The sequence below is a fragment of the Orcinus orca genome, chromosome X, assembly GCF_937001465.1.
Source record: "Orcinus orca chromosome X, mOrcOrc1.1, whole genome shotgun sequence".
Lineage (NCBI taxonomy): Eukaryota > Metazoa > Chordata > Mammalia > Artiodactyla > Delphinidae > Orcinus > Orcinus orca.
In genome coordinates this window covers 27576409-27720587 of record NC_064580.1, presented here as the reverse complement: position 1 = coordinate 27720587, position 144179 = coordinate 27576409, and the positions used below count along the sequence as shown (strand labels likewise).

The window sequence follows — 144179 nt, the reverse complement described above, 5'->3', positions numbered from 1 at the left end:
AAGTATCCACTCCAAGAAAAGGTTTAGAAGGTACATGTAAATCAGAAAATAACACTACTAGCTTACATAATTATCTAAGGCAAAGGTTAGCAAACTGTACCCTGTGGACCAAATCTACCCAGTGTTTGGATATAGTTTTATTGGAATCAAATCTAGCCCACTGTTTGGATACAAATAAAGTTTTATTGGAACACAGCCATACCCATTTGTATACATATATTCTATGACTGCTTTCCTACTACAATGGCAGAGCTGAGTAGTTGCAACAGAATTCAATAGTTGTGATGGAATCTGTAGCTTGCAAGGTCTAAAATATTTACTATCCGGCCCTTTACAGAAAAAGTTTGCCAACCTCGTATTTAAGGGGTAAAGGAAGAATGTTTATATAAAATATAGATGGTTGTTATTTATCTCATCATGTCCTCCAAATGCTTTATTGACTATCTGGTTTTTGGCTTCCTGCAAATTCAGACAGTACATCAACATCAGCAATATAAGACCTAGATTACTTGTGCCACTGTTGACTTGAAAACATTAAAAGAATGCTTCAATTACCAGATGAGTTATTTTTGTTTCAGAGAGCATTTATTCACTCTGTTCAAGATGACAAAGATTTGACTTGGTTGGCTTAGATGACATTTTTGGATAACTTGAATTTATCAGCGTATATGTAAGTATATTGTGTGAGGGAAGTCAAATTCAGCTGACCCCATTTGCTTCCTGGCGTCTCCCAAGACCCTTGGACGTTTCCCTTCCTCTGGTGGCTGAATATCCACACCTAAATGCTCGTCAGTGTCTCAGATGCAGGTTTCAAGTTCAACTCAACTCTTCCCTCCTCCTTGTCCCATGTTTGTTTATGATATGTTACACAGGCTTGGTTTCAAATTCTGACTTCACCACCCTTGAACTTGGGCACATTTTTACAACTGTCTAAAGCTTCAGTTTTCTCTTTCGTACAACGGGAAGAATAATATTCACCTTATTTAGGATTGGTATAAAAATTAAAGGAGACATTGAGTGTAAAGTGTTTGGCACAGAGCAGATATAAAAAATACTTCTCCTTCCACACACTTCTCAAAATGTTAGGCATTGAGTCGCGAGAACTCAGCTTCTGTAGCAGGCTTTGAATCTGGTGCATCGTTTCCAAAAATGTGGCCATCACCTTGCTTCTTCCCTAAATGGCTGCGATTATCGCCCATCTCTTCTTCCTTGCTCTGACTGCATGTTTTTTTGAGCTATCTTACTACAATTTTGCTTAGCAATCTACACTTAAAATAAAATTCCATTCTTAGTTTGTTACACTTGTTGATCAAGGCTATTATTCAGTCATGATCTGCAAGGCTTTGCATTCCTCTCCAAGCCCATCTCTGCTCCACATGGTGTCTCATCTTCCAATAGGCTAGCCCAAGCTTCTTCGTATGGCAGACTCAGGGTCCCAAAGAGCAGTAGGAGACGACAAGCCCCAGTGAGCAAGTACTTTTCAAGGCTCTGTTTGTGTCTTTTTCTTACTGAGGTATAATTAACACATAACATTGTATCCACTTGTGTCTTCTTTGTTAGTGTCTGCTAGGACATAACAAGTCACATGGCCTAGAGTCAGTGTGGATAAAAGGGTATGTATATAAGGAGATGTCCTTCTTTGGGGGTCATTATTGCCACAGTCTAGCGCAGCCACTTCCTGCTTATGTGACAATGGGCAAGTCACTTACCTCACTGACACTGTTTCTTTAATCTGTAAAATGCAGATACCATTTAAATTGTATGGTCCCTATAAAGATGAATAATTTTTAATTCTTTACATGTCAATTCTGTATATCTCTTGCAATGCTCAGTATTGCGCCTTACACATAAACCTATTGTTATATTACTTGGCTAGGAACTAAGAAGGACCATAAAGATAAACAACAAACAACGGTGTCAGTAAATATCTGTTTATAGAAATAAAATGACTGCCCTGAGAAATGGACCGGTTGTAATATGGCCTTTGTCAGAGATGTTTTCCATTTTAATGACTTTTTTCTCTTGATTTAGAAATATATCTTCAGGGTAGAAAGAGATAGGAAAGTACAAAGGAAAGTAAAATTAACTAAAATCCCATTCTTAAGAGAGAACCACTCTTAACATCCCAGCAGATTCCTCTTCAACCTTGTTCTCTATGGATTTTTTTTCCTAGAGATTTCACTCTTGTTAATAGCTTACAAGTAAAATTAAAACAGCTTCTGAAAAGAGAAAATGGATGATTCCCACTTTGAAAACTTACTGAAAACATTTGCGTGTTGAAATAAAACCAAATGTACTGACATACCATATAATTTTTGTTAATAGGGCATCAGGAATGGTGACTGAGAGATTGCCAGGAGACAGAAAAACATTCAATTTGCTTGTTTGGCAGCTAACAAGAAGTCACAGCCATAAAACTCAAAATAACTGACAAGTCATAAATATACCCTATTTTCTTTCTTAAAAAAATTCCTCATATAATCAAAAACATTTCCTTTACTTGACTCATTACAGGTGCCTTGTGCTAGGAGTATCTCCTCCATGCAAGAGTGGAAAAAGCAGCTCCACCTTTTTAAAGGTTTTTTTTCTGTGTTTTTGTTTGCCTTTTACGTAGACTGTATTCTAATCTTTCAGCAGTTTCTGCTTTTTCATGTGCTCCTTATTCAGCTCTTGGTTGCCCTGATCAATTTCCAGTTGACTTTCTCATTGAACTTTTAGCAAGTGTATTGGTGTATCCTTGGGGTCTTTACCATTCAAAATTGTTGCAAATACACATGAGCCACATGAATGTAGTTTAAATTGTCTCAATTTACCAGATTTCTCCTTCATTAGTGAGACTTTACACATGGTTAAAAAAGTAATATGGGCAAAGAGAAAGAACTTTAATTACAAACCCTTTTTTTTTTTTTTTTTGCGGTACGCAGGCCTCTCACTGCTGTGGCCTCTCCCGTTGTGGAGCACAGGCTCCGGACGCGCAGGCTCAGCGGCCATGGCTCACGGGACCAGCCGCTCAGCGGCATGCAGGACCTTCCTGGACCGGGGCACGAACCCGTGTCCCCTGCATCGGCAGGCTGACTCTCAACCACCCATCTTTTTTTTTTTTAATTAATCTATTTATTTTTGGCTACATTGGGTCTTCGTTGCCGCACAGGGGCTTTCTCTAGTTGCGGTGAGCGAGGGCTGCTCTTCGTTGTGGTGCATGGGCTTCTCATTGCAGTGGCTTCTCTTGCTGTGGGGCACGGGCTCTAGGGGCACGGGCTCTAGGGGCACGGGCTTCAGTAGTTGTGGCACACCGGCTCAGTAGCTGTGGAGCACGGGCTTAGTTGCTCCGTGGCATGTGGGATCTTCCCGGACCAGGGATCGAACCTGTGTCCCCTGCATTGGCAGGCGGATTCTTAACCCCTGCGCCACCAGGGAAGTCCCACAAACCCATCATTGACTTAGTGACATGCTTCTAATCTAACAAAGATGATTTCAGAGGTATTACATTTATTTCTAACTTACTAGAAGGAAAGAAGGGAGGAAGGGAGGAGAAGAGGAAGAAGGACTAGTGAGTGACTTCTAATTTCCCTATCATGAAGGATTAAGTCATCTTTCTATGTCTGTGTAAATATGCATCCTTTGGGAATGAATTTTCAAAGGTAACCAAGCGAGCTAGGACTACTCAGTTTCAGAATCACAGTCATGATGGAATGGGCTGAGGGAGTCCAGATAGCCTAAGGGGTAAAGTCAAAGAATTGATTTTAGGGGGAAATGGAAAAAAATTTTTTTGGCCAACCATTAGATTATTTGGCTGGGATGAGGTTAGGGATATACTTTCACAATCAAAAGACATCTGCTTAGTAGTTACCAAATCTCTACGTCAAGTTCATCAGTCTCCCCCGTCAAGGAGTCTGTGAATAAGTGGGAGGCACGGCCGAAAGTCGTTGTGCATCGTGTACTTTTTAAAAAGTAGTTTCATAAAAATGGTGAAATCACTCTAGGCTAATCCTTTTCTCCAAATTTTACTCCCATCCAAAATGTGCCTGCTTTGGTTCACTCTCTGGAGCCTTTAGACAGTTTTTTCTATTTTGTTCAGAGCTTTTAGTTCTCTGTTGCAGAGTCACTTTATTAGGAGCCTACTTGGCCACACAGGAAGTGGCATTCCTGCTGAATCACATTTAGCTCAGAGAACATGACCTTTATGGTACTGATTCTTTGAGCTATGTTGATACTTGTTTTATGGACCAATTTTTTTTTATGGACCAATTTTTATAAACTGTGTGTTTGAAAAGAGTATGTAATTTTGCCTCTGTTGGGTGCAGTATTTCTTTCCGGTCAAATGTGATTGTGTAGTTCAAATTGTCCATAGCCTTAATGATTTTTATCTTTTTGATATATTAAACCAGAAGAGTGTTAATATTTCCCACTATGATTGTGGATTTGTCTATTTATCCTTGCATTTCTATCAATTTTGACTCTATATATTTGCAGTCTTGTACTAAACATAAAATTTTTAGTTGTTCTGACTTCTTGGCATACTGAAACTTTTATCATAATAATCATTAAGAAAAATCTTTGGAAAGGCTTTTTACATGGTATTCTGTTTTCTCTTTAGATCTCTTGGCTCACAACTGGATTATAGACTTGTCTTGGAGAACTTCTATCATCTATCTCGTCAGAACAATAATCTTTAAGGAGATGCTCCTCTCTCACTTCATCCAGGCGTTTCTGGAATTGCCAACCATAGTCTCTATCCCCTTGTCCACAGCAAGTAGTCTGAGAAGAAGTCCAATGGCCCCAGCTGGGCCAAAGTTCTTCCCCAGACTTTTCTGGATTGTAGCTAGAGAAGAAGTTTTCCTTCCTCATTGGTCAGAAAACTGTCGAGATGGGTGCCCAGGGTTCCCATGTGAGGTACTCTCTCTGTGGAGAATTTCCTCTGCTGTGGAAGAGAATGAGACCAGTAGGGAGACAGCAGCAGATATAATGTAGTGTGTGTGCGTGCGTGTGTGCGTGTGTGTGTGCCTGTGTGTGTTGGCAAGGGTGGGAGTGGGAGCAGATATCACTGATGCCTATCTAGCTCCACTGCTGGTGGGTTACATGAGATGATAAATTTCTGCTCCACCCTTTTCCCATAAGGTCGTGTGATCTGTCTGTTGCAATAAGTTAACACATCATGAAGTACTTTAAAGGGTGTTACGGAATTCTGGCCAAAGAAGACAGTGTACCAACCAACAGCCATCCTCACCATTATAATTTTGTTCTAAAACTTTACTGGAAAGAAAGGAGTGCTTTTCTGTTTAATAATGAAAGTGTTCATGCTTACAGGAATGCAGTGATAAAAATCTTTAAAATATTTAATATACCTGAATGTGTGAGTACACATGATTTGTACTTTTGGGATATACCAGGCAATGACTTGAAGAAAAACACTGATTTAATCGAGAAGACATAAGCTAATTTTAAAAATAATAATTACGACTTTATGTAGGTGGTAAAGCAATGATGTCATTTGTAAACACAAAAGCCACACAAATAATAGAAAACCGCAGTCTGGAAGCAATAAAGTCTAGATGATATGAAACAGGTTTTTGCATAAGTAAACACTAATCAAAAAAAAAGGCCAAAGTTTAATTTACTGGTAGCATGAATTATTTTTAGCATATGCAAACAATAATCATGAAAATGCTCTTTGAAGCCAAGTTGCCTGTTTCAAAAAGGCCAAATCTACTGAGTGAAATCAGAATCATTAATTTTAAACTATATTCAATAGTAGCAGATAGATACTTTTCACGTGATCAATGATGAATAATCAAATACTACTTTATGCAACACCTATTCAGCACATTAAACTCTGTAGTATGTTATGCTTTTTAGTAATTATATTTATCTCTTTAGTATACAAAATTTAATTCAAGAATAATTTACTAAAGGAAATAAACAAAGAAGAATTCTAGGTAAATATGTGATAAAAAAGACATCATTCTATTCTCTCGTTCTTGTCTGTGGTCATGATGCATGACCAAATATTTATGAACTCAGTTTTGATAACTTAATGATTCTTGCTTATAATCACATTTTCCGTGCCCTTTATTTTTGGCCTTTTATTTTATCTCAAAGAAAGAGAAATGAGATAAAGAGAAGCAAGTTGCTAGACTACAGCTATACTGCAGTATTGCTCTGAACTTAGTCAAATGCATGACCTGGAGTGCTTCAAAATGTGGTCACTTCCATCCATTCAGTTTTTTCTGTACGAGTAATGTTAGGTAAACAGAAACAGCTGATACATATCTATAATTTGCTATTTATGATCTATTTAAAGCAATACCCGAAATATATCATTCAAATCTTGGTTGTGTGAAATGAATCAAACTTTTTGTGTGTGTGTGTGTGTGTGTGTGTTACGCGGGCCTCTCACTGTTGTGGCCTCTCCCGCTGCGGAGCACAGGCTCCGGACGCGCAGGCTCAGCGGCCATGGCTCATGGGCCCAGCCGCTCCACGGCATGTGGGATCCTCCCAGACCGGGGCACGAACCCGTGTCCCCTGCATCGGCAGGCAGACTCCCAACCACTGTGCCACCAGGGAAGCCCTGAATCAAACTTTTGACAGTGATTTGTGTGTGTGTGTACAGCTTTCAAAATACTGTGTTTTATACTAGTGGGTAAGAATATGCCCTAAAAGGAATATTCTGTAACTAACAAGCAAGCTAATTTCCTAGGAGAGATCAGTTAGCAGTTTCTAGCTAACGCTACTTGTGGTTTGCTATTCATAACATTGAGATCACTAAGAAAGCAAGCTTTCGTATAGAGGACACCAATCATTTTTCAGCCTAAGCTGCAGGGGGCTGAACTATCAGGGGTTGTCAACCTCTCCCAACCTCTCTAGTAGTGAAGAAGAGCAGGAAATGAATGCTGACCACTCTAGTTGCATAGCATGCAGGTAAAGAAACCCATTTTTCTCTACCAGCACCCAGGGTACAGGGACAGGACCTCCATGACTGGGAGGAGGGAAGAGAACAAGAAAAAGGCAGAAAAGAATATCATATCAAAGGGCATTAAAGGGACATGGTTCCTGCTGAATACACTCAGCAGGAAGTCAAGCCTCTGGGAGTAGGACACCTGGGGACCTACCTACCAGGTCCGTGGGCACCTTCAATTCCCTGAATGCTAAATACACACCTCCCGCCATGCTGCAGCTGGTTGCTTGTGCACACTCCCAAGTACAGCAGCGAGAGCTAGCTCTGTATGTAGATAGTGAGTGAGCTCAGAAAACAGGCCAGGGTTTACGGGCAAGGGAAAAACCATAACGTGAGCTATAGTGCCACCTTCTGGAAAGCAAGAAACGTTTCCAATAGCTACCCTGACGACTTGTAAGAAGAGAAGACATAAAAGCTCAAGAATTGTGCCACAAGAGGAAGCAGGAAGAGCGGAGCAGGTGCACCCATACGGAAGTGGAGAAAACCCTACATAGTAACAGCACTAACAAACGGAATACTCTACCTGACGGCAACTAGCAAAGATTTAAAGAAGTATCTGCTTGCTTTCACATTTGAAATAGTAACGCAAAACTACAAGCAATATGAAAAAAAGAAAAATCAAGGAATCATGTCATCAACAAAAGATACTTCTTCAGGGCTTCCCTGGTGGCGCAGTGGTCGAGAGTCCGCCTGCCAATGCAGGGGACGCGGGTTCGTGCTCTGGTCCGGGAAGATCCCACATGCCGCGGAGCGGCTGGGCCCGTGAGCCATGGCCGCTGGGCCTGCGCGTCCGGAGCCTGTGCTCCGCAACGGGAGAGGCCACAACAGTGAGAGGCCCGCGTACCGCAAAAAAAAAAGATACTTCTTCAATAACCAAGATGTAAGGCACAAAGTTTTGTGATCTAGTGGTAAAGAATTCAAAAGAGCTGTTTTGAAGAAACTCAACAAGGTACCAAAAAACCAGAAAGACAATTCAATGAAATCACACAAACACAAAAAAAATCGTGATTATCATAGCAAAGGAAACCATCAACAAAACGAAAAGGCAATCTATTGAATGGGAGAAAACATTTACAAATTATATATCCAAAAAGGGGTCAATAACCAAAATATATAAAGAACTCAAGAGCAAAAATGCAAACAATCGGATTTAAAACATGGGCAGAGGACCTAACTGCAGTTGACCCTTGAATAACACAAGTTTGAACTGTGCAGGTCCACCAGTATGTGAGTTGCTTTCAGTAAATATGTACTATAGTATCATTACACAATCCACGATTGGTTGAATCCACAGATGCAGAACCAGGGATACAGAGAGCCGACTATACGGCTATTTGCAAATTTGACTGTGTTAGAGGGTTGGCGCCCCAAACCCCTGCTTTGTTCAAGAGTCAACTGTAGGTATTTTTCCAAAGACGACATACATATATCTACAGAAAGATGTTCAACATCACTATCAGGTAAATGCAAATCAAAACCACAATGAGATATCACCTCACAACTTGTTTGAATAGCTATTATCTAAAAGACAAGAAATAAGTGTTGGCAAGGATGTGGAGAAAAGGGAATGGTGGGAATGTAAATTGGTACAGCCACTATAGAGAACAGTATGGAGGTTCCTCAACAAATTAAAAATAGAACTACCATAAAACCCAGCTATTCCATTTCTGGCTATTTATCTGAAGAATATGAAAACACTTACTCAAAAAGATATATGTACCCCTATATTCATTGCAGTATTATTTACAATAGCCAGGATATGGAAAAACCTAAGTGTTCATCATTGGATGAACAGATAAAGAAGATGTGGTGTGCGTGTGTGTGTGTATAGTGGAATACTACTCATTCATAAAAAGATGAAATTGTGCCTGTTGTGACAGTACAGATGGACCTTGATGGTATTATACTAAGTGAAATAAGTCAGACAGAGAAAAACAAATACTGTATGATTTCATTTTATGTGGAATCTGAAAATCAGAAGAAAAAACTCACAGGTACTGAGAACAGATTGGTGGTTACCAGAGGAGAAGAGGGTTGGGGGCGGGCAAAATGGGTGAAGGGGGTCAACTGTATGGTGATGGATGGTAACCAGACTTTTGGTGGTGACCCCTTTGCAGTGTATACAAATATTGAATTATGTTATAGACCTGAAATTAATGTTATGTACTAACTTTAGGTCAATTAAAAAATAAACGTTCAGGACTTCCCTGGTGGCACAGTGGGTGAGAATCTGCCTCCCAATGCGGGGGACACGGGTTCGATCTCTGGTCTGGGAAGATTCCACATGCTGCAGAGCAACTAAGCCCGTGAGCCACAACTACTGAGCCTGCGCTCTAGAGCCCGCGAGCTACAACTACTGAAGCCTGCACGCCTAGAGCCCGTGCTCTGCAACAAGAGAAGCCACCACAATGAGAAGCCCCTGCACCACAATGAAGAGTAGCCACCACTCACTGCAACTAGAGAAAGCCTGCGCACAGCAACGAAGACCCAACGCAGCCAAAAAATAAATTAAAAAAATAAATGTTCAAAATGAGGTATTTCCCAAAGAGAAAAATCATTTAAAAGAACCAAGCAAAAATTCTGCAGGTAAAGAACTCAATGAATGAAGTGAAAATGCAATAGAGAGCATCTGCAATAAAGTAGAACAAATGCAAGACAGAATAAATGAGTGAGAGGATAGGAATTTTGAAATAATCCAGTTAAAAAAGAACAAAGAATGAAAAAGAGATAAGAAAGCCTATGTGACTTGTAGGATTCCATTAAAGGAGTAAATATTAGAATATTCAGGGTTCTAGAAAGAGAAGAGAGGGAGAAGGGGTCAGATAGCTTATTTAAAAAAATAATAGCTGAGAACTTCTCAAACCTGGGAAGAGAACTAGACATCCAAATTCATGAAGCTAATAGATCAACTTATCTCAATGCAAAAAGATCTTCTCCAAGACATTATAATAGAACTGTCAAAACTCAAAAATGAAGAGAATCCTAAAAGCAGCCATAGAAAAGAAATGATAGCCTAATAGGGATTCCTTTTGTAGGTTATCAACGGGTTTCTCAGCAGATACTCCACAGGCCAGGACTGAGTGAAATGACACATCCAAAGAGTTGAAAGAAAAAAATCACCAGCCAAGAATACTCCATCCTGCACATAAGAAGGAGAAATAAAAGACTTTCCAAGACAGACAAATGCGGAGGGAGTTCATCACCACTAGCTCTATCTTGTAAGAAAAACTGAAAGTAGTTCTTTAAGTGGAAACAAAAAGACACTAATCAGTGACATGAAAACATATGAAAGTATACAGCACACTGGTGAAGAAAAATAAGCAGTCAGATTTAAAAACTCTAATTATGTAATGCAGTGGTGTGTTAACCACTTAACTACAGTATAAAGATCAAAGGAAAACTTAAAAATAATTATAGCTACCATTTGTTAATGAATATACAATATAAAAAGCAGTAAAGGCATCAAAAATAGAAAAGGGGGGAGTAAAAGGATGAAGTTTTTGTAGACAATTGAAGTTGCTATCAGCTTAAAATGGACTGTTTTATTTTAGAGATGTCTTACATAAGCCTCATGGTAACCACAAAGCAAAAAACGTAGAACAGATGCACAAAAGATAATCAGAAATAGAGCTTACCGGGCTTCCCTGGTGGCGCAGTGGTTGAGAGTCCGCCTGCCGATGCGGGGGACGCGGGTTCGTGCCCCGGTCCAGAAAGATCCCACATGCCGCGGAGCGGCTGGGCCCGTGAGCCATGGCCGCTGAGCCTGCGCGTCAGGAGCCTGTGCTCCGCAACGGGAGACGGCACAACAGTGAGAGGCCCGCGTACCGCAAAAAAAAGAAAAAAAGAAATGGAGCTTACCACTACAGAAAAATAACCTATTTACAAAGATAGGAAAAAGAATCAATGGAAATACAAAACAACCAGAAAACAGTAATATGGCATTAATAAATTCTTACCTACAAACGACTCTAAATATATGGATTGAATTCACCAATCAAAAGGCACAGAGTGACTGGATGGAATTTTTTTTTTTTATATCAAGACCCAACCAAATGCTGCCTACAAGAAACTCACTTCAACTTTAAGGACACACATAGACTCAAAGTGAAGGGATAGAAAAATATATTTCACAAGTGGAAAACAAAAGAAAGCAGAGGTAGTTACACTCCTATCAAACAATGTACACTTGAAGCCCAAAGTGGTAACAAGAGACAAAGAAAGTCATTATATAATGATAAAGGGGTCAATCATCAAGAAAATGTAAGTCATAAATATCTATGTACACAACATCACAGCACATAAATGTATTAAGCAAATACTAACAGATCTGAATGGAGAAACAAACAACAATACAATAATAGTAAGGGACTTCAATATCCCACTTTCAGCAATGGATAGGTCATCCAGAAAGGAAACCAAGAAGGACACATTGGACTTGAAACACACATTAGACCAAATGGACTTAACAGGCATTTGTAAAATATTCCATCCAACAGCAGCAAAATACACATTTTTTTTTCAAGTGCACATGAAACATTTTCCAGAAGAGATCAACTGATAGTACTCAAAACAAGTCTAGCAAATTTAAGAAGATTGAAATCATACCAGGTATGTTTTCCAACCACACTGGTATGAAACTAGACGTCACAAGAAGAAAGCTGGAAAATCTACGAATATGTGGAAATTAAACAACGACTCCTGAACAACCTTGGGTAAAAAAGCAATTTAAAAAAATCTCTCAAAATAAATGAAAATACAAATACAACATACCAAAACCTATGGGATGCTAAAAAAAGCAGTCCTGAGAGCAAAGTTTAAAGTGATACATGAATATATTAAGAAAACAGATCTCAAATAAACAACTTTACACTTCAAGGAACTAGAAAAAGAACAAACTAAGCCCAAAATTAGCAGAAGGAAGGAAATTACAAACATCAGAGTGGAAATAGAGACCAGAAAAACAAAATAAAAAAAATGAAACTAAGAACTGATTGTTTGAAAAGATAAACACAACTGACAAACCTTTAAGTAGACCAAGAAAAGAAGACTCAACATCAGAAATCCAAGAGAAGACATCCCAACCGATACTATAGAAATACAAAGAATTATAAGAGACTACTATGAATAATTATATGCTGGATAATTAGCTAACCTAGAAGAAGAAATGGATGAATTCCTGCAAATATACAACCTTGCACCAAGATTGAATCATGAAGAAATAGGTAATTTGAACAGACCAAGTAAGGAGATTGAATGACTAATGAAAAATTTCCTAACACAGGGACTTCCCTGGTGGCGCAGTGGTTAAGAACCTGCCTGCCAATGCAGGGGACACGGGTTCGAGCTCTGATCCGGGAAGATCCCACATGCTGCAGAGCAACTAAGCCCGTGCACCACAACTACTGAGTCTGCACTCTAAAGCCCGTGAGCCACAACTACTGAGCCCGTGTGCTGCAACTACTGAAGCCCACGCACCTAGAGCCCGTCCTCCACAACAGGAGAAGCCACTGCAATGAGAAGCCCGTGCACCACAACAAAGAGTAGCCCCTGCTCGCTGCAACTAGAGAAAGCCCACAAACAACAAAGACCCAATGCAGCCAAAAATAATAAATAAAATAAATTTATATAAAAAAATATTTTCCCAATACAGAAAACCTCAGGATCAAATGGCTTTACTGGTGAATTCTATCAAAATTTTAAAGAAGAATTAATACCAATCTTTCTCAAACTCTTCCAAAAACAAAAACAAAAATCCCCCCAAAATAAAAAAATAAAGAGGGAATACTTCCAAAATTATTTTATCAGACCAGCATTATCCTGATATCAAAGTCAAGTAAAGACACTACAATAAAACTATAGATCCATATCCCAATAAATATAGATGCAAAAATTCGTGACAAAATAATAGCAAACCAACTTTATAACACTTAAATAGGATTATATACCACAACCAAGTGGAATTTACCCCTGGGATGCAAGGCTAGTTCAACATATGTAAATCAATAAATGTCATATACCACTTTAATAGAATGAAAGGTAAAAATCGTATGATCATTTTGTTAGATGCAGAAAAAGTATTTGACAAAATGTAACATCCTTTCATGATTAAAAAAAAAAAACTCAAGAAATTGGGTATATAAAGAACATATCTCAGAGGGCTGCTCCGCAGGTCAGGGAGGCCACCAGCTGGAGCCATGACCCCGAACCTGCGCACCGCGCTCATTTTCAGCGGCTTCATCTCCCTGATCGGCGCCGCCTTCTACCCCATCTACTTCCAGCCCCTAATGCGGCTGGAGGAATACCATGGGGAAACTGAGGCTCAGCAAGGTTGTTCAACATGCCCAAGGACACACAGCTAAGAAGGAACAAGCCATAAATCGAGCTGGTATTGTCCAAGACATGCAGCCACCAGGGTTAAAAGTGTGGTCGGATCCATTTGGCAGGAAATGAAAAGGCTATCACTTATTGCAGCAAGTACAATAAATCACCTGGCTGAAGAACGATGGCTGGGGAAGAAAACTCTAGAAGGCTATAAAGAAGAGTACTGTGCACCAGGATTAATTCCCTTCTTAAGTATCAAAAAGAACCCTGAAACAAATCACACCATTACAAAGGTTTTCATGACTTGGTTTCCTTTCTAAAAATGAAGTTTTCTCACCCAGCTGGGTTTGGAGGTGATCTACTTATTATTCAGTCTCTACCTCTTACCCAACTGAGCTGTGATATGAATACAAGCAACCAGTAGACTTGGGAAGATCCTAGTCTGTTTTGCCATCTTCCAAATAAGAAGTTTCAGTGAAAAACCACTATACTGAGCAGCCTCATAGGGCTCTTTGAAAATGTTAAAGTTCATAAAACTCTTTGAGGACAAGAATAAACAGTTCAACTCAACTATCTCATAGGGTTGCTGCATGTTGAAAAATAAATAAATATGAAGCAAATCAAACTAAATGGGTATGCATGCCTAGTAGAAATCATGTTGAATTAACTGAAGTGAAAATGTGAATATTAAAATGATTTCTTTTTACTTCAAAAAAAAGAACATATCTCAACATAATAAAAATCATATGAGACAAGACTGCAGCTGACATCATAACTCAAAGGTGCAAAGCTAAAAACTTTTCCTTTAAGATCAGGAAAAAAACAAGGGAGCCCATTCTCACCACTCTTATTGAACATAGTACTGGAAGTCCTAGCTAGAGCAACTAGGCAAGACAAAGAAATAAGAGGCATCTAAATCAGAAAGGAAGAAGTCAATTGTTGTTATTTACAGATGATATGACAGAAAGGCCTACACACTCAACCAAAATAATGGTTGGAATTAACCAATAAATTCAATAAAGTTGCAGGATATAAAATCAACACATAGAAATCAGTTTTTATACACTAACAGTGTAACATCTGAAAGAGAAACAAAAGTATCCCACTCATAATAGCATCAAAAACAGTACTTAGGGGCTTCCCTGGTGGCGCAGTGGTTGAGAGTCTGCCTGCTGATGCAGGGGGCGCGGGTTCGTGCCCCGGTCCGGGAGGATCCCGCGTGCGGCGGAGCGGCTGGGCCCGTGAGCCATGGCCGCTGAGCCTGCGCGTCCGGAGCCTGTGCTCCGCAGCGGGAGAGGCCACAGCAGTGAGAGGCCCGCGTACCGCAAAAAAAAAAAACAAAAAAAAAAACAAAAAAAAACAGTACTTAGGAAAAGATTTAATCAAGGAAATAAAAGATCTGTACATTGAAAACTATGAGACTTTGAAGATATTGAAAAAGACAAAAGGAAAACATCCTGTGTTCATAGATCAGAAGAATTAATATTGTTAAAATGTCTATACTACTCAAAGTCATCTATAGATTCAATACATTCCCCATCAAAATTCCAATGGCATTTTTCAAAGAAATAAAAAAAAATTCTAAAATTTGCATGAACTACCAAAGACCCCAAATAGCCAGGAGGTCAATAGTGGAAGCCCCACACATCCTGGTTTCAAACTATACTATAAAGCTACAGTAATTTAAACAAATGGTCCTGGCATAAAAATACACACTTTGAGCAATGTAACAAAATAAAGCCCAGAAATAAAGTCCCGCATTTACAGTCAACTAATATTTGACAAAGGAGCCAAAAACACTCAATGGGGAAAGGATAGTTTATTTAACAATGGGTTTGGGAAAACTGGATAACCATGTGCAGAAAAATCAAATAAAAATACTGTATATCATTTATGTTGAAAATCTAAAAAAGCCAAACTTGTAAAATCAGAGAGTAAAACGGTGGTTACCAAGGGCTGGGGAGCAGGAGAATTAGGGAGATGTTAACGGTACAAACTTCAAAAGAGTAGATAAATAAGTCTTGGAGATCTAATGCACAGCATAGTGATTACAGTCAACAGTATTGTATTATAAACTTCAAAGTGGCTAAGAGGTAAGTTCTTAACTGTTCCCACCACAAAAAAGAATTATCATGTGATGTAATAGAGGTGTTCGCTAACACTATGGTGTTAATCATAATACTATATGTAAATGTATTAAATCAACACATACATCTTAAATTTATATAATGTTATATCAATTATATCTCAATAATAAATTTTTTAAAATTAAGAAATTATAGAAGCCTACTCTTTGAAATATTCATGTTTATTCATTAGTATACATTACTAACGCAAATTTTATTTTTGCATCCTGAGGCAGTCCTTGAAAGCATAATACATTTTTTAAAAAGTCTATGTGGCCCAGGGACTTCCCTGGTGGTCCAGTGGTTAAGACTCCGAGCTCCCAATGCAGGAGGCCCAGGTTCAATCCCTGGTCAGGGAACTAGAATCCCACATGCATGCCGCAAGCTAGATTATACATGCAGCAACGAAAATCCCACGTGCTGCAACTAAGACCCAGTGCAGCCAAATAAATAAATATTAAAAAAAAAAAAGTCTATGTGGCCCATGCAGTGACTTGTGTTACTAATGGAGAAGATCCAAAGGAACCATTCTGATGGGCGATAGCTTCTGCAGCTAGTATGTATTTGCCTTTCATGAAAAACCAAACCAGCGTCAGGACCCCAGACAAAGGTTGGAATTGCTTGCTTAGTATTCTCAGGCAGTACTTGCATCAGTGAATACGGGCAGGGAAAATTTGAAGGGCCCATCATCAAAGCAGATTGTTTCTTTTGCTCTAGACATGCAGGGAATATTTTCAAAGTGGATATGGAGTTCTACTGGGGTCAATGTTGGAGTTTTTATTGTTCACCAGCTATATGTGCCTTTAAAAATATCGTCACCCCAGAAAATGGTGAGTCTTACTTTGCGCTGATGTTCAAGTACCTGGTACTGGTTGTTCTGAGGCTCAAGTTTATCCCATCTTTTACTTCACTTGGTTCAGCCTCAGAACACACAGGGGTCTTCCAATGACTCTTTTGGCTGAAGCTATATAGTAGTTAGCTTTTACTATGTAACATACTATTGCAAAGCTCTGGCTTAGAGCCAACATTTATTTAGCTCAGGATAGGGTGAGTCGGCTGAATGATTCTGGGCTGGGCTGCCTTGGTCCACCTTGCCTGAGTTCACCCATGCACCACTCATGCTGGCAGACGGATGATCTAGAAGATGACCTCACTTTTACATCTGGCAGGTGGATGGGGGTTGGCTGGGGTGCTATGGAAGTGACTAGGCTCTAATGTGACTTATTGATTTAACAATCAATTTATTTAACAGTAAATTACAATGTGATTTATTGTCCTCAGCAGGCCAGCTCGGGCTTCTCCACAGGGCAATCATAGGGTTCTATGAGGTACCAGAGGGGGCAAGTCCCAATGTGCAAGCACTCTTCAAACCTTTGATTGCCTCAGATGTTTTCAGGTCCCCTTGGCCAAAGCAAGTCACATGGTCAACCCAGATTCAAGGGGCAGATAAGACTACCCCTTGTGAAGGGAGGAAAATAATTATGGCCATGTTTGCAATCCACCACAGCTAGTTTAAACTGGTTCCCTATAGTTTGTGATCAACTACTGATAAAAACTTTTTAATTTTAATTAATTAATTTTTTTGGCCACGCCACACGGCTCATGGGATCTTAGTTCCCTGACCCGGGCCCTCGGCAGTGAGAGCACAGAGTCCTAACCACTAGACCGCCAGGGAAGTCCCTATTTTTAATTTTTAAAGTGTTAATGTGGAATGTTTTTATAATCATGTCTCGGCACAATGATCACATAACTAATCAGGCAAACTTTACAAGAAACACATTTGAAATTGATAAACCAACAGTGGCTTCAAACCAATCTCCTACCAGCATTTTAACAGGGTAATCCCATTTTCCAGGACTTTACCTAGGATATTTAATGATCTTGGAAACTCACATTGTATATATAGATACACATTTTGTGTGCTGAAACTACTTCCTTTGTAAATTTAGTCAGTAATACTCCCAAGTGCTTCTCTGCTAGTAGGCAAAGAGGGACAGTTCTAGAAACTGCTGTTTGTGAAGACAACAGCTCACACATCCTGCTGCAAAAGAGAGCAGTTTTGATTACTTTGTCACACTTGGTGTATGTTTTACCAGAAATGCTGGAGGCTTAAATTTGAAACCCCTCCCAAAGTGGTAGAAGTGGCTCAGCACGTATTAATCTTCCAGCTCAATAAAACATTCCTATTTCCTCAAGCAGTGAGGAGGCCATCTGGAGCCCAGACTGACCAGACAAATGGGCAGTTATCGGTTACTACTGCTTCTCAAGGAACATTAACCAAAATGTCCTTTTAAAGTAAAGCATCTGGACCTATTTATCACTGTTTAACAACTTGAAGGGGGCTGCGTCTTAACCAGAGGACTGCATTAGATGCTGAGGATGCATGGAAAAGAAATTCAACAAGGAGAGAAATGACTGTCAGCATCTCTCCTTCTCCAAGACTTAGAACTCTCTGTCAGTGTCATGGGTGGCAAAAAATCCCCAATCCATGTTTCCGTGTTTTAGAGTCTTTTCGAATTTTCAAAATAAGGTGAAAAGTTGCCCCTAGATTAGATTCTTCAGAAACATATGCAATTTCATGGACGCTGAGCCTTTTCCTGACCCACTCAAACACACACATACACACACACTCACACAGATCTGACCCAACTCCTGAATGAACCCTGACTTCTAAGAGGCCTCCTCATCCAGCCCCTGACCCCCCAGAATTGACGGTTCCTTCCTAAGGACCACTACTGAATCCCGAAGGCTCTTAAGCAGTGGCATAACATCTCAGGTTCATGTTTAGAAAACCGTTAGAGCAGCAGGATTGGGACAATTAGTTTTTGCTGTGTAAAACCATGAACCGCACAGAGGCTTAAAGAAACAATCATTTCATTGCTCATGATTCTGTGGGCAAAGCAAAGCACATGGCCAAACCCTGAGCCCGTGCACGTAGGGACCAGTTAAAGGTGTGGATACAAACTGGGGACCGTCGCTGCAGCCATCTACTGCAGAGGGGTTCATTATTTCATCTGTGAGTTCCTTCAAAACTTGTGGATGGATTTTCTATGGCCCTGGTGATTTTTTTTTTTAATGTGAGAGATGATGAGGCTTTAAACAAGGCTCATGAGAAGGGTAATCAGGGGACAGGAAAGTATGTGTGTTCTGTTTTGATTTCTATTTATGTTTAAATTGACTTCAATGTATGCTCATTTTTCCACTGGGAAGAGTTCAGTGTTTTACAAACCAAGAGAATTCATCCTGTAGACTTAATATTTCTATAAAGTAATCATGATCACAATGTATGATCCCCTAGAACCTCACGCTGTTTATAGATCTACAACCAGAGAAGTACCCATTTAAATTTATTTTTTGGTTTACAAGTTAGTTCTCTCCATTAAGGAGACCACTTAATCAATTATTTCAAGTATAAAAGAAACAAATTCTTGTTCTTTTGGTCAATACTTTTATCTCTTCAAAGTGCTCTAATTATTCATTCATTCCAAAAATAGTTACTTAGCTTATTATGTGCAAGGAACACAGTGCCATGTAAGACATGGTTTTCCCATTTGCTATCCCCTCCCTATCCCAGGCTTATTCACTCAGCAAATATCTACTGAGTATATTTTATATGCCAAACGCAATTATAACTGCATATCAAACTCACACATTCAATCAACAAATATGTACTGTCAGTTATGTGCCAGGCACTATGCTAGACAGAGCTCCAAGGGTGAGCAAAGCTCAGCACTCTTTACTTTCTGTAGTTTACAGTGGACTTGGGAATACAGACATTGATCTGAAAAATCACACAAACGTCAGTGTATTCAATCACAAAATGACATGAGAAAAGCACAATAAAGGAAAAGAAAAGCCTGCACTAGGGAGCCACAGAAGGCTTTCCTAAGTGATGCCTGAGCTGAGATTACAGGTCTGGGAAGAGCCAGTGGGGGAACAAGAGAAGAAGAATCCAGGGCAAAAGCCACAGCACACGAAAAGCCTCAGCGGCTGGAGTGACCAGAACTGAAGGAAGGGAGGGGTAGAGAGACTGAGGTGAGAAGTTGTGGAGATGAGACTCGAGGTGGCTGATGGGAGATGTTTCCTGCTGTTGAAACTGAGAAGGATCCTGTGGGACCCTCCTGGGTACAAAAAGCTTTTCTGTGTCCCCCATTTCTTATTTGCAGGAAAAGGGTTTCAGCCCCCTAGACCTTCCCTGCGCTTCAAAGGGCAGGTGCAAACAGTTGCTAATCAGGGAAGGGAGGGAAGGCAGAAACAAAGGAGGAGCAGTCACCAAACAATAATGACAAATAAAAGACATGCGGCCACCATTATGGTATCATACAGAGTAGCTTCATCACCCCCACGATTTCCTGTGCTTCATCTTTTCATCCTCCTCTACCCTCCCCCCAAACCTCACTCACCCCATATAAGGAACCAACTTACCACCCCCCAACCCGGGAGCAAGCAAGGGCACCTGTTACTTGTTTTCCCTCCCTCCATGAGTCCCAATTAAGCCTTGCCTGAAAAAAAGAAACAATAGTGCAGAGATGGGGCAGTGTCCTTGGTTCCTCCTCAAGGAATACACTTAACAGTATATCTTTCAGTTCTTCTACTGTGACTAAGGCCCCCCTTCCACGTGGAGGATGGTAACTTCAGGCTGAGCACAAGAGTCCTGAAACACCACACTGTTACCTCACCACCAACCAATCAGAAGAAAGTCACACGCTCTGCAGCTCTCACCCCAAATACTGCCTATAAAAACTTCTCCCCCCAAACCATGGGAGAGTTCGTGCATTTTTGAGCATAAGCCTCGCGTTCTCCTTGCATAGCCCTGCAGTAAACCTTTCTCTGCTCCCAACTTCGACAGTGTGGTTTGTTTGGCCTCACTGTGCGTTGGGCACACAAACTTGCGTTCGGGTCACACCGTGAAGGGCTGTGGGTCATGGTAACTACATGGGCTTTTATCTTAAGATAAATGAGAGAAGCTGAAGGATTTTAAGTGGGAGGGGGACACTGTCAGATTTGTTTTTGAAGTGACTGCTCTGACTGTCATGTTGGAGCAGAGATTGGTGTGGGGCTGGGTGGATGCAGGAAAATGAGAAATCCCTGTTTAGTAGTCCAGGTGGGAGCCTTGATGAGGGTGGTACCAGTGTAAATGGAGAAAAGGAGATGGATTTCTGAATTATAGCTGGTAAAAACAACAGACTGGTGATGGGGGTGGTCGGGCTGAAGGAGAGGGAGGTATCAAAGCTGACTCCAAGGTACCCAAACGGTTCAATAATACCTTAAGCAAGGTTTCTGCCTATAACTATACCCAATTCCAATCTGTGTCTTTTGCCCGCACCAGCATTCTCTGACACCAGCTAGGTACCGTAGAAGTCAACTCAATTCTGACACTATCTACCCAGAGACAGCGTTAAGATGCCACAGGTTAAGGGCTCAGTCCCACAAAACTGACCCCCTTCAGACACCAATCACAAGTCCAGGTTGTTACCTGTGCTTCTGACCCCACTGGCTATACATCAGATCATGACCCCCTTCTCGGGTTTGATTAACTTGCTAGAGCAGCTCACAGCACTCAGAGAAACATTTTACTTACTTGGTCATGGGTATACGATAGAAGAACATAACTCAGGAAGAGCCGGAGAGAAGAGGTTGTAGGGCGTGTGGAAAGGGGTGCAGAGCGTCCATGCCTTCTCCAGGTGCGCCACTCTAATCAATCTTCACCAACCTGAAGCCTGTCCGAACCCAGTCCCTTTGAATTTTTCTGGAGGCTTCATTACATTGGCCACTAGTGATAGATCTCAACCTCCAGCGCCCCTCTCCCAGAGCGATCTGGGGATGGGACTGAAACTTCCAACCCTCTAATCACGTGGTTGGTTCCCCTGGCAACCAGCCCCCCCTGCTTAGGTGCTTTCCAAATGACCTCATTAACATAACAAAAGACACCTTGATTACTCTCCTCACAGGAAATTCCAAGGGCTTTAGGAGCTCTGTGCCAGAAACAAGGACAAAGACCAAATATATATATACTGTATTTCTTATTATAAATCACACTATCACATTACCAACTTGTTAGAGATGGAAACAACACACTTTCTTTTGCGTAAGAATTGCAGAGGCAATCCATGAGGTCGTCCACAAGATATATCAGTTTCTACTGTGTCATAAACCACTCCCAAAATGTAATGGCTTAAAACAACAATCATTTACTTACAATTTTGAGGTTTGGCAATTCGAGCTGCGCTCATGAGTGGTTCCTTTACTGCTGGCCTCTGGGCTCAGGCTGGTGAATGCAGTCAGCTGGAAGTTTAGCTGACTAAGAGCTCTCAGCTGAGATGACCTATTAGCTGTTCCACCTGATCTCATCTTCCAGAAGGCAAGCCTGGCTTCTTTACATGGTGGTCTCGGGGCTCCAAAGAATAACGAGAAGCTATTCCCAAAGGGCTATCACTTGTCAAGCTTTTTGCTTGCACTTCATTTACTTTTGACCCATTGGATAATACAAGTCACATAGTGAAGCCCAGAGTCATTGTACAAGAGGATCACTAAGGGGCATGGATATAGGGAGATGTGACCAAATGGGGGCAAATTACTGAAACATCTGCCACACATGGTTTCATTGTTTTAACTATGAATGACTTGAAAACTGGGAGGATTTTCTATGATCTCAGGGATTTATTTACGCTTATGTAGAACCAAAACAATGTTACCGCCAACTAAGGAATGTCACTCGTGTGGTGCTCCAAGGACAATGGTGCTACAAGGACAAAGGGCGACCCTGCCTCAAAAAGTATCAGCGTTACACCCCCTACAGGACTCTTAATCGCCCTCCCTGCCATGTTGCGATGGTTACGAAATTCCTAAGCCCACCTGGGCTATGGGACCTGTCCCAAATGAGAAAAGGCATCTGGCCTGTCCCACTCCCACCCTGTAGAAGGAAGGTGTATGTGCCTCGACCAATCAGTAAACGAAATTTTCACCTCAGAGCATTCCTTTTTTTCTGGCTATAAAAATTGATCAATAGCACATGTTCGGGGTCGACTCTCCCAGACTACTAGGAAGTCGGCCCGCTGTTCTGGCAGCAACCCCCTTCCCTCTAATAAACCCTATCTTCTTTACATTCTGTCTTGTGTCTGGAAATTCTTTTCCAACCCGCGCTCGGACCACGACAACTCGCTATCTGGCTCTGCAAGGATTCAGTCATTAGCCACTACAGTCGCTGACCTTCAACACACCCTGAAAGGAGTTCAGGGCGGAGATCAGGAATGAGGTACTCTGTGCTCTGGGAAAACTGGCAGAACAGGACTTCAAATAGATATTTTCAGGAGAAATTTTTATGAAGCCAATTTCTTGCATCTTCCCATACTTAGAAAAGCACTAAAATCATTAACTAAGGTGCCTGTTTTTCAGGACTAGCAGTTACCTTCTACCAAGATGTGTGCATGACTGCACGGAGCCCTTCTCCAAAATCAACATAATCACAAAACCCTGCTCTTTGGCGCAATTCCCCAGAGCTATCTGAACGGCTGTCTCCTGGGCTACAGTCCTCAGTAAGTCCCCAAATAAAACTGGAACTCACAGCTCCCATGTTGTATGCTTTTATTTCATTCAACATTATCTAGGTACAACTACTACTTGACCTGGTGTTCTTGATCTAGCATCACACACACAGGTGTATCAAGTAAATAGTTTGCTTAGTCAAACACCCCTTATCCCCTGCTAAATCTCATACTTTGTATGTCTATTATTGCCCTGCTATACCCTCAAAACGAGGCAAAATATATAAAATATACAAGACTGAACTCAATCACCTAACAAACATTACCCTTATTTCACCAGACCAAAGTTGGTATTATCAAAAACTAGCCTCCTAACTATATCAATGCATTACTTAGATATGTAAAGCTCATATAGACAGACATCCCCCTAGATCTGCCATTTACCTCCAACAAAATCAAAATTAAAGTACATTTTAATAATCTCCAAAAGAAGAAACTTTCGATACTAATTTTAACACACAATCCAAACTACCATACCGACTACCAATATATCACTTAAATACATAATTCTTATATATATAAAATGCAACTCAACCTGTTAATGTAGCTTAATAATTAAAGCACGGCACTGAAAAATGCCTAGATGAGTTTACTAACTCCGAAAACACATAGGTATGGTCCCAGCGTTTCTGTTAATTTCTAATAAAATTACTCATCCAAGTAGCTGCATCCCAGTGAGAACGCCCTCTAAATCCTAAAAGATTAAAAGGCGCAGGCATCAAGCACACTAAAAAGTAGCTCACAACATCTTGCTTAATCATACCCCCATGGGAAACAGCAGTGATAAAAAGTAAGCTGTAAGGGAAAGTTTGACTGAGTTACATTAACTAAACAGGGTTGGTAAATTCACACCAGCCACGGCAGCCATACAAGTAACCCAAATTAATAGAAATTCAGTGTAAAGCGTGTCAAAGAGTACCCCCAAATAAAGTCCTAGCTAAGCTGCCATAAGCCATAGCTAAAATAAAAATAAGCTACAAAAGTGACTTTAACATTTCTGATTACACAACAGCTAAGATCCAAACTGGGGTTAGATATCCCACTATGTTTAGCCCTAAACCCAAATAATTCTAAAAACAAAATTATTCACCAGAGTACTACTGGCAATAGGCTAAAACTCAAAGGACTTGGCAGTGCTTAATACCCCTCTAGAGGAGCCTGTTCTATAATCAACAAACCCTGATAAACCTCACCAACCTTTGTTAATACAGTCTATATGCTGCCGTCTTCAACAAACCCTGAAAAGGAATAATAGTAAGCATAATGATCAGTCATAAAAATATTAGGTCAAGCTGTAACCTATGGGGTGGGAAGAAATGGTCTACACCTTCTACCTCAAGAAGATAAAATATTTTATAAGACAGTTTTTATGAAATTAAAAGCCAAAGGATGACTTAGTATTAAATTAAGAATCAAATGCTTACTTGAATCAGGCCTGGAGGCACACAGGCACCGCCCTTCACCCTCCCCAAATATCGAAAACTTCTTATAACCTATTAACAAGTACCAAACGTGTTTGGATGAATCAAAAAGTGTGGCTTAAACAAAAGCACCTAGTTTACACCCAGGAGATCTCATACTGTACGAACATTTGGAACTGAAACTAGCCCAAACTTCCCACCAAGCTCAACTATTAAAAGTAAATTAAATGAAGCATTGAAAGCAGCAAAAAGCAAAGCTTACCCCTTTTACCTTTTGTATAATGATTTAACTAGAAAACTTTAACAAAGAGAACTTAAGTTAAACACCCCGAAACCACACGAGCTCCTTATGAACAGTTTATAAGAACAAACTCACCTAATGGGCAAAATAGTGAGAAGATACATAAGTACAGGTGGCAAGCCTAAAAACCTGGTGCTAGCTGTGCTGACATAATGTGTGTCCTCAGTAGTCAAGATCAGAGCATAGAATTAATTGACGCTTATCCCATGGATACTCTCCTCCTGGATCACCTCAGCTCTAATGCACTGATTCCCAGCAAGCTCTCCGGCCCCTGCAGTATCAGCCCGTTGGTTTTGTGCTTCTAATGAGGAAACTTGGAATTATTTTTTGGTCTCCATATTCTCTTGTACTTGACTTAAAGTGTTTCTGGGATTGCTATACATTTGCTTATGTTAGCTTTCCATTTCCTAACAGACATAATGATTGTATCAGTCAGCTATTAGTATATAATTGACAAAACAAAATCTGTTGCATACAATAAACACTGATTTTGCTCACATGTCTGTGGGCCAGCTGGGGAGTCTGCTGATCTCAGCTCATCTGAGTCAGCTCCAGGTATATCTTATTGTCCTCAATCCGCAGGGTTAGGTAATGAGGATTTTTCAGTAATGACTTATCTTTTAAATCTACTGGCCACACTGAGTTCCCCGGTTGGTTGGTTTGCTTGTTAGTTTTCTAATTTGCCTCTCTCTCCCCTTTCCTCTCCCTCTCCCTCCCCCCTCCCCCCACTCATCCGTGTTTAAAATGCGGTTTTTAAAAGGTTTTAAGACACAGTCGCTTGTTTCTTTGACTTTTTATTTCTAATTTTTAAAATGATTTTTAAAAGATGCCTTTTCTTTGATCCACCTTATTCATGAAATTTATAGAGACATTTTAGTTTGTCTATTGTTTCTACACCTGTTAATTGCCAGAATAGGTGGGTAAGAAATTTGTTCACTAAACTAAGATATCAAGTGTATCACTCACTGTGCCCTTTTTATTCCAACTATATCAAGACATTCTTTCCTTTTCTGGTATTATTCACAGAGGAAGGATCATTTTCTGTCCTTAACTTTATTTTTTTGTTTTTTTGCGGTACGCGGGCCTCTCACTGTTGTGGCCTCTCCCGTTGCGGAGCACAGGCTCCGGACGCGCAGGCCCAGCGGCCATGGCTCACGGGCCCAGCCGCTCCCCGGCATGTGGGATCTTCCCGGACCGGGGCACGAACCCGTGTCTCCTGCATCGGCAGGTGGACTCTCAACCACTGCGCCACCAGGGAAGCCCCTGTCCTTAACTTTCAATGAAAGTTCTAGCTAGACATTTATCAAACACCTAGCACTTTCAGAGGCTTCTCAGGCTATTTTGCCAGTTATCGGAGAAGCAATGGCCATGAAAAGCAGCTCTGAAATCTCCCCCAGAGAATCAGTGATGAAAAAATAAATTACTCCTAGAATGAATAAATCTTCTGTGGTTGATGGGATAGGAATTTGCTAATTTAAGGTCACCTACTTAGGTACGATTACGTATGCTTTATGGATTAATCATAAACATTAATGGCAGAAGTTACGGAAGTAGAAAATAAAGGCTTGCAAGTAAATACACCTGCAAATATTCATCATGGTAACTTTACTGAATGACAGTGACCCACATTTCTAGGAAGCAAGCCCGTGTCATAGACTAGAATATGGAATCAAAGCTCACCCAGTAGGATTTCAGGGCATGTGGCTGAATTGCACATGACCATCTACTCTCCCACCATCATTTCTTGGTAACACTTCTGAATGTGTACATCACCCAGATTTGGGCCCCAGAAATGCATATGGCAGGACAACAGTCAGTCATGATTAGAAGAGAGTCAGTAGTGCTAAGAAATCTGGTAGTGTGGTTAAGAGCATTGGCTCTGGAGTCTGACATACTTGGGCCTGAATCTCAGTTCTGTTATTCACTTGCTCTTTGACCTTGGGCAAATCACTCAACATCCCTGAGCCACCGCTAGGGATTCAGGGAGCTTGTCTGTCCTGGGGAAGATTCTAGTCCTAAAATCAGCCTCCTTGAGCACCACTCCACCATCTGCCCCTCCCCACCCCTGCCCACCCACGAGGCCTCTAAATTTCCCTCCTGGGGTTTCTGTAGGGAGAAGAACCTGAGTCTCCCCTCTGGTGGACACATGGGGCTCTGTGTCCTTTCTTTCCTCACTCACTGCCCTTACAAGCATTTATCTTTGTACCCGCCTACGCCCAGCCAAGCATAAAACCCAATCGCTAAAAGGAAAAAAAAAAAACATACAGCAGAAACAAAACACATTCTAATAGCTCAATAAATTATCTAGTCAGAGTGAAATAGTACTAACTAATTTTAAGGGTATTGATGAGAATTCAATGTGATAATATATGGTAAAGTACATAAAAGCACTTAATGTGGATATATAATAACATCTCAATAAATATTATTACTATTGTCTACCTCACAGGAGCAACATTTCATAAACCAGAGGGTCAGTCTTGATATTGAACCTCTTGGGCATTTCGCCTTGAAGACAGACAGGTCTAAATTCAAATTCTGGCTCCCCCTTTTTAAGGATATGCAATATTTTTCAGGCTTTGGTAACCTCTTCTATCTTCCAAGAGCTTCCGAATTTGAGGTTGTCTACTCTTACTTCCCAAATGTCTACTTTCTATGAGTAGCATTATGCTAATTAAGATAGGCAACAGGGGCCTGAATTCCCCCATAGCAACAACACAGGGTGTGTGGCCTCTGTTTCTAGAGCTCTGTCTCTCCCTGTTTTACTTTCTCTCTTCCCTTTTTAAGTTTCCTGTCTGGCCTCTGGGGGCACTTGACATTTTAACATGGGCACAAGGCATAAAGGCGCCAGAAGGAAGCAAAAAAAAGGAGAAAAAACTCAGTATAGACCCTCTTCCTTTTGTAACACCTTATCATTACCATTTTTCCTATTAAAAGATAATAATAGTTAACATTTATTGAGCAGTTGCTCTGTGACACCCCTGTTCTAAGCAATTTGTATGTATTATTTCTTTTAATCCTGACAACGCTAAGAGTTGGGGATTGTTACTGTCCTTATTTTCTAGACGAGGGAATGATGCAAACAAACTGAACGAGACAAAGGCCACACAACTAATTATTGTGTGTCAAATCCAGGCAGAGAGCCCAAGATCTTAACCACTACATTCTTTTTCCCCTTAGTTTTCCTCTTTTTTTTTGCGGGGGGGGGTGGGTACGCGGGCCTCTCACTGCCGCGGCCTCTCCCGCTGCGGAGCACAGGCTCCGGACGCACAGGCCCAGCGGCCACGGCCCACGGGCCCAGCCGCTCTGCGGCATGCGGGACCCTCCAAGACCGGGGCATGAACCCGTGTCCCCCGCATCGGCAGGCGGACTCTCAACCTCTGCGCCACCAGGGAAGCCCAGTTTTCCTCTGTTTTAAAAACATATTTTCTTTTCCTTCAGGATTCTTACAAGTTGTGATTTGCTTTCAGTTTGTTATCTATACAGTTGCAATTCTTACTAAACCTTTTAAAAAAAGTCAAACAATACAGATGTCTATACAGTAAAAGTGAACTCCCCTTCCCCATACCTCACTAGGAAAGCACCATTAATTGTTCAGTGTAGACCTTTCTTATGAATCTCAATAGCATTCTCTACTGACATCACAATGGCCATAGTAGGAGAAAACCAGTATCATGGAGTTTCTAATAGCATGACTATAATATGCAGGAACTATGTCCAGAATTGCTTTCTGAGTTCTGATTATTTTTGTTAAACTTTCTTCACTTTACCTCAACCTTTAAGGAGAATTTAGAAGTAGAAAAGTGACTCCAGAGGCAGCTCCTAGGAGATAAAATGGCCCATGAGCCCTCCTTCAGACCAAACTCTGTGGGAAGCTGAACACTCCAGTGACCAATCACCATATACATGATGAAAAATTATTATCCGAGCCACCAGGAGTTCCATCATTCATAAAGTGGCATCCTAAAACGGCCATTCCCAAACCACCAGAACAATCTCTTTAGCAGCTAAAGGTAAATTCTTAGAATGCAATTCATTCATTCATTCATTCTACACATACATATTCAGCACCTACCACGTGCTACACACTCCTAGGTACTTAGGATTAAGAAATAGACAAATCAGAAAAAAACTCCCTGCCTTCATGGAGCATACATTCCAGAGGAGGGTAAGAGAAAAAGACAACAAAGCAAAGTAATTTAATAAAATACATAATGTGTCAGAAGGCGCTAAGTAATATGGAGGAAAAATATCAGAGTAAAGAGGGTTGGATAGGCTTCAGGTTTTACTCATGTTGCTTCTCATTTAAGATATTTTCTTCTATGGTCTCAGCTGTTTTAAATATTTTGGCTTTTTATTGTGAGATGGAATTTACATACAGAAAAGTACATAAAATGTAAATATGCAATTAAATAAATGATGTATTATTATAAGGTGAACACCCATGTACCCACCACTCCACTCATGAGATACAATGGCTGTCATCCTACATGCTTCCCACGTTACTGTCTGCTATACACTGAATGTTTGTGTCCCCCCCAAAATTCATATTGTTGAAGCCTAATCCCCAAGGTGATGGTGGTTGGGGTTGAGTCTTTGGAGATGATTAGGTCATGAGGGTGAAGCCCTCATGAATGCCATTACTGGCCTTGTAAGAGAGACCCCAAAGAGCTCCCTTGTCCCTTCTACTTTGTGAGGACAGAGTGAAAAGATGGCTATGTACTGGGAAGCAGGCCCTCTCCTGACATTGAATCTGCTGGTGCCTTGCTCTTGGACTTCCCAGTCTCCAGAACTGTGAAAAATAAATATCTGTTGTTTAAGCCACTAGTCTACGGTATTTTTGTTATTGCAACCTGAATGGACTAAGACATGGCCTAACCACAATACCCTCCACAGACTTCCAGAGGTAACCACTATTCTGACTTGCACATTAATCACTCCCTTGCATTTTTAATAGTTTTACTACCTACATATGCCTCCCTAAAAAAGATAGTATAGCCTTTGGGATTTCCTCTTGAGTGAGATGCTTGCTCCATTCCTCTAGCCATTTTTCTAAATTGGGCTGTCTCCCATTTTCTTATTGATTTAGAGAAGTTCTTTTCGATTCTGGATACAAGTTCTTGGTCATGTATGATGCAAATATCTGTCCTCTCCCTGACCAGCGTTTTCACTTCTTACGATGTCTGTGACAGGCGTGGAAGGGGCTCTGCTCACCTGAGAGGAGTGCGGTTAGTAGCTGTTGGCTCCTTTGGGTTCCTTCTCAGTTTCTGAACTGGGCTCATGCTTTTTGGGGTGGCTGCTGGCCAACGACTGAGCAGGTGGTGGTCTCAGGTCTGGCCATTTCTGCCCAATGCGGGGCTCCTTTAACAGTCAATCTGCCCTCCAGAACTCCCTGTTGGGCTGGCAGAGGTTTTCCACTTTTTCTTTCTGTGCTCGATGCTGGATAATTTGTCCTGATCTGTCTTCCAGTTTACTCATTCTCTCTTCTGAGGTGTCCAATCCTCAATACATTCATGGCATTCTTAATTTTGGTTATGAATTTTTCTTTCCTAGAATTTCAGATGGATTCTTTTTCAAACCTGCTTTGCAGATGTTTTCAAGTTTGTCATTGATTTCTTTAAACCTGTTTGATAATATCTGAAACTATAAAAATCTCTTTCTGCTGTTATTCTAGCAGGTTCTTTTTCATGGTGTCTTGTCTTCTAGTGGCACCGTGGACTCCATGCTGCTTGATGTCTTAGGAAAATTATTTCTGGTGGCCTCCAAAGGCCTAGGATGGAGAGGCTCTGCGGTTCGATTAGGTCAGACACCTTGCAACACTTCCTGTTCAGACTGCATCAACTAAGTTCAGGCCTTGAGGGACCCAGCTCATTGAAGCTATGAGTTCTGGGGGTACAAATCTGCATGAGACAGGCATGTGCCAACTTCTCAGGGACTCTTTTCCTTCTCTTTCTTCTTCTCTAGTTGTGCTCAGAGCCAAGGCAGCCTTCTCTGTAGGCTCCTGCGATAGGGAATAAGGGTTAGTCCTTATCCTGGAGGTGCAATCTTCCCGGGTCCTTCCATAATGCTGCGGAATCACCTGTAAGACTCCCTTTATTTTGAAGTGTCCTGGTCCTGGACATCTGGATCCGAAGTGTAAAGCCAATTCATCTTTGGTGCTCTGATAGCTTATACCTCGGATTACAGGCTAACATCCCAAAATTAAACATTAACCTGAGAGTTCACTATTGTTTTCTTAGCTCTTCAATACTTTTAAGGTATTATTTCAACATTTTCAATGAGAAGGTTGATCCAAATAACCTAGTGTGATAGATAAATATGGCCACAAACTATCTGCAGCTCTTTCTATCAAGAGATGGAAACTATTTTCCCTTCCCTTGAATTCAGGCTGGACTTATGATTTTCTTTGACCAACAGAAAGCAGTGGAAGTGACATTGTAGGACTTCCAAGCCAAGGCCTCAAGAGGCCCTACAACTTCCACTCCTGTCCTCGTGGAACCCAGCCACCAAGAGAAGAATTAAGAGCAACTTAGGTGCTCTGGCTGACAGTCTTAGCTAACTGTCAGATGTGTGACTAGGGTCAACTGGGGCCAGCCAGCTCCCAGCCAACTTGTCATCTGATTGCAGGCCCATGAATGATCCAAGCAAGATCAACAGAACTGCCCCGAATGAGCCCAGGCCAAACTGATGGTCCACAGAATTGTGATCAATAAAATTGTCGTTGTTTTAAACCACAAAGTTTTGGGGCAGTCTCCTATGCAGCAATAGATAACTGACACACCCAGCTCACAAGTTATTAAAAATTACAACTACTCTAAACTGAAATTTTGATGCTAACAACGTCACTAACTTAATTTTATTTATTATTTTGAGATGATATTTATGCAAAATTTGTTAATAATCTAAGTATATTCTACTTTAGTAACCAAATACTTGATGGCAGAATTGGATTTTAATCTTTCTCCTTTTGATTCCAGAAAATCTTTAAGCATACATGATTAGAATAGCCAAGTCCATTTGGATATACTAAAGCCAACTGATCAATAAAACATGAAAAGAAGAACTCTCCTTTCTCCAGTCCCTTCCCCAAGTGCACTAAAATGAGCTCCACTGAAAGCAATTTTAAAAACAAAACTCACTGGACCTAGAGATTATCATACTAAGCAAAGTCAGTCAGAAAGAGAGAGATAAATACCATATGATATCACTTATATGTGGAATCTAAAATACGACACAAACGAACCTATCTATGAAACAGAAACAGACTCACAGACATAGAGAACAGACTTGTGGTTGCCAAGGGAGAGGTGGGGGAGGGAAGGATTGGGAGTTTGGGATTAGCAGACGCAAACTAATATATATAGGATGGATAAACAACAAGGTCCTACTGTATAGCACAGGGAACTATATTCAGTATCCTGTAACAGACCATAATGGAAAAGAATATGAAAAAGAATATATATATATACACATATATATATAACTGAATCACTTTGCTGTACAGCAGAAATTAACACATTGTAAATCAACTATACTTCAATAAAATAAAATAAAGCAAAATAAAATAAAATAAAGAAACAAAACTCATTCTTTAACCTAGAAACCTAAGTGTAGAGAAGGGAATAATATAACTCTAAGGCCATTCACTTCAAGTTAACATCCTACTCACGTGTTTTGGATAAAAGCCTTTTTTAATGTCTTTCTACAGCAAAGCTCCGAAAAGAATTTCGGGAGCAAAAGAATCTTTCACTACATCTTCCTGCTTATGTATTTTTAGCATCTATACATCTACAACTAAATTTCTTACTCATAGTACAATGCAAAGCAGAATAGCATTACTTCTCTTAGATAAAAATTAATTTGGATTACTCAATTCCAAAGTTGTTTATGATTCTTTTCAGAGTGGTGTATTCAACAAAATCTCTTTGAAAATATATTTTATTTTATAGAAAAAGAATTCCATTTAAAATACAGTTTACCCAAAAGATACCTAAGGAATAAATTGTTCAAATTGTTGATTCAACAACTGTTTTATGATGAAAGGAACTTAATCCTATTTGCAGCTTACTAACATTGATATGAGTGATCGTTTTTTTCAAAGTATATACCCTTTATCTCATACAATTGTATGTGGAAAATGTTTACAAATTATTATGTAAATTAGATTATTCACCATTTTCCAGATTAGTTATGTTTTGTTATATATATATATATATTTTAAATTAATTTATTTTTGTCTGTGTTGGGTCTTTGTTGCTGCGCGTGGGCTTTCTCTAGCTGCGGTGAGCCGGGGCTACTCTTCATTGCGATGCCAGGCTTCTCATTGCGGTGGCTTCTCTTGTTGCAGAACACGGGCTGTAGAGCGCAGGCTCAGTAGTTGTAGCTCACGGGCTTAGTTGCTCTGCGGCATGTGGGATCTTCCCAGACCAGGGCTCGAACCCATGTCTCCTGCATTGGCAGGCGGATTCTTACCCACTGGGCCACCAGGGAAGTCCCGTGTTTTGTTATATTTGGATGCTCAAGTGCTTATAGTGGATATATGATCAACGTGCTGAAGGACTGTAGCAATAAAGAATATTTTCTTAATAACTGTAAAACCCAATATGTAAGAAGCTAATGACAATGATAATAGAGTTTTAAGAAACCTGCTTGGTATTGAGACAATAATGATGGTACAACATAAGGTACAATTAACACAATTTTGCCCTGATTTGGTCATACTTGTGGATTGTTATAAAGAGATTATTTCTTTATAATTTTCTAGAACTGCATAGGTGAAGCAGAAACAATAAAATAAGGAAGAATGAAAAATAATCTGGTCGGTATCAGGGAAAATAATGGATGCACAATATTGCCTTGGAATTGGCTGATTCTACTATGTCATCCCAAGAGTCAACTATGAAGAGAGGTATTCTAAAAAGGCTTTTTTAAGAAAATAGGCTAACTATGAAGATCTTTATGACTGAATAAATTTAGGACACTATATAATGTGTAATTAGCAGTGATATTTCAGTTTTTAAATTGTTAAATGTTAAACTATAGATGATAAAAAAATTATCTACAAATCTGAGTTTTTTCATGAGCTGAAAATTCTAAGAAAAATCAGAGCCGCAGGAAAGTATAAATGGATTGATGGCTTCACTTAAGCCTTTGGTTTTTATGATCCTAGCATGAAGGCATCCTGGACATCTCCTACGATCACTACGATGCTTTCATGTAATTATGATTACCCAAAACAAGTACCCCAGCCACTTCTGCAGTATACGCTGATGGAAAGGAAGGCTACTTGAGAAGACAAAAAGCCTGCGTGTTGAAAACAGCGCCACCTAGGAGGTGAATTTGTTTATAACAAGCCAGCTTTTCAAAAGGTAATCAATCAGTCACTAGATTCTATTCCACATGACCTCTAGGAAGCCGATAAAAAAATTTAGACTACAAGTGATGGACTTTGGAAACATAGGGGAATCTTGTATGGTACACATTGTGATTGAATATCTGAGGCTTTTCAGCAGAAATGGCTCAGCATCCATCCATGTTATAATCACTTAATATTGGCATTACAGTGTCCAAAGTGTAACTCAATGGAAAAAAAAACACAACATTACGTTTGAAATCCTGTCTACTATCACCAGATTAAAGAAACCCACGTTAACACTTGTACCTTCACCAGTTCTTCTACTAGTTGTGGGACACAAATCCTTGGCTTCAACTACACAGTTGTTTGGCTCAAGCCAAGAATCTGGGAATGGGGATTTTCTTGCCTTAGTCCTGAAAGGCAACATTCTTTCTGGGAGGCCCATGCAATTACCAGTGAGTGCAGTTCAATTAGCCAAACACACTGATCAAAGTTAATTAGGAAAACAGTAATAAGCAGCAACAGGCTTCAGAGCATACTAAGCCCTGTGTGTTAGAGGCATGGTCCCGGGCAGGCCTGGCACACATGGGTGCCTCTTTCTGAGAAGGAGGAAAGGGGCACCTGGTGGCTCTTGTGAACACATATACACACTAGAGACATGGCAAAAATTCCCCTCCAATAATTCGTATTATCTATAACCCATAGAAGTCTATAACCCATTGTGTGTGTGTGTGTGTGTGTGTGTGTGTGTTGGGAGAGGTGAATGTGCAGGATACACATATACACACATATTTAACAAAGAGAACGAGAGAATTACCCCAATCCGCAGGATGGATATGTAAACATAACACTGAAAAGTCAAGGAAAAATCTAAACAATTTACTTTTATTCATTAGTCATGGCTCTTCCTTTACAAGTCTATTAGACAAAGCAACTAACTAGCAGTCACATCTCCCCGACTGTGAGTAAAGAGAAGTGAAATATCCAGCCGTAATGGGGAAAAAGAAATGTAGCACAGGTGAACAGATCCCATCAACCCATCCTCTCTGCTTTTCTGAGCACCCCGTCCCTCAGGGCGCCACCTCCCTGGTTCTTACTGTGTATGGTTTACTTCTCCAGACAGACACCAGGGTCCTTGAAGGCAGGTTAAGCCTTCTTCTCTTGGGCACCCTTGAGCTACTGGCATGGGGCTGGGCACCTGGTAGTGGCTTACTGGTTGATTGATGTCATGGGGCAGGAGGGATGGGCCTGACGGGAGGGCGACTGATTCCAGCTGAGGAACGAGGGAGGCAGGCGCAGGCCGAGGGCAGTGAATGCCGGGAAGGTGGGGGCAGGAGGGTCAGTAGCTCCAAAGGAGTCTGCCCCCCCCACCCCCGCCCTAGTGGCTCTGACCTAGGAGCTTGGGCTAAAAAGAATAGTTTACAGAAGTAATCCCTTAGAGGGATAAACTCTTAGAGGAAAACATAGGAAGAACACTCTTTGACATAAATCACAGCAAGATCTTTTTTGGCCCACCTCCTAGAGTAATGGAAATAAAAACAAAAATAAAAAAATGGGACCTAACGAAACTTAAAAGCTTTTGCAAAGCAAAGGAAACCATAAACAAGACGAAAAGACAATGCTCAGAATGGGAGAAAATATTTGCAAATGAAGCAACTGACAAAGGATTAACCTCCAAAATATATAAACAGCTCATGCAGCTCAATATTAAAAAAACAAACAACCCAATCCAAAAATGGGCAGAAGACCTGAATAGGCATTTCTCCAAAGAAGACATACAGATGGCCAAGAAGCACATGAAAAGCAGCTCAACATCACTAATTATTAGAGAAATGCAAATCAAAACTACAATGAGGTATCACCTCACACCAGTTAGAATGGGCATCATCAGAAAATATACAAACAACAAATGCTGGAGAAGGTGTGGAGAAAAGGGAACCCCCTTGCACTGTTGGTGGGAATGTAAACTGATACAGCCACTATGGAGAACAGTATGGAGGTTCCTTAAAAAACGAAATATAGAACTACCATATGACCCAGCGATCCCACTACTGGGCATATACCCAGAGAAAACCATAATTCAAAAAGACACATGCACCCCAATGTTCACTGCAGCACTATTTACAATAGCCAGGTCATGGAAGCAACCTAAATGCCCAACGACAGACGAATGGATAAAGAAGATGTGGTACATATATACAATGGAATATTACTCAGCCATAAAAAGGAACGAAATTGGGTCATTTGTTGAGACGTGGATGGATCTAGAGACTGTCATACAGAGTAAGTCAGAAAGAGAAAAACAAATATCGTATATTAACGCATATATGTGGAACCTAGAAAAATGGTACAGATGAACCGGTTTGCAGGGTAGAAATAGAGACACAGATGTAGAGAACAAACGTATGGACACCAAGGGGGGAAAGTGGCAGGGGGTGGTGGTGGTGGTGTGATGAATTGGGCGATTGGGATTGACATGTATACACCGATGTGTATAAAATGGATGACTAACAAGAACCTGCTGTATAAAAAAATAAAATTCAAAAATCCAAAAAAAAAAAGTTTACAGAAGTAATTGCTCTGAGAGTGATTAAATAAATTACCATAACTCCTGAGACGAAATATGACATCCATTAAGATGAAAAATTAGAAGATAAAGAAGATTAGAAGATTAGAAGATAAAGATGAAAATTATGGGGATAGGGCTTCCCTGGTGGCGCACTGGTCGAGAGTCCGCCTGCCGATGCAGGGGACACGGGTTCGTGCCCTGGTCCGGGAAGATCCCACATGCTGCGGAGCGGCTGGGCCCGTGAGCCATGGCCGCTGAGCCTGCGCGTCCGGAGCCTGTGCTCCGCAGCAGGAGAGGCCACAACAGTGAGAGGCCTGCGTACCGCAAAAAACAAACAAACAAAAAACGAAAATTATGGGGATAATTGTTCAGTTTCAGAGCCCAATTTTCCCTTCCACAGAAGGTGCTAATCATTTTGATTGCCACCCTACCATTTTATTTTACCTATGTCTTTGTGGTCTTGTAAACACATGCTTGGAAGGAAACAAATTTCAACCAATTTTATTATTTAGTGCTTTCTTTCAACTGTAATGAACTAGAACCTGGAATAGAATAAAACAGGTCTTGTGCCTGATTTGAAATCCAATATAATGGCAATGATCTTTTCCCCTTGATATTAAACTTAAATCTAGAATTGAGACTTTTCGGCCCAGAAATTTTCTAGCCTTAATATGTAATTATAAATGCGGTGGGCTGTCAGCAGCGCAATTATCTATTAAAATTTGTGGAAGTTTCTATATTGGAAAGAAGACAAGTATTGAGTCACGGAATTCATAACAAATGAATGGCTAAGCAAGGATATAATTTCTAATACACCTTATTTATTCTGAATATTGATACTTTACATGAGGTGCTTGAAATAATTGTGCCAGAAGATCAATAAGATTTCAGCCCTTTTAATTGGGAAGGGTGCCAGGATAAACAAAATTACACTAATGGACAGTGAGTGGTGGACTTAGATACATATAATTAGGAGGACGATACACCTTATATTTTTACTATGAAATATTTCAAGCATACAGAAAAGTAGAGAATATAGTAAATACATCCGTACCCCACCACTCAGTCAAATCTTAAGATTTCGCTATATTTGCTTTAGCTTTTAACTTTTTAAGAAACACAACTTTTCAGGTTCCAGTGAAGTCTCTTGCCCTGATTCCATGCTCTGCCTTCCAGAAGTAATCACCATCCTAAACTTGGTATCTATCATCCCTATGCAAGTTTCATACTTCTAGTTCAACTGTATGTGTCCATACACGACACGTTGTATTGTTGTGCAGGTTAAAATTTTTATGTAAAGTTTATGAACATTCAAGATCTATGAAAATACCACCTTAAAGTTTGGGGAAAAAATAAATGATTTTCTACTATTCTTTGTAACCTCTTATCTTCTAATTTTTCTAAGAGCAGTATTACTCTGATTTCCAAACAAACAATTTGATCAAAAGAATTAAATGGACAGGAATGCTCATTTTACAAAGCGCTCCCTCGGCTGTTGAGAAACCAGTGATGTAGAGTGTGAACTTGTAAACATTCACTGCCATTTGAATTAGATTTACAATTATTTGAAGAGGTAGATGACAAACAGACCTATTGTTTCCTCCTATAAACAGTAGTAAAGAAAAAGATGTGGTGGTAAATTAATGAAAGGCTGAAGGTTTAAAATGAGTTTGAGGAGAAAGAAGATGATAAACAGATGAGGCTAAACTTTCAAGAAAATTAGGAAACAGCATAGTTTCGTAACTAGAAGTCAAGTTACTGGTAATTATAGTGATATGATTTGCTTAATACGTTCAGAAGACTGCCTCTTCATTTACCAAGTCTTTGGGGAAAACGAGTTAGCTGCGTCCTTTTTATCACTATATTCTATTGGACAGACCATGAAAACGCCTGGGAAACTGAATGGGAGCCCAGATCTTCTACTTCATCATAATCTTTTATGTATCAGTGACTAAAGCATTTTTCTTATTTCCAGTATTAGATACTTAAAAAATAGTTAATGAAAGTGAAATAAAAAGGAGATAAATTTATTAACCTCCATTTTTCAAGGAGCAAATAAAATTTATTTCCTTCAGAGGGCTCATTTCAGGGCCTACAAGTTCACACGCCATCGGGGACTGGTCATGTATATTTATTTTACGTAAATGCAAATTAAAGTTACATTTTTATTGAAATATAATTCATATACCATAAATGCACTCCTTTAAAGTGTATAATTCAGTTTTTAGTATAGTCACAAAGTTGTGCAATCATCACCCCAAAAGAAACCCTGTCCATTAGCAATCACGTCCCCTTTCCCCTCCCCCCAGACTCTGGCAGCCACTAATCCACTTTCCGTCTCTATGGATTTGTCTATTCTGGACATTTCATACAACTGGAATCATACAATATGTGGCTTTTTGTACATGACTTTTTTCACTTTGTGCAGTTTTCAAGGTTCATTTATGTTGTAGCATGTATCTGGTACTTTATTCATTTTTATACCTGAATAATATTCCATTGTATGGATATACCAACTTTCACTTATCCATTCATCAGCTGATAGACATGTGGGTTATTTCCTTGTTGGCTGTTATGAATAATGCTGTCATGAACATTCATGTACAATGGCCTCTGAATTTAAGTTCAAAAATTTAAAATTAGTTTTGCAAACAGTTAATATATTAACATGGTTCAATATTACACATACTAGCAATTAACACGGTTCAAATACATAACTTTTATGTTTTTCCCTACTCCTGTGTCCCACATGCCTGATCACTGCATTCTGTTCCAGTACTATTTAACAGCTTCTTTTTTTTTCCCCCCACATCTTTATTGGAGTATAAATGCTTTACAATGGTGTGTTAGTTTCTGCTTTATGACAAAGTGAATCAGCCGTACGTATACATATATCCCCATATCCCCTCCCTCTTGCGTCTCCCTCCCACCCTCCCTATCCCACCCCTCTAGGTGGTCACAAAGCACCGAGCTGATCTACCTGTGCTATGCAGCAGCTTCCCAATTTCCTTATGTGTCCTTCTGGCACAGGCAAACATCCTAGATTTCTTTTTCTTGCTTTTTTAAATGGAAAGGTAGCACACTTACGCACTCCTCTGCACCTTGCGTTTTCACTTACCTTGGATGTTTCCATGTTTCTAGACAGCATCCTCATGCTTTTCTAAAGCTACATGTTCTATATTGTGTGGCTGTAGCACAGTTAATTTAACCAGTCTCCTTTTGATGAATGTTTTGGAGATGATTTAAGTGATCTGATATTTATGAAATCTACTTGTAAACTAGTCATATCATAATAAGCAATCAATGAGATAAATAATATCAGGTTTAATAATGGGGAATAAAAGAAGCTACTTAATTTTAATACTATACAGGAAAACTGAAAAATATTGTTATCCTCAACTATTATGCTGTCAGGTAGAACTAGTTACCTGAAATAGGATGAAAACTGGTAAATAGAGATATTGGTCTAGTTGAGCAACTTGTTTTTAAACTATCTTCTGCTTCTCAGAATATTTATCTTTATAGTCCCCAAATTTAATTTAATAGGTCATTTTCACTAAATCTGATGACAGGGAAATGTTTGGAAACACTTGCGAGAGTTTTTTGTCTCTGATACTTAACACAATTTATACTTTATCATAAGACCAGAACTAAGATATATACCTATAAAGTATAGACCAAGTAGCAACCAAGTTGGTTTTTAAAAAGCCACTCAGTTTTCCAATAATTGCCTGTTATGTGACCTTACAAATTGTTAGGTTGCTAGAACGGATCAAGTAAACTTCATTACTTAAATATTATTAGTTAAAACAAGTTATTACAAAGTTCTAGTTAAAAAATAATTTTTGGAACACTTGTAACATTGTTGGTGGGAATGTAAAATGGTACAGCCACTGTGGAAAACAGTATGAGGATTCCTCAAAAAAATTAAAAATAGAACTACCATATGATCCCGCAATCCCACTTTTGAGTATATATCCAAAAGCATCGAAATCAGGATCTTGAAGAGGTATCTACACTCCCATGTTCACTGCAGCATTATTCACAACAGCCAAGATATAGAAACGACCCAAATGTCCATTGACAGATGAATGGTTAAAGAAAATGTGGTATATGCATGCAGTGGAATCTTGATCAGCCTTAAAACAAGAAGGAAATTCTACTATTTGTGACAACATCGATGGACCTGGAAGATATTATGCTAAGTGAAATAAACCAGACACAGAAAGAAATACTGCATGATCTTACTTCATGTGTGGAATCTTAAAAAGTCAAACTCATAGAAACAGAAAAGAGATTGGTGCCTAGCAGGGTCTGGGGTGAGGGGGAAATGGGGAGTTGTTCAGTGGATATGAAGTTAATTACACAAGATGAATAAGTTCTAGATATCTGTTGTACAACATAGTGCCTACAGTTAACAATATGGTATTGTGCACTTAAAAATTTAAGAGGGTAGGGCTTCCCTGGTGGCACAGTGGTTAAGAATCCGCCTGCCAATGCAGGAGACATGGCTTCGAGCCCTGGCCCAGGAAGATCCCACATGCTGCGGAGCAACTAAGCCCGTGCGCCACAACTACTGAGTCTGAGCTCTAGAGCCCAAGAGACACAACTACTGAGCCTGTGTGCCGCAACTACTGAAGCCTGCGCGCCTAGAGCCCGTGCTCCACAACAAGAGAAGCCACCGCAATAAGAAGCCCGCGCACTGCAACGAAGAGTAGCCCCCACGCACCACAACTAGAGAAAGCCCACACGCAGCAACAAAGACCCAATGCAGCCAAAAATAAATAAATAAATATTTTAAAATGTAAGAGGGTAGATCTCATGTTAAGCATTCTTAACACACAAACACAACAAGCAAAGGGACATAAGAAAAATTTTGGAGGTGACAGATATGTTTATAACCTTGATTGTGGTAATGGGATAATGGGTGTATGCATATGTCTGAACTCATCAAAGTATATACATTAAATATGTACAGTTTTCTGTATATCAATTATAACTCATTAAAGCTATAAAAATAATAATTTTTGAACTTCTATTTACGATTAGGTAGACACTGTGAGGTAAATACTACCGACTAGACTGCCAATACTGTTACAGTTTCTGTGCTATGACATATTTTGATTGGTGGTCCCTCCTAAATAGCTATCATTCTTCATTCCCACATGATACAAAATACCCATAAGCCAAAGAACTGACCTTTAGGCATTTCAAAAGAAACACACTAAAAAATTCTAAGATATTATTACAGAAGCAAAAATGCATTACTTATGTTACTGATTACCTGGAGAAAAAAAAGGTTGAGGTGTTGGCTATTGTGTTCAGAGAACAGTGGTGTACTTCACTCCACCAATCACCCAGGTAGAGAGAAACTGAAGCAGAGAGTGGAACCAGTAGGTCATGGTTAGCCATGACCACAAGACCCTATTGATAAAGGCTGCTGACCTCAGCAGGGTATTTTCTGGATGCTGAGATGGGACACTGTAGTCTTTTCTAACAGAACGAGTAAGGTGCTCATCATTCCAGAAACTACTTCTTCGGCTGTCGGTTAATTCTTCAGAGTGTGCCTGATCAAGTGCTAACAGCTGAGCTTCACATGTCCTGCAATTTCTTTCTCAATTTAACTTTGATCTAAGTTCTAGTCTGTAAATGAGAAATGCAAGTAAGAATGAAGGTTGATTTATTTTAAGTAAATTTATCATTAAATATCAATGTGTATAATTTCAAACATTTATAAATATTGCAATTTATAAAAAATTAATGTAATCTTAAAATTATTTGAACAATGATTTTCACAACTATTTACATTAACTCAACCTACCTTTGTAGAAACATAATTATGTTTAAAAGTATCCTTGCCACAAAGTAATAATTTCATAGTACCTTTCTATAATATTTACATCACTAAAGTGGCAGCTGTGTCAATAAAACCCAGCAGATTCAATAATTTAGAAACAGCATAATCAGAACTGCAAATGAAAGCTACATTAATTCCAAACAAAACAAAACCTTTTATATTAATATATAAATATTTTCCCATTTTCATCACTGATTGAAGAAAATAATTAGAAGGCAGTATCTTCTTGTTTGTAGTAAACACAAATTAATTTTAAGATATTTTTAAATTGACATTAAGAAGCTAGATTAGGTTACGTTTTTACAACACATAACATTAAATTTTTTGAGAAATTCTTGGTTGTCAGTGGGGGGCAGAAAGAAATTCTTGGTTTTGCTAGAAGCCATTTCTATCAATAAAACCTTTTTTTTTTTCAGTTGTAATATGACAATAAGCAGAGATAGCTATCTGTTATCTCAAATAGAAATTTTAATTGCTTATCAGCAATTGATAACATACTTGGAGAGAAAGAGATTCTTGGCTTTTTTTTCTACTTAAGTATTTTAACATTTTTTGACATCCCCTCAAAATATACTAAATATGTGTAAAATTACGTCAAAGGAAAAATAACTTTATATGAACTAGTGCTTGTATTTGAAAACAATGTTTGCTGTAGTATTCCACAGTTTTTTCTCTTTTCTTTTTTAGCATATAAAAGTATGGTATAAGAAATTATAGTCACAATAAAGTATATTTTCTTTTATTGACATAGAACATATACTTAAATTTTAAATGTTGGCTTTTTAAGAAAAAGTTTCTCCTGGTAAATAATATGCATAACCATTGCCCAAAAATGTATACAGCTGTTTTCTCCAAAATATTTATACACATAGAGGTCCACTTAAGACCAGCCCCGTTATAACCTACCGAATACAGTGTGCTCTTAATTTATAAATGGGCTACCCTCAGTATATAAAATATAAAGGCATGTATGTTACACATACAAAGTAAGAAATATAAAAAGGAGAGACAAAAAGAAAAAAAAGAAAGTGTTCTTCCCTATAAGATCCAGACAGAAATTCAGTGTAATTAGTGAGAACACGTACTCTTTTTATAAATGGGCTACCCTCGGTATATAAAATATATAGGCATGTACGTTAGACATACAAAGTAAAAAAATATATAAAAAGGAGAGATGAAAGAAAAAAAAAGGAAAGTGTCCTTCCCTATAAGATCCAGAGAGCAATTCAGTGTAATTAGTGAGACCACGTTAAATACAATATATGAAGAATTTTCAGTTTTGGCAAATACTTTTCAGCGAAATACCAAAGCAATGAGGGTACTAAATTTCCATTTTAAGAATTTAGTAGAGGCTTCCATTTAAACATTCAGTGAAGATGCTGTGGTCTCCCTAATATGCAGAAAAGAGGACTTTGGGTAGGGGGGTCTGTTAAAAAGAAGCAAACAAAAGGTCACAAATTTTTAGCCCATTAGTAACAGCCCCTTAATCAAGCATGTGTAGTTCAGGAATCAAATCCTGGCCCATCAGAGTTTGAATATATGTGATAAAAGATTCCAATGGACAGGATCTGAATTATTCCTAGATCTTAGAGGGAATGAGGCAGGAAATGATGGCAAAGGAGCGGGTCAGCCCCAAAGGTAGCTGGTCCAATCTTAACTACCGATGTTAAAAAACACACCAAATGTTTCTATAGCATTCTTTCTGCTGCATTTACTTTATTTCAAGCCACAGGTCTACTTGGAGGGTCATGCAGCTAGTGGCTTATAAATAAAATCAGAGTCTATGAGTAGTGTCATCACATTAAGAGACAGAATCACTGGATTCTCTCGGTAGGTAAAGAGCTCGCATCTTTGGAATCCATGAGTTGGTAGTATTTATGGCATACCTAAAATGGGGGACAAAAATCATATATGTCAGTAATAAAATACATGCAATTCAGGAGTTAAAACAATGAAGACAATTCAATAATTTATTGAGCTAGAAATTCCATATGATTCTTAAATATTGCTTCACAGGTAAAAATGCAACAAATATAACTGATCCAATTCCAAAATTAGCAAATAAACACTATTGCTAACTGTTTACCAAGGCAAGCCATCCCAATTCTTCTCAAATCTCAGCATATGTTACCAAGAGAGATCCTAAAGATGGCAATCATATCTATTTTGGAAGCCTAGGAATTTGGACACTTACTGTATCCTTTAGCTTAGAGATATGCTACATATCCTAATTTTCATAGACCAAGCCTTTTCATTCTGGTACTGGTATCAAAGGGGAAACAGAAGGTGAAAAAAAAAATCAATGAAAACATTCAGCTGCAATGTTATTTTCTTTCCTTTTCCAGACCATCATTATGCAGCCAAAAAAACTCACGGTAAAGAAAAAAAATAGAACTTTTCCTCAAACAGCATTTTTTTAAAAAATTAATTTAAACTACAGTTCTTCTGGGGAATATTTGGACTGTTCCACCAAACATTCCCAAGAAGCAGAAAGAAAATAAGCATCTGCTAATTCTGTATAGATTTATGTATACAGAAGCCCTTTGTAAGGTATAAAGCACTAATACCAACATAAGGTATGATTATTATGGAAGTAGAAGATTTGAACAAATTTATCGGGAACATGAAGAATACAGAAAAAGGCAATCTAATTTTAAATTCTCATGCAAGTAACCCAAGTTTTATCATTAATTAAAAGATAATTTAATGTTCTGCTAATGTAAATAATTTTCATCCCATTTCTGCTGATGTAAATAACTTTTCATTCCATATTTATATATAGCACTTTGGTGATGATGTCAAGCTGATTAACGCTTGTCAGATTTCTATAAACAGATATTCTCCCATATTAATAAAAAATTTTATATTTTACACCCAGGTAATCTTCTAATTAATTAAGAAAAATAATTTAACTCTTTCCTTAATTAGGAAGATTGTTAAAATGTTTCACTTTCTTGGCAACATATGAAATACGTCATTTCCATTTAGGCCATTAATTTGAAGAAACACTGAGAGCTATCATCAGCAACATCTTCCAAAAATGATTATTATATTTAAATTAATACAGGTTATGCAATGTGTTTTATAAAATACTGAGCAATTTTACTCTTATAAGAATATTCAGAAGTTAATATGCAAAATAATAATTCAGTTTGAATTTCTTTTTTTTTTTCAGTTTGAATTTCGACCCCAATTTATTTCAATAATAACTTTTTAAAAAACTTCATTTCACCAAATGTATTCTTTTAACTAAAATAAAAGTGATGATAAATTTTCCCTAGCTGTAGAGTTTCACAGAAACTCTGCTAACATACTCTGGCTGAAATTCTTACCAGAATTGAAATATTAAGACTTGTGTAGCAGATTTTCATTAAGTATGAAAAACAACTTATGTACATTTGAAAGCCAATTTAATTGATTTCAAATACTATAAATTTCATCTATCACTCTGAATGTCCTTTCATTTAAACATTGACAGTAGTACTTTCACTTGTGCTTATTGTTGCAGCTGACAGCAGAATGTAGCCCCTCAGAGAAAATCATCATCTACTAAAAAGAGAATAAAAGCAGAGTCACAGTCCTTAATTCTGACTGCCCCCAAAGATCAATTGGTCTAACTAATTAGACCTTTAATAGATTTTCCAGGTTCCTAAGAATAGGAAGAAGGAAAAACACCAAAAACTTTCTGCTGAGTCATACACAAATACATTAATGCTAACTAATACAATTGTCTAATGTAAAGAGGAACTGACCTGAGAGGTACCTTGCTCCGATTAACATTACCATGCTACTCACTATAAAAAAGCCCAAGGGTAGACTACAGAAGATACTAGGGTCACCTGTGGTCATCCAAGTAGGAGGGAATTCCAGTCAAGCAAACCAAAAGAGAGACACATAATTACAATATTTGTGTTAAGAATCACATGATAGCAAAAAAAGTTATAAAAATAGCATATTCATAAAAGCTAGCAAAGAGTTCTTACTTCAAATCAAAACCAGAATCAATATTCAAGGCTTATGACAGTCAACAAACAATACAGATAGCATGCCACAAGTAGCCAAGAACATAGAACATACAGACCAACATAAACCTTCCACTGGCAAAGCCAAAGCTGATGGAGAACTTTTTGGGAGGCTGTTGATTTTAGCTTTCTTGACTCTTCCCCAAAAGATACTAAATGAGCAATCCAATTCCCCTCAAATTCAAATTATAGATCCTTTGGCTATCAGAGAAGAGTTATATTCGTCTACCAAAAATGAATTTCAAACCCTACTGGTTTCATTTTCTTTTTTAAATAGACTTGGTGTATAAGGAAATGTACCTGAATATTCATGTTAGTATAATTAAAAAACCAAACTGTATTAATCTACATTTTAAAATATTGCCTGAGAACACGATTGTTTTGATATTTTCCAACCTGAATTCTCTTGGAAACCCTTCCTTTTAAGAATAGATAGATAGATAGATACTTTTCTTGAATATAAAAATTATATATCTAGAATATTTAACACTCTTTGAAAAAATATTTTGGTGGGTTTGGAGTACAGAGCCAAGAAGTCATCATTTATGATAAGCTCTCTCCAAAAACTATCAAACCCCCAATCACTTCTACAACATTTTAAACATATTGAATGTATGTTAAAAATTCTTTACACTCCATTCAAATATAGTTACAAACAAGAAAATAAATATTAATGCTTCAAAACTGGCAAAACGCTTTGGAAATTAAGCTAACATAATATTCTTCCCATAAATTAAACCTATTTAAAGAGGATCAGAGACCAGGTAGCAATTCCAATATCCTTTCAAGATCATCAAAATAAGAGTCTGTCTGTACTGCTATTATCAGATAGCTTATTGATAAATCATACCGTTATACAGCTTATACTGCTTAAGGAATACAATCAGCATTTCACTAATTGAATATTATTAGCCTGTTTATTATACAGTTTAGAGACTCTCAAATATTATACATGAGTGCTTTTCATAAATCTACTCAAAAAGTTTTTCAAACTTTGCCTTAAATCCACTGCAGCCTAACTGAAACAAAAACAAAGTTTGAAAAATCAAAAGCTCTCAAAAAAATCAAATTACTTTATCATCAATGCTGATGGCAGAAACAATAGAATCATGTAATTTTCTTTTATCAACTTTTTCTTGGCATTTTAAATTCACTGACAGGTAAGGTAAGCAAACAGAGAAAAACGATCAATTGGTTTTGTAAGAACTTTGCAATTAAAATTATGTCTTCATCTGCAAGTAAGGAGAAGAATGTGTGGCATTGACGTGGAGGCAGCTGGGGCAGTGGAGTGCGGGAACACAGGTAGGATTGTGCCATCTTATTTTATTTGGCCATGCCGCGTGGCATACGAGATCTTAGTTCCCCGACCAGGGATTGAAACCAGGCCCCTTGCATTGGAAGTACGTAGTCTTAACCACTGGACCATCAGGGAATTCCCTGTGCCGTTAAAAAAAAATCTAACTTGTCAAAGAAAACATATAACTCATTTTCATTAGCCATTAATTAAGGGCAACCAGAAAATAAATTGAGTGCATGTCTGTTATATCTTTCAAAGCAACTAGCACTGTGCTACAAAAATACCTATGATTGAGAAGTTCAGCTATAAAGGGTCTCAAAACTGCAAACAGTCTTAGCAAGAAAGGCTCTGCCACTATCTTAGAAAGAAAGGTGAGTCTCAGAACAAAAGATTTAAAGAAAATGGATATTAAGCTTAAAGCTTATTTAGGAGAATAAACAAAAGCTTCAAGTAGGAACATCCAGGACTGAAAATACAGATCACAGTAATCTGTGGTACTAGATGATCCCAGAAGCTTCTCCTAAAAGCCAGATACATTAAAAGTGGTTCTATACTCGCTTTGGGGTTGGAAGGCAGGCCATATTTCATTTATATTCTCTTCTCCATTAAACTATACGTTTCAATATATTATTGGCCATTGTTTCATTCACTATGTTTGAAATCTTGCATTTAGCAAAGAATTAAAATATTATGCCATATTAAAGGCATGTTTAAGGCTGTTTCTACATTAAAGGCAGCTCAGGGCTGTTTATAATTAAATAGTTTACTTAAGGCAATACCTTCCCACCTAAGAGGTTGAAAAAAAATAGTCCGCTATTTTCTGCCAAGAGCATTTGCCAATTATGACATTTCTAATTTACTATGTTTGGTACTTTTCTTCCTCTGATTCAAATGAGTTCTCATAACATACACTCACTAAGGGCTTGGAAGCAGTCTAGGAAGTAGTGAAATATATTCTGAAATTAATACAGCTTTCGGTTGGTTCAGGTCATGAAGACAGCCCCCCAGAAAGGCAAAGTCAGACACTAAGAAGAAGAAGAAAAAAAAAAGTCTAGTTGATTTTTTTTTTTTCATTAAGAAGAAACTAGAAATAATTTTACTTTTAGAAAACTAAGTTATCAATTGAAGTACCAGGAATAAACTAATAAGGAAAGATATGGCAGGACAGAGTTAAGTATGTATATCAACATGATAATTTACATGTTATGTTTAGAACTTTAAAGTGTTTTCAAAACATTAGAAACTATAACTTACAATAACGCTCTTCTTCAGAGCAGCCTTGCTACGTATAAATGGCCAGATACTTAAAGAAGCGATTTAACATACTAGGGCAAAGTGGCAATAATAATAAAAACATTTTTACCACTTTCTGAAGACTGAGTTGTAACCCAACCCATTGACTTCATCACAGCTTTCTTCCACGTAGAATAACGAATTTCACTTTCTAGACATAGAAGGTAGGAAAACCACACATAAGAAAGGCAGTTTACTGAGATGTTCTAAGTACCACACTTATGTTCACTCAGCGTTCTTTTTTTTTTTTGCTGCGCTGTGCAGCATGTGGGATCCGACCAGGGATCGAACCTGTGCCCCCTGCATTTGAAGCATGGAGTCTGAACCACTGGACTGCCAGGGAAGTCCCTCACTCAGCATTCTTGACAAATTGTTACACATATTAAACTGATGTTTGTTACACTGTATTAAGCTGACATGGAGTTTTACCAGGACTCAGACTCCGGAGAGTACCATTGCTAGTGACTACCAGTGACTGGGAGAGAAGCTTGCTTGGAAGTTGGAGGGAAATTCAGCCTGGTCTGCACGATGAAGGGAGATGGGGAAACAGGCTACCTGCTAAGACCAGGCCATTCACAAGCAAGTGGTGATGAATTAGAAAGGGGAATCCTACTTGACCTATTTTCTCTTTTTGGGAGGGTGGAGGAGCTTGGGATATCATACAAAATCCACTTTGACGTTATTTTATATATAGGTTTTTAAAAAGGTTTAAAACCAAATTCAGTATTTAAAACCTTATTTACATACACAGGTTTTTAAAAAGGTTTAAAACCAAATTCAGTACTTAAAACCTTATTTTCATACACAGGTTTTTAAAAAGGTTTAAAACCAAATTCAGTATTTAAAACCTTATTTTCATACACAAATTTAATACAGGTATTGGTCAGAGCTTGTGGCTTAGCTTTGTTTATTACGACATTAAGTCAAATATTTAATGCTCATTTATTTAAATTGTTGCTGCTTTTGTCAGGCTAGCCCTGCTGTGTTTAAAAGTTATCAGAATATCGCTTACCCCACATAATCCTGTCCTAAAACTGGCCACTGGCACCAAAGATGATCCGATGCAGACATGAGGAGTCGGTGGCCGATATATCTCCCTTGTCACTGTCAGGAAAGGCTACACTAACAAGCTAGAACTGATAGTGTGGCAGTGTTATCCTCCTACATGAAAGGACTGTAAACACTAGAAGTGAATGGTAAAAAAGTGATTATAGAAGTTTGTTTTTTTTTTAAATAGGGAACCATTCCTCTCATTCACATTCATTCAGTGTATCCAAATATGCTTAGTAGCCAAACCTGAAACAGTAGCATTTGCTATCTTATTTACTTTCTCAACTTATGAATAAACAGAAAAGCAAACTCTCTCTCACTTTTCACAGTATACCAATCTTCAATCTTTACAAGTACCCTCACCAAAAAGGAACTACTGTATAGCACAGGGAACTAGGCTCAATATTTTATAATAACCTGTAAGGGAAAAGAATCTGAAAAAAAATAGATATACATGTATGTATAACTGAATCACTTTGCTGTACATCTGAAACTAACACAACATTGTAAATCAACTATACTTCAATTAAAAAAAATTTTAAAAAACAAGTACCCTCAGCGTTGATCTGAGGTTCAAACCGCTCCATTGTGACAGCTGACAAGTCCTCAGGTTCCAGACTCCAAACGCCAACCCCTTCTGCAGCCCCTGCTGCCATGGCAGCTCCCAGAGCAGTGGTTTCGGGCATCGAGGGCTTCACTGAGGGGAGAGAGCTACATCAGTATCTTTGCAGTTACATATGCCTAAAAAAGCCAGTTCTTCCGAAGAAACATTAGTCTTGGAGTTTAAAGGAATGAAGGCTTACTAACCTACTGGGATATACAGAATGTCTGCTTGTAGCTGCATCAGAATTTTGTTGTTGGTCATTCCTCCGTCTACCTGCAAATGGCTGAGAGGAATTCCACAGTCGCGGTTCATGGCATCCAAAATCTTAAATAAACCAATGCAATGAACATAATTAAAGTACTCCATAGTAACATCTCTGAAAATAGCCATCTTCTACTCAAAAACACTCAAAAGCTCCCCAAAGCCTGTAGAATAAAAATTTAGATTTCTTAGGCTGGTCTTCTAGGCCCTCCTTCATCTGGTTACAACCAACCTTTTCTCTCACCTCACCTCTGCACTCACCCCTATATCCAGTCAAGCCAAACAATTCTATTTTGCACCCTGATTTCCTGCCATGGTGCCTGTGTTTGTGTAACTATCCCCTTTGCCTAATATGCACCACTCAGCATCCCCTCAACTGTAAAATGCCCAGCGCCTGGCAGCTAACAGGAACTTAGAAAGTAATGACAGCTGGGAAAAGAACCAAAACTTGCAGTTATTACATTAATGTTTAGGCAGGCTTAATTTTTGATTAAATATTTAGTAAGCTTATAAATTGTAATAAATTTCTGGCATTAATATATAATTTGTTTAGGAATAATAAAGGTGGATTAAGTACAAGAAAAGGGCTCATATTTATTACCTCTCGAGTTTGGAAACAAACAGCTTCTAATGCAGCAAAAGCAATATGGCATTTATTGGTGAACTGAGTGAGCCCACAGATGATCCTAAAAATACAAAGATTTTTAAGATTAGAGTGGAATAAATGAGTCATCAACTGGAAATGTCCTAAATATGGAAAGACTGAATTTGGTAGGTAGAAATGTACGGGGGGGGGGGGCGGAAATGGACATTAAAAAAAACAAAACTGGACATAAACATTAAGTAGCTTGGAAAGTCCTTATAGTCTACAATGCTGCATCCACATGCGAAAAAGTTCAAGATCTATCCGGATAGATGACAATAATATAAAACCAAATCAATATTCATCTAGATGGTGTCCCTTTGAGACATAACTTGCAGGTGCCTTGAAGATAAAAGCTAATAACACTAACATGAATACGAATATGGCAGGGGCTTATTTGTCAGATGATTTATAACTTCTTGGAGGTGTTTTTTGGCCATGCCGCATGGCATGCAGGATCTTAGCTCCGCAACCAGGGATCGAACCCGTGCTCCCTGCAGTGGAAGCTTGGAGCCATAACCACCAGACCACCAGGGAAATTCCCAACTTCTTGGAGTTTAAAGGTTCTGAAATTATACTTGCCAAGTGTAAAAGGTTTCCTCAATACTTTAAAATTGTTTGAGAATAGGAAACTTTTAACTAATAAGTTATTAGCTAATATAGTAAATAAATCAAGACCGACAAAAGCATACCTTATTTTCAATTCTTACCCTCTTGCACTGGGCTCCCAATAAGGTGCATATAGTCCTGAAAATGCTGGGACGAAATAGCAGCCATAAGAAGTACCTACTTCTTTAGCAAGTTTTTCTAACGTTAAAAACAAACAAACAAACAAAAATCACTCTACTATATGCTACTTATTTTAGTCAATAAACACACGTGTTTAAAAAATTAGGACAGAGCTTTTGGTTTCCTATTAGTTAGTACAGCAAAATGTTCCTAATTACAGCAGAATGTCAGGAGCAACAAAAGCAAATTTCTCCACATTGAATACCCCCCCAGTAAAATGTAACCCAGCCCAAGAAATAAAGGAACTGGATTAGTTTTGTTAAGGTATTTTAGCTTATTTCCACTATTTTTAAGGTTGCTGCCTAGCTGATGAAGAAGTGGCCTTCAGTGGGTCCCTAATCAGAAATGTGTTCCTGATTGTCTCACCTTCAGGCGAAATTAAAGTAGATGGTTCAAAATAATTATCCATTGTCTGAAAATAGCCATATTAATACTTAAATTACAGGTACTGGAGTTTTAATTCTCACTCTAATAAGACTTAAAGCTTTTTCTCATCAGATAAATTTAACTGCAGATTCTGGCCATCTTTGGTGTTCACTTTTACACTTGGGTGATTTTTATGCCCTACCGTGCCAGTTTATTAATAACCCCCACTAATTATGTTAATTTGTTGTTTTATAAATCTTCACAAAATAATCTTTTATGTGTAAAAGCAAGCTCATAATAGGGATTCATATAGTTTAATGTCACATACGGGGCAAAGCACATGTATTAACAGATTGCAAGGGTAAAATATTTAAAATTCTTATTATTTAGACTCTAGCCCTTTGTTAGAACATACTCACCAATTTCCTCAGAGGTCTTTATAATTCCAAGATTGTCCCTTAGCCAGCGAATAACAGCACCGGCTATAGCTACGGAACCCTATGGGAATAAAGGAATCCGAGAGAGAATATATGTTATCACAATAAAAAGTTTTTATTGAGCATATTCTCTGTGTATGACACTACCAGATGGATAAAATTCAAAAATTTCAACATTGGGACTTCTACAAATATCATAAACTAGGTCTTTTACTACAAACATTATTTATCTAGGGCATTACAGAAGTTTTTAATGAGACAGAGAAGAGAGTCCGCCAGTACACCCTTGGACCTGTGCCCGTAGGTGGACATCAATGTGTTGAGCAATTTGCTTCTTATACAATTGTTCTATCTGTTGCTAAACTACTGAGGTATATTATCACCCAGAGTACATTCCCATCTTATCCACAAAGTTATTGGGAAAGGCCACCCTGAGAGTTTTTTCAAGCCCATTTCCCATAGCTAACATTATATTAAATCTAGCAACCACAAAAAAAAGTTAGCAAAGAAGCTAACTACAAAGTAATGATTCTTTCCAACAAAATCACCAAGAGATGGGGCTTGGAGTCAGATGAACTGGTTTGAGTCTGAGCTCTAGTTCTTAACTGCTATGTGATCTTAGGCAAATTAGTTAGGCTTTCTGAGACTCCATTTATTCACCTATATAATGGTGGTGACTATAACAACAGTTACCTAAAGAAATTACGATGAGGCTCAATACAGGAAGTATACAGGAGTACACAGGAAGGTTCTTACTGAATGCAAATAGTAGCTTCTTTAATTCTTTAAGTGTTAAAAAAGTATCAGCCAAATTCCATTGACTGATGTATGGGTAAATAAAATGCAGTATATCCCCACAGTGGAAAATTATTTGGCCATGAAAAGACATGAAATTCTGCTACAACATGGATGAATCTTTTTTTTTTTTTTTTTTTTTTTTTTTTTTGCTGTACGCAGGCCTCTCACTGTTGTGGCCTCTCGTGTTGCGGAGCACAGGCTCCGGACGTGCAGGCTCAGTGGCCATGGCTCACGGGCCCAGCCGCTCCATGGCATGTGGGATCTTCCCAGACCGGGGCACGAACCCGCGTCCCCTGCATTGGCAGGAGGACTCTCAACCACTGCGCCACCAGGGAAGCCCTGGATGAATCTTGACAACATTATGCTAAGTGAAAGACCATATATTGTATGACTCCATTTATATGAAATGTCCAGAATAAGCAAATCCAGAGAGACAAAGAGTTGTTTAGTGCTTGCTTAGGGTTGAGGTGATGCAGTTATTCTTTGGGGTGATAAAAATGTGCTAAAGTTAGACTGTGGTGATGGCTGCACAACTTTGTGAATATACTAAAGAACACTGAATTACATACCTTAAAAGAGTGAATCATGTGCTATGGGAATTACATCTCAATAAAGATGTTTATAAAAAGATTCTGGGGGCAAAAGAAGTATCAGCACAAACCATTAGGAATTCCAAAAAAAAAAGTTTTTTGGTTCTGATGTTTCATTCATATAATTTTTTTCTTTCTTTTTTTCTTCATATACATTATTAATGTAAATTACTTCCACAGAGTCACCCCAAACCAAAACATCAGGTATAAGTGTAGGAAGCAGAATGTTTTTTATATGTCATCTGCCTCCCTGTCCCCAATTAAATTAATTGAATTACAAATGGTTACCCTTTCTTGCCATCAGTTTTCAGGATGCAAACAAACTAGATGCTGAATATGCTGATACATCCTATCGTTCACAGCTGCTATGAGAACAGGTCACTATACGCTACTGCATAGCTGGCAAAACATCGCAGTTGCTCTTTTTATACAGTGAATTTTCAGCTATAAAAAATTATTTGAGGAACAGATTTGACATCCCTGTGCAAATATAACCAGACTTTAAAAATGGGACAAAGACAATTCAGCAAACACCTGACAAGGGACTCTAACCCAATGTTTCTCCCGCCCCAAAAAAGAAAGTTCTTAATACACTTCCTAGTTTTGATATATTATATATTTAGGTACAGAGTGGGACCATCAAGGAGAACTAAGTAAATTGTTTGCTTTTGGAGACAATAGTTCAACTCTCACACATCCTTTGGAAGCGAACAATTCAGAGATAGTAGCTGCCAGAGGCTAGAAAATATATAAGATATTCTAGAACAGTGCTGTTTAATAGAAATATAATGTGAGCCACACATGTAATTTAAATTTTCTAGTTACCATATTTAAAAAGGTTAGATTAATCGTAATATATTTTGCTTAACCCAATATATTAAAAACATTATCATTGCAACATGTAATCAATATAAAACTCGAGATCTTTTATTTGTGTATATTTCACTAAGTCTTTGGTATCAGGTATATCGTTATGCTTACGGCACATCTCAATTTGGACTAGCCACATTTCAAGTGCTCAGTAGTCACGTGTGGCTAGTGGCTACCATATCGGACAGCACAGTTCTAGATCTAAATGGAAAAACAGATGTTCTATACTCTCAAAAAGACACTGGTCCTACATGGCATCTAACCACGAAATGTGTATATTTCCAATAGTGTTAGGTGAGTAAGTAATGAATTTTAAAAAGCCACTGAGCTAGAAGTCTAGTGGAGTGGTCTTGCAGCTACCAGCTAGTGGAACTTTATATTTTGGGAAATCAAATGCCGATGCACCTCATTTCCACTGAAAAGTGCAGGATGTTTACATGCTCAATTTTTTTTGAGAGGAAGCAATGTGGTTGCAGTAAAAGGAAAAATCAACGTTTTCATTAAAGGTAACTGGTTGAGGACCAGAGGGCATTATTTTAGATTAAAACAATAGAAAAAAAATACAAAGCCACTGTCAAGGCTCCAGAAGAAAATTATTCTAAATTTGGTCATCAGGAGTACACAGGAGTGTTTTGTTACTGAATGAAGAAGTAGGTTCAATATAAAAAACACTTATCTGAAAGAAGTATATAATTTTGGTACAGGATATAATACTTGGTATAGCTTTTTAAAAATTAATAAAAATAAGAGAAATCTCCAAATTCACAAAAGATGTAGTCTTCTGAATCCAGAGGCAGGAGATAAAGTGGAAGATGGTATAATGCTTTGAAGATGAGCAGAAAAGAGTACAGGAATGGAAACCTAAAATGATAGATAGAAGGTGACTGTCTACTTGCTATCAAATAAGTTTCTGTCAATTATATCATAAATATAAACATTCAATACTTCAGCTCATCAACTATAAATATGAATCAACCCTTATTCTAAGTCACGATGCACTGGGAAAGCTGCACACAAACCTAATAGTGGTTCTCTAAGAAAAACACAATAGAAATGAGAGGGTAAAAAGAAGAAGTTCTATGATAACCGGACAAGAGAAATAAATTACTCAAAAACTAGACACATAGCCTGGAAAGTGAAAGGCTAAGGAACAGGCTCTGCAAAGATTAGATTAAAAATAATCAAGTAGATCTGATATAATGTCATAGCAGGCAAACATACTTTCCCTCAAAAGCTCCTTGACATGAATGCCACTGCCATGAACAGTATCTGTATAAAGTAGATATTTCAGGATGCAGGATGTATCTTACAATGCAGTTATGGTTAAAATCAGTAAGTGTGGGGCTTCCCTGGTGGCGCAGTGGTTGAGAGTCTGCCTGCCGATGCAGGGGACACAGGTTCGTGCCCCGGTCCGGGAAGATCCCACGTGCCGTAGGGCGGCTGGGCCGGTGAGCCGTGGCCGCTGAGCCTGCGCGTCCGGAGCCTGTGCTCCGCAACAGGAGAGGCCACAACAGTGAGACTCCCGCGTACCGCAAAAAAAAAAAAAAAAAAAAAAAAATCAGTAAGTGTGAAGAAAAATTATGTAAAATTAAGATTATCCTTAAATTCCTTAAAATCAACCACTAGGCACAGTAAACTTAGTTTTGTGTATGCTACAGTAATATGTAACACTACATATATAACTTATATTGTACTTAACTTCTGTATAATTACAAATGCAAAATCTAACTCTATAGCATTCTTATTTGCAAAGAAAAGAGAACAGGAGCACAGAGTTGAATTGGGGAAGCATTTATGAAATGTAATCTGTATCATTAATACTTTGATAACCAGTTAGGGAATTAAAATTAAAAGCACTTATTGCTCAGAAAGTACACTTTCCAAGAAACTACCTTAGAAAAGTCCATAAACAATGTTTATAGGCCCCCATGATCCTCGCCTCCTGCTGTTCATGGCCTTCCATGATCCTTTCCCTTTGAGTGAGGTGGGACTATGACTTGCTTCTAACAAACAGGACATGTCAAAGGTGATGGGACGTATGTGATGATGTGCATATGATTACGTTGCATAAGATTACCACACCTGTTTTCTGGACTCTCTCCCTCCCTTGCTGGTGTTAAGTCCTCACATGGGAAGGAACTTCAGGCGGCCTCTAGGAGCTAAGGGCAGCCTCTGGCTGACTGCTAGCAAGAAACTGAAACCCCCAGTCCTACAACCACAAGGAACCAAATCTGGCCAATAATCTGAGTGAACCTGGAAGCAGATGGAGCCTCAGATGACACTGTAGCCTCAGCCTACACCTTGACTGCCAGCCTGGTGAGACCTTGAGCAGAGGATCCAGCTAAGCTTTGCCTGGACTCCTGACCCGTGGAAACTATAAGATAATAAATGGGTAAGGTTTTAAGCCGCTTACATCAGTGGTAATATTGTTATGCAGCAACAGTTAACTAATATATGAGACTTATACCTGAAATGGAATATCTGGCTGAAGAGGGATGAAAAACTCCAAAAACAAAAATTTAACACTATAATCACAAGTCATACAAACGATAGGAGAAAAAGGACATTCAAAGAAAACAATGGGGGGATATAAGGAATCCTCTTTGAAGCTCATGTTTAAATAGACAAAAATGGCATAACATAGGATTTGGTATATAAACAATATTTATTAAGTGTCTGCTATGTGCCAGCCTCTGGGATAGAGTGGTGAACAAGACAGATAAATATTCTGACCTCAGGGAACTTATATCCTAGTGACAGAATACAGAACGTGGAAGTCTCAAATCCAAAGTAAGCTCACGTTCATAATCAGATTAAAGGCCCCCAAAAGAATTTTGTTTCGTGAAATAACATTTAGAAAAAGAAGATGAACAAGGAAGGGAAAAGCACCGCTTGGGGAAGACAGTGCACAGATGGCAGAGGGAAGGCAGAACTACTCGTTCTATTTTGGTAATCCTTGGTCTATTTTGCTTCAGTATCTTCCACCACTAAGAAAATTTTCCAACTATTAAGAGTGGTACAGGGCTTCCCTGGTGGCACAGTGGTTAAGAATCCGCCTGCCAATGCAGGGGACACGGGTTTGAGCCCTGGTCTGGGAAGATTCCACATGCCACGGAGCAACTAAGCCTGTGTGCCACAACTACTGAGCCTGCACTCTAGAGCCCACGAGCCACAACTACTGAGCCCGCATGCCACAACTACTGAGCCCGTGTGCCACAACTACTGAAGCCCTCCCACAGGTCTAGTGCCCATGCTCCGCAACAAGAGAAGCCACCGCAATGAGAAGCCCGTGTACCGCAACGAAGAGTAGCCCCCGCTTGCCGCAACTAGAGAAAGCCCGCACGCAGCAACGAAGACCCAACGTAGCCATAAATAAATAAATGTTTATTTAAAAAAAAAAAAGAGTGGGACAAATTTTAGCAGTTTAATATGAGTTTAAAGTCTCAAAACAACTGAAGCATCAGGTGTCCCAATTCCTTTTTACTAACAATGAAATAAGGACCCAGAGATGTTAATATTCTTGGTGATAAAAAAGAAGTAAACATCCCTATCAACAGAGATGGATGAGTTTGCACTTTAAAAATCACCTGTCCTGGGGCTTCCCTGGTGGCGCAGTGGTTAAAAATCCACCTGCCAATGCAGGGGACACGGGTTTGAGGCCTGGTCCGGGAAGATCCCACATGCCTGCTGTGGAGCAACTAAGCCCGTGAGCCACAACTACTGAGCCCACGAGCCACAACTACTGAAGCCTGCACGCAGCAACAAAGACCCAACGCAGCCATAAATAAATAAATAAATAAATAAACTACATTGTTAAAAAAAAATCACCTCTGTCCCTAACAGAGGATAACAGGCAAAACATAAAAAGAGAAAACCAAAACAACACATGCTAACTCAGACAGAGAATAGCATCAATGTGGACAGAAACAGAAATGCATGGCTAAGCAGGATTTGAGGCCACAGGCATGATGGATTGTGAGTCTTTTTCTGTGTGTGTCAGGGAGCAGGAGTGGTGGCCGGAGCTGACTCCTGCAGAGGAAAGGGATTCGAAGTGCTTGGTGTAAGATCAGGAAGACTGTCAGTGTCTGAAGCCAGGGGCTAGGTAGTGCTTTCCTGCTTGTGTAGGGGTACCGGAAAACAAGCAATTGTCTACGCGCTGACTAGGGCTATTGGCTTAATGGAAAATGAGTCTGGAAGGGAAAATTCCAAAATACATGAAGAAATCTATTATTAAAACATCAGCCATGGTGTTGGGAAAATAAAAAAGCTCCATGCAAGAGAATCAAACTGGACTACTTTCTCACACCATATATAAAAATAAACTCCAAATAGATTAAAAACTTAAATGCAAGACCTGGAACCATAAAACTCTTAGAGAAAACACAGGCAGTATGCTCTCTGACCTTGGGTCTTAGCAATATTTTTTTGGATCTGTCTCCTCAGGCAAGGGAAACAAAAGTGAAAATAAACTAAAAAGCTTTTGCACAGTGAAGGAAGGTATCAACAAAACGAAAAGGTAGCCCACTGAATGGGAGAAGATATTTGCAAATGATATATCTCATAAGGGGTTAATATACAAAATATACAAAGAACTCAAATAACTCAACATCAAATACAAACAAACAATTTGATTAAAAAATTGACAGAGGACCTGAGTAGACATTTTTCCAAAGAAGACATATGGATAGTCAATAAACACATGAAAAGGTGCTCAATATCACTAATCAACAGGGAAATGCAAATCATAACCACAATGAGCTAGATACCTGTCATAATGGCTATTATCAAAAATACTACAAACAACAAGTGTTGGCGAGGGTGTGGAGAAAAGGGAACTCTTGGACACCGTTGGTGGGAATGTTAAGTTGGTACAGCCACTGTGGAAAACAGTGTGGAGGTTCCTCAAAAAATCAAAAGTAGAGCTACCATACGATACAGCAAATCCACTTCTGGGTATTTTTCCAAAGAAAACAAAAACGCTAGTTAGAAAAGATATATGCACCCCTACGTTCATTGCATCACTATTTACAATAGCCAAGATATGAAAGCAACCTAAGCATCTATTAATAGATGGATAAAATGGATAACTTTATAATATATATAAAATGGAATATTATGACATCTTGCCATTTGCGAAAATATGGATGGACTTGAAGGGTATTGTGCTAAGTGAAATAAATCAGACAGAGAAAGAAAATATAGCATGATTTCACTTACATGTGGAATCTAAAAAATAAAACAAATGAATAAACATAATAAAACAGAAATAGACTCATAGAAACAGAGAACAAAATGCTGCTTGCCAGGGGGTAAGGGGGTAGCAGAATGAGTGAAATAGATGAGGGAGATTAAGAGGTACAAACTTCCAGTTATAAAATAAACAAGTCATGGGGATGTAATACACAGCATTGGGAATATAGTCAATAATATTGTAATAATTTTGTATGGTGACAGATGCTAACTAGACTTACTGTGGTGATCATTTTGTAATGTACAAAAATACTGAGTCACTATGTTACACACCTAAAACTAATGTAATATTGTAAGTCAATTATACTTCTATTAAAAATTGATTAAATTAAAAATATATATATACTTTGTATATATACTATATAAATTAGACATTACAGCATATCATATGCTAGCTTGCAAGCATCACTTCTAATGAAAATGTATGGAAGGGGAAAAAATGACATCAGTCAACAAAACATAACATCTGGAATAGAATTCATTCCAATCCAGTGGTTAGGACTCTGCGCTTCTACCGCAGGGAGCACGGGTTCAATCCCTGGTCGGGGAACTAAGACACTGTGTGTCCGCAGCACCGCCAAAAAGAGAAAAAAACAACAACAAAACAAAACAGTAACAACAAAAGAACACAAAGAGGTAGATTAAGGTATGATTTCCATGAAAAAAAACCCCATGAATTACAAATCAAAAGAAAAGAGAAATAAAATCAGGTGGACATGAAAAATAACCAGTTAAAGACTGTAGAAATGAAATTACTGAGTGAGATTAAAAAATGTAATAGATGAGATAAACTGTAGAATAGACAGAGAAAATAGGCAAAGTAGTGTTCCCATATACTGCTGGTGGTATTTACACATGGTAATGAAAAAGAATGGGACAATAGTTATATTTAACAACACAGATGAATTTCCCAAATAAAATGTTGAGTGAAAGAGGCCAGATCAAAGATTGCATACTGTATTACTCAGTCTCTCGCTTATATTTTTAATATATAAAGTATTAGCAACATGCAAAACTAACTTCCGTGTTTAGGGTTACACATTTAAGCGTTAGAATTGTAAAGAAAAGTAAGAGAGTGATCATAATAAAAGTCAGGGCAGGGTTAACTTAGGGGAAAGGGAAGAGGATGTGATTGGGAGGGGCACATAGAAGGTTCCTGGTAGTTTTCTGTTTCCTGACCTGGGTGAGGTTACATGGGTCTTCTTTTTATAATAATTTGTTAAGCTGTACATTGATGTTTTATGCATTTTTTCTATACATGTGTTACATTTCACAATTAAAACATTTTTGTTTTGTTTGTCTTAAAGAGAGAATTTGGAAATGTAAGGTAGATACTGAGAAACTCACCAGGGATGCAGCACAGAGAAACAAAGAGATTAAAAATATATAAAAGGGCAGTTAAGAGACATGGAGGGTGGGTTGGAAGGTTCCAATATCCGTACAATAGCAATTCCAGAAGAGGATGGAGGTAATGGTAGAGAAGCAATATTTGAAGAGATAATTGTTGAGAATGTTCCAGAACTGAAGACAGACTTGTATCCAAGTACCTAACAGAATAAGTAAAAATAAATCCAAACTCAGGCACATCATAGTAAAACTGTGGGACATCAATGATAAGGATATAACGTTTAAAACTTCCAGATTACCTATCTACAAAGGAACCACTTTTAAATCAGAACAGCGAAGGTCTCATCAGCATCAAAAAATGGCCAGAAGGGATGCAGATAAAGCAACTGAGTTTTATATCCACCCCAGAGAGAGAGCAAAATAAAGACAAACCTAAAAAAGAATAGGCTCACCGCACCAGACTCTATGAACTGTGAAAGGCTATCCCTCAGCAAGAAAAAACTGGGGGTGGGGGACGATGTAAAAGGTATGGGACCAAGGAAACGATACTGGACACAGAAATTGACAAAATATGTCAATTGATATGATTTATGATTGACTGAAAAGAAAACAGTATGAATTATTGAATGTTTAAGAAAAAGGGGAAATGAAAAATTTAAACTCAATAACATGATTATGGATGGAGGTGGCAAGGGTAAAGCATTCAAGGTCCTCATCATGGTTGGGTGGTTATTAGAAATACCAAACAATTATAAGCACTCTTAGAAAAATATATAGTTATTATTTTGAAGGTACTAGCAAAAAACTCCAAAACAACAACAAAAAATGAGAAATGCGTTATGTTGCTTCCAAATCAGCAGAGGGAGAATGAAAGAAGACTAAAAACTAAGAGGGGTAGTTATAGTTTCAGTTTTCAAAAAGGGTAGAAAGTTACTTTTTGAATACCTCAGATTGCCAAGCCTAACAACAATCTGTCAAATGAAAGAAATGGGTATTAAATATCTGCTTTGTAAGCACTTTAACCCAAAAAGGAAGCAGTGTGACCAGGTGGAATTTGCATGAATTCACTGAGAAAAAGTTTTACCCACCTAACTTTATTCTCTGCACTCTTTTTTGATTTTCTTAATTTTACAAGATGTTTGTTAACTGAAGAGAATTCGGAAAAGAAAAAAGATTCTATCTATTGTTGTTAATATACTAGTGTGTGTGTGTTGTGATCAAGTTGCTAGGTTAGTAGAAGGGTGTGACATATGGGAGATGCAGTGAAAAGAACACTGGACTTGGTAGACTGGAGCCCTGAATACTCAGATTTACAAGGAAGGAGATGGCACAGTGGAGCGGCCTAGGCATCTAGACTTTGATGCCCAGTAACCGGGATTTGCATCGACGATTGGCTACTTACTAGCTGTCAAGCTACCTTGGCCAAATGACTCCAATTTCACTTGTCTTCTTCATGTATAAAACAAGGGAATAGCAGGGTGTAGCAAAGCCTGTTGTCATCTAATCTATTGCCCCTCTCTACTTTAAAATTCTATGAAACTAAAAAAAAAAATTACATGAATCAAAACGAAATCATATGGGGCTTCCCTGGTGGCGCAGTGGTTGAGAGTCCGCCTGCCGATGCAGGGGACACGGGTTCGTGCCCCAGTCCGGGAAGATCCCACATGCCGCAGAGAGGCTGGGCCCGTGAGCCATGGCCGCTGAGCCTGCGCGTCCGGAGCCTGTGCTCCGCAATGGGAGAGGCCACAAAAGGGAGAGGCCCGCATACCACACACACCAAAAAACCCCAAAAAATCCAAAAAAACAATATCATAAAGCTTATGTGTTAAGTCTCCAGATGAGACAAAACTGGAAGAGGAACAGTGGGAAGAGTGAAAAAGCATTCAGACAGTGTCAGAACAGGCTGAAATTACTATCCTGAAATTTAACAGGAAGAAACAAAGACCTCAATTTAGATTAACAAAAGATCGTCTGTGCAAATACAAAATGGCATCGACTTGGCTTGATAATAATTCATTTGAAAAAGAGCGAGATATTTTAATATATGCTCCTGGAGCCAGTGATATGATGGGGTTATTAGACTAAATTAATGAACACTCAGGCTAGAGTAGCAGAAACAGTGTTTATGGTCACGGAGGCACAAATCCCACAGTGGGGATACCTCATTTTATTGTGCTTCACAGGTACTGTGTTTTTTACAAATTGAAGGTTTGTGGTAACCCTGCACAGAGCAAGTCTATTGGTGCCATTTTTCTAACAGCATTTGCTCACTTTGTGTTCCTGTGGCACATTTTGGTAATTCTCCCATTTTTTCAAACTTTTATTATTATAGTTGTTTAAGGTGATCTGAGACCAGTGATTTTTGGTGTTGCTATTGTAATTGTTTTGGGTTGCCATAAACTGTGCCTATATAAGACGGCGAACTTAATGATAAATGTGTGTGTTCTGGGCTTCCCTGGTGGCGCAGTGGTTGAGAGTCCGCCTGCTGATGCAGGGGACACGGGTTTGTGCCCCGGTCCGGGAAGATCCCACATGTCGCGGAGCGGCTGGGCCCGTGAGCCATGGCCGCTGAGCCTGTGCGTCCGGAGCCCGTGCTTCACAACGGGAGAGGCCATAGCAGTGAGAGGCCTGCGTACCGCAAAAAAAAAAAAAAAAAAAAAGTGTGTGTTCTGACTGCTCCACCAAGTGGCCGTTCCCCATCTCTCTCCCTCTCCTCAGGTCTCCCTATTCCCTGAGACAGAACAATAAGGAAATTAGGCCAATTAATAACCCTGCAATGGCCTCTAAGTGTTCAAGTGAAAGGAAAAGTCACATGTCTCTCACTTTAACTCAAAAGCTAGATAGAAATAATTAAACTTAGTGAGGAAGGAACATCTAAAGCTGAGATAGGCTGAAAGCTAGGCTTCTTGCCCCAAATGCTTAGCGAAGTTGTGAATGCAAAGGAAAAGTTCCTGAAGTAAATTAAAAGTACTCCAGTGGACACACAAATGATAAAGAAGTGAAATAGCCTTGTTGCTGATATGGAGAAAGTTTGAGGGGTCTGGATAGAAGATCAAACCAGCTACAACATTCCCTTAAGCCAAAGCCTAATCCAGAGCAAGGCCCTAACTCTCTTTAATTCTATGAAGGCTGAGAGACGTTAGGAAGCTTCAGAAAAAAATATTTGGAACTAACAGAGGTTGGTTCATGAAGTTTAAGGAAAGCAACTGTCTCTGTAACATAAAAGTACAAGGTAAAGCAGCAAGTGCTGATGTAGAGGCCACAGGAAGTAATTCAGAAGATCTAGCTAAGACACCTTCATTAATGAAGGGGGCCACACTAAACAACAGATTTTCAGTGTAGATGAAACAGCCTTATACTGGAAGAAGATATATCTGAAACTTTCATAGCTAGAGAAGATAAGTCAATGCCTGGCTTCAGAGCTTCAGAGGACAGGCTGACTCTCTTGTTAGGGGCTAACGCAACTGGTGACTTTAAGTTGAAGCCAATGCTCATTTACCATTCTGAAAATCCTAGGGTCCTAAGAATTATGCTAAATCTACTCTGCCTGTGCTCTATAAATGGAACAAGAAAGCCTGGATGACAGCACATCTGTTCACAACATGATTTACTGAATACTTAAAACCCTCTGTGGAGACCTAATGCTCAGAAGAGGATTCCCTCCAAAATATGACCACTCATTGACAATGCACCTGGTCACACAAGAGCTCTGATGGAGACATACAATGAGACTCGTGTTGTTTTCCTGCCTGCTAATGCAACATACATTCTGTAGCCCATAGATCAAGGAGTAATTTTGAATTTCAAGTCTTATTGTTTAAGAAATACATCTTGTATGGCTACAGCTGCCATAGATAGTGATTCCTTTGATGGGTCTATTCTGGGCAAAGTACACTGAAAACCTAGTAGAAAGGATTCACCACTCTAGATGCCATTAAGAACATTTGTGATTCATGGGAAGAGGTCAAAATTACAACATTAACAGGAGTTTAGAAGGAGTTCATTCCAACCCTCATGGATGACTTTGAGAGGTTCAACACTATTTCTAGGAAGTAACTAGAAATAGCAAGAGAACTAGAATTGGAAGTGGAGCCTAAAGATGTGACTGGGGACTTCCCTGGTGGCACAGTGGCTGAGAATTCGCCTGCCAGTGAAGGGGACACGGGTTTGATCTCTGGTCCGGGAAGATCCCACATGCCACGGAGCAACTAAGCCCATGCACCACAACTACTGAGCCCATGCGCCACAACTACTAAGCCCGTGCACCACAACTACTGAGCCCGTGTGCCACAACTATTGAGCCCGTGTGCCACGACTACTGAAGCCCGCGTGCCTAGAGTCCGTGCTCCGCAACAAGAGAAGCCACCGCAATGAGAAGCCCGCGCACCACAACAAAGAGTAGCCCCCTACTCGCTGCAACCAGAGAAAGCCTGCGTGCAGCAACGAAGACCCGAGGCAGCCAAAAATAAATAAATAAACAATAAAAATAAAGATGTGACTGAATTGTTGCAATGTCATTATAAAATTGTAACAGATGAGGAGTTGCTTCTCATTCTTACAGACAACACTGTGGTTTTCATTAGCTTTGAATGTTTGTCACATTATCTATACTGAATGAAATGTACTTACTTCTAACGCGTAATACACTGGTTTGTCTCTGCCCAGTTTGTAAGCCACTGTGGTCAGAAGGCCATGTTCAGAAAATACACACTGTAGGAAAGAGAAAAAGATTTCATTAGTCAGGAAAACAAAAAGATAGCATTAGAATATTTTTAAAGCAAAAATGATCTAGTTACAACATAATTCAATAAATATAACAATTCAGAAAATAGATCTTAAAAGTCAAAATTACCAGTATTAAGAACAGTACACTTAAACAGTATAAAAAGTTTATCCCTCGTTCCAAATTAGATTTGCATTAAGAATCTGACAAAGTCCTAGTATAGATATCCCACTAACACAATTAAACACACACATGTAAAATTCAAAGAACCTAAAATGGTTCTTACAAGAACCATTCACATGTAGTGATTTTCATCATTTTTACTGAGCTCTAAATTAAACCCTGATAGAAATTAAATAAAAGCTCCTGACTCAAAAGTAACTTAATAGCAAATTATGCTCAAGTATTATTTATATGAAGTTAAAGAAGACTTTCACTAATCTTTTAATTTGAAAAAAACCAACCTTACGGCCTGTATTACATAGTAAGAAACAGCCTGTTCCATACCTATAGTTGGGGGAAGAATGAACAGTAGGACAATTTTATTAAAAGTAAATGATGAAACATTAATACTACAAAACTAACATTTAACTTAGAACAATAAAAGTAATTTATATTAAAGTTTTAGAAAAGTTCTAAAAGCTAACAAACATCACAAACTCTTTGGAATAATGTTTTAAAGAACAGTCTAGAAGAAAATGTACTTAGTGCAATCCTAATGGAAAAATGCAAGTATAGTATTTGGCACTTAGTCATAGCCCAGGGCCATGCTTATAAAATAGCACTGAGGTACAATAAATCCTAAATTCTGTCACACTTACATTGCTATTAATCCCCATGGAGTGAAGCATCATGACTAACAGGCATCCAGCAATGGGGCGGGCCAGCCTAGCTCCATCATTAGCACAGTCATAAACTTCTGGCATGGAGAGGGGGTAGGTCCAGGGTACAGGAAAGTGTAGGTAGACTTTGGGAAAATGAGGGGCCCAGAGGGAAAAGCTATTGCTGGTCTACTTTCCCTGTTCTCTGCGCAGGACAGGGCATTCTACTAACACTGGTGGGAGAGTCATAGCCAGCACGTAACACAGCTGCCGTGGAAGAACTGAATTTATTTTGTGACAGCCTTATCAGCAAAACCTTCGGACTCTGCAACAAATCTGGTGCTTGGACATGAGTGAGTGGTTTTGACTTGTGCCAGGCAGATAAGCAGCCCAAACTGATATCAGTAAGGGTCACATGGCGACAGTTTTCAAATCAGTTGGCTGTGACTATCACCCTTGGCTCTCCACAGCTGTCCTGCCCTGTTTGGGATTCCCTCCCCACGGGACTTGTGGGGCAAATAGAAAGCCAGGGCAATTTTTTCTGATAAACATTTTTCCAGGCACCACTGTTGTGAATGAGAATTAGCCCAAGACCGCCTATCTCTTCTCCTTGATTGTCGGCCTGCATGGGATTCATGAATATCTAAGTTTTCAAAGACACCAGTCAAATGACACTAGGTACAGGTAATAATATATATACGAATTCAAACACATAAATCGCTACGCCTTTTTACTTCTGTGACGCTGAAAAAGTTATATATTTTAAGTCAATCTCCTTTAATAAATATTTGTAAAAATGGAAGTGAATTTTCTGTTCCACACTATTTAAAGGAGAAATCTGTACTGATTTAGTCCCCATATAAACACTCTGTATACTGAATGGTAGTGTACAAGTCTTAAAGTATGAAATTGACGCAGAGGCTCAAGGTACTTAATAAAAGTGAATTCTTAAGTTTGTATATACTTGATAAGTAATTACTGAGTATTGTCAATATATGAAGAGACCTCCTTGCTACATTTAGGCCACAGCTTTCAAAACAGTGTACAGGCAATTACTTTCCTCTTAAATTTTATTATTTTTTTCTTCCCAGTCATCAAACCTATATGGGGTTTTCAGCATTTATATGGTCTACCAATCCTTCCTCAAACATCCCAGAAAGACGTCTGACGTTTCTAAGCTCTGGAAAGTTAAAGGTTGTTTGCTATTCTCCACGGAGAAGTGGGCCAAACAAAGATGGTATACAGCGGGAGCGTGAGTGGCCCTGGCCGAAGCTGTGAAACAGGCAGAAGGACTCCTCTTCTATTACACTTAGGGCCTCTGGGGAGAGGAGGCACTTAAAACACAAACTTAACTTAAAAACACAAACAAAATTCCCCAAACTTGGCCAAGATCCTGTTAACCTAACGAACTACGTACTTCACTTCCCGTTCCTGAATAGTTGCCTTTTTGCAAAGCACATTCTGTCTTGCTGTCTCTATTCTCTACCTACTCGCATCTCTTTTGACCACTTGCAACCTGGCTTCCATCTTGAGCATTGTACTAAAACTTCATTCTTTGAGGTCACCACTGAAGACCTGATTTCTATGTACAACGGTCTGTTCTCATTCTCAGCCTCCATGACCTATTTGTACTATTTTGCACTGCTGACCAAGCCCCTCTCTTCAACAGCTCTACACTGGATCTCCACTTTAATGACTAACTACATTCTATTTGTCTGACTTCTACATCCCTTCACCTCTTCCTTCTTCTAAATATCTCCTCTACCTGTATACTTTTTCTTGGTAATTTTATCTATTCTTATCGCTTCAAAAATCACCTCTAAATATGGGCAATTCAAAATCCCTTACTTTTATACTGAGTTCATTCCCCATTACCGTATGTGTGTAATGTACAGTCTACCAGTACTGCCAACGTGTCCCAAACAGAAATTCTTCTACTTGGACCCATTCCCTACTTTGGCTAAATCTAACCACTGGGCCCAGGGGACTAGTCTCCATACCTGCTTCCTGTCTCTTGTCCCTCTGTAGCGCCATGGACATCCACCCATGCCTCCCTCAGCCCTCATCCTTCTTAGTTCTTGTCTTTGATACTGAGATGCCATGGTGGCCTCCGCCATGTCCTCTTTGCTTCTAATCTCTCCCCACTTTAACCCAGGACTGCCACATCATTAATGAACAGCTCCAGTCATCTCTGAACAGCAGCCCACAAACCTTCAGAAGTGTCCCACCGCCTTCAAGAAAAAAATCCTCAGTCTGAAGTTTAGGGTTTCATACCACCACCCTAGCCTTATTTTCCCACAACCACTTTCCCACCCAAATGTCCTCCACATTCTCTAAATAAAGTCTTCCATTTCCCTGTTTGCATCTTGGTTCAGTGTTCCATGCGTTCACCAATATTGCTAAGTCTTCAAAACATCTCATTACTAACAATCTTTTGTGATTGTTCTCCCCTCCCTTTGAAACCCAACAGCAGTACTTCCAAGTTTTTTATGGCACATAAGTTCTGATTTATAATATGATGAACTGTATATTTGTGTTCTTTCCCCTCAGGAAGCGAAACATGAGCCCAAAGATCTTACAATTTGCTATTATTCCCCTCTGCCAACCTGCAATGGCTGCAGAGGTACTCAGCAAGCCCTCCCTAACTTAAATTCATCATTTCGGGACTTGGCTGATAATGCTTAAGGGGGAGGGGAGGATAAAGAGAGGGAAAATCTGGCAACTCTATTGGGCGCCTCCCATGTGCTCTGTAGTGTTAGGCACTTGACACAGAGAGAGAATCTGATTTACTAGCTAGCATTAGGGTGTCTGGCAGAGGACGAAAGAAGGGGGCGGAGGGGACAGCTTACTTTTCTACCATTTCTATCGTTTCTCTGACTCCTGACTCAGCTACCTGGGACCCAGAATTCAAAGAATATGTTTCCAGACGCACGCTGACTCAAACACTCCTTGATGGTAACCTCAGGATATCATGACCTGCAAAGAATTTTTCCACCTTCCCTCCAAAAAAACCTCTCACACAAATAATGTCACACTTTTGCATGAGGACTTCTGGCCCTACTAGAGTACAAGAACACTTAATCTAAAACGTAAAGACATTCCATTACTGACAAAAGAAGAACGTAACCACTGAAGTTAACATTAATGAGAGAATTAGAAATTCCTCAAGAAAAAAACACTTAAACGTAGATAGTCTCCTGCCAGGTCTATGGAACTCTTTTCCACACGGAGGACAGTAAAGTACAGAGGTAAAGTACCCCGGCTAAATTGAATCAGCTGCATCTGGGTGCAAAGACTGCTGCTCTCACTTACTAGCTTAACCTCTCTGAGAATCTTTCCCAGCCTAAAGTGGGAGTAATCTTATCATTATTAAATATGGGGCTTGTTACAGACTGCATGTGTGAGCAGTAAGAAGATGAGATTAGGAGAAAAATGCACCAAATCTCTGCTTCCGTCATTCCTTCTGCTTCTTGTCGAAGGAGAAACTCCACATGACGGGGAGAAAGCACAGTGCCAGGGAAATAACACTGAAAATCCCACAGAAATATGACTTTATAATTAGTGAGAAAGTCTAGGGCAGGAACACCATGTTGAAAATTGGAAGTGGAAGCTCAGAGTCTTAACCGCTGGACCACCAGGGAAGTCCCGAGGCAAGAATACTTTAAACCAACATTTAGTTTCTGGATGGAAAAGGTACTGAATTTTACAAATTAAGGTTTTCACAAGCCTCATCAGTTTGTTTACATATGATATAGTGAATTCTATGTGAAGGAGATGAAGAAAAACAAATGGCGAAAAGTATATATATCTGTACTGGAACTCTTAAGCTATTAATTTTCAGCCTGGATGAACTTCAAAAGCATTTCCTCACTCAAAACACCAAAGGGAAAAACAAACAAAACACCATTGGTTTTCAGGTCTGTTTCTTAAAACTCACGTGTTTTTGGCTTGTCCATCCTGGAAGCACATTTGTCCCACCAATGCAGCAGATTGGTCCCCCAAACACTGAAAGTATACATGACAATAAAGAACACTGACTAAGACAATATTGTTCATTTCCTTTCTAGGACAGCCATAAGATTTATTTTCCCCTCTTTATTTATGAAGGAACGAATTGTCTTATGTTCTTTGCATCGCCTCCATTTGGCCATTTTCCCATGTGTTAACACTGCAAACAGGTACAGGAAGGGAGAGGTAGAATTAATTTATTCAGAAAAAATTCTCAATAGCCTACACTGTGTCACAGTGAAACAAGAATTAGCCAATTCTGCTGCTCTTACTTATTTTCCATAGTTAAGGAAGGAGGAAGATTGATTAAGGGAAGCCATAACATGGAAGGGGGCGGGTAGCAGGGAGATGTTTGGTGATGAAACTTACCCCAGATATTGGTACACCTTCCAAGGCCCCAGCTTTCTAATAAAATTTTAAAAAAGGATTATGAATAATCACAAATTTGGCTCTACTAACATAACTGCAACAGGAATGAACACAAATAGCAACATGCCAGAGCATGTGGGCAGACAAGACAAAGCAAGTGTTTCAACTACATGAGTGGTTCAGAGAGAGAGATACTAGAAATATTCCTAGAATGACAAGAAGAGACATGGACGTGAAACACTGGACTGAGAGTCAGGAGACGCGGGTTCTACTCCTGGTTAGTTAGTTAGTCACTGAGCGGGCCGCTGAAACTTTTCTATGCCTCAAGTTATTTATCTACAAAATGGGCCTGGGCTTATATGCATGCCAAAGGCCATTAGCTCTTTGCTATTATTGTTGTTACTAAGAAAAGACTAACACATCCTTTAAAATGAACATATAAATAGCTATTAAACCAGCATGGAACATGTTTGTTTTGGAAGGCTGTATTTTACCAACTGTTCTTCCTACCCAAACTGCTCTGAAGATAAGTAAGAAACAAGAGAGGGTTCAGGTATTGGGTATTATTTGTTCATAGCCAACATCATTCTTCAAGTTTTGATAAGCAAGAGTTAATTTATGCCATGAATAGTGCTTTTGACTTTGATCAAGTATTGCCAGCATTCTAGGGAAAAAAAATGAGATTTAAGTGACTGTCTGTGGACTTTACCAAACTTAATTGTGAAAAAAAAACAAACAACTTACACTAATACAAAGCAATTTGTACTGATATTAAGGAATTAGGGTAAAGGAATATGATCCCTGATGTACCTGTGATGTATTAGAAGAGCACCAAACTAAAGCTTTTGCCTGACCCCTCAGTCTGCCATTTGTAAGCCCGTCTCCTGGCCTCTGGGAGCTCTGGGTTCCCTATCTGTGACAGTGAGGGTAAGAACAGAAGCCACCTCACAAGGCTATGATAAGGAAATAATAGCATATGTGTGGAAACCCTTTACAAAATAAAAAATACCCTCTATCTAGTGGATGACATTTTATTTCTTTCATGCTTTTGGGTTAATCCAAGACCTATCTTTTATTTACTGTATAAATTCTTAGAAAATCTGAACCTGGATAATAAGTGAAGGGCTGAAAGTGAATCAGGAAACCTATAGACTAGATATCTTAATGTATTTAAATACTGAAAGAAGTCTTTGCTTATACTACTGAAGTTATTATCAAACTACCAGCAGAATCTACTATGTGCAGTCAGGCACGGAAAGCGCTCTTTTTTCTTCACAGGGAGGGGGGGTCTCTGGAGGATTCCTGGGAATATCCTCTGGTGAAGCATGCAGAAAAAGTGACAGTGCATTTCCAACTAACTGGTCTGAAAGGTTGGGCAAGATATCATTTAAGATAGATGTTTAGGACATCTAAAAACTACACCTAATTTCCCTATTGTGCTAAAGCCCAAAGCACATCACAACTGTACTTTGTAATAGGGACCATCAGAATTTCTCATTCCAGAAAACTACCTTAGTCTTCCTCAGCCTTATGGAAGACTTAAAAATAAATAAGGTTACATTTTAAAAACACCTAAAGCTTGACTAGAGCTTATAATAATTTGGAGGGTCATGGAAGGCTCTAGATGAATCTACTTAGTAAATGGACTTCTGCTTATCTAAAACTAAACGGAAATGCACTGTAACTTTTCCAAATGAATGGGTAGCATAATTGGTGGGCAACCTACTCACCAGACTATGAGAGATTTTCTATAGTCAGCAAGGGGAGAGAGGGGGACAGAAGCATAATATTTTAAATGCAAGAGAAAACTAGGCCAGTTAAATGTTTTTTTAACCATCCTCTGAAACTGTTTCTCAAGAATAGTTTTTTTTTCTCTGACCCAAGTCAGTTTATAGGTAGCTATGAAATTATCAAAGCACTTTTAAATTGTAGATAAGCAATGACTATGCTTCCCTTACAAAATTCCATTTTGCCTTAAAGGGCTTTATTATAAATAAAACATTTAAGAATTCTTGCTTAAGCTTTATCCAGAACACTTAGTGTTCTACTCTATTATTATTATTAAAGTCTATAAGTAGAGTTTCTAATGTTTTTCATGAAATGTCAAAACATTATTTTTTGGCAATTAATCTAAGACTTTTCTTAATCTTTACCATAAATTCTAGTTTTTTGAGCTTAAACACCAGTTCAAATGGTCCTAAAGGTTTTCATCCCTGATGTGTAATCAGAGATACTCAGTAATGCTAAGTGTACTTTTTGCTTAGACTACTCTTTCTGTGGGTTTCAATGAAAGCAACAGTAAAAATGTCCATGATGAAAACCAGTTTAATCAGCAATCACAAATCAGAACAGACTCTTTGCTTTCAGTGTCTTTGCTAAAGTTTTGCTCAGGCTGACAAAGAATCTACTATGAGACATGGTTTGGCCATTAAAGGAGATTCAACAGGAAAAAGAACACCACTAAAATGTGAAGAGACCTTCCCATAAATTAAGAGCAGGCGCCACAACTACCGAACAGTTATTTGGATTAAAAGCATAACCTGGCCCAAACATTCCCTTACCACCCTCTGTAGTTAGATTATCTCAATAATACTTTAAAATACTCAAAGAAAAGCCAATAAAGTTTATAATAGATAAAGTTTTTATATACAGTTTTATATAAAGTTTATATAAAATATAAACTGGTAAGTAGGACTCAAGAATTTTAAGTTATAAAACTATTTAAACAATACTAAATTCTTAGTTTACATACTGTCAACATTCACAAAATGTACAGGTCTCAAAATATAAAACTAACACAATTGACTTTTGAATTCTGAATAGTAAAGCCTTTTTTAAGAGAAAAATTATTATTATTATTTTTTACCATTAGGCCATAGATCTCAGAAGAACTCCGGACATTTGGAAGAATTTTCATTGGAATTTCAAAAAATCTAAAAAACAATAAGATTCGGTATATAAAACTATTTTAAATAAACATCTAGAAACATTTATATGAATTTAAAGTCATGTAAACAACAATTAAAAATGAACTTATTTTAGCGTACAATTAAATAGTAACAAATAAATAAGCCAGCAGTATGCTTGGGTATTTAACACTTCAACTTTATACAAACAAATCAATACAAAATAAAAAGCACACAAAAACCAAAGTACTTTTATAGAGGAACCTAATTTTCCTTGAAAAATAATCAAGATAATTACTTAATTTGGCCTATTCATTATATATGCAATAAAGTGGATTAAAGACCTAAATGTAAGTCCAGAAACTATCAAACTCTTAGAGGAAAACACAGGCAGAACACTCTATGACATAAATCACAGCAAAATCCTTTTTGACTCACCTCCTAGAGAAATGGAAATAAAAACAAAAATAAACAAATGGGACCTAATGAAACTTAAAAGCTTTTGTACAGCAAAGGCAACCATAAACAAGACCAAAAGACAACCCTCAGAATGGGAGAAAATATTTGCAAATGAAACAACTGACAAAGGATTAATCTCCAAAATTTACAAGCAGCTCATGCAGCTCAATAACAAAAAAAACAAACAACCCAATCCAAAAATGGGCAGAAGATCTAAATAGACATTTCTCCAAAGAAGATATACAGATTGCCAACAAACACATGAAAGAATGCTCAACATCATTAATCATTAGAAAAATGCAAATCAAAACTACAATGAGATATCATCTCACACAGGTCAGAATGGCCATCATCAAAAAATCTAGAAACAATAAATGCTGGAGAGGGTGTGGAGAAAAGGGAACACTCTTGCACTGCTGGTGGGAATGTGAATTGATACAGCCACTATGGAGAACAGTATGGAGGTTCCTTAAAAAAATACAAATAGAACTACCATATGACCCAGCAATCCCACTACTGGGCATATACCCTGAGAAAACCATAATTCAAAAAGAGTCATGTACCACAATGTTCATTGCAGCTCTATTTACAATAGCCAGGAGATGGAAGCAACCTAAGTGTCCATCATCGGATGAATGGATAAAGAAGATGTGGCACATATACAGAATTGAATATTACTCAGCCATAAAAAGAAACAAAATTGAATTATTTGTAGTGAGGTGGATAGACCTAGAGCCTGTCATACAGAGTGAAGTAAGTCAGAAAGAGAAAGACAAATACCATATGCTAACACATATATATGGAATCTAAGAAAACAAACAAACTAAAAAAAACGGTCATGGGAACATATGTATATGTATAATTGATTCACTTTGTTATAAAGCAGAAACTAACACACCATTGTAAAGCAATTATACTCCAATAAAGACGTTACAAAAAAAATAATAGTCTGGTGCTTCCCTGGTGGCGCAGTGGTTGAGAGTCCGCCTGCCGATGCAGGGGACACGGGTTCGTGCCCCGGTCCGGGAAGATCCCACATGCCACGGAGCGGCTGGGCCCGTGAGCCATGGCCGCTGAGCCTGTGCTTCCGGAGCCTTGCTCCGCAACAGGAGAGGCCACAACAGTGAGAGGCCCGCGTACCCCCTCCCCCCCCAAAAAAATGTCTGTTTTAAAAGAATATACAACACAGACTTGTATATTGTAGTTGAAATATCAACAGTTAAAGTTTGGTGCCCCACTAACATCTGAAAATAGTAAGATTTAGGTTATAAATAGGCAACACACTTGGAAAACTATTCTTAGGGCAAAATACAACTCACTCGCAGAGCTCTTTATCCCATTCCAAAGAATGGATGTTGAAAAGCATCGTCCTGCTTGCATTTGTTACATCTGTACAATGGACACCTCCACGGGCTCCTCCTGTCAAGCTCTGGACAGAGTGAAAAGGACATGTTAAATCTGTACTTATTTGCAATTTAATTTACACTTTGTCAAGACCCATAATCAGTTGCAGAGCACATAAGGCAGGAGAATGGAACATTTCAATTACTTAATTTTTGAGTTTTCAGCAGTGTCCAATAGAAATATAATGTAATTGAACCACACTGAGCCACATATGTACTTGAATATTTTCTAGTAGCTACATTTAAAAATATAAAGAAGCAGGTGAAATTAATAATACTACATATTTTATTTAATCCAATGTATCCAAAATATCCTTTCAATATAAAAAATTATTACGGAGACATTTTACCTTCTATTCTGTGTACTAACTCTTTGAAATACAGTGTATATTTTACACTCATGCACATCTCAATTCACACCCGCCACATTTCAAGTGCTCAATAGTCATACGTGGCGAAGTGGCTACCATACTGGACAGCAGTTCTAGCTAACTGATGGTTAAAGAAAAAATTCAGCTTTTGTTTTCCTCCTCTTATCTTTGGAAGATGCAGAGTCTCATTAAATTTGGCAAAGTAAAATACATTGAAATGCCTGCCTCTTAGGATCTTACTGAACCCTGTGCTGCTGTTGTTGCTCTTGTTGCATTTGTCTGTGTGTGTATGTGTGTGCGCGCGTCCATGTTCTGGAATAACAATTCCCATTGGGCTGTGCCTGCAGTGACCCAAGCACATATCCTGAAAGCAGTTTTAAACTCTCTAATGTTAATACCCTTGTACCTGAACTGCAAGGACTGCTGCTTCCTTTCATGTAGAATCAGTGAGAAGTAAGAAAGGAACAAAAGTGGAGAAATGGCAGCTCACAGTTCCACATCTTGTCTTAGTCTGGCTCCAGGCAATTGTGAGAATTACCGTCAGAATTATTTCAACTGTGACCGACACGTATGAAAACTGCTGTCCATGAGCACAATGCACAGCATGCCCTGGCCAAGCACAGGGAGGGCTGGAGAAGGCGCTACTTCCTGATAGGGGGTTCGAAAGATCTGCTCTGTGCATCTGGCAAGTGAGAATAGGGGCAGTGTTCCCTTGAAGCTCCCCTGAATGTTGGAAAAGATAATCACATACTTAGAGAAGTGTTTACAAATGAAATTATATGTCTGGCATTTGCTTTAAATTATCCATGGGGAGAAAGAGTGAGTACAGTTGAAACAAGTTTGGCCACAGCTGATTACTGTAGCTGACTCATTGTTCTAGAGGTTCATGACACTATTCCCTCCGCTTTTTGGGTGTATTTGAAAATGCCTTTAATAAAAATAACAGAGAAAGAGAGAGAGAGAGAGACAGAGAGAGAGAGAGAGGAGAGAGAACGAAGAGAATGAACATGTACTTTTAAGATATACAGATATCTGGGAAACGTTTGTTTCTACTCATCCATGTTCAGCTTAGGCAAAAAGATTATACATCAGAAATTTCCACTATGATTTTTCATATTGTGACTTAAGTAAAAGTCAGCTGTGTGATGTTGAAAGCAAATGTTCAAACGTAGTCTAGGTGTTTTATCATGTTAAATAGTAGAAAATAGAAGAAATAAATACATTTCTTCTAGGAAATGACTAGTGGAAAAGAAGTACAGTTGATCCTTGAGCAACACAGATTTGAATTGTGCAGTGCACTTATACGTGGATTTTAAAAATAAATAATACGGTACTACATGATCCGCAGATACAGACAGCTAACTATCCACGGCGGGTCCTAGAACCAAGCCCCTGCACATAGCAAGGGATTGTATGATAGGCAGCAAATAAAGGCTACTTAAATTTACTAATTGCTAATTACCTAAATTAGTTAGTCTAAAGGTAATAGACATGAGATGTGGTTTTGGTAATCATCCTCCATTTTTGCTGAAATAAGACAAGAAAAAAATCAAGAAGAAGCAGGCAAAAATGCCTCTCAAATGGAGGCTGGACTGTTCTGCTGTTTCTTGAATGGCTTTTCTTAATGATGCTGCCAACTAAAAAGTTTGAAACTCTTTGTAGAAGAAAGATAGGCAGTTTAAAAGTTTTCTCCACACACACATGATATTTAAACGTACCCAAATAAGCCATGAATCAACGGTCCCAAAAAGAGCTCTATCTTCTTCAACTGCCTTTTGAACTTTTCTCACATTGTCAAGGAGCCAACGAAGTTTCACTGCACTGAAATAAGTGCTAAGTGGAAGGCCTGTCTTGGACTAAAAACAGTTATGAAATTCAGCCAGGAAATTAAATTCATAACAGCTTAAAATAAAACACCAAATCAAAAAACTCAATAAATCACAAAATATTCAATGGCCCTAAAGGCAATCCTACAGTATTATGGATAAAAATACTTTTCCTATCTCATGGCACAGGAAAGCATGTTCATGAAAAAAGATCAGAGTGGTATGTTCGCAGTTCAAAGAGCATCCACATAGCAAGGTAAAGAGAAAATTAAATGACACATGCCCTGCAATCTAGATAGTTAAGACATAGATGTTAACTTTTGTGATGAGTTAGGATTACATACAGAAGCTAGCCCAAAACTCTGCTTTTTATTTTATATTCCATGAAAGTGATATTTAAACTATTGAAAATCAGAGAGAATATCAATTCATAAACTAATGACCACAACCAGAAGATTGTTTTGAAACATATAAGCCTTAACAATATATTTATGTGTGTAAAAAATCAAATACATATTCAATACACATATTCAAACAACATAAAATTGGTGGAGAATGAAGTAGAGCTCAAAGACACGCCAGATTAAAGCAACACAAAGTTGTTCTATTTAAGAAAGTAGTTGCCAGTCGAAATATAATGTTGTATACATGAAACTTATATGATGTTACAAACCAATGTTACCTCAATAAACTAAAAAAAATAGTATATATATATAAAAGAAAGTAGTTGCCTAAATTCAGCAAATAGATTGAACAAAGGGAAGGTGAACTGAATAAAGCTTAAAGGGTAAAAATGAAACATGGGCTTATCAACCTTCCTTGAGAATGGATCAGGTCCAATTCATTTTTGTTAGTATATTAAACACTACATTTATAAGGGCTGGTGAAAGTGGTTAAGAAAATACATACATCAAAATAAGGCAACTATCTTCCCCTTCTTGATCCCTATTCTCATTTATCACCCAACTACAGAAAGTGATCCCTTTTCCTTCTCATCTCCCATGGATATGTTTAGTAAAAAAAGCTCAAACCAAAGGATATAACACTTGAATGCAAGCTTGTAAGTTAAGAATCTTAACTCATAGTTTTCTAGCTTTCCTAGAAAAAGAAGATCAATGCTCAAAAATAATAAAAGGAAATAACATATGGGAATATGCTTCTTTGATTTGAAGGACCGAGGGTCATCCCACAAACCAAATAGTGAGGTAGCATATAAATATCTCATTTTCATGATTTAAGTAGAAGGTGTAAAAGTTGCTGAAAATGGCTTTGGAGAGAAAAACATGCACCCCTTGAAGCAAAGTGCAGCTGGAGGTTAGGCGTGAAGGCTGGGCAGGCTGACCAAGAGAACAGAATAGGAAATGGGTGAGGGCATACTCAGGACAAGACCAAGGTTATTTGGGTGGGTAATGGTAGGGGATGGTTTGTTAGACTGCTGCAATTAATGGGATTTGAGCACTAGCTTCAGAACCAAGAACCACAAGAAACTGCTATTTAAGAGTCCCACTGACAAATATAAAGGGAATAAACCAAAAACAAAAAAGAAAGAAAAAAAAATGGAATTTCTTTTTGGACAGTAGGAGAAATTGGCCTTGACCTTGCTAAGAAAAGTACCTCGCCTGTTTCAAAAATTTTCTCTCCCTTCATTTATCTGAAGAGAGACCTATATAAGGACTGAAAATTAGGCATTTTTTATTGGCTTCTTCATACAAAGAAAGTGGAAGAGGAGTTCAAGTAAAGGCTGGAGCGTCTTCTAGTTTCTCTCCCTGAATCCAGATGCCTAAAAACTCAAAAGCACGCAGAACTTTCTTTGATGGACAGTAAAAAAAAGAGAGAAGGATTTGGAAAGCACGGTTGAATTATAGGAAGCACTCCGTGAGGAGTATGGTTTAAGCCACTGGGACACCTTATTATCCCCTCCAGCCTATTTACCTTGGAATATTATTCCTCCAATCTACCACAGGGCAAGGAAGATAGAAAGGTAATTATCTGTGGAGAAATATTCTATCAATTGTATCAAATAACTACTGTGCAATAAGATGTAAGGCCTGGTGAAATCTCCAAACTTTTTTTGTTAAACAGGCATTTTTATAGTATACTTTTGAAGAGATCTCTTACCTTGACAAAGTTATTATTTCCTGGAATTCGTTTACTAAGACTCTCAACGGTAGACTGGGTTCTTAGGTCAAGCCACACTATAGACCAAAATACAACAATATATATGAAAAACTTCATTTAAAAAAATCAGATCTTTATGAAATCACTGTCAAGGATAGGAGACAGATTAGTTTCCATAAGCAATTAAAATGCTACGGCTTTCGAAAGACAGAAATTAGAAAATTAGAAATGAATGGGCATATTGTTAGAAGAGAGGATAAATTTATGAGGGAGAATTTGAAGCTTTTATGCAAAATTATAGGCCAAGTTAGGAGAACAATACATACCTGAGGGTGCTGATTTTGTATCCTTTTTTATAGAAAAAAATGAAAAAAATTTTTGGATATGGATTTTCTATGCATACATGAGTGCAGAGAAAATCTAAACGCTAGGCAGGCTAGTTTCCAGGGCAAAATGCACAGCCCAGGATCACTGTACCATGTCTAAAGCATGTACCTTAGAAAAACTTGGTAGCAGTTTGTGACAAAGTAGAGAACCTGATACTATTATAGAGGGGGAAAAAAATAAGATTCAGTCGCTTATGTACAAAATGCTTATTTACATTAAACTCTTTCAAAGTAGGCTAGAATCCAGAATCGCTACAAGAATTATTTAAAGCTCACCATTCTTTCTCCATGCTAGATTGTAAAAAAACTCCCCATTTTAACAGATCAATGTTGTTTTCACTAAATAACTATCATCCACTTTCTCATCCCCCTAGTAGAAAGTTCTGTTCTGCTTTACGGCAGAAGGCTTGCGAAAGAGAATGCATTAAATAGTATACAGAGCAATTGCAAAAGGTAAACAATAGGATCAGCTGAGCTTTATTTGTCAGATTTCAGGTTTGTACTTAACTTTTAATCTGTGAGTGGTCACTCGATATTTTTAGGCACTGACTGTGCTCAGATGCCTCCTAAAAACACAGTTTATTTAAAGGGCACCAGGAAGATTATGCATACTTGCCCACTACACGTGTGAGTGCCGGCAGTTACTGTCTGGTCTGGCCCATCCTTAACTGTACTATTCCTTTCTCTTCATTCAAAAATCAGTTGTTTCCTGTCCTGAATTTTAACCAATTCTTTTAAATTACTTAAAGCATCATTTCCCTTGAGGGCTTGCCTGTGCTTGATTTTGACAGTGGCTACTTTGCATAAGAATTAAATCAGGGGCTTCAGGACACTATGCTGCTTCCCAAAGGTGGGGAAAACTTTAAGAAAACAGGCTCATCATAACCAAGGAAACAGGACACAAGGAGGAAGACCATGGAAATACATAGCCTAGCAATGACACCTGCATTTGCTGCCCGGCATCCATTCCTCTTGCTGCTGGGAGCTGTATCTTTAATTCTCTTTAGGAAGTCAACTCTCCCTCATCCTCAGCCTGAGAGTCAACCCTACCCCCAGGTCCAGTATCGTGTCCCCAGTGAGCGGTTCAGGAGAGGAGCAAATCAGCCTCTGATGTGCTCTGATGTGGTCAAATCAGCCCAACTGAGATTTGTGCTCAGTCTGAAAGAGTCCCTGTTCTCAGCTCAGCTTGGGAGTGTGTAGCTGGGCCTGCTGCCCTCTTGAATAGAGAGCTGAATCGGCCACATCTGGAGCCAACCCAGAAGAGACAGACTTGCGGGGGATCCAGGCGATACTGTCTGACTTGAGAATCAAAGAGCACCTGAACTAAGCTACTTGTAGAATTCCTTTTTTTCCCCTTATAACTTCACTTACTTGGGGTTCAGTTTTCTATTACTTGCCCTGTGATTGATACAGCCATTAGCAGCAGCACTGTGGAGTTGGCAAGGTCTCCCATGTCCAGGGAACAAGGGAAATCTGCTTTGTACACAGTGGCAGTGTTGTGCGACTGTGACAAAGGTGGGCCTTCCTCATAGGCAAGCAACCCTAGCAGGTGTTAAAGGCTTAACCAGAGGAGTTGGGAAAAGTAGAGGAGGTCGAGAGAAAAGTTTTAAACCTATGACAGGTAGAATTAACAGCACATCTCAATCCTCAAGTGTTTGAAACTACAGTGGGCTAGGGGTTTAAAAATCAGTGTATTAATAGTTTCCATTACCTACTTTACAAAAATGAAATAAGATGCATTAGGATGGAAAATGCCAGCATTCACTGGACTCTGTAGGATAAATATTGACCTGTGAAACGCTGTTTTAGTTATGCTGGCTTGTTGAATCATGAGGTAAAATCTATTTCTTACCAAGGGACATGAAAACCACTGCTCTAGGCTTTTTGTTTACTGACTCAAAACCTTCCAGATCAGCATTTTTCGATATTTAAATGGACATAAAAATCACTAGGGAGATTAAAGATAAACCCCACTCCCAAAAGTTCTTGGCTAGTAGGTCTGGGGAGGGGGGCCCAGAAATACACCTTTTAAATAGATGCCCCTCCCCTTTAAGAAACACTGCAGTGGTTTAAGACTCAACATCAGTGGTTCTGATCCAGAAAGCACACCAGAACCAACTGGAAAACTTTGAAATCACACATCCCGGTCCCTACATTGTAGGATTCTGGTTGCAAGTCCAGGCAAGGAAGGCCTGAGTCTTTCTACCTATGTTATTCAGTGTTATACTACAGCTTGAGAACCTCTTTTTTAGGGAATGTTCTTTAGGATACTGAATTTGTTCCAATCATTAATTTAAAAACAAAACTAAAGGCAAACTGATGATCAAGTGGCTCTCTGAGTTCCAGGGGCTCTGTGATTCTACTGCTCCTTGACAAGGACTACTTAAGAAATTGGGCACTACACTCCTCACTTGAAAGCTTCCAAGTAGCCACAGTGGTATGTGCAGAATGAACCCCTCACCAAAAGGAGTCAAAACACTGGAGGTGAAATCTACATCTTCTGGCTTTGCCACCAACAAGCTATGTGACCCGAGCAAGTCACGTTACCCTTCGTGGCCTGGGTTTCCAGAATATAAAATAAGGCAGTTTGGACTAGATGGTCTCAAAAGTCCCTCTCCTTCCATTATTCCATGATCACAGAAGGCTGGCATAATTTTTACTTTGTTTTTATAACCCAAGGGTTTAAAGCAATTAGAATACATGGAATGAATTAGTAAAACTGCCAAAGAGAAAAATGTCAGTGGTCGGTATACTACTAAGCAATTCACAAATGCTCAAAATTAACTGAATTAAGAACAAAAAAAATTAGACAACTCATTAAAGAAGCTAAGATGGCAGAATTACGTTTGCAGAATAAGAGACCAAAAGCCAAAGAGAAGACCCCAAGCTGGAGGACTAAGCCCCTCGTGGAGATAATTTCTGAGAACAATCAAAAGAAGGGCCAGATCCAGATCCAGCAGCAGCAGTCAATTTCCCCCAATGTGTCCGAGTTGGAAGGCCGGGAAGTGAGCAAGGGCCAGAGCACCAATACCTGAGGCAGCGCCAGCAGCTGGAACTGAAGAGCCAGAGGGAACAACGGCAACTGGATCTGAAGGGCCAGGAGAAACTGGAGCAGCTGGAGCATTAGGAGAAATAATGGCAATTCATGCTAGAGATGGCCAGGTTCAAGGTTTGCATTTTCTTGCCGACCATTTAGGAAATGGTAGATCACATGGGCAAGTTCATCAGGATGAACATTTTCCTACACATTTAAGCGTAGAAAAAGAGAAGGAAGAGACATGGAGTGGAAGGGGAACAGAGGCAGTCCAGTCAAAGTCTCTGGTTCAATAGCATTTCCGTTTGGACAAGGACCAGGTAAATATCTGCTTCTTGTTCAGGATGACTCTTCCCTACCTTGTCACAAATCTACGTCCTAGTTAGGAAAGTGGCTCAGTTGACTTTCACCCAACCACTGAATTGAAAGGCTATGTGATGCAGTGAGAGAGTGCATCCCTAAGGGACTTCTGAAAGGAATGCTAAGGAGCATTAGCATTGTAGCATTGCTACAATCTCTGCTGGGGTCACCTGCAGAAAGACATAAATGGGTGGCTTTGGGAAGGCACAGCTCCAGGAAAGCACTTCCCTGGTAGGGTGGCAGGAGATGAAGTTCATCTCCACAAAAAGCAACAGCATATCTAAAGGGAACAGGGAATTGCTAAGTTCCAAAGTGATTCGGAAAAACATCAGAAAAAGGAAAATAGAGTCCAGAATACCATACAGCCTGTTTCTAGCACACATGTCCCTTACTTAGACCAAATAAACTGGATTTAAATGGTTCAGACCACCAAGTGAATACGTTAAAAAAAACACAACTTGGGTGATCTGAAATTTTTATTTGTACTAAATAAAGTCACATCCAATATATGTCTGGTGGATTTAGTTTGTTCTAAAAACAAAGTTTTAAGAATGAAGAAAAATGCAGTTACCTCAAAGCCCACGGACCAAGGTTAGTTTAGTGACGTAGTGACAGCATAGAGGAAGAAATCATTTTTAGAATATTTAGAAGTTTGCATCAGTTTTGGTCAGTCATAACAATAGAAGGGAAATATACCTAAGGAAAAAAGAATAAGCAAACACACTAAAGATAAACTAAATTATTTTCAGTTGACTAGAAGCAAAGGCAAATAATACATCTCCTCTGGATGGTTTGCTATGAGGCGCTACTGGCCTGACAGAAAGGGAGATGAAGGTAAGGCTCCAGGTTTTGGAACACACCCTAAGCAAGGACTGCTGACAGTTATACAAAGTGTTATCGGGTCGTTTTGCCCACAGTAGACATTACACCTAGTAAACCAGATTTAATTGCTATGTGTTACCACTAGCCAAAAGTTAAGCTATTAATTAAGCTGGGTAAGAGGTCATTTGCAAAGGGAAAGAGGCTGTCCCTCACCTGATGACATTTCCAGAAATCAGGTGGGGCCGAAAGAAACATGGAGAGTTGGGGAGGGGGGTGAATTAAAACATGCATGTCAAACGTTGGGGGCTGAAACCTATTTCAGCTCTTAGGTGTATAAATGCCAAAATGCCAATGGCTGACATGAGTGTGTGTGGCCCCAGGTAAGCTCTGCATTTTCCCTAAGAACACCTGTTGTATATAAATCAGCCATTTCATCTGGCATTCCTGGACTGAAAAGGCTATCATCTAATTCAGAACAGTGGCCATGTTCTGAACACTAACTGAAGGCTTATAGTCTGCTAGGCACTGTTTTAAGTGTCCTACATGTATTAACTCATTAATCTTCACCTCAAGCTTTTGAGATCCATACTTTTACTTTCTCCAGCTTAACTGTTGAGGCAACAGGCACAGAATGGTAGTAAATGGAAAAGGCAGAGTCTGAATCCAGAATGAAATCTCTACGATATAGGTACAGTCAGGATGAAGTCATAGTCTTAAATAGAACATGAAAAAATACCTCACACTTGAACTCTAATTTAGTTTCTTTTTATTTAAACTGGCCAGAGTTGAGGAATTCAATCACTGCAAAATATGGCAGTATTTCTTTATCCAGGATTGAAGGAGATGTAAGGCATTCAAAGAACCATGTAATAAGAGACTTGACAAAATGAAAAATAAGTGGATCGTGATAGGGCTGAATACTCTAGATTTTACAAAAGTAAAAAATCTGCTCCCTTCCATAGCAAAACAATAAAAAACAAAACCACACCTTTGTTGTTTAAGGCCAAGCATGCTTAGAAGTTTTAGGTGGTTTGCCATCTATGGTTTTCTTTCATGCTGATACTCTGAAACAGAACCCAGTTCCAGGAGAGATAGAAGAATTGAGCTCAATGTTCCTTCAGATCTCAACAGATGACTAACCAGGTTGAATCACTGGCCCAGGGTTAACTAGCATGTAAAAATAAAAAAAGGCAAAGAGGATAACCAATGTTTAAAACTGCCATACTCTGCATAAAGAGTTATGTGTCATAGGGAACTTTAAATCCAATATCTTAAAAAAATGCTTGCAATCCCATCTAAATAAGGAATAATGACTCAGAGACACATGATTTTGTTGGTGGTTTTCTTTAGTATACTAAAGTTCTCATTAGTATAGTAAAGTATACTGTACTAAAGTATACTAAGTATACCATAGTCACTCAAAATTAGTGACTCTTGCCTTCCTGGATATTAGTCCCTACTACGAATAATATTTTTATATTAAATCATGAATTGTGCTCTACAGAAAGCTACCGATATGAGGGTCATATTGCACTAGGTTTTCCGTGTACACCAATCAACTTCAATAGTGAGTGACGAAACCTGGACAAGAAGAGGGGAAAGAGCTGGGCCATCCTAGTTAGGCCAGAACGTTTCACCGGTAACATTAGTGAAATGTGAATATGAACACACTAAATATCAATTGATTCAAGCCTTTCCCCACTCAACATCTGAACCACCTGTGTAGTTTTGTGCTTCTTTATCAATTTAGTCTATGGTGCATTTGTAAACCCAAACCTTCTTTTCAATACTACTTAGAAGACAGCAAGGCCTGTAGACCACTAAAAAAGAGTTGGTTTTGGAAGGAAAAGGCTTAGAAAAAGGTGGAGAGTGGGGTGGAGGGAATCCTTTGGAAAATAGTGATGAAGATAATGCTAAGAGGGAGAGAAAAAAGTGCCAGAGGGATGAGGAAAACTAAAGGTAGGGGAGAGAAGTCAAAGGCCTGCTTCATTCAGATCCAGGGCCACAAAGCTGCTGCAATCCACCTGTGAGGCCATCATGGTAAATGGCTGCATCATGGCACAGTGACTGGGAAGCAGGGATGCATTTTACCTATATCTCAGATACCACACCAGTGCTCACCTCGCCTATCACAGAACTAACACATGAATTCTTAAAACAATACGAAACTTCTAAAACAGGCCACCTCTACTCTCATAAGCATACCATTATAAAAGATGTCAGTAAACAAATACACCTTTATTGTGAGGAAGAACAAATAGCCTTTCTCAGTCTTCAACTTCTTCACCTAGCCTATTTCATGTCCACTAATAAGCCCCTGAAATTCTCCTCTCTGTTACTGTACTGGGGGTGCGTGGATTGCTTATCGAGGACTCTGAGCCATAAAAATGGCGACACAAAAGGCAATTAAAAAAATGTAGACTGCCCCTCTCATTTGCTTGCCTATAACAAATACTGCTCAGCAGTTATATAATTTACTAAGTAAAGAGAGAAGAATGAAGAGGAGCAGGATAGGCCTTCAGGGACAGATTTACAAGAGAGAGGGACAAGGAAGGAAGAAAACATAGAAGGGGAGGTAAAAGGAGAAAACCCACAGACTCTGATATAAAAAAAGACAAAGAAGCTCAAAGACAAAGATATGGAAAAATCTGATTCTGTTTCCATCAATCCCACCTTGTGTTGTTTTAAGATAAAGTTGCTAAAGATTTAATATTGTGTTGATATTCTCAGCTGAAAACTTGCACGGAGATATGACACCTTAGTGTTTTCCTAGATGGAATAAAACTGGAGGTAGAATCTACCCTTGTCATCACTTAGTGGCTTCTCTTCCCAGCTAATTACTCTTCTGTCCTCCTTTTCTATGCCCCTTCCTCGTCTAGCCTCCAAATTCCTATCCCTAGCCTCTGTGTCACAAAGGCAAGCAAGGTGATTGCCTGGTTTGTCACTATATGCCTAGGGGTCATCACAGAACCTGTCTACAGAAAGGTACCTAAACTTCTGTTGAATCAATTAATTTTACCTTCATTCCTATGGTGAATTCTTCTGTAATAAACTGAGACTGACTAAGTTAGCAACTTTTAAGTCTACATTTTGAACAACCTCTTTACAACAGAGCTACAAATTCTAACTGTCCAGAAATGAGCTTTGATTGCAAGTCCAATATTAACCTTGCCCAAGAAAGAAAGCCATTTTTCTCCCACGTTGGTACTCTTTCAGTATTACTTAATTTCCTTCTGTTCTCTCAGGCTAAAAATCTTGCAGCCCTGTTTTATTTTACCCTCAACTTTATGCCCTATTCAATTTCCAAACATACCAGCTGCATCCTTCCTCTGAAAGGTCTGGCAAAGTTGTCTCTCCATTCTTACACTCTAATCCCATTAGCTCATTAGCAGTCTCAATTAACTCCTTTGCTAGATTTTACTGAAGAGAGTAATCTTGTCCTTTTTAATATAATTACTTACATGTCTGGATATAAATGCTTTCTATTTGTCCTTCCTTCCTGTTTCTACTCCTTTTTCTTTCCTTCTTTTTCACAGTCATTCCATTTTTCCCCTTTATAAGCCTGTGACTTAAACACTCTTCACTCTCTTACTGCTTACCCTAGAGATTACAACATGCATCCTTGACAATACTGGGACCACAAGACACTTTAACCTCATCTACCCCATATTCCTTTCATGTACTACTGTTGCCATGTAATACTTAAAATTTTAATATATTTTGAATATCACAATACATTATTTCTTTATACAGTCAAAATTCATTTAGATTGACCTACATATTTACTACATTTATTATCTAGATTTAAATCTATTTAAATAGATTTAAATCTATTACCTAGATTTATTATCTAGGCCTCTGCATTCCTTCCTGCATTGCCAAATTTCCACCTGAGAACATTTTTTTCCTTCTCCCAGAAAAACATTATTTATTTATTTAATTTATTTATGTTTTACATCTTTATTGGAGTATAATTGCTTTACAATGGTGTGCTAGTTTCTGCTTTACAAGAGTGAATCAGTTATACATATACATATGTTCCCAAATCTCCTCCCTCCTGCATCTCCCTCCCTCCCACCGTCCCTATCCCACCCCTCCAGGTGGTCACAAAGCACCGAGCTGATCTCCCTGTGCTATGTGGCTGCCTCCCACTAGCTAGCTATCTTACGCCTGGTAGTGTATATATGTCCATGCCACTCTCTTGCCTTGTCACAGCTTACCCTTCCCCCTCCCCCTCCCCATATCCTCCAGTCCATTCTCTAGTAGGTCTGTGTCTTTATTCCTGTCTTACCCCTAGGTTCTTCATGACATTTTTTTTTCTTAAATTCGATATATATGTGTTAGCATACAGTACCTGACTCTCTCTTTCTGACTTACTTCACTCTGTATGACAGACTCCAGGTCCATCCATCTCATTACAAATAGCTCAATTTCGTTTCTTTTTATGGCTGAGTAATATTCCATTGTATATATGTGCTACATCTTCTTTATCCATTCATCTGATGATGGACACTTAGGTTGTTTCCATCTCTGGGCTATTGTAAATAGAGCTGCAATGAACATTTTGGTACATGACTCTCTTTGAATTATGGTTTTCTCAGAGTATATGCCCAGTAGTGGGATTGCTGGGTCATATGGTAGTTCTATTTGTAGTTTTTTTAAGGAACCTCCATACTGTTCTCCATAGTGGCTGTACCAATTCACATTCCCACCAGCAGTGCAAGAGTGTTCCCTTTTCTCCACACCCTCTCCAGCATTTATTGTTTCTAGATTTTTTGATGATGGCCATTCTGACTGGTGTGAAATGATATCTCAGTGTAGTTTCGATTTGCATTTCTCTAATGATTAATGATGTTGGGCATTCTTTCATGTGTTTGTTGGCAGTCTGTATATCTTCCTTGGAGAAATGTCTATTTAGGTCTTCTGCCCATTTTTGGATTGGGTTGTTTTTTTGTTATTGAGCTGCATGAGCTGCTTGTAAATTTTGGAAATTAATCCTTTGTCAGTTGCTTCATTTGCAAATATTTTCTCCCATTTTGAGGGTTGTCTTTTGGTCTTGTTTATGGTTGCCTTTGCTGTGCAAAAGCTTTGAAGTTTCATTAGGTCCCATTTGTTTATTTTTGTTTTTATTTCCATTTCTCTAGGAGGTGGGTCAAAAAGGATCTTGCTGTGATTTATGTCATAGAGTGTTCTGCCTATGTTTTCCTCTAAGACTTTGATAGTTTCTGGCCTTACATTTAGGTCTTCAATCCATTTTGAGCTTATTTTTGTGTATGGTGTTAGGGAGTGATCTAATCTCATACTTTTACATGTACCTGTCCAGTTTTCCCAGCACCACTTAGTGAAGAGGCTGTCCTTTCTCTACTGTATATTCCTGCCTCCTTTATCAAAGATAAGGTGACCATATGTGCGTGGGTTTATCTCTGGGCTTTCTATGCTGTTCCATTGATCTATATTTCTGTTTTTGTGCCAATACCATACTGTCTTGATTACTGTAGCTTTGTAGTATAGTCTGAAGTCAGGGAGCCTGATTCCTCCAGCTCTGTTTTTCGTTCTCAAGATTGCAATGGCTATTCGGGGTCTTTTGTTTCCATACAAATTGTGAAATTTTTTGTTCTAGTTCTGTGAAAAATGCCAGTGGTAGTTTGATAGGGATTGCATTGAATCTGTAGATTGCTTTGGGTAGTAGAGTCATTTTCACAATGTTGATTCTTCCAATCCAAGAACATGGAATATCTCTCCATCTATTTGTATCATCTTTAATTTCTTTCATCAGTGTCTTATAATTTTCTGCATACAGGTCCTTTATCTCCTTAGGTAGGTTTATTCCTAGATATTTTATTCTTTTTGTTGCAATGGTAAATGGGAGTGTTTTCTTGATTTCACTTTCAGATTTTTCATCATTAGTGTATAGGTATGCCAGAGATTTCTGTGTATTTATTTTGTATCCTGCTACTTTACCAAATTCATTGATTAGATCTAGTAGTTTTCTGGTAGCAACTTTAGGATTCTCTATGTATGGTATCATGTCAACTGCAAACAGTGACAGCTTTACTTCTTCTTTTCCGATTTGGATTCCTTTTATTTCCCTTTCTTCTCTGATTGCTGTGGCTAAAACTTCCAAAACTATGTTGAATAAGAGTGGTGGGCTTCCCTGGTGGCGCAGTGGTTGTGAGTCCACCTGCCAATGCACGGGACGCAGGTTCATGCCCCGGTCCGGGAGGATCCCACATGCCTCAGAGCAGCTGGGCCCGTGGGCCATGGCCGTTGGGCCTGCGTGTCCGGAGCCTGTGCTCCACAACAGGAGAAGCCGCAGCAGTGAGAGGCCCGCGTACCGCAAGTAAAAACAAAAACAAACAAACAAGCAAAAACATAAAAAAGAGTGGTGAGAGTGGGCAACCTTGTCGTGTTCCTGATCTTAGTGGAAATGCTTTCAGTTTTTCACCATTGAGAACGATGTTGGCTGTGGGTTTCTCATATATGGCCTTTATCATGTTGAGGAAAGTTCCCTCTATGCCTACTTTCTGCAGGGTTTTTATCATAAATGGATGTTGAATTTTGTCGAAAGCTTTCTCTGCATCTATTGAGATGATCATATGAGTTTTCTCCTTCAATTTGTTAATATGGTGTATCACGTTGATTGATTTGCATATATTGAAGAATCCTTGCATTCCTGGAATAAACCCCACTTGTACATGGTGTATGATCCTTTTAATGTGCTACTGGATTCTGTTTGCTAGTATTTTGTTGAGGATATTTGCATCTATGTTCATCAGTGATATTGGCCTGTAGTTTTCTTTTTTTGTGACATCCTTGTCTGGTTTTGGTATCAGGGTGATGGTGGTCTTGTAGAATGAGTTTGGGAGTGTTCCTCCCTCTGATATATTTTGCAAGAGCTTGAGAAGGTTAGGTGTTAGCTCTTCTCTAAATGTTTGATAGAATTTGCCTGTGAAGCCCTCTGGTCCTGGGCTTTTGTTTGTTGGAAGATTTTTAATCACAGTTTCAATTTCAGTGCTTGTGATTGGTCTGTTCATATTTTCTATTTCTTCCTGATTCAGTCTTGGCAGGTTGTGCATTTCTAAGAATTTGTCCATTTCCTCCAAATTGCCCATTTTATTGACATAGACTTGCTTGTAGTAATCTCTCATGATCTTTTGTATTTCTGCAGTGTCAGTTGTTACTTCTTCTTTGTCATTTCTAATTCTATTGATTTGAGTCTTCTCCCTTTTTTCTTGATGAGTCTGGCTAATGGTTTATCAATTTTGTTTATCTTCTCAAAGAATCAGATTTTAGTTTTATTGATCTTTGCTATTGTTTCCTTCATTTCTTTTTCATTTATTTCTGATCTGATTTTTATGATTTCTTTCCTTCTGCTAACTTTTGGTTTTTTTAGTTCTTCTTTCTCTAATGCTTTAGGTGCAAGGTTAGGTTGTTTATTCGAGATGTTTCCTGTTTCTTAAGGTAGGATTGTATTGCTATAAACTTCCCTCTTAGAACTGCTTTTGCTGCATTCCATAGGTTTTGGGTCGTTGTGTCTCCATTGTCATTTGTTTCTAGGTATTAAGTAGTGTATTGTTTAGCCTCCATGTGTTTGTATTTTTTACAGATCTTTTCCTGTAATTGATATCTATCTCATAGCATTGTGGTCGGAAAAGATACTTGATACAATTTCAATTTTCTTAAATTTACCAAGGCTTGATTTGTGACCCAAGATATGATCTATCCTGGAGAATGTTCCATGAGCACTTGAGAAAAATGTGTATTCTGTTGTTTTTGGATGGAATGTCCTATAAATATCAATTAAGTCCATCTTGTTTAATGTATCATTGAAAGCTTGTGTTTCCTTATTTATTTTCATTTTCGATGATCTGTCCATTGGTGAAAGTGGGGTGTTAAAGCCCCCTATTATGAATGTGTTACTGTCGATTTCCCCTTTTATGGCTGTTAGTATTTGCCTTATGTACTGAGGTGCTCCTATGTTGGGTTCATAAATATTTACAATTGTTATATCTTCTTCTTGGATCGATCCCTTGATCATATGTAGTGTCCTTCTTTGTCTCTTCTAATAGTCTTTATTTGAAAGTCTATTTTGTCTGATATGAGAATTGCTACTCCAGCTTTCTTTTGGTTTCCATTTGCATGGAATATCTTTTTCCATCCCCTTACTTTCAGTCTGTATGTGTCTCTAGGTCTGAAGTGGGTCTCTTGTAGGCAGCATGTATATGGGTCTTGTTTTTGTATCCATTCAGCCAATCTGTGTCTTTTGCTGGGAGCATTTAGTCCATTTACATTTAAGGTAATTATCGATATATATGTTCCTATTCCCATTTTCTTACTTGTTTTGGGTTCGTTATTGTAGGTCTTTTCCTTCTCTTGTGTTTCTTGCCTAGAGAAGTTCCTTTAGCATTTGTTGTAAAGCTGGTTTGGTGGTGCTGAACTCTCTCAGCTTTTGCTTGTTTGTAAACGTTTTAATTTCTCAATCAAATCTGAATGAGATACTTGCTGGGTAGAGTAATCTTGGTTGTAGGTTTTTCTCCTTCATCACTTTAAATATGTCCTGCCACTCCCTTCTGGCTTGCAGAGTTTCTGCTGAAAGATCAGCTGTTAACCTTCTGGGGATTCCCTTGTGTGTTATTTGTTGTTTTTCCCTTGCTGTTTTTTTGTTTGTTTGTTTGTTTTGTTTTTTTTGCGGTACGCGGGCCTCTCACTGTTGTGGCCTCTCCCGTTGCGGAGCACAGGCTCCGGACGTGCAGGCTCAGCGGCCATGGCTCACGGGCCCAGCTGCTCTGCGGCATGTGGGATCCTCTCGGACCGGGGCACAAACCCGTGTCCCCTGCATCGGCAGGTGGACTCTCAACCACTGCGCCACCAGGGAAGCCCTCCCTTGCTGCTTTTAATATGTTTTCTTTGTATTTAATTTTTAACACTTTGATTAATATATGTCTTGGTGTATTTCTCCTTGGATTTACCCTGTATGGGATTCTCTGTGCTTTCTGGACTTGATTAACTATTTCTTTTCCCATATTAGGGAAGTTTTCAACTATAATCTCTTCAAATATTTTCTCAGTCCCTTTCTTTTTCTCTTCTTCTTCTGGAACCCCTATAATTCGAATGTTGGTGCGTTTAATGTTGTCCCAGAGGTCTCTGAGACTGTCCTCAGTTCTTTTCATTCTTTTTTCTTTATTCTGCTCAGCAGTAGTTATTTCCACTATTTTATCTTCCAGGTCACTTATCCGTTCTTCTGCCTCAGTTATTCTGCTATTGATCCCTTCTAGAGTCTTTTTCATTTCATTTATTGTGTTGTTCATCATTGCTTGTTTCATCTTTAGTTCTTCTAGGTCCTTGTTGAATGTTTCTTGCACTTTGTCTATTCTATTTCCAAGATTTTGGATCATCTTTACTATCATCATTCTGAATTCTTTTTCAGGTAGACTGCCTATTTCCTATTCATTTGTTAGGTCTGGTGGGTTTTTATCTTGCTCCTTCATCTGCTGTGTGTTTTTCTGTCTTCTCATTTTGCTTATCTTACTGTGTTTGGGGTCTCCTTTTTGCAGGCTGCAGGTTCGTAGTTCCCGTTGTTTTTGGTGTCTGCCCCCAGTGGCTAAGGTTGGTTCAGTGGGTTGTGTAGGCTTCCTGGTGGAGGGGACTAGTGCCTGTGTGCTGGTGGATGAGGCTGGATCTTGTCTTTCTGGTGGGCAGGTCCACGTCTGGTGGTGTGTTTTGGGGTGTCTTTGGCTTTATTATGATTTTAGGCAGCCTCTCTGCTAATGGGTGGGGTTGTGTTTCTGTCTTGCTAGTTGTTTGGCATAGGGTGTCCAGCACTGTAGCTTGCTGGTCAGTGAGTGAAGTTGGGTGCTGGTGTTGAGATGGAGATCTCTGGGAGATTTTCACCATTTGATATTATGTGGAGCTGGGAGGGCTCTTGTGGACCAGTGTCCTGAAGTTGGCTCTCCCACCTCAGAGGCACAGCACTGACTCCTGGCCGCAGCACCGAGGGCCTTTCATCCACACGGCTCAGAATAAAAGGGAGAAGAAGGAAGGAAGGAAGGAAGGGAGGGAGGAAGGAAGGAAGGAAGGAAGAAGAAAGAAAGAAAGAAAGAAAGAAGAACGAAAGAAAGAAAGAAAGAAAGAAAGAAAGAAAGGAGAGTGGGAGGGAGGGAGGGAGGAAGGAAGGAAGGAGGGAAGGAAGGAAAGAAAGAAATAAAGAAGATAAAATAAAGTAAGATAAAATAAAATAAAGTTATGAAAACAAAAAATAATTATTAAGAAAAAAAATTTTTAAAGAAAATAAACGGACAGATAAAACCCTAGGACACATGGTGGAAGCACAGCTATACAAACAAAATCTCACACAGAAGCATACACATACACACTCACAAAAAGAGGAAAAGAGGAAAAAATCATAAATCTTGCTCTCAAAGTCCACTGCCTCAATTTGGGATGATTGGTTGTCTATTCAGGTATTCCACAGATGCAGGGTACATCAAGTTGACTGTGGAGCTTTAATCCGCTGCTTCTGAGGCTGCTAAGAGAGATTTCCCTTTCTCTTCTTCTCACAGCTCCCGGAGCTCAGCTTTGGATTTGGCCCTGCCTCTGCGTGTAGGTCGTGGGAGGGTTGCTCAGACGGGACGGGGTTAAAGGAGCAGCTGCTTCGGGGACTCTGGTTCACTCAGGCCGGGGGGAGGGAGGGGCACGGAGTGCGGGGCAAGCCTGCGGCGGCAGAGGCCGGCATGACGTTGCACCAGCCTGAGGCACGCTGTGCATTCTCCCAGGGAAGTTGTCCCTGGATCCCGGGACCCTGGTAGTGGTGGTCTGCACAGGTTCCCTGGAAAGGGGGTGTGGATAGTGACCTGTGCTCGCACACAGGCTTCTTGGTGGCAGCAGCAGCAGCCTTAGCGTCTCATGTTCGTCTCTGGGGTCTGCGCTGTTAGCCGTGGCTTGCACCCATCTCTGGAGCTCCTTTAAGCGGCGCTCTTAATCCCCTCTCCTCGCGCACCAGGAAACAAAGAGGGAAGAAAAAGTCTCTTGCCTCTTCGGCAGGTCCAGACTTTTCCCCGGACTCCCTGCCGGCTAGCCGTGGTGCACTAACCCCCTGCAGGCTGTGTTCATGCCGCCAACCCCAGTCCTCTCCCTGCCCTCCGACCGAAGCCCGAGCCTCAGCTCCCAGCCCCGCCCGCCCCGGCGGGTGAGCAGACAACCCTCTCGGGCTGGTGAGTGCCAGTCGGCACCGATCCTCTGTGCGGGGATCTCTTCCCGCTTTGCCCTCTGCACCCCTGTTGCTGTCCTCTCCTCCGCGGCTCTGAAGCTTCCCCCTCCGCCACCTTCAGTCTCCACCCGTGAAGGGGCTTCCCAGTGTGTGGAAACCTTTCCTCCTTCACAGCTCCCTCCCACTGGTGCAGGTCCCATCCCTATCCTTTTGTCTCTGTTTATTCTTTTTTCTTTTGCCCTACCCAGGTACGTGGGGACTTTCTTGCCTTTTGGGAGGTCTGAGGTCTTCTGCCAGCGTTCAGTAGGTGTTCTGTAGGAGTTGTTCCACGTGTAGATGTATTTCTGGTGTATCTGTGGGGAGGAAGTTGATCTCCGTGTCTTACTCTTCCACCATCTTCTCTTCGTAACTCCAGAAAAACATTATTTAGTTTTTCTTTTAGTCGGGGTTTGCTTGTAATGATTCCTATAAGTCCCTGTTTGTCTTTGCCTTTATATTTCACCTTCATTTCTTAAGGATATTTTCACTAAATATAGAATTCTAGGTTCACGTTATTGTCTTTTAGCACTTTAAAGATTTCGTTCCATTGTACTCTGTTTCTTTGAGAAATCAGCTGAAAGTTTTAGTGTTGGTCTCTTGAAGGTCATATCCTCTGGCTACTTTAAAATCCTTTTTATCTTCAGGTCTCAGCATATGTTTGTATACGGCTTTATGTGTATTTATCTTGCCTGGGGAATCATAGCGCTTCTTGAATTTGTGGCGTGATATCTTTCAACAGTTTTGAAAAACTTTTATCATCTATCTCTCTTTCCTTTTCGTTTGGGTCTCCAATTACAAATATGTTGGACCGTCTTACCTTACCCCATATTTCTCTTAGATTCTTTTCTGTATTTTCTAAACCTTTGTCTCTCTGTGCTTTAGTCTAGATATTTACTTCTGATCTCTCTTCCAGTTCAGTAACTCAGCTGTGTCTAATACGATGTAAAACTCATCAACTGAGTTTAATACAGTCCTAGAATTTCGATCTTTAAATTTCCATTTCTTTGCTAAGATTATCACTCATCTCAATGAATTCCTTGAACATGTAGATGATGGTTATTTTAAAGTCTGATAACTCTAATATCAGGATTTCTTATTGGTCTGCTTCTAATGTCAGTTGTTTCTTTTGGTTTTCAGGCATTCTGTTTTGAATGCCTGATATTTTTTAAATAGAAAACTAAAAAGTGTAGAAGAAAAAGGAATGAGTAAATAAGCACATCTCAAAAAGTTTTTCTAGTAAAATATTTACTGACATCTTTCACTTATGCATAACTTCAGCTAACCTAGTTGCATTATTTTAAAATGATAACTCAAAGTCCAAAGCTGCATTTTTACAATTCCAAGTTTAGAGTTTAACAGAAACTTTCTGGTTCCTGTGAGTAGGCCCTTCCTTTCATGAGGGGGAAAACAAAAAGTAAAACCTTAACTAGTATAAGAAGTTGGCTAACATTGGTCTGTGAAAGAATACTCTCCTAGATACTAGCCATTAAAATTGTAATACCCTGCTTATATTCAAAATGCGCTGCTCATGAGAATGAGAACAAAATAAAGCTTTAAAAGAGGTACTTTTGTGTAAGAGAACCTTTGGTTGCAATTCTTTGACCTTTTTTGCATCTTGAATTTTTTATCACAGATACAGAAGACATACTAAATGCTTTCTTATAACACAATAACATTAAAGACCTTCATTTTTTATAAAGATTATTTCCAAAGGAATTCACACTACTCTTACAAGGCACCTTGTTAGTATATTTTCTGCTTGAATATCACTTTTTTCCAATCAATACTAAAGTAACTAAACATATTACTAAAGTAACTGTAAAGTAAAAAGAGCTCACTCTATAAATCATCCCATCTCTGACAACTTCTGCCTCCACTGTCCAACCCACAACCTGTTACTTTATTGACTAAAAAATTGTGCTTTGCTATTTGCGACAGAATAACGCCTTTTAGCGACTGTATATTTAGAACAAAACTTTCCTTTTAGCAAGTGACAGTGTCATTCAGTGCTCAACTGTCATGTGCTACTAAGAGTGAGGCTAAAATATACCCACGGTTATTTACATTTAATAAGATGTGATACCTAATGGTGGTATATTTGAGATTGAGCTTTTGAACCCCTGCTGAAATCACCAAGTTTGTAGCAGAAGGAGCTAAAATTTTGACATTTTATTTTCATAAGCTCAACAGAGTCGATTCAAATTTCTAGATGGGAAGAACAAGTATACAGGTACTTTATGGAAAGGTAGAGAAGGGAATGGGGACATCTGTAATCTTGATTTTTGAGGGGAGGAGGAGGTGAGATCCCTTTCAGGTGTCAGAAACAGCAGGGATTATAAAAAGTTCTGGTAACAATGACTCATTTGTATAATGCAAATTATCAGGAAGGGGCAAGCATAGGAAAGAGTTAATTCAAATTGGGAATAACTATCTGAAAATGGTAAATATATAACAACTCATTTCTTAGAGGACTCTTCAGCCCAACCCATGAGATTATAGGGAACATGACTACATGCTTTGTTAGCCAGATGTTTTAGTATGACAACTCCTGCAAGTGGAGAAAGGCCTTGAGTTTGACACCCATGCACAAGAGCTTACCCACAGCATTGTAGAGAGGCTCTCCAGTTAACTTGTCCCAGACTACAGTGGTTTCCCTCTGGTTACTGACACCAATAGCTTTAAAGAGAAAGTTAAACAGAAAGGATTAAAAAAAAAAAGCAGAAATCTGAGGAAAGTTCTCACTTTTTTTTTTTTTTTACAGGCACAACTAAACATAAAAATTTGAAGAAAAACATTTGGAACGTCTGTGGTGGTACTGAGTTGATTTTCTTTGACTGGCCCAGGAAAAGCGAACCACCAATGTCAACTACTTCTTTTTCTTTCTACAGACTTCTCCCTGCTTCACTACCAGCACACCATAACATGGACCCAGATCAATAGCCAAATAAAAGACTCGCAGGTTGCCTTATAAATAGGGAATGCAATAACTTCCCAACTTTATGATACCCAATTTATCATGCTGCGGAGACCAACAATAACCTCATTCGTTTATTTACTAACTGCCACAAGAAATTTCCCTCCATGTGTGTGTGTGCACACATGCCTGTATTTTGAGAAAATAGTCACAGATAAAATCCTTCATGCTGGGCAAACTCATAGTTAGAAATTCAGTTTTCTTCATGTATTTTAATAATATGTTACAAGACATAGAGTTTGAGGGACTCCCCTGGTGGCAGAGTGGCTAAGACTCCACGCTCCCAATGCTGGGGATCTGGGTTCGATCCCTGGTCAGGGAACTAGATCCCACATGCATGCCACAACTAAGAGTTCGCATGCCACAACTATGGAGCCCATGTGCCACAACTAAGGAGCTGGCGAGCCACAACTAAGGAGCCCGTGAGCCACAACTAAGACCCAGTGCAACCAAAAAAACAAACAAACAAAAGACATAGAGTTTGAATCAGGCATAAGTACAGTATGTGATGGCAATTACATTATACTAACCTATATACAACTCAAGGGCTATAGTTACAGTAAGTTACTATAAGTAAAATACTATTCCATACCATCTTACTCAGTTCGGCTTGATTCAGCTAAATTGGAGGTTCTCAGACTTGGTTGTACATTAGAATCAACTGCAGAGCTTTTAAAAAATACCGGTGCCCAGGCCCTGACCCAAATCTTCTGATTTAACTACCTGGGGTAGCATCTGAGCATTGGTATTTTTTCTTAATACTCCCCAGGTGATTCTCCTGTGCAGAGTTGCACACACTGGGCTAAAGGATGGAGCTTTTCCACAATTTAAGATTAGGACAGACCTTAAAGGCTATATAATCAACCCACCTTATGCTCAAATCTCTGGAATTGCCTGTTACGTGACCATTCAGGCAGCACTTCTAGTGACAAGATACTCACTACCTCTTTCCAGGCAAACAAATCTCTACTGTACAGCTTTGCTATTTAAAAACAATTCGTTTCCTCATTGCTTCCACCTATAGATCTTTGTTACATTCTTTGGAGATACAAAGAATAAGGTGAATCCTTCTTCCACATGTCAGTCTTTCACACTTGAAGCAGCTATTCTGTCCCTCCAGGCTTCTCTTCCCCTGTCTAGGCTAAACAGCCCAATTTCCTTCCACTGCCCCACCTCCATAGGGCACGGTTTAAAGTCCCTTCACCACCTCTCCTAGGAACATGCAACTAACTGTCCAAATTACTCAAGCTGTACACCCAGAATAAGACATACTAGGAATGTTCTGACCAACAGAGAGCTGAAGGGGACCAGCAGCTCCCTTGTTCTAAATAATCTTTATCCAATGCAAATATACTTACTTTATTTAACACCTTTTCTAGAGGTATAAAGATGAATGAGATTCTACTACCAGGAAACCTAGAGGCATAGGGTAAAAGGAAGAGATTTGAGGGTGTTTTTTAAAAAATAGAAGGCCAAAAGGTCTGTAGGAATAAAGGAAGAGAAAGGAGAATGTGGGGGGAAAGGCATCTGGAAATGAATGGGACACGGTGCTGATTGTTGTAGTGACAGGAGGGGATGGGATTAATACACAGGTGGAGGGAGGAGCCTCAGTAGGGCGGAAGGCTATTGCTTCCCTTGTAATGGAGGGAAGGGGGCAAGAGATCCAGACATTAAGTACTGGGACAGGAAGTTGAGGAATTTAGACCCCAGAGCCTCAATTTTCTCTGTGAAGTAGAGCGCAAGGTTATCTGTGAAAGCAGGGACTGTGAAGCTTGGGTGCTATTCAATAGAGCTCAGGCTCTGAAGCCAGACTGCTGGGGTTCAAATTCCAACTCTTCTGCTTCCTAGCAGCATGATCCTGGGTCTCGGTTTTATCTTCTGTAAAATGGAGATGATAAAAGTTCCCATCTTACAGGGTTACAAAAAGGAAAACCTAAGTTAATGCATATTAAAACAGTGCCTGGGACATAGTAACCACTCCATAAATGTCACTTATTGCTGCCATTCATTGTCATCATTGTTACACAGAGACTGGAGTACCAGTTGCAAAGAATGGGACTGAGCTAAGTGGGACACATAAAGGAATTCCGCAGCAGCACTGTGGGCACAGCAGAGGCCAGAGACCTCGGCGGGACCTTGGCAATGGTTGTTAAGGTGGAGTATTGTGAACGTGATATGTGACAACTTTACAATGAGGGCTCACAATGAATTCATGGTCTACTAAACTCTCCTATTCTTCCCCACTGCATTAATTTCCCATTAACTAGCTGGCTGCTTCCTTAGTTGCAATCCTGGAGTTTCTTTTTTTATATATATAAATTTATTTATTTTATTTATTTATTTTTGGCTGCGTTGGGTCTTCGCTGCTGCCCGCAGGCTTTCTCTAGTTGCGGCGAGCGGGGGTTACTCTTCGTTGCGGTGTGCGGGCTTCTCATTGCGGTGGCTTCTCTTGTTGCGGAGCACGGGCTCTAGGCGCACGGGCTTCAGTAGTTGTGGCATGTGGGCTCAGTAGTTGTGGCTTGCGGGCTTAGTTGCTCCGCGGCATGTGGGATCTTCCCAGACCAGGGCTCGAACCCGTGTCCCCTGCATTGGCAGGCGGATTCTTAACCCCTGCGCCACCAGGGAAGTCCCAAGCCTGGAGTTTCTATTCTATGCCCTTCATGCTACCTTTTTTTATTGGCTCATTCTAACTGGTATTCAGAACATTATCTAGAGCTATTTCGATCTGATTCATTAGTCACGGGTTTCATTCTAACCGCTTCTTCTTTCCCCTCTATCTTAATTTGGTTCCTTCATGCCAAGCAAAATTGCTTTTCTTGCAAACAATCGAAGTCCAGTGAACCAGCTTCTCAGGATTCTCTTCCAGCCACAAACAAGTCTAGTACCGGTTTCTCCCGACACAGGCCTTATGCATTGCCTCTGAACTTCTAATTGTGCTAATTTCTTGGCATTTTTACCCTAAAATCCTCTATGTTTTTCTATGTTTCTTAAAGAAAACTTTTCTGACTGCTAATCCCAGCACATGTGCTTCTCTTAATAGTTCCTAATTTTAATTCCTTCTTTTTCAGAATAACATGTTTAGGTTTTATAATCCTCCACCCTAGTTCACCTACCATAAGAGCAAATGAATGTGACGTGCAAGTCTTTTAGCTAGAGATACTAAAATTACTGGACAATATAAAACCTAACACATTACTCTCGTATCTAGCAGGTCCATGCTTCATCCATATATTCTTTTTCAGGGGATTTTTTTTTCCTCAAAACTGAGTGTCACTAGTACAATTAACTAGTTAAATGCTATATTCAAAATCTGGTTAAATTTTGCTTAATATTGCCTGTGAAAAGTGATAATCGCAGTTAAGAAAATTTACTTCGAAAAAAGCCTTTGGAAATACTCCAGAATGTTATCATTGTTGTCTTGGTGGAATTATAGATGACATGCACCCTTATTTAAAAATAAAATTATAATTTCTAATTGGAACACATTTCTGGAGAAAACAACAACAACCACCCAATAAACGCACATAGCAAAACAATGTGAGCCCCAGAGGAAGGCTCTGGGGCTACTAAAAGCACCATTGGGAAGAGGTAGAAAGCTTCCATGTCTGGCAGACATGTGCCTGTGGCAAGTTATACCACTTGCAAGGGAGATATGGCCATTGCTGGGAAGCCCTTTAGGACAAAGAGTGCCTTTCTGAGAGGCCAAGTCTCAGAGGCGAAGGAAAGGTGGGTGGATGTGTTGGCTAGGGCGAGGCAGTGGGTGTGCGGGCTTCCCTGTCCTCTAAGGGTGTGAGAACTACTATCTAACCTAATCACTGAGGACTTGATGTTCTCAACTTTGTAACAGTGTATGTTGTATTTTGCTTGGATCTCATGAGGGAAGACGAATGAGACTATGTGGTATTGTAACTCTTTATAGTTTGTATTTCCTTCAGTCCAGGGACAGGCAAACAGAGCGGCCCAGCTCTCTAAGCCAAGATGGAAAGAAGCAGCCTATTTACTTGTCTTGGGCTCAAGTGAGCTGTTAAACTGGAAAGTGAACTTTAATTATGGAGACATTGTTTATAGGGACCTGAAATCAACAAACTTTGGCAGATGAGGACAACTAAAACCAATGAAACTGGAGTTTGCCAAAGAAATACAACCAGCTATGATGAACTCAATGATTACCAGGTAAGATGATAAATGAATCACCCTTTAGCTGGAAAAAACTCATTTCTTTGCCACTTTGGAACCAAAAACTCAAGTGGTTTTTGAGGTTATTATCAGTGTGGCTCAGGAAAGAAAGCACTGGACCAGGAGACAGGGCAGTTGTGCTTTCATGTTATACCACCACTAAATAGCTACACGACCTGCAAAGGGTCCCTGTTCTCTCATTTGCAGCTAGGTCTAAGTGATGGAAGATCCTTTACAGCATTAGGGTTCTGTGACCTAGAGCTCTATATAGGCAAGCAAAAGCTTGGCCCTTGACAGTGCCAATTCAATAAATTACCTGGGAAAAAAATTTTTTAACACAACTGGCCTGGTATGGAGGGGCTTGTGGAACGTTCTCTTCCTTGGCCATAGGCTGGTAGTTGTTGAGAAGGAAGTGCTGGGTCACTTTGGTTCAGGTATGGGTTTCACACTGGCCAGACACAGAGGAGCGTAGAGCAGAGAGCTGTGTGCTCAGTATTCTTACAGATAGTGCAAGTGGAAGACAAGTGACCTGGACTGGGGTTATGTGTCATCTTCACGAACACCACAAAAACAAGAGAAAAAAGAATGCCACCTGAGTGGGTCTAGAAGGCCAACATGCCGCAGCCTACCTCACCTGAAAGGGAGGTAGAATGAGGTCAAAATCATGGCCAATGGCTCTGGAATCTACATCGTGAACATGGCATTCCGCCACCTAGATTATTTACATCACTGGTAATGGATATTTCGACAACAGAGTGTGCTACTGAATGCCTCTTACACGTTTACACTGTTTAGACCATGAAAGCTGTGAGGACAGTTCAAGGAAATTGACCAACAATCACTTTGACAGAGGACTCATCTAAAACTTGGTGAATGCAACTGTAAAAGAAGTTTGAAGTACTTCACTTAGATGTAGGGATAAAATGAAGGTAGGATATTAAAAAACTGTTAACAAAATATCAAATTGTACATGGGTATTTCTTGTAAAAATCTGCAGTAACAGAAATATCACTGTTACATTTTTCCATTAATCTGTGATTGGATTAACATGTTTCCCCCATTGGACAGCGGCACGACCCTATTTGTGCTCCACTGTTTCCCTGGCACACTTAGCACATCGTAGGCACTCTGAGTTTGCTGAATGACTGGTTTTGATTATACTTAGCCTTTTTTAAAGTGAGTTTTATTTATACAAATAAGGGAAAGTCTGAAAAAAAATCAATGTTTCAACTCAGGAGTGCTGGTAAATTTCAGAGCCAAGATGACATGAATTAAGGAACCACCAGCACCAACTGATGGTTCCCCGTATCTAGAGTCAAACTGCCTAAGAAAGAAAAAAAAAGTAGCCCTTGAATGGTGAGCTTGAAAAATTTAAACTCTAAGGAGATGGCAATTACCGTATTATGCTTCCACCCTTTACACTAGTAGCATATCAATTTTAGATGACTGGGTTATTTTTTTTCTCCCTTATGAATGATGCAAAGCCAAACTCAGGTAGATATTCTATTAAAACTATTAGGAATTAAAGGGAGATACTTGTAATAACCTAACACTCTCAGACAATTATTTAAGGGAGATTTCAAAAGTGAAGTGCTTTGATTTCAAACAACCTCCCCCCTCCCCAAGCTGTTCCCTATTCTAGTCTTTCTCTCCCCAGTAAAGGGTATCCCTGTCCATCCAGGAGCTCCAGCAAAAACCCCAAGCCTCATCTGTGACCCATCTCTTTCCCCCACCCCACTACTCTCTCTGCTACCCTGACATCCAATCCATCAGCAAGCTCTGGCCCTTTCTCCCCACCTCCACTGCTACCACTGTCAATCAAGTCATCGTCCTCTCTCTCAGGACTTCCACGGCGGCCTCCACACTGGTCTCCTTGTGTCCACACTTACGCCTTTACTGTTCACTCTCCACAGTGTTCCGTACAGCAGTCAGGAAGTTGTTTTTAAACTGCAAGTCAGATCCTGTCATCCCCTATGGCCTTGCTTAAAGTCTTCTCATGGCTCCGTGTGATACTAAGAATAACATCCAAACTCCTAACTGTGGCCGACAAGGCCCCGTCCACTTCTCAGATTTCAGTTCCTTCTGAAACCCCTTATCCACCCAACCTCACCTGTCACCCTTCTTCCACTGTATTTTTGACATGCTGGCCTTCTTTCTGATCCAGGAATGGGCCAAAATTATTCCCACCTCAGGCCCTTTGCATGTGTTGCTTTCTTTTCCTCTAACATTTTCCCCCCAGATATTTGCATGGCTGGCCCCTTTTGGCCTTTGACACCGCAGCAAAAGTGTCACGTCCTCAGAGAGGACTTCTCTGGCCTTCCAATCTAAAGGAAGCCTCTCTGTGCACACTCTAGCATATCACTGGGTTTTACTTTCTGTATGGAACTTATCTGCATCTGAAATTAGCTGGTACTTATCTACTCTTACTGTTGGTCTCACTCCCACCAAAATAAAAGCTTCATGAGAACAGGGACCTAATCTTCCTGTTTATTGTTGTATCCTCAGTTCTCAAAGAAATGCTTGCCACTGCATGGGCACTCAAGTATGTGCTGGATGAATGAATTTAATTGAGATAATCATATATAGATTAAAATATGAAAAATACCTTTTATGTTGGAAATATCAATATTGAGCTGTCCAAGTTTCTCACACGTTTTCTCTATACACTCATAGACAGAATGCAGAATTTCCTTAGGGTCCTGCTCCACCCATCTTCAAACAAAAGAATGTATTTGGTTAGTCCACAAGAGAGCAAGACACATATAATTTATTTCTCTAGAGATGTTCACTTATGAGGGAGTGGCTGCACAAATCGAAGAAAATCAGATAAGCAAAGCATATCCAATATTCTAAAGAAATGATTTAAAGAAGAGCCTATTTACTTTACATTTTTATTATTCTTCATATAGTAATTAATTATTTGAAAGGAGGTAAGTAATACCAGGCCACAAATAGCAAATATTCTACCTATTTTTAAATCATTTTTCAAATCCAGTAAGAAACTGGTTCCCCAATTCTTTATATTCTGTGGGTGTGATGAATTCTGATATACTATCTTTATGTTTCACTAGTCATTAGTCAGTTTTAAACAGACTAGATATAGATATTATTCTTTTGATACACTGACTTACTTACTTATATATCTGTGTATTTATTTATTTATGAAGCAAAACAAATTCTAAGAAGTCAAATAAGTATACTAATCTCTTTTGTCATTTTATTTCCTAAAATGTTTTGTTAGAATTTAGGGGAAAAATGTACATTCCTTCCAATAACTATTTCATGTAGACAAGTGATTGGTCCCAGTTTTCAGACCCAATCCCAGTGCAATTATGGTTAAGGTACAAGGACCTCAGAAGGATGAATGGCTCATAATAAATGAAAAGGAAGAATACCTGGGAGAAACAAATGGCATACCTTTTCTATGCAAAAGTAGAAATGACACAAGTTAAAAGAATCCTACGCTAGAATCTGGAAGTAGCAAGGGAATTCCAAATGCCTTTCTTCTCTGCCTTCCTCAGGTCTGCCTGGCTTTCCTGAGCTTTGAGTTCTGTCTCTAAATTCTCTTTTTCCAAAACCCAATCTCCTTCCACATATTTCTAATTTTTGTCCCTCCAAGTCTAGCTATTCTCTCTCTAAATTGCACTGGGATCAGGCCTGTGGACGGTCATTCTAATGCTGCTAACATATCAATAGCTTTTATTATTAAACAAAGGAATTCTCTAAAACATAGGAGAAAATTTTTAATGGAAAATTTGGTAACACACTGTTTTCCCTCTCTTTCTTAAATTGAAGTAAATTTTATGAAATGAAATTGAAAGTGCAGAGTTTGTTGAGTTTTAACAAATGTATATACTAATCTAACCAACACCCCAGTCAAGATATAGAATATTTCCATTGCTCCAGAAAAGTTCTTTCATGCCTCTTTCAAGTCAATCACACACTCCACAGGCAACTACTTTTCAGATTTCCATCATCCTAATTAGTTTAGCCTCTTCTTGAATTTCAGATAGAGCCATGCAGGATGTATTCTTTTGTGGCCAGTTTTTTTCACTCTCCAGGATATCAAAGAGATTCAACCATGTCATTGCATGTATCAGGTCACTTTTGAAAAACTGTCAAACAGTATTTCATTGCTATCGTTCTACTGATGGCAGACATTTGAGGGGTTGCCAGTTTGGGCTAGTATGAACAAAGCTACTATAAACATTCATGTAGATAAGTCTTCCTATAGGCATATGCTTTCATTTCTCTTGGATAAATTCCTAAGAGTGGAATGTTGCAGATGTATGATTAATTTTATAAGAAACTGCCACACAGTTTTTCAAAGTGGCTGTATTATGAATATCAAATTTTAAATAAAATACTGTATAATATATGTATATGTACTATATAATACATATATATAAGTAGTAATATCACAATTACTATATATGAACATTATTCCCCAAAAGGATGATTTTAGTATTAGATGATAAGATATATGAATGTTTTTTAAAAACATATCTTTATTTAAGGAAAAAACCCTTACATGCAAATCAGCAAAGCAGCAGTTTGGCAATGATGGACACACAGGACTAAATGATTTCAAAGTCAACGTGGAATTTCTGATATCTAATACTCCTTTGCTTTATTACTTTATTATCGCTTCCGTTTGTCACTGAATTCCTAAGCCGTCAATCATCCACATGTTTTTGCTGAGCTACCAAGTTACTGCTTCTTTTTTTGACTAATACCTATCCCTCACGTCTTCTCAGGAGGGTGTTTGGTTAAGTTTACTTTACAAAAGCACAGGGCAGGTGGGGTGAGATGGACTAATAAACATGATGTACATTTACATATTAAATTAGGAAACATACCCTTCTCTTGGAAACTCTTGTTTTATTTCCACTTGATGATGACTAAGTAGTTCGGCTGTTTTTGAATTGAAAACCTGAAAAATATATTGCAATATTAGGGTAAAAATGCAGGTAGAGAGCAAAGATGTTTAAAAGTTATTCAGTGCGCTTCCCTGGTGGCACAGTGGTTGAGAGTCCGCCTGCTGATGCAGGGGACACGGGTTTGTGCCCCGGTCCGGGAGGATCCCACATGACGCAGAGCGGCTGGACCCGTGAGCCATGGCTGCTGAGCCTGCGCGTCTGGAGCCTGAGCTCCACAACGGGAGAGGCCACAACAGTGAGAGGCCCGCGTACCACCAAAAAAAAAAAAAAAAAAAAAAAAAAAGTTATTCAGCAACTGAAGTTCTTATTCACTGATAGAAAAATCATTTCAGATGAAATGCCTTACAAGATGTTCTACTTTCTCTTCAGATAGAATCATGTAAGTTATAAGGTAGCTTAAGAAATAATAACTTCTCTTTAGATAAATGAAAATCTATTAAAGATAAAGCTAAAGAGGCAATTCCTCATTCTTTAAAACAAATGGTTCCAGGTGTAGGAAACTTAATACATCAACCAATTAATAGTATGGATTTCTTTTAGAGAATAGGAAAATCAAAAATAAAAGAGAGCTGGCCAAATGCTGATAGTGATAGTATATGGTTCCATTCTGCATCTACCTTGGATGTGGAGACAGGAGTCAATAGATGCCCAGGCAGGAAAGTATACTGTGTAAATTCCTTTGAAGGGAAGTGTAACAATGCATCTAGCTCTTAGGAGAGGTAAGTAGAGCCATATCAGCAGGGGGAGAAGAGTGCCGTGGCATCAAGCTGAGTGCTCTCTGTGACATGCTTGTCAGGAATTGCTGACCCTCGATGATAAAACATTAAAACCAATGAATGAAAGCTACCAGAGAAGAAGCGCAGTACAAGCCTCCACAAATTTAAAACCACTAAAACAACACTTCTTAAAAACTTAGCAACCTTTTTTTCAGATATATTTATTTCTCACCTGGGTGTACCTATATTTAAGTATCAAATTACTTAGTCTTTCAGAGTAAGGATTCATATTTTAATTAAAACTAACTTCCAAAATCACTATAATTGCAGCAGTAAAGTCACATCCAATTAAGAAAGTGTTTCCAGGCCTAGGTTTCCTGTGGGGGAAAATTACTTGCTGAATGCAGACGAAGGAAGAAAGTAATAAGGGAAAACACACAGTGGGTCGGGTTGCTGCTCCCCTCCCTCCCCACCACACACATCATTTTTGGGAGAGGAAGTAATAAACATAATGAAAGCAAGAAGGCAAATTCTCAAGTCCTTTGAGGAGATAAAATATCTTACACGGCAAAGGTTAACTTGATACATCATAAATAAAAGGCACTTGGCTGAAGCCCATGTAATAGCCCAGTAATTTACAACTTAGCATTGGGTAGGTCTCTAGGATGTCCACTCCAACTGTCCCATTTTATCTGCTGAAGCATCTCTAGGGCCTAGAATAGTGCCTGGCATAGGGTTTGATAATCAGTAAATATTTGCTGAATATCTAAAGAACTGTGGTCTATCAGGTACTTATTAGGAAAAAAATATTAAATAAAATGGGAAATGGGGACTTCCCTGGTGGTGCAGTGGTTAAGAATCCGCCTGCCAATGCAGGAGACATGGGTTTGAGCCCTGGTCCGGGAAGATCCCACATGCCACGGAGCAACTAAACCAGTGCGCCACAACTACTGAGCCTGTGCTCTAGAGCCCGCAAGCCACCACTGAGTCCGCAAGCCACCACTGAGCCCGTGTGCCGCAACTACTGAAGCCTGTGCACCTAGAGCCCATGAGCCACAACTACTGAAGCTCACGCGCCTAGAGCCTGTGCTCCACAAGAGAAGCCACCGTAATGAGAAGCCCACGCACTGCAACAGAGTAGCCCCCGCTTGCTGCAACTAGAGAAAGCCCGCGCGCAGCAACGAAGACCCAATGAAGCCAAAAAAAACACACAAAAAAAGGTGAAATTAATTTTAATAACATTTTATTTAAACCAATATATCTAAAATTATTTCAACAGGTGATCAATATAAAATTAATTAGATCTTTCACTCTTGTAGTACTAAGTCTTTGAGATCTGGTATAGATGTTATACTTATGGTCCACCTCAATTCAGACTAACCACATTTAAAGTGATCAATAGCCGCCTGCAGCTAGTGGCTGTCATACTGGACAGTGAAGTTGTGGAGTACTGCTTTTCTCATAAATCTAGGTTCACGTGAGGAACTGTAGTGAAGCCTCCTGATCATCCATTTGTCTGCAGACGGACAAGTACACAAAGCAGGCTAATGATGTTTCCATAAGACTCTATGGCTGAAGAGTATGAGACACTCCATATGAGAACACATTGCCAAGTAGCGAGAGCGCTAGTCGGTTCTTTTCAAGTAGATTTCAAAAGCCCTTGTCTATGAAAGATGGCAGTGGCTATAGAGTTTGCTTTATAAAAGGTCTAGCACAGTCATTTGTCTAAAAATCATTAGATGGCAAGGAAGAAGCACCCCAGAATTACAGATGCTCCTCATGTTTTTCTCCCTTTTCAAGTTTGAAATTCACCTAATTTAAAAATTAGTTAAAACTTCAGACTCACAATGGCACAGAACAGAAAACTCTCTTTAAGAAAATTAATTTAAAGAAATACTTTAAGACACAAGAATCTATGGGATCTAGAAGAGATCCTAGAGTTCCTCTGGGCTAGTGTTTTCAAAGTGTGCTGCCCGCATCTCTAGGACCCTTCAGAAGCTGAGAGGGAAGGACAGGGAGCTCTGGACCACGCCCTCCCTTAGATTTCACATTTTATTGACTTCAGCTTCCAGAAGAGAGCTTAACAATGGAGTTCCAAGGCAAAAAACAAAATGACAACACACACTGAAACCCATGGCCCTAATGGAAGGCTCTCTTATTTGCAAAGGGAGCTCCAAGAGATCGGATAATACTGACAAAACAGGGCTAAACTCTAGGTTTTCTAAATACCAATGCAGAGCTTTTCCAGTACAAAATCAGACTGATACTAATTACGACTTTTTCATTCATTAAGTGGCAGTGAATACAAAGGAGTTTTCTAACACAGGGCTGCCTATGCTACAACGAGGAGGTAGGACATCCAACCCAGACTGGTGGGCTCAGAGAAGGGCTCTCAGAAGAGGTAACTTCCAGGCTAAGACTTAAGGTTGAATACAAGGGAGTCCGAGTGGGACTGGGAACGGTGGGGAAGCTAGGCTGAGGCAGGGAGAGCAGCTGCAGATGTGTCTGCAGTGACCCAGGTAAGACACCTGGAGGGCTCCACTTGGAGGCCAGCAGCAGTGGGGACTGAATGAAGTGCATTTCTGAGAGAGATTCAGTTTAGGAGGTATAAGCAAATAGATGCGTCAAGGGCTTGGATGGGGAGGAGTGACAAAAAAGGAGGAATACTCAAGGATGACAGGTTACAGGTTACAAGTTAGAGTAGGCAGTGTTTACAAGACAAAGGTAGGGCAAGGAGAAGTAGTTAGGGTACAGAAGGGGGTAAGGAGATTGCAAATTTCATTTTAGATAACGTGTGTTTGAGGTGTAACTCGGCACAGAAGTGGAGATACCCAGTAGTCAATTGCTTATGTTTTAGGTCATAAGCTTAAAGAAAGAGATCCATTAAGGGTACAAACTTGGAACTAGCAGATAAATAAGTCCTGGAGAGCTAATGCACAGCAGAGTGATTATAGTCAATGGTAATGTATCATAAACTTCAAAGTTGCTAAGGGAGTAGATCTTAATTATTTCCACCACAAAAATAAATGATAATTATGTGACATGGTAGAGCTACGCGGATAATGCTATGGTGGTAACCGTACTGCAATATACAAATGTATCAAACAACGTGGTGGACACCTTAAACTTATACCACGTTATATGTCAACTATATGTCAATTAAAAAAAAAGAGATCCAGTCTTAGAATTTCATGTGGGCCGGAAAAGGCAGTTGAGAACGTTATGCTTGGTGTAACATGGAGGCAAAGAGCATGGGCCTGGGAGAGCTGGGGCTGGGGGTCAAGCCCAGCCCTGCCCATGTCAGCTGTTTGACTTTAACTTCTCTAAGCCTGGACTTTTCCATCTGTAAAAGGATTAAATAAAATAATGTATGCTAATATTGTCAGGAACCAAGATTTTTCAGTGCAAGAGGAAATAAATATAAAATGAAAGAACTTAAGTGAACTGTAAAGTTAATTAGAACTGGAAATATCAATATGAACTGAGGCTTTTAAAATCTGTGCCCTGAAAGAGCCTAGAAACAGTGACATCTCTGCGACAGTGACCAACACTAGAACTCAGAATTTCATCTCTAAATATGGTTAATCACTAAAGGAAAACTTGGAGAAATATTTGGAAAAATAGCTGACTCCAGGTTTAAATTCACCAAAAAACTACATTAAGAAAATATGACAAGTATGAATAATTGTTAAATCTGGGTGATGGATTCACAGCCATTCATTACGTTTGTCTTTTTACTTTTCAGTGTGTTTTAAATTTTTTCATTTAAAACATCGAAAATATATAGAATATAATAAAAAAAATAATGTATGAGAAGTATTTCGTAGAGGGCAGGCACACAGCATGTATCCAAAAGATGTTACCATTACTGTTGTGGCTACAACTGGTACTATTTTTATTATTGTTCCTATTATTACTACTACCACCAGCACAGCAGATAGGTGATAAGAGTTAGGATTCAAAAAGTCACCAGTGGGCTTCCCTGGTGGCGCAGTGGTTAAGAATCCACCTGCCAATGCAGGGGACACGGGTTCGAGCCCTGGTCCGGGAAGATCCCACATGCCGCGGAGCAACTAAGCCCGTATGTCACAACTACTGAGCCTGCGCTCTAGAGCCCACGAGCCACAACTACTGAGGCCGCGTGCCACAATTACTGAAGCCTACACACCTAGAGCCTGTGCTCCGCAACAAGAGAAGCCACCGCAATGAGAAGCCCGTGCACCACAACGAAGAGTAGCCCCTGCTCGCCGCAACTAGAGAAAGCCCGTGCAGCAATGAAGACCCAACACAGCCAAAAATAAAATAAATTAAATAAATTAATTTTAAAAAATCACCAGTTCTGTATTCATCTCTAAGCCCAAATCCTGTCTCAGTTCCAGATTTTGTTTTTGGTGGGGGAGGGCAATTAAAACCTGAAGAAACAACTTCACATAGGAAAGGAATTCAGCACAGTGCAGGCGCATAGCATAAACCCAAAACCCAAAGATAGCATAGCATAAGCCCAAAAGATGTTACCACTACTGCTGCTACTACTACTACTGCTACTACTGCTACTTATTATGATTATTACTACTACTGCTACTCTTACTACTTCTATTATAAGAGGAGAATTAGAATTAGAAGTCATTAGCTCTATATTTACCATTGTGCCTAAATCATGGTCAATTCCAGATTTGGAGGAGGGGGACAGTTAAAAAGCTGAAGAAACAAGGAAAATTACTTCTATAAAAATTGTTTTAAAAGGACTTTCTGAAACAACGCATGCCTTCTGTCTCAGCAGAAGGGAAGTAGTGGAGAGATGAAGACGAAATGCAGTCCTTACCAAGTAACTGTCTTTCACGCTTGCCTCACTCACCCTATGACTAACTCAGCCATCCCATCATAAACATGCATTCACTTCCCTCCCCACGTGGTTTCCCCACTAGCCTACTCATGCCACACTCAGCTTTACTGTGTGATAAGTAAGACATTTTTCAGGAATATAAACTCCACCTCTAAAACACTGTAAATTTGCAGGACCTAAAATAAAAATATTAGCTACGATCATGTTACATTGCAAACTTGACCACAGAAGGCATAATGGCATCTTCCAACAAGCCACAGAAGTAAACACAGCAAATGGCATTGTATTTTTCTTAAAAAAAGAAATTATATTAAATAGCATATTCATACATCTAACATAGCTATAGTTGCCAAATTCAACTTTTTCCAAGACCCCGCAAGTTCTCCCTTTCTAGTCTTTCAGTCCAAGAGTTCTAGTCAACACATCAAGCCCTGGAGGCCTCTCTCTGCTGTTGTCTATTCATGTAATGAGCACCGACCAGACGCCAGATGCTGTATTAGGCTTTGGAGAGGGGGAAAAAAGACACCATTCTGCCCCTGAAGGAACTCAAAACTGAAGGCTCTAAACACTTATGCTTATGAGACAAAAGGACAAGAGAGGGTGGCAGCTCTCTGATGAGAACATGTTCTTGCCATGTCTGTAATGTTATGGGCAAGAAAACTAACCAACTTAGTGTGGGGGGGACACAAAAGAATCACATTTACATTTATTATAAGGGGGGCCTCATTCGAGCTATGAGCCAAATTAGTTTTACCAAATTTACTGTTCATTAGTTCCTGGCCCTTAATGGGTGCCTAATACTTATGCGTTGGATACATAAATGAAAAAAGAAAGCGGAAATCTATCCCTTAACCTTGAGATCTCTAAGTATGATGAGACAACCGGGGTCAAGGCAATGTTTCCTGCCAAAATAAGCATGGAGCTACAATTCAGATCATTCTTCATAGATGCTGGCTATTGGAACAAAATGGTTACGCAACCATTATCCATGGTGACTACACCTAAGCCCTGCCCAGGCCCCGCTTAATCTGAGTCACAAGATGATCCAAACCAGCAGGACTTTTTCAAAGGCAACATTTTTTTACATATTGTGAAACCTGTGTGTGAGTACGTTTTGCTTGTTGAAGATTCATCTGTGACCATAATCCGAACTGGTAAATGGCCTTCCCCAGCCTCCCATCTTCCCTTCACAGTGCAGTCAGCCCTCCATATCCACGGTTCCGTTTCTGTAGATTCGACCAGCCACAGATCAAAAATATTTTTTAAAAATTCCAGAAAGTTCCAAAAAGCCAAACTTGAATTTGCCATGGGCCTAGCAACTATTTACATAGCATCTACATTGTATTCACAACTACTTACATAGCATTTACATTGTGTTAGGTTTAAGTAATCTAGAGATGATTTGAAGTATATGGAAGGATGTGCATAGGTTTTATGCAAATAATGCACCATTTTATTATATAAGGGACATGAGCATCCTAGGATTTTAGTATCCACGGGGTTCCTGGAACCAGTCTCCTAGATACCCAGGTTTGACTGTACTCAGGTAGCTCGGGAGCCTAAGGCAGAAGGTGTTAGGAGGATAGGTTTCTGACTGTGACAGACCTGGACTTGAATCCCAGTTCCACGTTACTCTGTAACCTTGGGCACACTCTTCAGCACGGTCTAATCATCTGGGTAAAGGAGCTTAATAATACTACCTACATCATATTTGTTATGAGGATTAAATGAGATAATGCTGGAAAAGTCCTCAATGCAGTGCCTGACACATTGCAAGTCACAACACATTCTAATCTTTTGTTTTTTGGGTTTTTTTTAGCAGTCAACTTAATGGGGAAAAAATAAAGTTACCAAATTAAAGAAGGAAGTTGACTGTTTAAGCTGAAGCTTTTGTCTTATGAAGAAATGGCTCCTCCTTGAAACCTGTTACACTAATTCTCTTTCCAAGAAGTTCCTACTCTGCAATCTGGGTAAACACATGCCAAGCCCAGTTCACTTTCCTATCAGACAAGTTGGAAATTTTCCTTTGGTACAAAACATATGTATAGGATCCCAAGATTTAAGTCTTTGACAACTAGAGGAAGAAACGAACATGTTCTAAAATTGCAGGTCTACTACTAAAAGAGAAGAAATTAAGTAATCAAACATACCTAAGTCAGAGAGTTTTAACATTTTTTTGACAAGATAAAAAAGAAAACCAGATTTAAAATTCAGTTGACCTATAAAAATCTATTCAACAAATATGTATAAAGTGCTCCTGTAGATAAAACAGATGTTGATTTGTCATGTTGACCAAGATATTTTAAGGAATGCAAAGATGAACAAGTCTTAAAAAGGAGGTTCCTGCTTTCAAGTACAGCAGATATACAATGACACGAAGTAGATGCTAAGAGCTATTAACAAATAAAAAAGAATGCTATAGGAAGGGGGAGAAATTCTGACTAAGGGTTTGAGGAAGACTTCTACCAAGAGATGGCAGTTGAGTACAATTTGGAGGTAAAATTTGGAGTAAAATTTGGAGGTAGAGCACAATTTCAAGAAGCAGATATGGGAAATTTTCACAGGGAGGAAGCATTTCCCTTGGATGAAAGAACATGAATAAAGAAATCTTGTGTCCCTTATGGGAGAAAGCCAATATAGCTGGCATAGAAAAAGGGAAAAGAAAACTTAGCAAGGTTATTGGTCTTGTGAATGTTGAATGAGATATGACAATTCAATGAATAATGGTCAGGAAATTATTTTAGTACCTTTCACTCTATAAGCTTCCTTATGACAGTCCTTACCTGCTGTATTCTTTCCTGAGAAGGTAAGCAAATATTTTTGAGTCATAATTACAATGTGGAACAATATGACTAGAACAACTCCTGGGAATCACCTTGTGACTGAAGCACTTATTCAGCAACTCTATTATCTGTATTTTGTAGGGAGTGCTTTAGCAAACCTCTTTCCTTATAACCAAGGGAAAAAAAAACCCTTTCTAAACCATTCCCAAGTTTTTCTCTACTTCACACAGGATCCCTTCACACAGGTAGTCTTTTATTTACCTCTGAAGCTTTCTTGCATAGTTGTTTCTCAAGCAGCAGGAAACTTTATTGATCAACTTCTAAACATCATTCTATAAGCAGGACAGGAACCTTCTGAATGTGCACCTTAGCTTACTCACTGACATCAAGCCACAGTAAACAGCACCCAACTTTTTAAAGGCTCATGACACTGAACAACTGATTGTGATGATACTAAGTTTTCATTCCTTCCCCACCAATGCAGAAAGATGCCTCTTGGGCAACAAAATCTGAGGGACCAGGAACAACCTGCAGTAGATAAAGAAGATTGCTGGGCTATATGGAGAGCAACAGTGAAAAGTCAAAAGGAAGAAAGGCACAGTCAGGCTGGTAACTAAAAAGGCAGCCTACAGAGTTATGAAATATTTTACCCACTTTCATAGAGGGCAAAGGCTGCATAAACTTGAGAACAACTGCCATGTTTGGTTTGGCCCCTACAATCCATTAGGAACTAGTTGCCAACATTTAAGAACAGGAAGATTTCACTGAAAACTCTAGACTACCAGCTTTTCTTAAAGAATTTGAAGATTTGGCAGCATGGGGCTAGTGTTCCTGCCTGGCAGCTACAGGTTTCCCCTTAGCCTGAGTCTGCTCTCCAGTCTGCCCTCCTCCCTCTACCTGCCTGGCCCCTGGAGGCATTTGTGTGGGCAATTCTTGAATACGGCTTCAAAACTCAACGAACAGCGCACTGTCTTGATGGTCTTTCTTAATTTGGGAAGATGGTAGTGATGATTGTGTATTTTATTAATCAAATCCAGGTAGGCTAAGTTTCTTACTTATGATTCTGGATTACTTTATAGACACTTACATGAAAATAAGACATAGTGAAACCTGCCCTGGGTGATCAGAAGGTAAACAGTGTAAGAGACGGCAGAATTATGTCTTGGCAGCTCAAACCAAGGTAAGTCATTAAATAAGAACCAAGCTAAAACTGGATTGAAGGCTTTTGACTTTAGACAAGAGAGATGAGTATCAAAATGAAGGTACAGGGGCTTCCCTGGTGGCACAGTGGTTGAGAGTCTGCCTGCCAATGCAGGGGACACGGGTTCGAGCCCTGGTCTGGGAGGATCCCACATGCCACGGAGCAACTGGGCCCGTGAGCCACAACTACTGAGCCTGCGTGTCTGGAGCCTGTGCTCCTCAACAAGAGAGGTCGCGATAGTGAGAGGCCCGCGCACTGCGATGAAGAGTGGCCCCCACTCACTGCAACTAGAGAAAGCCCTCGCACAGAAACGAAGACCCAACACAGCCAAAAATAAATTAATCAATTAATTTTTTAAAAACACAAAAATACTCACTAAAAAAAAAAATGAAGGTGCAAATGCAGGTTTTGGTCAACTAAACAGAGCTCTGAAAAAAATATATATACTGTAAGTACAATGTATACATACAGTATATATACATACTAAATAATGCATGAAAACATGATTTGAGACAAAGAAGTGAAGAGGGAGCTAAGTAGTCATTAAATATTTACATCAACTTGCCAGATTAGTCAAATGTCCACTGAAAGCATGGGCTCTTAAACAACAATAGTTTTTTAAAATTACTTTTAAATTATCTTACTGAAGTCAGTGCTAGGTCACTTTAAGAGCAAGTTTCCTAATTGCCCAAAACAAATTAATCAGCAGAAAGTCACTTAAATAGCACTCCATTATGGCAAAACTCTGCTGTCAGACATGGTAAATAAAACGAGAAATAGAATTTCCCTGCCGCTTTACGCTGTGAAGCGCAGAGAGGACAGTCATCTTTGTAATGGGCAAAGTATCAGAAATGAAATTTACGAATCTTCGAAATTAAATAAAGACTCTGGTAAAAGCAGTGTAGTGTGACTTTTTCCTAATGTGCTCTGCCACTCGCCGGCCCCCGCCCCCCGCCTTAGCGTTCTACCTTCTGCAATGTCTGTGGGAGAGAATGACAAGGCATCATCACGCTAATACTATATTCGTTCCACTGCTCCAAAGGACGCTGTTAGGCTACCACAGCCGTGACACAGCTTCCCCCATCCAAGGACGTCCTGCCCCCGGCAGGCCAAATGCTTCTGGGGAAGACTGCAGCAGCGGTCAATGTGGCCACCTGTCCCTGGCTGCAGGCGGGCTGCTCTGCACGGACGCTCGACGAGTCCTAGCTCCCTTCGGGGGAGGAGTCCCCCCATTAGAAGGCGGCCCGGTTCCTCCTTCAAGGCCACGGCTGCTCAGCTCAGCCGCGGGGGTCGCGAGAGGCCGCGTTCCCCCAGGCCCGGGCGGGGCAGCTCCAGCGTGGCAAGTCCCGCTCCGGGGCTCTTGGCCTCCTTCTCTTGCCTGGCGGCCGGGGCCCCGGGCCGTGGGAAGAACGGGATGGGGACGCGACACCCAGCCCCGGCGTTCCAAGGCTCCCGCCCCGGTTCATCACCTACTCAGGGGCACCCCGGGCTCACCAAAAAGCGCGTCGAGCTGGTGCCCTGGTCCACTGCTCCCACCAACGGCCCCAAAACTGCTTTCTTCGCGGCTGCCATGAAACCAGCTTGGGGTCGGCGGGCGGTCGCAGCCCGTTTCCCTGAGTGACGGCGGCGGGCGGCGAAGGGGCGGGCGGCGAGTCGGGAGGGCCGGGGGACCCGCAGCAGTAGATGGCTCGGACCGCGCTCGGGCGGCCCCTTTACCGGCGCGGAGCCTTCTCACCCCGCCCCTCCAGCCCAGGCCCCGCCCCCACCAGCGTTCCCCACGACTCCGGGGGCGGGGCGGAGGGGGGGGCGCTGTCTGCCTGGCCGACCAATTACCGAAAGCGGAAAGAGAAGGAACATTCAGACAATCTGAGGTAGCTAGACGTCACGGGGGCGGGGCCTGGGCGCGGCGGAGGCGGTGGCCGGCGCGACAGGTCACGTGGGCCCGGCGACCAGGCGGCCAAGTCGGCCTGCCGCAGGGCCGGGGCTGGGACAGGTGGTGCCCACGGTCAGGGAGCGTCTCTGGCCCGCGGAAAGGCCACAACCCTACCAGCGCCCTGGGGCTTCCGCTCGCGGATAGGTCCCAAAGGGCAGAACTGCTTGTTCCTCTGGTGGGCTGTGCAAAGCAAGACGTGAGTCACTCTTTGGACCGACCCTACCGGGCCTTCCCGCGCTTCCCACGCCCCGCCCACTTCCCGGTTCCTCGTCCAAGAAAAGAATAATCCCCTCTACTGGGACTGACCCTATGTAGTGTCACCTTCAGGAGCAGCGCGAATCCTTCGCCTTTGGAGGCTTTTCAGGGATAACGAACGAGTTAGTTCTTTCGGTTTAGCGTTTAAGTGAAGCGCTCAAAATCAACCTCCTGGGGTCATCCGTAGACTATCCGGAAAGAAGTCGCCGGGGTCCTCCCTGTCCTGATGCGCCCTTGCCCCTCGTTTGGCCTCAGTCTGATGTCCCCTCCCTCACAGGCCCTTTTCTTCTCCCTCCGGTAAATGATGTGGACAGCAAAAGGAGAAAAGAGTCCTGCTTATTTGACCTTGAATTTACCTTGCTGGATTCTTTTAGATCCTGTGTTCCAGGAGTTTTCAAAGTCTGGACCGAGACCCAATGTGAGACATAGCTTACAAAACAACCCCAAGCCTGTGTGCCGACGTGTGTGTGTGTGTGTGTGTGTGTGTGTGTGTGTGTGTGTGCGCGCGCGCGCGCGCATGCGCGCATTTATTTATAATTTATATAGTTACATATATATATAAATACATTTTATATATTTTTACATATATTTTAAATGTTTCCAAAACCATATTTATCCTTCAATGCTATGCATTCTGTATCTTTTTTATTCTATTGCATATCATTTTTTTAAAAATGCTGGTTGAAAAATCACTAAATTGATTTTGTAAACCAGCATGCTCAATCCATTTCAAAAGCATTGTACTATTCCCACTCTCGCATATTTTTCCACTCCACTTCCCCAATCTCTCACGGTTCTGGAACATCATTTCTATTTTTCCCCCCTCTCGCCTTCCTCTACACCACCTCACTTATTCATCTCTGTGTTTATAGTTTTACAACTCTTGCTCTGGAAGCAAATTTTCCTATACTCTGTCTAGAAATCGAATTCTAGTGTTCCAGATGAGGCCTACTTGTAGAGATGCTGGACTTGGTAACTACTGATAAACTGGCTTGCTTAAGGATAGGAGTGCAGATGAATCAGTATTTCTGAATTTCCTGGAAGAGGAAGAGACACAGACAGGCATACAGGCACATGTAAAGGAACTAGGCTAACTTGCCCCTAAACACCCTGAAAAACTTAATTGACTGAAATAGATAAGGATTTCCTTGACGCTAACAGGCAGTAAAAAGAAAGCCACCAGGCTTCCCTGGTGGCGCAGTGGTTAAGAATCCTCCTGCCAATGTAGGGGACACAGGTTCAAGCCCTGGTCCGCGAAGATCCCACATGCTGTGGAACAACTAAGCCCGTGTACCACAACTACTGAGCCTGTGCTCTACAGCCCGCGAGCCACCACTACTGAGCCCGCGTACTGCAACTGCTAAAGCCCGTGCTCCTAGAGCCTGTGCTCCGCAACAAGAGAAGCCACCGCAATAAGAAGCCCATGTGCCACAACTAGAGAAAGCCCCTGCGCAGCAACAAAGACCCAATGCAGCCAAAACTTTAAAAAAAAAATAAATTTATTTCTTAAAAAGTTAAAAAAAAAGCCACCAAACCTACCACTTTGATCCATTAAAAGAAAAAAAAAATCCCTGACTATGTTTGAACTTTCACACACTTCTGACTCCCAGATTCTAACAGGACAGCAAACTATTTGTTCAGCAGCATCATGTGATCAGAATTCAGACATTTCTGTAAAAGTGGGGCTAGACGTACATGAGAGATTCTAAAACTTATTGATCCTGTGGTTCCCACAATAGTCTGTGTTCCACATCCTTATTCTTTTCACCAAAACAGAACTTAGGCCACTGAGGAAATGTGACTTATGCACGTCTCATCCCAGATGGAATCTGAACTATGATCCCTTCTTGTCTTAACATAGGCATTCGAAACATCTGCCCAATGTTCCAGAAACTCAAGATACTTATCGGACCCCTACCCTAAAATAACTCATGATTCCTTAAAGACAAATATTTCCTTTCTTGTGTTGGGTCAACTGTAATTCTTGAACAACCTTATGGCTTTTGACTATATAAGCCCCTGACTCTTTATCTTCCCCAGAACAGAACCTGAATCTGTCTCCAGAATTGCAATTCCTAAGACTCCCACAAAGCTCTTTGTTTTGCAGCCTTGATACTGATTATTGATACCAAGGGAAGGGTCTTAAATGGCAGAATCCAGCTCAGCCGTATCTCAACTCCACACCCTAAATATTTACTCTGACTGTCACAAACCTATTTGCTTTTATCCTTTTGGAATCTCCCCCGTTTGCCTGCCCTCTCACATCCCTTTAAACCCCAGCTACAGCCTGTAAACTTAAATCTATATAAATGCAAAAGTCAACCAATATATCTTCTGATTCCATTTTTCATACTATGATTGAGAAAAAGTTGGAAATAACTGTTGATGACAAATTAATCAAGGGACTTCCCGGGCAGTCCAGTGGTTAAGACTCCGGGCTTCCACTGCAGGGGGCACTGGTTCAATCCCTCAACGGGGAACTAAGATCCCATGTGCTGCATGGCACTGCCAAAAACAAAACAAAAAAATAATCAATTGTCAATCTAAGAAAGAAATGGAAAATTTTATTCGATCCAACCTGAGGATTATAACCCAGGAGACAGTCTTTTAGAAAGCTCTGAGGACTCTTAGAAGACACAGCACGGTTATGTTTTTGAGACAAAGGGTGATATGTCAAATGACATATTGACAGTTTGCACAATGCAGATCTGCATGTAGAAAGCCAGTAGTGGGTCACCCTGTCTCTTTACAAAATTAAGAAGGAATGTTAACTCCTAAGGAGCTCTGGCTAATGCAGATGCACAATACACACTAAAGGGGAGGGAGGAAGCCCCAACAGGCAGAGAATAATTTTATGTTTAAATTTTTCTTGTCTTGCCATAAAATATGAATTTAATTTCATCGTAACAATGGTCCACGTGAGGCCCAGAGTGCATAAGTGGCTCACCTGAGTCCTTCTGTGGTAGAACCAAGACTAGAATTTCCATCTCCTTGACACAAGCCTAGTGCCCTTTGATAGCAACCTGAGGAAAACTAGGAAGAGAAATGGATAAAAAGGAAAAAGGTAGGATGGTCCGCCTTGATCTCCCCAAGACCCGTTGAGATTTGAAGGCAAAGCGGTAGAAGAAACACTGGATTGGAAAACTAAGGACCTTGGTCTAGTGTTGGCCCTGGCATTCAACACTTAATCTTCCTAAACTTGAGTAACTCATTGCCTCCCATGTCTTTCTTTTGCTTGTTTGTAAAACTGGGAAAATCACCGACGTGGGTGGGTTAATGTGAGACTGAAGTGACACAGTGTCTGTGAAAGCACTCTACAAGCAGCACAGTTCATCATGAAAAGCAAGATGTAGTCTCACTGGCAAGTGTGTTTCTATCAAAGAAATCCAGAGGTAAAGACCAAGGTCCTTCATGCAAATGATTTAAGTAGGTTGAGTCATTAAAAGCTCACTGTGAAGTATTTCTGACTGGTAGAGCAAGAAACCAGTGTTAACTCCCCACCCACCCCTTGGAGAGTCTCTGGCTGTTTCACTTATTCCTCCTCTAGTTTTTCTTGTTCTTTAATTAACACAGAATTTACATAAGCAGGAAGGCTACATTTCCTCAGGGATTTTTTTTTTTGTCCAGTAGTGCTTCTTGGTCTTTCCATATTTGCCTGTCTTATTTTTTCTAGTCTAGTCTATTTGGAAAGCTAGCCTTTCCTTAATCTCTCCCTGCTATTCTAATAATTACTTGGATATGGATTGATATAGATACGAAAAAAAACCCATAACATGGAAAGTTAGTGCTGGAAAGGATGACAATAAATAGCGGCAGCACCCCTTTATTTTATGGGATGATGTAGGCAGATGTACGAAGTGCTTTGCCCAAGGTAGCAGAGGAAGTTAAAGACAGATCCAAAATTTAAATATACTTGATAAAAACAGCCAAATTGGGCGCCTTCCCCTCTCCCCATGCGAACTGGACAATCCACTCGCATGCATGTTAATAATGTAAGTATAACTACCTAATATTATGTATCACTTCATGCAATGTTACAGTTGTAACAGAGTTAGGACATGGCAATTATTCTCAAACTTTACCTACCTTAGAACCACCTAGAGGACTTGTTAAAACCTGGGCCCACAACCCCAGAATTTCTGGTTTAGTAGATGAGTTCTGAAAATTTGCATTTCTAACAAGCTCCCAGGTGGTGCTGATACTGCTGGTACAAGGACCACACACTTTGAGAACCACTGTGCTACGGGTATGCTGGAATTTCTATTTTTCTAGGATTTGGCAGAACTGTGAGGTATGAGAAATTTGTCTTATGACTTGTGTAGACCTTTTTGTCCCAAATCTTAGTTTCCTGGTAACAATCAAATAATCCGCTTAGAATATTGGTAGTAAAGGTTCAGGGCAGAGATTCTCAAACATTAGTCTGTGTCAGAATCACCTAGGGCACTTGTTAAGGATTCAGATTCCTGCCACCTTCTCCCTACCCCGACCCCTCAAATGCAATGTGCAAGGCTCCTTGGTGCCAGGGATTTTGTCCTGATCATTATTATATCCCTAGGGTCTGGGTGTTCTACAAGTGACGGTTGAATGAATGAATGAATCAATCAATGTGATAGACTGTTACATAGGTGGTTCCTAATGAATCATGCCTTTTGATAATAATGTCCTTGTGTTGTAACTTCCCACATTTGTGGGGGGGGGGATCATTTTAAAGTTTTATTATAGGCTTTGCTGCTGGATACAAAAGACAGACAACTGTCACAGGTATCATGGGCAGTACATACCAAGTCTAAGCTGTAGAAAACCATTTCAAAATATAAACTTGTTTTTGGAATACATTGTGTCAAAGGCTGTCCATATTAATGCCTTTGGTATAAAGCGGTAACATTTCCCTTGATAAGCAGACAACACCCATCCATTACCTTATACACATTTCCACGTCCTGTAACTACTCTACTCTCACTCACCCAAACAAGCCACAACTCACTTCTGTCCCTTCACAGGTGCAGAGGAGATTTGGCTTGGGCCACGTGACTTTCATGGTCAATGGGATGTTAGCAAACATGATGCAGATGGAGACTTGATAAGTACTTGTACAAGAAACATACGCCCTCTTGAAACTGAGCCATGCTGTTAAGAAAGTCAAACTAACCTACTAGCCAATGAGAAGCCACGTGGAGGAGAACTATGGCATTCTAGGTGACCAACACCAACTTCCAGATATGTGAATGAAACCATCTTGGATATTTCAGCCCCAGCAGAGCTCCCAGCTGACTGCAGCTGCTAAATGAGTGGCCTAGCTGAATGAGTGACCTTAGCCAATATCACCTAAAGCAGGAAAACCAGATACGCCCAGCTGGTTCACAGAGTTATGAGAGATAATATATGTTGCTGTTTTTAGCCACTTGGCTTTGGAGCAACAGGGAAATGACACAATGAGTACATTTTGGTGTGATCTCTATTCCTCACAGAATTTAATTCTTAGTCATATTTGGTTACAACCAAGACACTGGCTCTTTTGGAAAAATCAAAGTATGAGCACCCAGAAGCTTTCTTGTTTTCCAAAAACTTTCAACTGATGCAAGTTGAGAAGCTTTCAATTTGAAAACCTGTTCCTGATAAGGTTCTGGGGCAGGGATGATACCTGGAATGCCTTTGAAGTCTTGGTTGGGTCTGTTAAGGGCAGTGGTGCTTAAGGTGGGACCACTGTCACTTTGGTTGTTTTTATTTCCTTCCCCCAGCATCTGTTTGGCCCTCTAGTCTCACATTCCTCTTATATCCCTCACGCTTTCTCTTTTGTGTGCTTGTTAGACTTTCCCTTTTTATATGCTCACCTCCAAGCCTCCAGTGGCTAATAGAAGACAAAGATATAAGTTCCTTTTTACTTTCTGCCTTTTGCCACTATAAAGATGTAAAAAGTATGAATAATGACCCAAATGAAGTCAAAGTAACCACAATTATGTTCAATATTGTGTTCAATTATGTTCGTGATTAGAAATTATGCATTACATTCATAATCATGGGGCAATGACTTTTCCAGTGCTCCATTCACACATTCGTATCAAACAGAGAAAAGAAAACTGATTTAGTGCCTTTCTGACAAGTCCCATAGGAGGCACAAAATACATGTTGAATGGATGAGGGAATTCACTAATCTCAGTGAGATTACAATAATTGATTTGCTGATTCTTTGAAAAAAAATGTGTGCTCTTGAAAAGAAAAGGTAACTTTACAGTTTATTTGTTTAATCTCCCTATTTAAACTTGACTAGGAAAAAAATTGGAGGAAAATCTATCATTTATCACTCAGTAATGGCGTGTAAGGAAAGAGGAACAGTGATCTTAGTTGAAGTATATTCACTGTTCTTTTAATGGGAGACTCTATTCATTTTTGAAACATTCCACTGAAATCATCTGTGTCTTTGGGGAAACTTCTTATGTGTGAAGAAACATATGGATTTATTTTTTTAATTAAAGGATTGGAAATATTTTTTCAGATTACCTAGCTCAGCTGAACTTATTAGAGTGGGAGAAAATAAAGGCAAAAATCTAAGTCGCTTGTCCAAGGTCACTCAAATGCATGAAGTTGGTCACAAAGTGCTGAGATGCACATGTGCGTCTAATGAATTTGTTACTATTCATGGAAAAAGAACTCAGAGTATATGCCAGCCTACAATGAATCAACAGTACTATTTTCCAAAGATACTGTAAACATATAAACATTATATATATTATTTATTGAGCCATCAGTGAAAAAAAACCTGTAGCTTCTTTATTTATTTATTTATTTTTGGCCACACTGTGGCTTGTGGGATCTTAGTTCCCTGACCCGGGATTGAACCCAGGCCCTTGACAGTGAAAGCACAGAGTCCTAACAACTGGACCACCAGGGAATTCCCTGTGGCCCCTTTTCAGTGTTTTTCTACCATACTTTTTGTACTCCATTCTCCCAAGGCCCCATATCTCACCACTGTACACAAAACCTAGGTCTTCATCTCTATCACCAATCTATGTTACAGAATGAGGAATTAAAAACCATAGAGAAACACCAGATGCTGGCAAGGATGTGGGGCAGCGGGAACTCTGATTCATTGCTGGTGGGAACACAAAATGGTACAGCCACTTTGGAAGACACCATGGCAGTTTCTTACAAAACTAAACGAACTCTTACCATAGGATCCAGCAATTGTTCTCTTCGGTGTTTATCCAGAGGAGCTGAAGACTTATATCTACACAAGAACCCGCAGCAGATGTTTATAGCAGCTTTATTCATAACTGCCAAAACTTGGAAGCCACCAAGATGTCCTTCAGTAGGTGAATAGATAAACTGTGGTACATGCAGACAATAGAATATTATTCAGCGCTAAAAAGAAATGAGCTATCAAGCCATGAAAACACATGAAGGGATCTTAAATGGACATTGCTAAGTGAAAGAAGGCAATATGAAAAGGCTACACACTATATACTTCCAACTATGTGACAATCTGGAAAAGGCAAAACTATGGAGACGGTAAAAAGATCAGTGCTTGCCTGGGGCTTGTGGGGTGGGGATGTGTGGGGATGAATAGGTAGAGCACAGAAGATTTTCAGGTCTGTATCGTTACTATAATGATGCATACATGTCATTACACATTTGTCTAAAACCATAGAATATAAATACTAAGAGCGAACCCTAATGTGAACTATGGACAGTCGGGGATAATGATGTGTCAGCGTAGGTTCATTAGTTGTAACAAATGTACCACTCTGGTAGGGGATGCTGATAACGGGGGAGGCTGTGGGTATGGGGGCAGTGGCCATATGGGAATTCTCTATCCTTCCCACTCAATTTTGTTGTGAACCAAAAACTGCTCTAAAAAAATCTATTAAAAAAAAACTGTAGAAACAGTTTTGATAGATATGAATGGTTCTGTCCCCTACTTATTCTCCCCAGCTGGCTGTATGTTACTGGGCATTCATTACTTTGGTTGAGAAATCACCACTCTTTCCCTCCCATTGCCATTTCGATTCTCTGGTCTTGACCTCCTTTACTTACTTACTTATTTATATATGTATTTATTTATGGCCAGCGCCTCGAGGCATGCATGATTTTACTTCCCCGACCAGGGGTCAAACTCAAACCCATGCCTCTGCAGTGGAAACGCGGAGTCCTAACCACTGGACCACCAGGGAATTCCCTCAACCTCCTTTATTTTATTTATTTTTTTTTTTGCGGTACGCGGGCCTCTCACTGTTGTGGCCTCTCCCGTTGCGGAGCACAGGCTCCGGACGCGCAAGCTCAGCGGCCATGGCTCACGGGCCCAGCCGCTCCGCGGCATGTGGGATCTTCCCGGACCGGGGCACGAACCCGTGTCCCCTGCATCGGCAGGCAGACTCTCAACCTCTGCGACACCAGGGAAGCCCCTCCTTTACTTTTGACCACATTGCTTGCATTGGTATATTTCCTTGCTTATGCTAAAATAAAATTTTATCAGAATTCTTTTTAGTTGTATTTTAATAAGCTTATGAATTTAATAATCTTTTAAAGCTAAGGCTATTTTAAATATTTTGTGAAAATTGGCACATCATGGAATCACTAACTTCTGGAGAACAGAGGGTTTTTTCCTGCTTTTAAGAATAGTTGGTCCCCAAATTCCTGCTATTCAGGAGAATTTCAAGAACACTTTGTACTTACATTTTCAAATGTACCTTAACTTCTCCACTCCCCTTCATGCCCTTTCCCCTAATTGCTGGTTCATGACACTACAGTCCACAAATGGAAATTTTCTCTTTGTAGTTCATGTCTGGAAATGATGGTGATGTCACAATCATTGGTTAGGCAACACAGCAAGAGGAACCTGGTTAAAGGGAAAATAATGAAGAAACCATGAGTTTGTATGACTCTCCTCTCATGATCTCCTTTTCTTTTGGATGGGGTGAGAGGACATCTCTGCCCATTAAAGAGAACTTGCTTTGATGTAGTGCCAATGTCTAGATACTTTGAGATGCCTGCATATTCCACAGGTGACAGAGTCCATATTGCTTCATCCTTTAGAGATCTCCAGTCTGCTAGTCTCACAGATATGGACACCCACACTGGCATATGTGTTCAGAAATAGAGGACAGAGCGATGATTCACAGCTATGTGGTTATGAAGCTTAAAGGAACAAGCCCCATTTCAAGTAAGGGTTTGATGCCTTCTGTGGTACCCTCAGTGAAGTGTTTTGCAGCAGAATAGCTTTTCCCTCTATAATTACATTTATTATTTGGGAGCCTTCTCTGCTAAGAAGTACAAGAGAGCTTGTTATGTGGATTGCATTCAGGAAAGACTATTTTCAATCTTTTGATATTTTCCCCCTGTTAATTCTACTGATATTCTTTTTTTCTAAAGGAGGGAAGGCAGATTATATATTCCAATGCGAGTGCAAATACTACAGAGACTTGTATATATGATAACATTTTTCCTTTCTTTTTTTAAAAAATTGAGGTATGATTGACATACAACATTATACTACTTTCAGGTGTACAATGTAACCATTCGACCCTGCAGACACTGTAAAATGATCACTACAATAAGTCTAGTCACCATCCATCACCATAAAAAGTCCCCCTCAAATTTTTTTTCTTGTGATAAGAACTTTCAAGATCCATTCTCCCGGCAACCTTCAAACATGCACGACAATGCCATTGACTATCATCACCATGCTGCTCACCATACCCATAACCTATACTTTTCACAACCGGAAGTCTGTACCTCCAGAACCCCTTCACCCATTTCACCCACCCCCCAACCTTTCTCGCTCCTGCAACCACCACACTGTTCTCCATATCCATGAGTTGTGTTTTGTTTGTTTTGTGTTCTAGATTCCACATGTGAGATCATACGGTATTTGTCTCTCTGTCTGACGTATTTCACTTAGGATAATGCCCTCAAGTTCCATCCATGCTGTCGCAAATGGCAAGATTTCATTCTGTTTTATAACTATTTAGACCCGTGTTTCTATGGCTTTAGAGGCGCACGAGTCTCTGAGTTAAAATCTTGATCTCTTCTAAAGGTATGTAGGACAAGTTGTAACAAACTGGAGGTTTTCTTAGACTCACTCCTTTAAAAATACCACTTCCCTGGCCTTTGGCCTTTGCTCACAGGTCCTTCTTTAGCAATATTTCCTCCTCCCTCCCTGCCCGTTGTAGTTTGTCCTATGTTGTTGCAATAATGGCTTCCAATGTGTTCACTCCTTCCTGTATCCAAGCCCTTGCTTAGTCTCCAACACCCTGGTTTACACTTGACCAGGTGACTTGCTTTGGCTAAGGGAGCAATAGTAACTATGACATGAGCAGAGACTTAAAACAAGCTTCTTCATTTGGGCCAGGGCTCCTTTGCTGCTTCTTTGGTAGTCCTCAAAGTATCACATGGAGAAGACTGGGCTAGCCTGTTGGAGGATGAGAGACCTCATGGAGCAGAGACAAGTCATTGCTACTGAGGCCCTACTAGAAAAACCAGCTTAGCAATCACCAGGCATGTCAGTGAGGCTATCCTAGAATGTCTAGCCTCAGCCCAGCTGGCCTCGTCCAGAAGAGCCATCACAAATGTGCTAGTCATCACAGATAAGCCACAGAATTGTGAACTAAATAAAATATTTTGTTATTCTAAGTCCCTAAATTTCAAGATGGTTTGTTATGCAGCAAAAGCTACGTGATACACAGTCTCAATCAGTTTGGTTTTCTATCATGTGAGGGAATACCGATCACACAACTGGTTGCTCATCTTTCCTCTTCTTCCATTAAGGGCAATATCTTAGTCCAGTTCTTTAGTCACAAGGAACAAAACCCATTTAAGTTAGCTAAAAATAAAACTCTGTGTGTATATATGTGCATATGTGTGTGCAGGTGCACATGTGTATATGCTAAGTGAGGTAAGGGATGGTCTTTTTTTTTTTGGCTGCGTTGGGTCTTTGTTGCTGCACACGGGCTTTCTCTGGTTGCGGTGAGCGGGGGCTACTCTTCGTTGTGGTGCACGGGCTTCTCATTGCAGTGGCTTCTCTTGTTGTGGAGCACGGGCTCTAGGTGCGCGGGCTTCAGTAGTTGTGGCTCGTGGGCTCTAGAGCGCAGGCTCAGTAGTTGTGGCGCACGGGCTTAGCTGCTCCACGGCATGTGGGATCTTCCCGGGCCAGAGCTCGAACCCGTGTCCCCTGCACTGGCAGGCGGATTCTTAACCACTGCGCCACCAGGGAAGCCCCTAAGGGATGATTTTGATGACAAAACAGACAACGTCTTACACACAAGACCTGCGGCTCAACCAGGCTTTATGTTTGCTGGTGCTGGGAAGCCTCTGAGAAATAACTCTAATCTTTTTGTTTTCTTTTTTTTTGGTCTCTCTGGGACTCTTCTCTGAAACTCTTTGAGCATCTGTTCTGTTTTCCTACTTAATTTTGAAGACTAGCTTTCTCTGTTTATTCATCAAGTTGCACAGGGCTTCAAATGACACCTCAGTCTCCATGTCTAGAAGACCCCATCCCTTATTGATTACAATCTTTTCCAAATACAAACCCTCAAGAATTTAATTGACTCATTTGCCTACTGCTTATGAGTAAGCTTCCCTTTAATCAAGTGATCACCCTGATGTAGTCATCAGTGGTGACATGGGACACAGATAGGTTGGGCAAGACTCTGTGCATCTGCTGGTTGCCTTGAGTTCTGCTGATCTAGGCTGGACTTGGCTGGGTGCCACTGCTTCAAGCTGTGGCAGCTAAGGTGGCCCTTTTTCTCACTGCTAGTTGTGTATTGGATAGAGAGACTCTACTCCATGTGTATTCTTTCCTTCCTTGCTTCAGTGAGATAGCTTGTTCTTAGGCACGTTTATCTCATGGTGATGGCAAAAGTGAAAGAGAACAAATGGAAACGTGCAAGGCCTATTAAGGCCTAGGCTCGAAACTGTCACACTGGCACTTCTATCCAGATATCAATCATCACAGCAAGTTACATGGCCAAACCCAAGGTCAAGGGGCAGGGAAATCCACTCCACCCATGATGAGACCATGACAAGTGTCTGCCTGCAGGTAGGGCTGAAGAATTGGGGCCAACAACGCAATCTAATACACCTTCCCCTTTTCACATCTTTGATAGGCTCATCTTTGGACCAGCAGAGATGGTCATGGTGGTGATTAACGGTGAAGAGCAGGAAGATCCAGGGGCTAGAAGAACTAGTCTGTAGGAATGGCTTCTAAGATTGTCAGCAGCAGAAACAACACAGTTTAAAGGGACGTGGTAGATATGGGCTTGCTCTGGTTCAGCATTGTTATTCTAGGAGATCCAATGTGGTACCACAGTTGCAATCTCTAGGTCATGACAAGACCCTACTGGAGAGGGCCAGCCAGGTTGTTTGGGGTGGAGCCATACTAGTACCCTGGAATGAGAAAACTGCTGTGTATATCAGAAAAGCAACATGGACATACAGTCATATATCTGGCTGACACAGAAGAGGTCAGAGTCAAGGTGGCAACATGACTGCAAGCACTGGGCCAAGGTTAATAGCACAAGACTACTTCAGGCCCCAGAAGGTTTGCTTTGGTCAGGCTTGGCTAGGGCCAGACATTAAAAGTTATTAAAGGTCCTCAGGGCCTGGCAAAAAAAAACAAAACAAACGAAAAACAAAACATGGACTAACTCTGTTAGCTCACAATGTTTTTTCTGTCTCATAAACCCACTTCCTCTAGCCCTTAACCTGCTATACCGCTTGTCTAAATGATTCAGTTGGGGGCTTCCCTGGTGGCGCAGTGGTTGAGAGTCCGCCTGCTAATGCAGGGGACACGGGTTCGTGCCCGGGTCCTGGAAGATCCCACATGCCGCGTTGCGGCTGGGCCCGTGAGCCATGGCCGCTGAGCCTGCGCGTCCGGAGCCTGTGCTCCGCAACGGGAGAGGCCACAACAGTGAGAGGCCCGCGTACCGCAAAAAAAAAAAAAAAAAAAAAAAGTAATTCATTAGTAGGGCTTTACTCTGATAGTCCCAGAAGAGGCTCCCAATACAAGCTAGTTACTAATGGTGGAAAAGAGGCTGTGCCCTGACTGTAAGCGTTCGGAGCAATGGGGGAGGAGCCTGTTCCGAGCACTTAGGGGGAGAAATGGACGTTGGCCAAGCAGCAGTGGGAACTCTTTAAACTTCCTCATCTCTGAATTCAGAGTAAGCTCCTGTTTATTTTTACAGCCTCATCTTCCACAACTTCCCCATCTGTACTCTACCCACTGCCAACGAGCGTGCTTTCTGTTTCCCAAAGACATCCTGCTCTTTTCCTGTTCTGTGCCTTTGACTGTTCTGTTCTCACCATCTAGGATGCTGTCTTTCCAATTTTTGCTTATCAAATTATTCTCATCCTGCAAGGCCTATCTCCAATTCCACTTCTTCCATCAAGTGGATCCCTCAAGCAAATATGACCTGTTCTTACTTTAACTCCCATAGAACATCTCACAGTCTGCCCTGTATTATTATTTTACTTGTTTTACCCATCCTTTCTCTCGTCTTCCCTCTGTATGACTTATCTGTTGGACATCCTATACTTTATCTGGACTTCTAAAGATGCTTGTTCTCAAAGTCTCTGCCCTCAAAAGACTCTCGTTGGTCTAGAGGGAGATGTACACACGTGAACAGGAATTGAAACATGTGGTAAAGACTAAACAGAAGTAAGCATAAGTACTATGGAGACTCTAAGAAGGGAACACTAGCCAGCCTTCTAGAGCAAGAATCCGGAGGGTAAAGGGCAGAAGTCATTCAAGCGTCAGCAGCCTGTGCAAAGACCCTGGGATTATTCACAAATTGCTGTAAGGAGCAATACATTAAATATTTATGTTTAGATCTTGGTAAATTAATAACCAGAATGTATCAATTATATACAAACTTTCTTATTTGTCATATCTTCTGGCAACCTTCAATAAGCTATCATTCAGTGCAATTTATAAATAAGGAAACAAGGCTCAGGGTTTAAATGATTAACCTGGAGTCAATCAATTCAAAGTAGCAGAGTAAGGGTGACAACATAGGTCTTCTGATGCCTCAGCCATTCTCTTTCCTCCATATTCTGCCTCTCAGATCTGGCTCCTCTTGAAAGGAGAGAACTGGGCAAAAGGTCAAGGAGAGGCTGTAGAAGAAAAGTTAGGAGCTGGAGGATAAATGACAACCTTCACAGTTTTGGCCCAAGACTAACTCTACTTAATAAAGTATACAAATTCCAGTGTTGGTAGTTGATAGACCAGAGTGCCTTAATCCCTTCCCATGGACTCCTCTGCTTTCAATTGTTGGCAGCCTTTCATATAGGTAGTAAAAAAGGTGGAGGTAAAGGGTGACTTCTAACCTACTTAAAGAACTGATGTGGACGCAGTGATGACAGCCAGCAAGAATATTATAACATTCAAGTGTAAAGAATTATTTTGGAGTTGCACAAATCACCTGACTGAAATTCTAACCTCAGTACAAGTGACATCCCAAAGGTGAAATTTAAAAAAAAATAATAGGACATTACTATATTCTAACTCAAAACAAAAAGTTTCACTTCATCTGCACTTAACAAATACACATGTGCATATACATATACAACATTTAAGAGGGGTAATAAGGGTAAAGACCTAGAGATTGCTGTAATTCCAAAAATTCTGGTCTCTACAGAGATCAGCACTGCCACCCTCAGTAAAAGGTGGAAATTGCAATTATCTAGTAAGGACACTGTATCCTTAAATTAAATGTAAATCGCTTCCCTAATTAACAGCCTTGAATGATGGAATATTTGTGTTGGGTAAAACTTTGGAGATCACGCCTCGTTTTCCACATTAAAAATTAGATTCAGAGAGGGCTTCCCTGGTGGCGCAGTGGTTGAGAGTCCGCCTGCCGATGCAGGGGACACGGGTTCGTGCCCCGGTCCGGGAAGATCCCACATGCCGCGGAGCCGCTGGGCCTGTGAGCCACGGCCGCTGAGCCTGCGCGTCCGGAGCCTGTGCTCCGCAATGGGAGAGGCCACAACAGTGAGAGGCCCGCATACCGCAAAAAAAAAAAAAAAAAAAAAAATTAGACTCAGAGAAATTTGATGATTCTGCCGGGTAACATTTCTTTAGGATTTTCATATGTGTGATGCCATTTCATCACTGAAATCTCGCAAAGTAGACAAGTAGTATTCCAATTTTACAAGTAGGAAAACAAAGCTCAAAGAGTTTAAGCCTTGCTTATTAGCACAAGAGTAATAAATGACTGTGCCAGGATTTTTGTGCTTTTCCCTGTACCATGTGACCCTTCATGAATTTTTATTGATCTGAAGGAAATAACAGTTAAGGAATAATAATAACAAAGAAAAAATCGGCATTTCACTGTTTTCTGATGCAATACAACAAGGAGGTGGAAAGAGTTCTAGATTGGAGTTTGAGACTTATTTCCAGCAGTTATAGCTGAGTGACCTTTGGGCTAACTTCTTACGTGTGTTCATCTCTGAAGACACAAATCTGGAACTTGACCTGCCTCCCAAGGTTGGTATGAAGCTCAAATGAGATAATTGATGGGAAAATGCTGTGTAAACTAGAAAACGTTAACTGATTATATGGTGATTCCAGCAGACTACTTAACAGAACTTAATTACCTATAAACTTTTTATGGAAAAACATTCAAGCAAGCAATGTTTTTACAAAAAAAGATTAAAGTGTAGGATTTGCTCTGCTAAACTTTTAAATGACTGTCACAATTTTCTGGTACTATCTTAAGTACAGAAAATAGAATGATGAAGTAGAATAGGTATAAAAAACAGACTAAAAACATTTTAAGATGGCAATATATGGCAAGTCAAGTTACACAAAGTAATAAAAATGAATCACTAATAAATGTGCTGAAGAAAGTGGATAGGAATATGAAGAAAAATTAATTTATAGTAATATCTTATATCCTAAATATATTTCAAATTAGAGTTAAATTTTAAAAAGCCATCTATGACCAAAGCCAGAAGAAAATAGAATCATAAACCTTAAATTGGTTGTGAAAGGGAGATAATTTCTGGATAATTAAACTAATAAAAATATCTACAGTAAAATGGATAAAATAAGAAATGAAATGTTTTCCCACACAATCAATAATAAAATGGAAACAACTGAGTGAGAAAGATATTTGTACTTGATATGTAGGAATAAAAATTTTGGATCCAAAGTATGTAAGTAAGAGAGATACTGGTTTATAAAGGCAATAACTGCTTTCTAATGGTAGCAGGGTCAAAGAATATGAATGTACAGTTGCATAAGAAAAAGTATATGTAGTAATCAAATGTTTATTTATTTTTAAATTTATTTACTTTGTTTATTTTTGGCTGTGTTGGGTCTTTGTTGCTGCGCGCAGGCTTTCTCTAGTTGCAGCGAGCAGCGGCGACTGTTTGTTGAGGTGCGTGGGCTTCTCACTGCGGTGGCTTCTCTTGTTGTGGAGCATGGGCTCTAGGCGCATGGGCTTCAGTACTTGCAGCACGTGTGTTCAGTAGTTGCGGCTTGCGAGCTCTAGAGCGCAGGCTCAGTAGTTGTGGTGCATGGGCTTAGTTGCTCTGCGGCATGTGGGATCTTCCCGGACCAGGACTTGAACCCGTTTCCCCTGCATTGGCAGGCAGATTCTTAACCACTGTGCCACCAGGGAAGCCCCAAATGTTGTTTAAAAGTTAAGCTCCCAGAAGAATTTAAAATTTTGTGAATTAGAGCACTATAAGGTATCATTGTAACTATAATTAGTAAAAAATAAATCAATTTAAATAGGCCATTGCTTGACAGGGTTGTGGGGAAAAAAGATATTCTTATACAGTGCTGACAGAATGTGTACAATCTTTCCCAAAGAAATACTTCAAAAGAAAAGAAAAAGACCATCTTGTAGAAAGACGTGTACATTTGCATATCATATTCCAGGCAAAACTGGGAAGTATCTGAAATACTGTGGAGAAATTACTAGGCAAACTGTGATCTGTTTGGGCAATGGATTAATATTCCCATTAGAAATGACAAATGTTTGGACCATATAAATATATGTAAATAAATATATAACGTACTAAGTAAAACAAACAATGTACAGATGTTGACGCCAGCCTTATAAAATTTATAGTATAAGCAGTAGGGTTGGAAGGGACCCTGTTGCTAAATAACAAATTTTATTTATTTAATGTACATATGTATGTATGTATGTATGTCTGCGTTGGGTCTTCATTGCTGTGCACGGTGAGTGGGGGCTACTCTTTGTTATGGTGCGTGGGCTTCTCATTGCGGTGGCTTCTCTTGTTGCAGAACACGGGCTCTAGGTGCGTGGGCTTCAGTAGTTGTGGTTCGCCGGCTTAGTTAAGCTCTGCGGCCTGTGGGATCTTCCCGGACCAGGGATTGATCCCCTGTCCCCTTCATTGGCAGGTGGATTCCTAACCACTATACCACCAGGGAAGTCCCATAACAAATAATTTTTAAATGAAGATTTCCCCTCTCATTTAATTATTTTGGTTTGACTTTATTTTATACCACGTATAGACATAAAAATATGAAAATACATTAAAAGAGATAAAATTTTTCTTTGGGGCTGTGGATTATTATTATCTTAAAATTTTTTTTTACATCTACAAATCGTGGTTTATTTACTGCTATAGACTGAATTTTTGTGTCCTCCAAAATTGGTCTGTTGAAACCTAATCCCCAATGTGATAGTGTTTGGAAGTAGGGTCTCTGGGAGATGATAAGGTCATGAGGGCTCAGCCCTTATAAAAGTTCCCAGAGACCTCCCTTGTCCCTTCTGCTGTGTAAGGTTATAGTGAGAAGACGGCTATATAAACTAGGAAGGAGGCTCTCACCAGACACCACATCTGCTGGTGCTTTGATCTTGGACTTCCCAGCCTCCAGAACTGTGAGATATAATAAATGTTCGTTGTTTATAAGCCACTCAGTCTATGATTTTGTTATAGCAGCCCAAATGGACTAAGACATTTATTATTTATAATTGTGACACCCATTGATCCTTTTTTCTTTTATCAACTCTTTTTTTTTTGTGTGGTACGCGGGTCTGTCACTGTTGTGGCCTCTCCCGTTGGGGAGCACAGGCTCCGGATGCGCAGGCTCAGCAGCCATGGCTCACGGGCCTAGCCGCTCCGCGGCATGTGGGATCTTCCCGGACCGAGGCATGAACCCACGTCCCCTGCATCGGCAGGCGGACTCTCAACCACTGCGCCACCAGGGAAGCCCTTATCAACTCTATTTGTAGACTTGGAACTAGGTATACTCTTAGAGATTATCTAGTTAAACCTTGTCATTTTGAGAATGAGGACACTGAGGCCCAGGGAGATTAAGGGATGCCTCAAAGTGACACAGCTTGTCAGTTGCAAATTAATATTTAGACTATATACAAGTATTACTTATTTTCTTATAAACACATTTGTCATACCTCCAAATAAGCACATTATCTATCAGAGTAACTCAATGTCAAAAGTATTATTACCCCAACCTTGTGCATAAAGAAATTAAAATTGAAATAATAAAATGCTATGTATCTAAGATTAGTAATAAATTAAAATATATTATGATATCTAGTGATGGTGAGAGTTTAGAGAAACAGACATTCTCATATTGTGTTGGGGGGAGTGTCAATCCATAGCAGTGACTTCTAGAGGGCAATTTGGCAAGAACTACCAATCATTTAAACGCTCTTTTCATCCAGAAATCCCACTGCTAGGAAATTTAACCTAGAAATACACTTGGAAAAGTTCTTCAAAGTGTTTTCAAAAGGATGTTCATTACAACATTATTGTATAGGAAAAAAATCACGAAAGCATTGATTAATTGGAAACGGGTGAAATAGACTGGGAACATCCTTCAGATGGAGTATGATATACCCACTAAAACTGAGATTTTGTGTGTCAGTCTGGGAAAACTCCATAAGATAAATTATTAAGAGAAAAAAAGGTACACAATCATGAATGGTCCCTGATGTGTATGGAACATACATATACACACACACACACATACAAACATACACACATACACACATATGTATGAATTCTAGAAGAGAACACAAGAAACTTTGAATAGTAGTTGCCTTTGGAGAAAGGGATATAGAAGAACAGAAAAAGGAAATCTTTTACTTAACATCTTGTCCCATCTGTACAGTATGGATTTTCTACTCCTTTACATCTATTACTGATATTTTGAAATTGTCAGCAGAGTTTATGTAAGTTGTGGAGTCATGGGTCAATATTTTTTTCTTTATGTTTCTTGTTTTAACTTTATACTTTTCTGTATATTTTTCTTTATATTTCCCTGATAAAAAGAATAAATATTTTAACTTTTATATTTGAGTTACATCCATATGAAAGTACCTGGAAAAATGTCCATGGAATTTTATATGAAAAAAGCAAGTTGCAAAAGTGAAATTTCTCACTGAAAAAAATCTGGGGAAGGATAACTACTACATTATAACCTTGGATGGGCAGGATTAGTGAGGAAGAACAGGAAACTTTTTAAAAAATAAAAATCTGATAAAGTAAAAAATATTAAAATATTTTTTATATTTTATATTTATATTTTAAAAAATATTAAAAATATCACCAAGAAGCCATATGGGACCTGTATTAGTTTCCTATTGCTTCTGTAACAAATTACCATAAACTTAGTGGCTTAAAGCAACATACATTTATTATTTTACAGTTCTGAGGTCAAGAGTCCCAAATGGCTCTCACTGAGCATAAGTCAAGGTGCTGTTAAGGCTGCTCTCTTCCTGGAAGATCCAGGGGAGAATCCCTTTTCTTGCCTTTTCCAGCTTCTCGAGGCTGCTTGCATTACTTGGCTCAGGCTATCTTCAAAGTAGGCAATGGCCAGTCTAGTCTTTCTCATATTGCGTCACTCTGACAGTCCCCTTCTTCCATATTTAAGAACCCTTATGATTACATTGGGCCCACTGAATAATCTAGGAAATTTTCCCTATCATAAGGTTAGCTGATTAGCAACCTTAATTCAGTTTGCAACCATAAATCCCCTTTGCCACGAGATTAGAACATGGGATGGCTCAAGGGATTACAACATGGACATTTTGGGGGGACCAGTATTCGGCCTACCACAAGACATGAGGACACTGGCCACTTCTGGGACTACAGAGGGATGCTCCCAACGTGAGCCAGAGGGGTTGGAATGCTAGTAAGTTATAGAGGCTGAATGTGCTTTTATAATCTCACACTGACAGTGCCTCTGTGTAGTGTAGCCTAAAGGAAAACTTGTTATGCTAGTTTGGTACTTGAGTTGAACCTGGGAAGCAAATAGGACTCCCAATTGTTTAATTCCTTTACCTTTTCTTCCTTCCTTTTATTTTGAGATGTATTTGTTGGCCCTATGTCTGCATCAGTGCTTTTGCCCTTTTGTGGAGTCCTTCACCCACCAACACAACCACGTTCTTAGTGTGAAAATACGCTGCCACAGTACTCTGCTCTTGTCACACTTCCTGAGAAAGTTCCACCACTCACAAAAGCCCTTGCTAAAACACACTTATCATCATCACTCTTCACTGACAAAAGATATAAGTTAGCAATACTTATTTGAGGTGCACATGCGTGACACACCCACAGACACACATACACAAAATTTACTCTAGAGGTTTAGGTGGGAAAAGAAAAGGAAAATACAATTTGACTTGAAATAGAAACCCTATGCAAAGTTCAGGAGTAAAAGTTAATTTGTGGATAATAAGAGAAATTGCTTCTGTAATTAAAATCATACTGTTTAGGAACATCAATTCTTTTCTAAGGTCCCAGGTGCACATTTTCGTGAACAATTATATATAATCCTGCCCCCAACCCCCAAGTTTAATCTTCCCTTCTGATTTTGTGGCATTAGTAGTGTCCAATTGAGAATTTGAAAATGAGGTTTAAAAAAAAATCACCATCTGAAATGGAGGTAATATGTATCAAAATGGGGGAGATTAATCATGAACAAGAGTGATCTACCTAGAGAGGTGATATGGGTTAGGAAGGTTATGAGGGAACTAAGCCAGAACTTAAGTGCAGTTCTTTGAACTTCCAGTTCCAAAAGTTTTACTCTTTAAAGTGGAGATAAAATGCTGACTAGTTGCATTGCAGAAGGATGGGCAAAACTTCAAGGCTGAGATGGCTGTCCAAATAGAATCCCTCATGGGTGGCAAAAGGTAGGATTAGAATCTCCTGTTTGGGAAGGCACTTCCTGAATTTGCTCTACCCAGTATTAGGTAAAGGTGTGGGGCTATAGCTGGCTCTCAGCAAATATTCACTTGTACTATTCTTTTTATCCCGGTTTAAAGGTGAGAAATATTAGAAACCAGGTGACAGCCTCCACGGTGGTTGGTTCCCAAGGAAACCATGTCAGGAGAATGGGGGCTGAGGAGGGGTTGGAGCGGGATAAGGTGTGGAAGTTATGCATGGCATTGGGCATGTGAATCCAGGGAAAGGCATCTGAGAGACACACAATTATTGTGTCATTTTCAAGGCAATACATAAAGAGCTTCTTTCATCTGCAAAGGGCTCTTTATGTAATGTGGCTGTGTGCGTTGGGTAGGGGGATGAATAGGGAGCACATGCTTGCCTTTCTTCAAGCAGGCCTACAGTAACATTCCTGCCACCCCTGCCTCTCTCTCCCATCTCCTTCCACTCTACCCACCAAGAGGAAAGACGGGAAGCAACAAAGCCCACTTCAAACTACACTTATTAAAAAGCCAAGTACCCTGTGTATTTAGCATATGTTACTTAAATACGTTGCTGCTGTTGATGACATAATCTGAAAATGTTATGTAATCTGTTTGTGAAATGCACAGCAAAGAAAGGTAATATCTTCAATGGCAATGGTCTGTAAGTTGCACATCTATCTTTTTTTCCCCTTAACTCAAAGAGTGACTGTATATCAATTTGCTCACTGAGTTTGGAATCCAGAACAAAGGGCACATCAAGTAAAAGACAAAAGAGTTTTCATTTTGCTAAAATCTAAAGAAGGTCAACCACATGACTTTTATAAAGCTTTATTTCCTGAGTTAATGGAAAACATCTTTAGCACCATAAATTTAATGGTGCCATGCTTTTTTCTTCTTTTCCGAAAAAGGTTTATGTAATGGCTTATCTTTCCTGTCTGCATGTCCTTATGTTATAAATCTTAAGTTTGCACTGTGCTTATCCTGACTATAGGTCCTTTCAGCAAGGAAATACATACTGAGAAATCACAAATCATTGCTTTGTTTACATTTCTATTATAAGAGTTGAATATTTGTTTTAAATAAAATATTACTTTCAGTCACCTCTTTTAATGAAAGTCATTTAGTGAAGCCACTTCAAAGCTACGAGAACATGAAAACTGTGTCTATTTCTAATTCCATTTTATAGCAGGAATCAAAGTTTAGTCAGTGCTCTAACTTGCAAAAAAATCTAACTTAATAATGAACTAAATTTTTTGTGTATTTAGTCTTTGTTGGGCAATATTTAAGGAAGTTAATTGTTCTTTGGAAATTAAGAGGTAGTTATAGAAGACCAAGTGGGGGTGGGGAAGTCCAAAAACTTCGTTTTAAGGCCATAACTTATTAACTGAATGACCTTGAGCAGTGGATTGATCTGAATCACCTCTTTGATCTGAATTATATGAATTGCACATGAATTGAGGGAGTGGTAGCTGTAAAACCCTAGTGTGGAATAATTAGTATACTAATTAGTTCCCAAGAAAGGACTCTAAAATCCTTTTGGCCTGGGTTCAAATCCCAGCTCAGCTGTCTACTGAACTGTGACTTGGAGTAAATTACTTAACCTCTCTGTGCATCACTTTACCATCTATAAAATGTGGATGAAAATAGCACCTACCTCATAGAATTGTTATGATGATTAAATGACCTAGTATATGAAGGACACATATAAAGTACTATGTAAGAGTTAGTTATTGTGCTAAGACTAGTTTTAATGTATAAATTGGTTAATGATCAATAACAGAATAATTTGTCGCATATCATGCTCGCTCACCAAGAAGAAAAAGAGAAAAAGAAAAAACTCCTTATGGACGACAACCAAAACCATCTACCCGCACAGCTTACTGTCCACAATTATTAATGTGACTTTATTCCTCCATACTCCACTGTCTTCATCACCATAATTTACTATCTCAGCAGACTCTTGCCCAAGAAGATAATATTTGCAAATAAGTATCGCTCATTCTGGGAACTTTCTGAAAGACACATTACATGCCCAGACTTTCAATTCCTTGCCCTGAAAATCCTCACCTTGCTATGTCCACCAATCCTAAAACTGTGTTATCATATACCACAATTCTTACCTAATCCTAACCAAGACTCCTCATCAAAAGGCCTTCCTTAATCCAGACTTCCAAATCTCATAAATATACTGATTTTCCCCTCCCCACCTAAGATTCTGCCAAGGTTGCTCTTTTTTACTGCAGTAAGAATACACTCAAAGCAGCCGCATGGCACAGGGAGATCAGCTCGGTGCTTTGT

At 39.7% G+C, this 144179-nt stretch overlaps 1 protein-coding gene and 1 non-coding gene across 12 annotated transcripts; one reads left to right on the top strand and one right to left on the bottom strand.

The window, feature by feature from the left end:
- Positions 1-15688: 15688 nt before the first annotated feature.
- Positions 15689-15761, top strand: TRNAW-CCA (transfer RNA tryptophan (anticodon CCA)). The gene has a single exon. It is a non-coding gene; the product is annotated as a tRNA-Trp (tRNA).
- A 21711-nt stretch (positions 15762-37472) lies between these two features.
- GK (glycerol kinase) lies at positions 37473-120292 on the bottom strand. Of its 11 annotated transcripts, none has more exons than XR_004477539.2 (22): positions 120045-120291; positions 108927-109000; positions 106673-106779; positions 99516-99593; positions 84488-84571; positions 81071-81147; positions 78845-78982; positions 76672-76781; positions 74854-74920; positions 73718-73735; positions 71988-72023; positions 71548-71615; positions 67254-67296; positions 66696-66776; positions 53194-53272; positions 52330-52426; positions 51578-51662; positions 50919-51039; positions 50665-50808; positions 50074-50244; positions 49132-49212; positions 37473-44335 (listed from the first exon to the last, which is right to left on the bottom strand). XR_004477539.2 is itself a non-coding variant. In XM_033407958.2 (22 exons), exons 1-22 carry the CDS (start codon positions 120120-120122, stop codon positions 44325-44327), a joined length of 1764 nt encoding a protein of 587 aa, XP_033263849.1. In that variant the 5' UTR covers positions 120123-120290; the 3' UTR covers positions 37473-44324. The 11 variants fall into 11 exon arrangements, 10 of the variants coding, with proteins under 10 accessions (XP_033263849.1, XP_049560753.1, XP_033263850.1 ...); XM_033407958.2 differs by lacking the exon at positions 50074-50244 and adding an exon at positions 46202-46288 and having other exon boundaries at positions 120045-120290; XM_049704796.1 differs by lacking the exons at positions 50074-50244; positions 78845-78982 and adding an exon at positions 46202-46288 and having other exon boundaries at positions 120045-120292.
- Between the last annotated feature and the right edge of the window lie 23887 nt (positions 120293-144179).

Bases quoted from the DNA above. Each gene is read 5' to 3' on its own strand.
- GK (XM_033407958.2), bottom strand. From the start codon at position 120,122: ATGGCAGCCGCGAAGAAAGCAGTTTTGGGGCCGTTGGTGGGAGCAGTG. The intron at 78,983-81,070 runs GTAAGAGATCTC...AACTGTTTTTAG, and splicing joins GAAATAATAACTTTGTCAAG to TCCAAGACAGGCCTTCCACT. The intron at 53,273-66,695 runs GTAAGTACATTT...TTATTCCCATAG, and splicing joins CAGTGTATTACGCGTTAGAA to GGTTCCGTAGCTATAGCCGG.